At 40.6% G+C, this 126,074-nt stretch overlaps 1 protein-coding gene and 14 non-coding genes across 15 annotated transcripts; 5 read left to right on the forward strand and 10 right to left on the reverse strand.

The window, feature by feature from the left end:
* Positions 1-10,909: 10,909 nt before the first annotated feature.
* Positions 10,910-10,980, forward strand: Trnag-gcc (transfer RNA glycine (anticodon GCC)). The gene has a single exon. It is a non-coding gene; the product is annotated as a tRNA-Gly (tRNA).
* Positions 10,981-62,379: 51,399 nt separating this feature from the next.
* Positions 62,380-62,453, reverse strand: Trnai-aau (transfer RNA isoleucine (anticodon AAU)). The gene has a single exon. It is a non-coding gene; the product is annotated as a tRNA-Ile (tRNA).
* A 3,291-nt stretch (positions 62,454-65,744) lies between these two features.
* Trnal-cag (transfer RNA leucine (anticodon CAG)) lies at positions 65,745-65,827 on the reverse strand. Its single transcript has one exon. It is a non-coding gene; the product is annotated as a tRNA-Leu (tRNA).
* Positions 65,828-65,926: 99 nt separating this feature from the next.
* Trnar-acg (transfer RNA arginine (anticodon ACG)) lies at positions 65,927-65,999 on the forward strand. The gene has a single exon. It is a non-coding gene; the product is annotated as a tRNA-Arg (tRNA).
* Positions 66,000-85,311: 19,312 nt separating this feature from the next.
* Positions 85,312-92,515, reverse strand: LOC115261294 (osteocalcin 2-like; the record flags this gene model as incomplete). The annotated part of the gene is made up of 2 exons (XM_062842871.1): positions 91,992-92,515; positions 85,312-85,611 (listed from the first exon to the last, which is right to left on the reverse strand). Coding segments are annotated over exons 1-2 (426 nt in total), but the record flags the coding sequence as incomplete, so codon positions are not given.
* Positions 90,796-90,867, reverse strand: Trnad-guc (transfer RNA aspartic acid (anticodon GUC)). Its single transcript has one exon. It is a non-coding gene; the product is annotated as a tRNA-Asp (tRNA).
* Positions 90,994-91,064, reverse strand: Trnag-gcc (transfer RNA glycine (anticodon GCC)). Its single transcript has one exon. It is a non-coding gene; the product is annotated as a tRNA-Gly (tRNA).
* Positions 92,516-95,429: 2,914 nt separating the features above from the next.
* Positions 95,430-95,501, reverse strand: Trnad-guc (transfer RNA aspartic acid (anticodon GUC)). Its single transcript has one exon. It is a non-coding gene; the product is annotated as a tRNA-Asp (tRNA).
* A 153-nt stretch (positions 95,502-95,654) lies between these two features.
* On the reverse strand, positions 95,655-95,725 carry Trnag-gcc (transfer RNA glycine (anticodon GCC)). Its single transcript has one exon. It is a non-coding gene; the product is annotated as a tRNA-Gly (tRNA).
* Positions 95,726-96,285: 560 nt separating this feature from the next.
* On the forward strand, positions 96,286-96,357 carry Trnae-uuc (transfer RNA glutamic acid (anticodon UUC)). Its single transcript has one exon. It is a non-coding gene; the product is annotated as a tRNA-Glu (tRNA).
* A 908-nt stretch (positions 96,358-97,265) lies between these two features.
* Positions 97,266-97,337, reverse strand: Trnad-guc (transfer RNA aspartic acid (anticodon GUC)). Its single transcript has one exon. It is a non-coding gene; the product is annotated as a tRNA-Asp (tRNA).
* Positions 97,338-97,439: 102 nt separating this feature from the next.
* On the reverse strand, positions 97,440-97,510 carry Trnag-gcc (transfer RNA glycine (anticodon GCC)). The gene has a single exon. It is a non-coding gene; the product is annotated as a tRNA-Gly (tRNA).
* An 884-nt stretch (positions 97,511-98,394) lies between these two features.
* Trnag-gcc (transfer RNA glycine (anticodon GCC)) lies at positions 98,395-98,465 on the forward strand. Its single transcript has one exon. It is a non-coding gene; the product is annotated as a tRNA-Gly (tRNA).
* Positions 98,466-98,837: 372 nt separating this feature from the next.
* On the forward strand, positions 98,838-98,909 carry Trnad-guc (transfer RNA aspartic acid (anticodon GUC)). Its single transcript has one exon. It is a non-coding gene; the product is annotated as a tRNA-Asp (tRNA).
* Positions 98,910-99,270: 361 nt separating this feature from the next.
* Positions 99,271-99,342, reverse strand: Trnae-uuc (transfer RNA glutamic acid (anticodon UUC)). Its single transcript has one exon. It is a non-coding gene; the product is annotated as a tRNA-Glu (tRNA).
* Positions 99,343-126,074: the final 26,732 nt, after the last annotated feature.

Genomic DNA, 126,074 nt, shown 5'->3' on the forward strand with positions numbered 1-126,074 from the left:
GTTATTAACTGAGAGCTTCCTCTGCCAATGACCATTTTGCATGTGTATATCGTGTGGCAGGCACGAAGATACTCTATGCCCAATAAGGTGGCCCATACTTATATGAAAAACAAAAATTTCGAAAAATGCCAAGTCTTACCTCCTAAATCAGTTGTTTTGGACTCCTAGAAGCTACGTTCAAAATTTGAGCAAAATAAATTGAGCCTAAGGGGGCGCTCAAAACGCTTGAAGTTTGTATGGGAAAACTTGTCTAAATGTATGCAGAAATTTTAAGTTTTCGAATTTTGCCGCTAGGTGGCGCTGTAAGCGTTCAATAATCAAACCCTTCGGTATTATTGTAGATGACTATATGCCAAACAACTTTGTCGCAGACCGCAAAGTGATCCAACGTCTGTGAAAAAAGTTATACCCTAGATATAGCGAGGATAAACTTTATTGTTGTTTTTCCAATACATGTAAAGGAATAATATCAATAATGAAATCTCAATACTTTGCCTCACTTTGTCTAGGATATAACTTTTTTCACAGCCGTCGGATCACTTCGCAGTCTTCGACAAAGTTCTTTGGCATATAGTCACCTACAATAATACCAAAGAGTTTATTTATTGAACGCTTACAGCGCCACCTAGCGGCAAAATTCGAAAACCTTAAATTTCTGCATACATTTGGCCAAGTTTTCCCATACAAACTTCAAGCGTTTTGAGCGCCCCCTTAGGCTCAACCGATTTTGCTCAAATTTTGAACCTAGATTCTGGGAGTCCAAAACAACTGATTTAGGAGGTAAGACTTTGCATTTTTCAAAATTTTTGGTTTTCATATAAGTGTGGGCCACCCTAATGCCCAAGGAAGTCAAGGAAATTTCCTTTACGAAAAGATCCTGGACCGACCGGGAATCGAACCCGTCACCCTCAGCATGGTCATGCTGAATACCCGTGCGTTTACCGCCTCGACTATATGGGCCCTAATGATCGACTACAATGTGATTTGAGAAATTCGAAGGCGCATCATCAATGAAAGTCATTGCTACTCGAGAAGAAGCTGCGGTCTAAACAGATTGACCTCACACCAAACGGACCATGTACAAATCGCTAAAAAGACCGGTGGTCCTCTTAGAACATGAGTAAATGAACCATGTTAGAGGAGCACCTGCAAGCGCACGGAGTTTTCAAACGACATTATCATATGAGGCACCCGTCAGATAAGGATCTATCAGGCGGCGCTCGCAAGGGACAGCAGTGACTATACCCAAGTAACAATTATACTTTTGTGGCAATCCTGTAGTAATTTCTAAGATAGAATAATAAAACTTAGCAATAAAGCTCTTTGTTCTGCAAATCTGAGATGAAATAGGCATAAAACATCCATAAGACTAATCTGGCCCACTCTTCAGGAGATCCTCAAAGCTGCCTATGAAGACTGCTTTGAAACTAGTTGTATTTATGTACTTGCACTGATGATTGGTTATAAGAACTTCATGAAACTTTAACAAGAATAGCTTGAGGCATGTTGATCTTTTAGCTGTCTTTCTCAAAAGTGTCAACAGTGCATAATAAATGAAATTTTTTACCTAGGCATTATGCAGATGCAAACAAGTTTTGTTTCATGGATGAAATGTTAATTGAACTGCAAATTAATTTTCATCAAATTGAAATGACTAAAGCATTAAAATTGCTTGACAGATAATTGATGACAGGGAATCAAAGTTGTCCGTGCCATATCTACTTTTTCGTTGATATGCCGCCCAAAACATACGAAAATAACAAAGCGCCCCAAAAATAATATCAATCATTAAGGACAAGGTATTTGGAGTACATAGCTCAAAATTTCTAGAGCACCGTTTTTTAGAACCGTTGAACGGATTTGGATTAAAATGCATCACGCTATTGACAACCACTGAACAATTAGCGTGATGCATTCTCATCCAAATCCGTTCAACGGTTCTAAAAAACGGTGCTCTAGAAATTTTGAGCTATGTACTCCAAATACCTTGTCCTTAATATACGAAGACAAAAATTTCATATAAAAACAAAAGACTACGCCACTTTTTCAATTCTTTCTAAACATGGCTGCCGTTCCATGCGAACAAAACTCATGCAGCCGCCATCAATTGTTATTACTTTTAATCCAAAGCCCCTCAAAACAATGATGGAACCAAGTTACCTTGCATGAAAGCTACAGCCTTTATTGAAGATTGTTTTTACTAGTTATGATCTTAAGGCAGATTTGTTCGTCTTAAATGAAACTTTTTCGTTTTATTCAAGAGTAACAGCCTTTGACAATTGTTTGTTTACGTTTTCGATGCTAGAAAGTTGTCTCTGTACATTTCGCGGTGTTTCTCGTCAATATTTGCCATTTCTATTTTGTTTCCCTGTATTTTTGCAATTAATAATAAAGTGCAACTTACTAAAATTACGCTATTTGGCATGAGCTTGAGCAGAGTCACAGTAAGTACCTATTTCATTTTCGATTCGCGCAGCTGTGGCCTGTGTGAGGAACTGGTTGAAGGCAGGACGACAACAGTCAACTACTCGCATTTTTGATTGGCCGTAAAACATGCCGTAAAATCATTATTTCGTTGACAAGATTACTTTTTAGCACAATAATGGCTAAATTATCAGTGAGCAAACATGTTTATGTGTTTATATTTGCATGGAAACGCGGTTTTTCAACCAATTTGTTACATTCATTATTTGGATTGAAAAATAGTTCGTTGTCTTATTATTATTTCGCATAGTTCTTGTTCCAGAGTAATGGCTCTACCTCAAGAATAGAAGCCTTCAAGAAGTTTTTAAAGGAGGATTAGTCAGATGAAATGCACTTGAATAAACTTTTAATAAAATATGCTGATGTTATGTGTTGAAAATAACTTCAAATACGCCTTAAAACTTATTATAAGATTTAATGCTCTTGTAAATTTAGTTGTTTTATGCGCGAATTTCAAAATTAACTTGAAGACAACTTAAAAACCGCAAACGAACGAAGATTGTTTTCTCTTGATGAAAACAACTACAAATGTTTCATGAATTGGTCATGCTGTGATAAAGCTTCCATAAAAATAATCAAATCTAAAAGGAATTGAAATTGTTACTTGGGTAGTCCTGGGGCCTGACGAACCCCCCGCTTGCGAGTCAGCCACGTAGTTGCCGGCTAAGAATAGGACTACTAACCCCAATTCAAGGTGTCAAGCGACCCGTGCCGAAGAATGAGTGATCGAGGGGGTGAAAAAGATGCTCGATTTGACCGGAGCCTGTGGGGTACCTGGGCACCCCCCCCCCCCCCCCCCCACAGTAAGCTGTCCCTTACCGCGTTAATGCAGGGCTCTAACGTGGTGGACCTTATTTCCCGTGCGACTCGTGGGATGAACAATGAGCAAACATTCAAAAAAATCAGAATATAGGTGGAAGTAGTGGTGCGATCAACCCCTTCGCAAGAAGCGGGTTGATGTGATCTCTGACAAGGAGAAGTGAGGAGATAGGTGCTGGGAGTTGCGTACGCAGCTCAAGCGTGGGTGCTCCAGTCCACTTCCCGGCAAGCCAGCCGGTAGAGGTTATGGACGAAGCGTGGTTGTTGAGGGTCGTCAACCAAGAATCCAAAGGACGGTCCGCAATAGAGGTGGCTGAGCAGCAGCTTGGCAAAATCATCGACTTTGCGTCCACTAAGTCGAACATAAGCAATGACCTGAAAACGGCCTTGCTTCGACTTAGGGTGTCGATCGACGATGCCAAGCAGGAGCACGCGGCACTTGCGTTGCCGACTGCGGCAGCAGCGGAGCCTGCAATTGAGAAAGTGCCGAAGTTCATCCAAACGGAGGCCTTCTCCTTCGCAGGAAGTCCGAATAAGGCGGAAGCGACTGCTCGCGACAAACGGGGCAAGCAATCGCAGAAACGTGCGAGGCAACCGTCAGGCGAGGAGCTGTCTGGCGGTGCCCGAAAAGCCAAGCGAATAATCACCCCGAAAGTCGGTAACAATCCCGGAAGGTCGGACCCCAGCCTGGGTTCCCAGAAAGCTGGAAAGGGTGGGCCTGAAAAGGCTGGCCCGTCCCGAAACGATGGTAACAAGAGGTTGCGACCGCTGGTGGGCCCTCAACAGCCACAGAGCAGGGCGATCCAAGTAGAGGACCCCCCTTGGACGAAGATAGAGCGGAAGAAGAGGAAGAAGACGAATGCGCAGGTAGTAGCGCAGGACGCCAAGCCAAGGCGCCTGAGGGTACGTGCCAAGCGCGAGAAAGGCGACGGTTTCGTCATCTAGACAGAACAGTCTAAGTACTAGGACTTCTTCAAGGCGATGCGAAGCGACGCCAAGCTTGAGAGTCTTGGATCCGACGTACGCAGTATTATACGTCCTCGTACGGGTGAAATGATCCTGGAGCTGAAGCGCGAGAAGGATCACAAAAGCGCTGCCTACAAGAGGCTGGCACACATGAGATGACTCTGAAGGTCAAAGGCATAGACCAGATCACCGAAGTGGAAGAGCTCGTCGCGGCACTGCTGCAACAGTGCGACGTGCAGCTGGCCGTTGCAGCCGTTAGGCTACGGAAGGGACCAGCAGGGACACAGATAGCTTTGGTTCAGCTACCTGTGGCGGACGTAAAAAAGTCCGTGAAAGTAGGGCGAATAAAGGTGGGTTGGTGCGTATGTCACCTGACATTCCACGAGCCACCAGAGATTTGCTTCAGGTGTCTGGAACCAGGACACAAGTCGTGGGACTGCGAAGGCCCTTACAGGCGCAAACTGTTCAGGCGATGCGGCACTGAAGGTCATAAGGCCCAAAGCTGCACGAGTCCACCCATCTGCATGATCCTCTCCTCTTCTTGGCGTAACGTCCTCACTGGGACAAAGCCTGCTCCTCAGCTTAGTGTTCTATGAGCACTTCCACAGTTATTAACTGAGAGCTTCCTCTGCCAATGACCATTTTGCATGTGTATATCGTGTGGCAGGCACGAAGATACTCTATGCCCAAGGAAGTCAAGGAAATTTCCTTTACGAAAAGATCCTGGACCGACCGGGAATCGAACCCGTCACCCTCAGCATGGTCATGCTGAATACCCGTGCGTTTACCGCCTCGGCTATATGGGCCCCATCTGCATGATCTGTACCGGGAAATCCTCGAACAACAGACATCCGACGGGTGGTCCAAGGTGCCCGGCCTTCAAGAAAGTCGCAGTGAACAACAAATCACAGTGCAGGTAATGCAGCTGAACCTGAACCACTGTGATGCGGCTCAGCAACTGCTTTGTCAGGCGGTTTCTGAGTGGGAAACGGATATCGCCATCATAGCGGACCCATACCGAGTACCCGCCGGCAACGGCAACTGGGTCGCGGATGGGTTCGGAAAAATGGTGGCGATATGGACGACGGGTAAATACCCTGTCCAGGAGTTGGTGAGGGCTTCGCCAAAGTAAACGGAATCTTCTTTTGTAGCTGCTATGCGCCTCCGCGGTGGCCGATCGAGCAGTTCACGCAAATGCTGGACCGCATAACGATCGTGCTAACAGGGCGAAGGCCGGTGGTAATAGCGGGTGACTTTAATGTCTGGGCGGTAGAATGGGGAAGCCGTTTCACGAACCAGCGGGTCAGATTCTGCTAGAAACACTGGCCATCTTAGATGTCGACTTGGCTAATGTCGGTACCAAGAGTACCTTTAGTCGAAACGGAGCGGAGTCAATTATTGACGTGACCTTTTGTAGTCCTGGCTTAACAAGTAGTTCGAACTGGAGAGTAGATGATGGCTACACTCACAACGACCACCTGGCGGTTCGCTACTGGTATCGACCACAACAACAGCAGGCAGCGGATAGAAGAAGAGGCGGCTAGGCCAAGGCCAAGCCCTCGCAGGTGGAAGACATCATACTTCAACGAAGGGGTATTTAGGGAGGCGCTCCGCCGTGAGCGAAACTTAATCGGTTTAGACGGCGACGAGCTGGTAGCGGTGCTCTCACGTGCGTGTGATGCGACCATGCCTAGGCGAGTCCACCCTAGAAATGGGAGGCCACCGGCTTACTGGTGGACTCAAACGATTAAGGACCTGCCCTGCGCTGCGGAGCGAAACGAACGGCGGATGGTGTTCACCGCTGCAAAAGTCGCGCTGAAGACTGAGACAAGAGCTAGCAAAAAGGCCTGCTTCGAGATTCTCTGTCAAAGTGCCAATGCGAACCCGTGGGGTGATGCCTACAGGATCGTGATGGCCAAGACGAGAGGTGTCATGGCTCCTACAGAGCAATCTCCAGAGATGTTGGGGGGGATCATCGAGGGAATTTTTCAGCGTCATGATCCTAGTCCTTGGCCTCCTTTTGTAGGACAGCCGGGGACTGGGGCTGGCGATGAGGAGAGGGTCACCGGTGTGGAACTTGCGGAGAAAGCAAAGTCCCTTAGCGTAGGTAAGGCCCCAGGTTCAGACGGAGTTCCGAACCTGGCCTTAAAAGTAGCTATTGCAGAGGCTCCCGGTATGTTTAGGTCTGCTATGCAGACATTCCAGAACGAGGGAGCCCCAGAGGTTTGGAAGCGACAAAACCTGGTTCTATTGCCAAAGGCGGGGAACCCACCCGAAAACCCGTCGGCATACAGACCAAAATGCTTGATCGACACGGCGGGGAAGGTGCTCGAAAAGATTAGTAGTAACTCCGTATGTGAGGACTGCGTTCAATAGCGCCAGTTGGGAGGCTATTGTCGATGCGCTCCTGCGTCTGTTTCCATTTTTATTAACGTCACTTTAAACTATAAAGTTCATTCGTGACGGCATAAGGTGTGAGTCACCTGATGCGAGACAGCTTACTCCTTGGTCGGCGAATCGTGTTGACATCACATTGCACTAGACGCCCTTCTCCCTCTATGTCTCTTACACGCTTTCGTTTCCTTCGATTTCTTAGATACCTCAGGCTAGTGTTCTTCACTCCCGAGAACTAGAGTTATGCGCGAGTCATTCCTCTCGTTCCGCTCCTGATGACGGACACCATCGTCATTTTCGTTTAAGTTCAACTTCAATGCTTAGAGAGCCAACCTCTAAGTCTTGGCACTGCCTTACCCAGTACTTTGTCGAAGTATGATATCTCGCGTATCGTAGCTAACGACCCCTCTTAAACTCGCCCTCAAAATCTTGTCTCATTGCTACTTTAACCCTAGCGTCATAGAGCACCAGAGCCCTAATCCACTAGAAAGCGTCATAGAGTCTTAGTGCACTAATCAGCTTTATAACCGCTTTCTTTGCGTTACAGTCGTTCGCCAATACTTCCAAGTATTGAGCCGCGAACGCCGTGTTCCGCACTCAATTCCTCGCGCGCAGGGCATTATACTAGTATGTGAATTACATCTAGTATTTGTCCACAACACTGCCAGTAGGTCGTATTACCACCGAATCTTGACCCATGAGTGAGCCGAGTATGCCCAATTGTCAGCCGAGTCAGAATCTTCTGATCTCCAGAACTAGGTACATCTCTTCACTCTTGTGTGTCGTTCTTAATCCTTCGTAGCAAAGCATCCCAGTTGTGATACCGGGCCGATATCCACGTTTCTCTCGAGGTCCGCCAGATCCACGTCACAGAGAGGCACCGAAGTTACCTCCTGCGGAGCATGACGACCCTGGTTTGCTATAACATCAGCAGCCTCATTGACGTGTCCAGGTACCCGACGAAGGTTATGTTCGTATACTGTTGCACCCAGGCTTCCCAAAAGTACCGCATCATGATAGCATTTTAATGGCTGTCGCACTCTTATTCCCATGACAGCCTTGTGAATGCATGGTTCATGACAGCCCACAGAATAAAACTCATGCGACGTACAACATCACTGTCGGGAACGCTCACATCGTCTGCTTTCGCTGTGCGTTCGTTCGCCGATGACAACCTCGGCTCTCACCCAAACCGTCTCTCGTTGGCTGTACACGAAGTGACGAAAATCGCTGCGCTCGGCCCGAGCATTTTACTTCTGTTAAACGTGTCGAGTATCGTGGTATATCCCACGCTCAAAATTTTCGACGCATTTAATGTATTATGTATTTTTTTCAAATAGAGAATATGTACTTGTAAGTCTTGTTCTAGTAGAGTATTTTGCATAGCATTATTTTTTATTGTCATGTGAAATGCTCTGCCGTGTTTTAAATATAAAAGAGAGTTTAATCTCACATCAGTGGTATATTTTAACCAGATTACAATTTTGAAAAACGCTGGCACAAACTTCTTTCCGCCCCTGGGGCATCTTGTGAAAGGCATATCATGTTTGTAGAAAAATATTTATTGAGCACATATTTTGTGAATAACTTTTAGCGTTAAGCCATGTGCTCCCGTGACAGCCTATGACACCCTTTACGCGACAGCCGGCTTGGTTAGCCGAAGATTGTCATCGCCATGCGGCCAACAATACTCACGACGTTTCCCACTCGGCTCGATACGACTCGAGTATGCAACTGTCAGGCAAGCAGCCGAAGCAGCGGCTGTTTCAATACATCTCTCGCTCATGCATGTGCGTGCTGTTGGCGATACATTTCTCACTGATGGTGTTGCACACGGTAACGAGAGATGGTCTGCACACATAAGAGAGTGTCGATTCAGTCTTGCGCGGGTTGTTGCGAGAAGGCTGTACATTTGGAAAGCCTGGTTGCACCTCAATCAGCCACGGGTGTCCAACTTTCCCATGCTCTAGGGCGGAAAGACAACTCGCGAAGTCTGAGAAGACAACAGCCTGAGACCCGTTTGCATGCCTGCAAGCTTGCAGTAGTGCATAGGCCTCAGCTGAGAAGATACCACAGAGACCGAGCAACCGGCAGCAGCGGCTTATGACCTCCCCAGACACTCCATAACCTACTTCCTCTTGTACTAATGAGCCATCGGTGAAATACTGTGGCCTATCTGCGTACGAAGCTGCAACCTCTCTGAAGGTAGCCTGAGGTACCGCGGGGTTGGCACCAGCACCGCACTCTTCCCTCACTCACCAGTCGATCTTAGGGACGTCCGCGTCCCATGCCCTTTGCCATAGACGAGGCCTAGTGGCTAACAAAGGGAGGTTCGTCGATGTAAGATCGTGCCACTGATTCGAGGCACTCTGGACTTTCGGCATCCCACCTGCTAGGGCCAACGCTGCCTTAGTAGTCAGGTCCTCCGCTACTAGATGCACCAGTGGTAGCCTTCCGCACTCCACCAGTAGAGAAGCTACCGGTGAAGTCTTGTTCGTTGCTGCAGGCTACGCAGCTAATCATGAGGGTGCGATGTGCACAAGCCTCCTCTCTGAAGCAATGCCTTCTTGGTGGTTCCGGACAGACGAAGAGTTTGGCGACCAGAGGATGTGTTCAGTGGGTCGAGGAGAGAGTAGTCCTGGCTTTTACTTTTGTTGTAGAAGGCGGCTTTAACCCCACACTACCCGGACCTTCCTGTTCGGGTGTCTGTTGAGCAGATTTTCCCCCTATGATTCCGAAGGAAAAAAAAATATACAGACATCATATCAATTCGTCGAGCTGAGTTGATTGGTATATGTGGCTTGATCACCCAAGCTTTCCATCGAAAATTCGTTTTTGGATTGAACTTATAGCCTTTCCAGTACCCTCATTGTATGAGAAAAGCAAAAAACAAAATTCAAAAATTATAAATCTTTATATTTTACTAGCTATTCCGGGAAACTTTGTCTTCCCAAGCTGTGGTTTGACAGCTGTTGAGGTCATTGTGGCACAGCACTCTAGATTGGTTTCATTTCGATCATGTTGATTTTCTTCCCAGTTCATATAAAAATCACTACTTTATCAATTTTCTTACTTTCTTAGTTGAATTTCTTAGTTTTTAATATTTATAAACACAGCTACTACGAATACGAACCAAACCATGCAAGAGTCATGCTGATCGGTCCACCCGTTCTTGAGTTTTGTTGCCTCAAAGGAACTTCAAACTCATTTTTATATATATAGATATAGATATGTCCTTGATTTGTCAACCCTATCCTAACCAACCACGATGGCGTGGACCAACTTCGTGATTCACGGAACCACAAACTCTTTATATTTTTTGCGAGTAGGCAGGCAAAAGTAGGTAGATTATACCCACCACCAACCATCCCATCATCCATTGTTTCATCCAGCTTTCCAGCCAGACATGGCCATGTTGATGGCTAAATAAGACAAGACACATGAATTAAATTTTCCAGCTTTTTAACCGTGCTAGGACAGCACGTCACTTCAGAAGCTGCAACGAATTTGGAAGTTTGCACTCGTCTTTAGGGACGTGTGGGGAGCGTTGAGATAAATGCCACATTCTTTAGAAGCCAATGAAAGTTAATAATTGATAAATTAAAAAAAAAAAAACAAATTAAAATGAACATAAATCCAGAATTGGATTAGGTTTAGATTAGATTTAGAAAGAAACCTAAGACATTTTGAATCAACCTCCCCTAGAGGCGAAACGATAGCGACTTCTGCTATCAATGCGGTCGCGTGAAGAAAAACGATGATAATGGTCCAATTTTTGGAAACGCTTTGATGAGCAGGCAGCCTCGCAGGGGGTGCGACAGTAGCGAGTACGTAGAGGAAAAGAGGGGAAGACAAATGACAAAACCACACGCAGGTTTGTTGTAGAGAGAGGTGGATTGGCTTCTGGTGTTGTGTGAACTCTGAACAGTCAGTGCGAGAGAATTGATGGCTTGAAAGCGAAGCGTCAGACGATTTATTTTCGAAATTGGAGCAATTATGCAAAATGTGTGAAAATTGCTATGGACACATGGTAGTATTGGTTGAAAAACACTTGGCTGAAGATAATTAAGAATTCTGAATCATGAATTCCGTGGAAATAATTTCGTAACTACCTTATGAATTAAAAACATTGGAAAAACAAGACGTTGTTTTATTTTTATTTTTTTTTATGATACACATTTGAACAAAACAATATTAGAAATAATTCAGTGAATGTAATTTTATTCACACAACAAGAATTTAACAGGCATCGGTGGTTCAGTGGTAGAATGCTCGCCTGCCACGCGGGCGGCCCGGGTTCGATTCCCGGCCGATGCAATTAACTTTTTGGCACATGCTGTTTTTTTTAATTCAAACTGTAAATTTTGTAGAACCGCTGCCGACTACTCTAAAATAAAAATAAATTTGTTCCTGGCCTGGTTTATAAGTTGTTGATCCTGCTTAAATAACATGTACTTCATGTAAAATAAGAAATTTAAAATAGGGCAATTTGTTTCAACGCCTCAACTACTTACATTTCCCAAACGCCGATAAATTTTAATTATTGACATATTTATTACAGCTCTTGTAACCCACAACCGTCATTAAGTATCAAAACGTCTACACGAAACACGAAAAACTTTGTAACGGTTACCTTCCGGCTTGCTTAAGTAAGAGAACCTTCGATCGAGGTTCAATTAACATAATAGCATATCGGCCAAAACATATGTCATCAAATATTTACAAGACTTTTTCGGTTTGAAGCTTCCCAGTCCAGTCCACCAGCATTCGTCGTGCGCTCGACGAAACCTATGTTTATCACAAAAAGCAGGAAATGCATGATACCTCCAACCAACCCCATAGTCGTCCTGTCGTTCGTTCGTTTGTTCGTCGTAGGTACGCGTGCTGTGTTTATATGCAGACGATATAAATAAACAACAAAAAAAGGATGAAAATTTCTACAAACAACCCCCTGGACCGCTTCGCTCCCGTGGGCCCCTTTCCTCGCTTGACCCTAACGGTATAGGCTGGTCCGGTAATTATGGATGCACTTTTAATGTGATTACAGTTTGAAGGTACTACAGTGATAGACATTCGTTTAGCCGAGGCCAAAAAAAATTCATAAAAGTGTCAGGAAACTCATACAAAAGATTTTATGATAAAACTTTTTTATCGTAGTGATAGCATATCTAGTACTGTTTTATAAAAATTGGATACATCACACTTACATATACACTGAAACAAAAACGAAAGTAAAAACCTTTCAAATGTCATTTTTTGCCTAGACATTCGTTTAGCCGAATTACACACTTTTTTGGAATTCCATAATAAAAAACAAACAAATTTCGAAAAATATCCAACAAAATCATTTTGTATGGTGACCTGCATTATCGATCGACTTCTACATCATGAATTAGATCGTTTTTGGAAGTGTTGCCATAATAATTTTACATGCATCTCATACAAATATGTCATAATATTGTAAATGCTTCCAAATTGAGATTTGATGTAGTTTTTTTTTATCGGAAGTGTTTCAAAAGAATCAAATGAAAGTTTTATGACGAATGCAGGTTGAAAATTTACGAAAAACAATGTTTTTAACAAAAAAAAAATAACGCAAACCATCAAAAAATCACGTATTTAAGTATTGTTTTGATGAAATATAATGGTTTCACTTGCACAAATCACAGCGTTTACTACTATTACGTCTTCTAATAGCTCCCGATATCTTCTAGACTGTATTCTGGCTGAAATAACATACCTTGGACGGCTCACATTTCGAGAAATGGCACGGAAAGTATTCAAATTCCTAGCATGAACTACTTGTTTTATAATTTAGATGTTCTTTTCAGATAAATCATGTTAAAAATGAATGTAGTTTAAATCTTAGACTCATTTATAATATATTTCTTCAGATTGAATGGAATAAACCAATGTTTTGACCATGCCATGCATTTTTGTATGAACATCAGCTTTTAAATAAACAGGGTACAAACATTCTGACAGTTCTTGCAGTTCTTTCACTAAGCAGTCTTCTCACTCATTTAATAATGCTAGTATCAAACAGGTATACTCCACAGGCATTAGGGCACGTCATAATTTCAACGCAGAACTATTTATTTTAGCTTTAATCAATCCCATTTTAAAGTTTAACCAACCAAAAACCAATATATGTACTTATTTTTTCATGACAGTTTATGCAATAATTTGAACATTTCTAACAATTATTCTGTGTCATATTTTCAAAACTGCTAATCTAGCTTACAGTGTTTACAGAAATCATTTTTCTTAAATAAATTTGTTTATCATCGCTTCTCCTGATCGGGACATTTTTTTGTAATATTTCTCTGAATCTCACAAATAAATAAACTTTTAAGGTCAAGTATCTTGCTAACACGTCATAAACTAAATGCCTTGGGGTATATCCTCGAAATCTACTCACGAAATTGCAAAAAAACTATTGAAAACCAATTTTTCATTTACCTCGGCTAAACGAATGTCTAGGCAAAAAATGACATTTAAAGGGTTTTTACCCTCGTTTATGTTTCAGTGTATATGTAAGTGTGATGTATCACATTTTTATAAAACAGTACTAGATATACTATCACTACGATAAAAAACTTTTATCATGAAATCTTTTGTATGAGTTTCCTGACACTTTTTTGAAAATTTTTTGGTCTCGGCTAAACGAATGTCTATCACTGTATAAGTTTTTGGTGAGAGCATTTGATTGAGTTTTTAAGGTGAACCAACCAGTAGGTCGGCTCCAAAGGCACGTTCTCCAAACTCCCTGATACCCGCAGATACCCCTTAAAGCTTAAATCATCTCCTCCTCCCCCGGAAAATCCCTAAACTACCAGATATTATTATAAAGTCCTTTCAAACTTTGTTTAAAATTCTTCTTTAACCTTATAGAAACCTTTTGAGGGCAGTATTCTGAAACCCCTTTGAAATCCCTAGAATAACACCTGAAACTTCCCTGAGACCACCCCGAATGCTTCATAAAATCCTCTTAAAACCTCCCTAGAGCTTCCATGGAAATCGAATCAAAATCAGCAATGGTGGACATGGTCATTACCGTCCCGTCCGGTCTCAAATCCACCTGAAACCCACATGAAATCCACTGCAATCTTTTGAAACCCTTATCACCTCTGACGCTCTCACATGAAATCCTCGTAAAACCACTTTGGGATCATTCAAAAACGACGTCGATCGTTAAGGAAGGAGGTGCTCTGAGAAGTATGACAATGTATTAGGTACATATATGAATCCCAGAGAGTATACAAAAAAAAAACCCGTGGGATTCACCCGAGAATGTTTTGTGTGTTTCAGGGACAACTCCAGGGATTGTTTAAAAAATTATCCAATGATTCCCCCAGGAACTCTTTTTAGAATACCTCTTGGTTTTTTTTTCAGGAACTCCTCCAAGAATTAATCCAGTACTTCCTCCATGAAATGTTTCCCCTTGGTGTTGCGTCCGGGATTCTTCACGAATTTCTCAGGCAACTGCTACAGGAGTTCCTCAAGGAGTTCCTCTATGAACTCTTCTCAGGATTCCTTCAGGATTTCTCCAAGGACTCCATCTGCGATTTCTTCAGGAATTCATCGTGGGCTTCCTCCAGGAATTTCTCAAGGGACGAATTTCTTCAGGGATCCCTCCACGAATTTTGCCAAGCATTCCTCTAGAAATTCCTCCAGAAATTCCTCCAGGAATTCTTCTAGGGATTTCTACAAGAGTTTCTCTAGAGATTCCTCCAGGAATCCTTGCAGGCATTCCTCTAGTAAATTCGCCAGGGATTTCTTCAAGAATTTCTTAAGGACTTAAGGACTCGGGAATTCCTTCTGTGATTCTTTCTGGAACAACTTATTTTAAAAAAATCCTCCAAAGATTTCCCCTGGAACTCTTCTTAGGATTCCTACAGGAATTCCTCCTCCTTTGAAGAACTCCTCCAGAAATTTATTCAGTACTTCCTCCACGAACTGTTTAGGGATTACCTTAGGAACTCCTCTTGCAATTGCTTCGGGAATTCCTTCTGGAGTTTCTTCATGAATTCCTTAGGGATTTCTTCAGGAACTGCTTCAGGGATTCCTCCCCGAACTCTTCGAAGGATTCCTTCAGAATCTTTCAAAGAATTCCATCTGCGACTTCTTCGGGAATTAGTCGTGGTATTCCCTTACAAATTCCTTAGGAGATTCCTCCAGAAATATCACCAGGATTTCTTCAAGGGATTCCTCCAAGGATTTTTCCAGAGACTCCTACAGGAATTCCTTCAAAGATTTCTCCAGGAATTACTTCAGGATTTCCTCTAAGAATTCCACCACGAATTCTCTTAGGCATTCTTCCAGGAATTAATCCAGGAATTCTTCCAGGGATTCCTCCTTCGATTCCTGCAGAGATTTCTCCAGGAATTCTTTCAACGATTCCTCCATGTATTACTTCAGATATTTCTCCAGGAATTGCTTCTGGGACTCCTCCAGGATTTCATCCAGGAATTTCTCCAGGGTCTCCTAGAGGAGTTCCTCTAGAAATTACCCCAGGAATTTCTTCAGGGATACCTCCAAGAATTTCACCAGCAAGTAATCCTGGAATTTCTTCATAAATTCTGGCAGCAATTCATCCAGAAATTTCTCTAGGAATACCTTCTGGATTTTTTCCAGGGATTCCTCCAGGAATTCTTCCAGACTTTTCTCAAGGAATTGCTGCTGGGATTCCTCCAGGAATTCCACCAGGAATTCCGCTAAGAATTTCTCCAGGAACTTCTTCAGGGATTTTTCCAGGGATTTCTTCACGAATTTTTAGCAGGTTTCCTTCATTAATTCTTTCGAGGATTTCTCCTGGAATTCCTCCGGAAATTCCTCCAGCAATTCTCAAGGGATTTTTCCAGAAACTTCTTTCAGAGATACTCTAGAGAATCCTCCAGAAATTCATCCAGTAATTGTTTCATAAATTCCTTTAGAGATTCTTCCAGGGATTCCTTCAGGTATTCTTCTAGCAATTTCCACAAGAATATTTCCAGGTACTCTTCCAGGCATTTCTCCAGGATTTTATTCATGTATTTCTTCAGGAGCTCCTCCATGAATTTCTCCAGGAATTGATCCAGACATTTTTCCAGGAATCGACCCTGGACATCCCTCAGAAATTATGTCATCAATTTCTCCAGGAATTTCTCTAGGAAATCCTCTTGGGATTTCTTCAGCAATTCTTTCAGTAAGTTCTTCGGGAATACCTTCAGGAGTTTTTCAGGAATTTCTCCAGGAATATTTCCAGAAATTCCTTCAGCAATTGCTTCAAGGATTCCTCCATAAATTGCTCCACGAATTTATCTAGGGATTTTCTCAGGGATCCCTCTGGAAATTTATCCAAAGATTCTTCCACGAAATTCTTCTGAAACTGTTCCAGGAAACTCTCCAGGAGTATCTTCGGGATTTTTTTTTTGGATTCCTCCAGGAGTTCTTCCAGAAATTCCTCCAGCAATTGCTAAAGGGATTTCTCAACATTTTTTTCCAAGGATTATCCCAGGGATTCCTTCGAGAGGATATCTCCAGAAATAAAGAAATAATAGAAATAGAAATCTCTCAGAATTCCTCTACAGATTCCACCAGCAATTCTTTCAAGAATTGCCTAAGAAATTTCTCCACGAATGCCTTCAGGGATTCCTCCAGCAATTCCCACAGGTATACCTCTAGGAATTCCTGCAGGCATTCTTCCAGGATTTTTTCCAGTAAATTCTCTAAGAACTCCTCCAGGAATTACCTCAGCGATTTTCCAGGAACTGCTTCTGAACATCTTTTAGAAATTATGTCAGCAAAGCAGAAATTTCTCCAATAAATCCTGTAAGGATTTCTTCAGGCATTCCTCCCGAAATTCCACCGAGGATTTTTCCAGGAAATCCTCCTGGTACTACTCAAAGGATTTGTTCAGAAATTTCTCCAGAAATTCCTCCCAGAATTCCTCTGGCGATTTATTCAGGAATTCCCAAGGAATTCTTCCAGAGTTTGCTCCGAGAGTTTATCCGAGAATTTCTCTATGGAATTCTCCAGGAATTCCTGCTGGGTGCCAATAAAAAATTTCTCCAGGGATTACACCAGAAATTTGTTCAGATGTTGCTCCAGGCATTCCTTCAAGATCCTTTCTAAGGAATTGCTTCAGGGATTCCTCCAAGAATTTATTCAGGTATTTCTCTAAGAATTTCTCTAGTAAATCCTCAAGAGATTTCTTAAGAGATTTTTCTAGGGGTTCCTTCCTGAGTTCCATAATTTATCCAGGAATTCCTCTAGGTATACTTTCAGAAATACCTCTAGAGATTACTCCGGCAATTCTTCCAGGGATTGCTCCAGGAATACCTGAAGTGATTTCTTCAGAAATTCCTCTCAGTCTCTCTTCAAAAATTCATTAAAGAGTTCGTTCAGAAATTTCAAAAATCATTCAATCATCTTTTCCAGGGATGTACCCAAGATTTTTTCCAGGATTTCTTGATGATTTCTGGAAGAATTCCTCCAGCGAATAGTATCGAAAGATAATTCAAAAACGATGCATACATGAACCAGGAAATTATCCAGGGATTCTACCAGGAATCCCTCCAGTAGTTTCTTCAGAAATTTACTCAGGGATTCCATTAGCAATTCGTACAATAAGCGAGACAATAAGTTCTCCAGTGATTCTTCCAAGCAACCCATATACCACCACAGAAGAGTCACGGCAGCACAGGTTTTGGTTGCGTAGAAGTTACTGTGACTTACTTAAACATACATTTAGCATGTAAGAAAAGTTCTTTCAGACATTTTTTCATGGAATCCTTCAGAAATTCACCCAGGGAAGACTCATCTTTCAGAATTCGTCCAGGGATTTTTCCCAGAATTTCTCTAGAAAATGCACCAGGATTTTTTCTAAGAATTCTAAGTTCTAAGCTCTTAAATTCCTCCAGACAATTCTTTTTGAATAAATTTCAGGATGCAAAAATTTCATTATTTGAGTGTTATGTGTCCGATAAACTTTTTGCTTTTTTTCAACACCGTGCTTTTTAAATGGGCGCTGGGTACCCAGGTACCCTGTCGGCCACATAAGGGTTGAGGACATCTCCAGAAATTCCTTTGGGCATATATTCAGGAACTTCTCCTGGGATTCTTTCAGAAATTCTTCAAGGGACAGGTCCAGGAGTTTCTCTTTCGTGAATTTTTCCATGGATATCTTGCAATACTCAGATAGTTTTTTTAGGGTTTGTTCCAAGAAATGCTTCAAGAATTCCTCCCACGATTCCTTCAGATTTTTTTACAGATACTTCTGCAAGGATACATCGATGAATTCCTTCAGGAATTTTCCATAGCTTTCTTTAGTGATTTTAGCATGGATTGCTCCAGAGAGTTTCAAGAATTCCTCCATGGGTTTCACCAGACATTCCTTCGGGAATTTCTCCTGGGATATCTTTAGAAGTTCCTCCAGTAATTGTTTCAGTGCTTTTTTCGATGATTTCTCCAGGAATTTCTAGGAGTTCCTTAAATCATTGTACAAAACATTCTTTTGGGAGTCCATCCAAAGATTCCAACAATAATTCGACCAAAAGTTATTGCAGACATGGATACCTTCATTTTTTCCCTACAGACATTCTTCCAGGAATTTGTTAAGAAAGCTTTCCTGAGATTTCCTAAGGAATTCCTCATGGGATTGCTTCCGGGATTCCTCCAGGGTTTCCTTCAAGCATTCCTCCAAGGATTCACCCGGGAATATCTTCTGTGTTTCTTTCAGAAACAACTTCAAGAATTATTTTAAACAATCCTCCAAGGGTTCCTCCAGGAACACTTTTCAGAATTCCTTCAGGAGTTCTTCTTGGAATTCTTTCAGGAACTCCTCCAAAAATTAATCCAATGCTTCCTCCAGGAACTGTTTAGGAATTCCCTAAGGAATGCCTCTAGGAATTGCTTCCAGGATTTCTCCTGGGGTTTCTTCAGGAACTGCTACAGGGATTCCTCAAGGAGTTCTTCCACGAACTCTTCTTAGAATTCTTTCAGAATTTCTCCAAGGATTCCATCTGTAATTTATCCAGAAATTTTTATTGGGATTCCTCCATGAATTTCTTAAGAGATTCCTCTAAGAAGTATTCCAGGGATCCTCTGGGAATTGTTGCAGTGATTCCCCTAAAATTCATCCAAGGATTAATTCAGAAATGCGTATAGAGATTCATCCAGAAATACCTCCAAGAATTCTTCTAGAGATTCCTCCAAGAGTTTTCTCTTGAAATCCCTCCGGGAATTTCTCAGGGAATTTTTTCAGAAATTTCTCCCACAGCTCCTCTATAGATTCCCCCAGAAATTCATCCAGAAGTTGTTGTAGGAATTCCTCCAGAGATTCCTTCAAGGATTCCGCCAGCAATTCCCAAAGGAGAACCTTTAACAATTCCTGCAGGCATTCCTCCAGGATTTTATCCAGGTATTTCTCCAAGAACTATTCCAGGAAGTTCTTCAGGAATTACCCCAAGAACTTCTTCAGCAAATCCTCCAGCAGTTCTCCTAGGAATTGATCCAGGAATTGCTCCTGGACATCCTTCAGAATTTATGTCAACAATTTCTCCAGAAATTTTTCCAGAAATTCTTCTGAAATTTTTTTCAGAAATTCTTCCAGGAAATTCTCCAGGAATACCTTCAGAAATTTTTAAGGGTATTCCTCCGAAGATTCCTCCAGGAAATCCTCCAGAAGGATTCTTCCTGGAAATCCTCTAGGGATTTCTTCATAAATTCTTCCAGGAAATTCCTGGAGGAATACTATCAGTATTTTTTCAGGGATTCCCCCAGGGACTTCTTCATAAACTTCTTCTAGGATTCCCCCAGAGATTCCTTCAGACATTCCTTCAAGGATTTATCCTAGAGTTCATCCAGAAATTCCGGTAGAAATTCCTCCAGGATTCATCCAGAAATACCTCCAAGAATTCTTCTAGAGATTCCTCCAAGAGTATTTCTAGAGATTTCTCCATTGATCTCTACGGGCATTTTTCTAGGATATCCTCCAAGGATTCTTCCAAGAATTTCTGCAGGGCTTAACTCGGGACTTCCTTTTGTGATTATCTCTGGAGCAACTTATTTTAAAACAACCTCCAGGAACTCTTTTTAGGTTTCCTCCAGCAATTCCTCCTTGTCTTTTTAAAGGAACTTTTCCAGGAATTGATTCAGTACTTCCTCCAGGAACTGCTTAGGGATTCCCTTAGTAATTCCTCTTGAAATTGCTTCCAGGATTCCTTCTGGAGTTTCTTCATAAACTCTTCTAAGGATTCCTCCCGAATTTGTTCAAGAACTCCATCTGCGATTTCTTCGGTAATTATTTCTGGTATTCCTATACGAATAGCCTAAAAGATTCATCCACGATTTTCTTCAGGAATCCCTCTAGGAATTACTCCAGGAAATTCTTCAGGAATTTCTTCAGAAATTCTTTCAGGATTTTTTCTAGGAATACCATCTGGATTTTTTCCAGAAATTCCGCTAAGAAATCTTCCAGTATTCCCTCTAAGAATTGCTACAGGCATTCCTCCAGGACTTGCATTAAAAACTCCTCAAGAAACTTTTTTAGTGATTTTCCCAGAGATTTCTCAAAAATTCGTTCGAGGATTTCTCCAGGAATTCCTCCACAGATTTCTCTAGAAATCCCTCCGGGAATTTCTCAGGCGTTTTTTTCAGAAATTTCTCCCAGAGCTCCTCTAGAGATTCCCCCAGAAATTCATCCATAAATTATTGAAGGAATTCCTACAGAGATTCCTCCTAGAACTCCTTCAAGGATTCCGACAGCAATTCCCAAAGGAGAACCTCCAGCAATTCCTCCAAGATTTTATTTAGGAATTTCTCCAAGAACTATTCCAGGAAATTCTCCAGGAATTACCCCAAGAATTTCTTAAGGAATTTCTCCAGCAATTTCGCTAGGAATTGATCCAGGAATTGCTCCTGGACATCTTTCAGAAGTTATGTCAACAATTTTTCCAGGAATTTTTCCAGAATTTCTTCTGGAGATTTTTTCAGGGATTCCTCCAGGAAATCCTTCGAAGATTCCTCCAGGAAATCCTACAGAAGTTCCTCTAAAGATTCTTCGTGGAAATCCTCTAGGGATTTCTTCATAAATTCTTCCAGGGAATTCCTGGAGGTATACCATCAGTATTTTTTCAGTGATTCCCCCAGGGACTTTTTCAGAAACTTCATCTAGGATTCATCCAAGGATTTCTTCAGGAATTCCTTCGAGGATTTATCCAAGAATTCATCCAGAACTTCCGGCAGAAATTCCTCCAGAATTTTCTCAAGGGATTTTTTCAGAAATAGAAAAATAATAGAATAGAAATAGAAATTTCCCAGAATTCTTCTAGAAATTCATTCAGTAATTCTTCCAAGAATTCTTCAAGAGATTCCTCCAGAAATTCCCAAAGTAATACCTTTAAGGTTTTCTCCAGGCATTCCTCCAGGATTTTATAAAGGAATTTCTCCAGGAACTTCTCTAGGAATTAGCCCAGGAATTTCTCTAGGAATTGCTCCTGGACATCTTGCAGAAATTATGTCAGCAATTCCTCTAGATATTTCTCCAGGAATTTCTTCCGATACACAATCCAGAATTTCTTAAGGGATTCCTCCAGAGATTTCTCCATGGAATCTCTTCAGGAAATTCTTTGAAGATTCCACCAGAAAATCCTGCAGAAGTTTCTCCAATGATTTTTCCAGGAAACCCCCTAGGGATTTCTTCAGAAATTCTTTAAGAATATTCTCCAGGAATACCTTAAGGATTTTTTTAGGGATTCCTCCAGGAATTACACCAGGAAGTAATCAAGGAATTCCATCGTAAGTTATGTCAGCAATTCATCCAGGAGTTACTTCAGGAAATCCTTCAGGGATTCCTTCAGAAATTCTTCCAGGATTTTTCTAGGAATACCATCTGGAAATTCTACCAAGAAATCTTCCAGTTTTCCCTCCAGGAATAGCTTCAGATATTTCTCTAGGAATTCCGCCAAAACCTCGTCCAGGAACTTTTTCAGGGATTTTTCCATTGATTTCTCCAGGAATTCCTCCAGAGATTTCTCTTGAAATCCCTCCGGGAATTTCTCAGGGGATTTTTTCAGAAATTTCTCCCACAGCTCCTCTATAGATTCCCCCAGAAATTCATCCAGAAGTTGTTGTAGGAATTCCTCCAGAGATTCCTTCAAGGATTCCGCCAGCAATTCCCAAAGGAGAACCTTTAACAATTCCTGCAGGCATTCCTCCAGGATTTTATCCAGGTATTTCTCCAAGAACTATTCCAGGAAGTTCTTCAGGAATTACCCCAAGAACTTCTTCAGCAAATCCTCCAGCAGTTCTCCTAGGAATTGATCCAGGAATTGCTCCTAGACATCCTTCAGAATTTATGTCAACAATTTCTCCAGAAATTTTTCCAGAAATTCTTCTGGAATTTTTTTCAGAAATTCTTCCAGGAAATTCTCCAGGAATACCTTCAGAAATTTTTAAGGGTATTCCTCCGAAGATTCCTCCAGGAAATCCTCCAGAAGGATTCTTCCTGGAAATCCTCTAGGGATTTCTTCATAAATTCTTCCAGGAAATTCCTGGAGGAATACTATCAGTACTTTTTCAGGGATTCCCCCAGGGACTTCTTCATAAACTTCTTCTAGGATTCCCCCAGAGATTCCTTCAGACATTCCTTCAAGGATTTATCCTAGAGTTCATCCAGAAATTCCGGTAGAAATTCCTCCAGGATTTTATCAAGGGATTTTTTTCAGAAATAGAAAAAAAAGAATTGAAATAGAATTATTATTATTATTATTTTTCTTTATTATCGAGATTTTCAGCCCTCGACTGGTTCATCTCGTTTGAAATAGAAATCTCCCACAATTTCACTAGAAATTCATCCAGTAATTCTTCCAGGAATCTCCAGGAATAACCTCAGTAAGTTCATCAGGAACTCCCCCCCAGGAATTTCTCCAGGAATTGCTCCTGGACATCTTTCAGAAATTATATCAGGTATTTCTCCAGGAATTTCTCCCAAGATTCCATCAGGAATTGCTCCAGAGATTTGTTTATGTAAAATCTCTTCAGGAAATTCTTTGAAGATTCCTCCAGGAAATCCTCCAGAAGTTTCTCCAAAGATTCTTCCAGGAAATCCTCTAGCGATTTCTTCAGAAATTCTTCAAGAATATTCTCCAGGAATTTTTCAGTGATTCCTCTAGGTATTCCACCAGGGATTCCTCCAGAGATTCCTCCAGGGATTTCTTCACAAATTTATTCAAGGATAACCCCAGGGATTCCTTCAGCAATTCCTTCGAGAATTTCTCCAGGAACTGCACTAGAAATTCCTCCAGGAATCTCTCAAGGGGTTCTTTCAGAAATAGAAAAATAACAGAAATAGAAACAGAAATCTCTCAGAATTCTTCTGGAGATTCCTCTAGATATTCATCCAGTAATGCTTTCAAGAATTCCTCTAGAGATTCCTCCAGAAATTTCCACAGGAATACCACTAGGAACTCCTCCATTTATTCCTCCGGGATGTTATCTTGGAATTTGCCCAGGAAATTTCTTCAGGAACACTTCTAGGAAATACCCCAGGAATTTCTTCCGGAATACTCCTGGCATCCTTCAGGAATTATGCCAGAAATTTGTCCAGAAATTTCTCCTAGAAATCCTCTTGGGATTTCTTCACAGATTCTTTCGGGAATCTCTCCAGAAATACTTTCAGGAAATTTTCAGGGATTCCTCTAGACATTCCTCCAGGAATTACTTCAGGGATTTCTCCACGAATTTTTCGAGGGATATTCCCAGAGATTCCACCAGGGAATCCTCCAGAAATTCCTCCAAAGGTTCTTTGAGGAAATCCTCCTGGAATTTCTCAAGGGATTTTTTCAGAAATGTCCCCAGCAATTCCTCCCAGAATTCCTCTTGAGATTTCTTCAGGAATTTCTGCCGGAATTCTCCTAGGGATTCTAAGAATTCACCCAAAAATTTGCTCAAGGAAATTCTCCAGGAATTCCGGCTGGGTCTAATCCAAGAATTCCTCCAGGAATTACGCCAGGAATTTGCTCAGAAGTTTCTATAGACATTCCTCTAAGGATTCCTTCACAAATTTCTCTAAGATTTCCTCTAGGATTTTTTAAAGAGATTTCTTATGAAATTTTACTTGGGGTTCCGTCCAGAATTCCTCCAGGATTTCCAGGATCCTCCTCCAGAAATTTATCTAGGATTTCTTCTAGAATTTCCTCGTGAGATCTCTTCAGAAATTGCACTAGGTATTCCTCCTATAATTTATCCAGGAATTCGTACAGGTTTATTTTCCAAAGTTCTTACAGGAATTCCTTCTGGAATTCAAAAATTTCTGGAGGAATTTGTCCAGCAAATAGTATTGGAAGATAAATGGATGCATACAGGAACCAGGAAATTCTAGGTTTATCCTCAAAAGAGTTCGTAATTTCCAAAAGAGTTCAGCTATAATTTCTGATGAATGTTTTGTAGACATTGACAAATAAGAATCATGCGTTTAGTTATAAAAGCTAGTAGGTACATATTTACTAAGGGTGCTTGCCCCCCTGACCGAAAAGCTGGTTACGCCCTTGGTTACAGGATGTAGACTGAAAAACTTTCGGAATTTTTAATCGCAAAATTCTGCGAACAATTCTGGGTTAGAAACCAAAAACTTGTATCATCATGATATACAAATGCAAAATGGTCATTGGCGGAGAAAGTTCTTAGGTAATAGCTGTGGAAGTGCTCTTTGAACACTAAGCTAATCTAAATTTGTCTTAGTTGCAAAGGTAATTTTACTACTTTTGGAACAGTCTAAGGCAGCAGCTCAACTACAGCTCAGTTGGCAAGGAAGCATCAGAGGCCCTTCCGTAAAAAAGAAGTTATAGAAGTTATTAAATTGAAATGCCCTGTCCGGCCTCGTCCATCGGATCCGGTTCCGCTTCCGAGTTCAAGCTCATTTCCCAATTTTTCAAACAGCATATTTAAACACGTTTGTAGTAGGTTGTTGCTCCTTTTCTCTTTCCCTTCCCCTCGATGTTTCGTCTGCCTTGAGGCATATGTATAGGGAGGCAGACAGGCATATCTTTGCACCAACTGGACTGGACTGGACGCAACATTAAAATTCACCTTCACCGGACAGAACTCAGCATCAGCATCACTTTACAACAACCCGGGCCCCATTACCGGGGAAAATGCGGTAGCTCGTTTCGTTCTGGTGTAATTTTTGCTTTTAATGAACTCATTTATTGTTTGGAAGATGAAAGTATATGCAAACATCGGGAAATGCGCTCACGTATGGCGCCGTCGTCGTGTTCCGAAAATGTGTTTTTAATGAAACATTTGGTCAGTATGTAGATTTTGCCTTTTTTTTTTATTAGGGGAAACCCAGAAGAGAGCTGGTATGATTTCCAAAATTCCAACGCAGGAGATTTCAGATTCCGGTAGACAATCTCAAGTAATTAAAGAAAAATAATGAGAATCCACCGTATCAAATCCTAAATCTTCGACCATACAAAATTACCATAGACTCTGCGTTTACTCATGGTCTCTCTTTCACAGTCCACTCCGGTCAAGCGAACCAATACAAGAGTCTGGTTTCAGATTGCGGCATGAAAGCGTCCGTTGTTGGTAGTGGGGAGACAAAATTTATAGAATCTGAGCTAGCCACATGGTTGGACTAGCCAAGCGGTGGACACAGGTTTCCAAACAGAAAAAAAATCCACACCCGACGTCTGCGACGACATTGAATTTAATTAATATGGTCCTCGGCCGTACCGAACGTACATAGTTTCCACTCCACAATGCCATACCGCACATACCACAGCACACCCAAAAGGGTTCCGGAATGTGGCCAGCACTTGCCCCGGAGAGGGTTCTGGTGTTACTCCCAGCGAAGCCCATTCCCGGCTGGATAGTTTGCGTATAGAGAGTTAATGTTGGTGGGCTTATCTGGGATACGTTTCGCTGCAATTGAAGGTTGGTTCACTCTATTTTTTTTTTTTTAATTTCTGTTTGATATTGTTTAGTATTTATTCAAACTGTTATGTTTCGAATAGCTAAGATAGATGAATCATTCAAGTAGCAATTGGCCAATTGCTGTGATTCCCATGTTAAAAAAATCAAGTTGATATCAGAATTAATCTTTGTCGTGCTTTAGGGCCATCATGACCCAAACCCTGAATTAATATCTCCATATCTCTTTGGTTTTTTTTAGCGGTCAATGCTGAATGAAACTATCGCCTCCATTGGTCTTGGTCCTGGGCTCATCGCTTTTAACGTTTACAGTTCTTAGATCCTCCACAACTGCAAAAAGCCAAAATGTGCGTGGCCTACCACGAAACCAGCCGTCCCTTCTCTGCTGAATGCAGTTTTAGCTTGTCATTCCTCTGGCATACGAGCTACGTACTCAGCCCACCGCAACCTGCCGTGTTTTCTTAGCTTCACTATATCCATTTCTTATAATTGGTAGAAAGCTCTCCGATCAACTTCTTTAAACGTCTACAATTCATGGCATTGTACTACGCGAGCATTGCCTTCGTTTGCAGCTTACGGGACTTCAGCTGGTTTCGCAGACCGAAAAAGGCCCAACTCGCAGCCACAATCCACCTTCTCATTTGGCGGGTAACATTATCGCAGCTCACTAGAGTACCAAAATAATAGGAAAAATCAATCACAACATCAAACTTTTCATCACCTAGCACCATTTTGTCACCACTGCCACGCCCGGACCGAAGTTGACCACCAGCCATAATGTACTCTTGATCTTTGTGTGGTTAATCGTAAGTCCAAGTCTAGCAGAGATATCAACGCCTTTTCCATGGCCGGATGGACGATATCATCTGCGAAGCCTAGGAGCATATGCGAAAGCGTGACCATGGCTCCGCTACTTTGCACATCAGCTCTCCTTATCGCTCCTGCCACAGTGCTATGTCGAACAGTAAGTTCGAAAGAAGATCGTTCTGCTTCAGTCCGTCTAATACCCCAGACAGACATGTGATACGAGTGTGATTCCTGTACAACGGTATGCAGTGTCAAGAAAATTCTAACAAGACTGACTTGAACTGAGAGAATTTTCAGTATGGCACTCATTTCAAGCGCAATTGTACAGTGATTCTTGTATCACATGTGTGTCATAAGTATAAGGTTACCCCAACTAACATTTATTGTGAATGTAAACGTCAACAAAGCGTCCTTAATACGGCTTGATGCTGAGTTACTGTGTTGTATATATGGACGGAAGCTTCTATGCAAGCCCTATACCAATGAATCTGGCGAACTTAATCAGCTTGTACATGCTGTGCGATCAGCTTCTATGCCACCTAGTCATAGCTCTTTTCTCGGCTCCTATGTAACCACTAACTGAATAACATCTTGAGAAGGCGCTTTTTCAGCCTTTTCGCAGTTGTTAAATAATAGTTTTACGGCATCCCCAAATTGAACGATTAAATATAATTATGTTAAAGATACCGTGACGCAATACATGTGGAACTGGAATTATCACTTTTAAAATTGAATAATGAAAGTACTTGCCGCTACTTGGAATCGAACTCCTGATCTCCGTATCCACTGGTCCCGATGATGTCCTCGCTGCCACACTGCTATATATAAATAACATAGAAAATAGCCCGTTTTGTTTTACTCCAGACAAGGCTTCATAATTGTCCACAAGAAACCTTACCCAACTTCATCTTGCTGTAAAAGCTTGTGAAACGTCAAACGCAATAATGTTTACATTGAACAAGCTGTGTGGTTGCGCCAACAGATTCTTCTTCACAGCTTCTAGCTGAAAGAGTGTTCTTTAAACGGCTACGAAGCGCTGCTGTTTTGTGTTTTGGCAACATTACAAAACGTACTGTATAAAAGCAGCTGTTGTAGTGGCTGGGACTCTTACTCGATTTGCACATCTTCCGGCAAATCTTCCGACATTGAATTAAAGTGCAATAAAAGCAACCCAAATAATTTCACAGCACATACATGGATAGCTTTAAAAAATTTGTGTAGTAGCTATATATCCCGCTTAAAGTTTGTTTTGACAATAATGTTTACATCCGACAAGCCGTGTTGGTAAACCAACAGTTTCTTTATTACAGCATCTAGCCGTAATTAATTCGCATAACGGCCTTTAAAGCGCTTCTGGTTTGGGGATTTGTCATTATAATGAATTGTACTGTATAGTAGCAGCTGATTTGTTAGTGAGGAATTCCACGGAGTCATGTCAGTCGATCCTGAGCGACCATTTCAAAAATATCTGAAACTTTGCACAGTTTTTCAATTTCATCTAAATCGCCATTTTTCGATATTAAACCTTCATATTCACTCACGACTAACTTTTCAAAAGGGTGTATGCGAAAATAGTTCAAAAATATTCTAAAAGCTGTACAGCAAAAACGGATTGTTCGATTGTTATGAATTTTTCAGCAAAGGTAGATAACTAAATGATGATACCTTAGAAAATATACACTGTAAAACATTTCTTTTTTTACTAAAAAAAATATGATCTTTGTCACAAAAACTCAAATATCTCAAAACCCTATCTTTTTACCAACGTCATTTTTTTAGGGAAAATGGCCCATTATATCAGCTATCTACCATAAAATTTTGGTGATGGTAAACTGATAAACAAAAAAGTTATGACATTTCAAACATTTCACAATTTTTAAATTTAGTAACAAAAAAAATTTTTTTTCTGTGTAAACTATTTCGAGAATTATATTTTGATGCTGATTTTATTGTATACTTAGAAAACGAGAAAGTCAGAAAATGACTATTTTTTATTCATTTGATAAATGAATTTCTCTTATGCATACATATAACTAAAAATTATGCACCAATGAACTAGTTTTTAGTATTTAAATGCGTGCATGTAGTTAAGTTTTCTAATTTCTAAAATTCAGATACGCGGCATTTGTCGCATGACTGAACAGGTAATTCTGTTGGATTAAGTTCTCGGTTTTGTGTGCTGGTGATTTATAAAAATAAGATATTTTAAACACTAAAAAGGTAAATATTTTATATTTTATCCACAATACAGTATAACTCCTAATATTTTCCTTATGTACAGGATCATAACTCCAACGTGAATCATTTTATGTTTCGTGTTCAAGTCCGGACCCAGCAGTTCCCAGGAGTGTCCTTCACCACATAGCGGAGTACATACTTAAGTATTCATAGATGTAATTCAATACTATCAAATATGAAATGTATATAAATAATGTTACTCATTATATTCAATAAACGCAGCATTAAGTAGAACAACTGGTTGAAATCGTAGAAAGATGTCTAAGAATTACTTAAAGTTAGCCATTTAATGCATAAAAAATATACATTAGCTTCAACTGTCAGCTTGACAAAAATAGTAAAAAATACTAAAAAGTATGCATTGGTATACTAAATGGGATTTAGTTTTCAGTAACTTTTCGCTATTTAGTAACTTAATGCATGAACCCAGTCAAACCTACATTTTGCATGAAAAATATGCATTAATGACTTCTTTTATTTCTGAGTGTAAAGGCTACTGCCTGAATTAAACAAGTTGTTTTCATGATATTTTTGTTTGAATATTCATAATTAATATAGTATCTATTTGAAAGTTAGACGCGATCCAGTGTTGTGATCAAAAATATTGAGAGTGTCATACTTTTTATTGTACGTGACTGGTGAAAAAAAACCCTTGATAGTTTTGAAAAGCTGTTGATTATAAGAAAAATGGAATTACACTTATTTTTAAGACAAAACCTGTATAATAAAAGTTTTATATACGCGTATACGTCTAGTTTATCTGCAAAAAAAATACCTCTTAGAGAACAGATTTTATGATCGGAAGAATGCGAGTAACTTCAACGACAACAAATGCATGAGAAGTACATACCACAGACAAACAGACGAAACGCCTAGAACAATTTTCGTGAAAATCCATCGCCCAGTTCACACTACCACCACCTGGTGGAAATGTTTCACGAAACACTGCGTTGTGCAATATCGTCATCAGAAGGCGCTAGTGTGAAACGTCAAACGCAAAGAAAAGCGATGGGCGCTCTTCTGGTTATGAAAGCCACAACCAAGATTCAAAATGATCGTTAAAGGCGTGGTCAATGAAAATTTCGTCAGTGTTACGTTTGTTTGTCTGTATACATACCATGACAATGCTCACGAAAAAGCAAAAAAATACTACCGCTATGGATATTAAAAATTTTATATAAAATTTTTTCTTCAGCCAAGCAAACAACACCAAACTAGTCAGTTAAAACTAATAAGTGATTTTGTTTATTATAATCTAACGAACAACATGAACAGTCGCTTTCTCAAAGGTCTTCAACTCAACGATCTCTTGTAGACCTTTTGATGAAAAAAAAATGTTCAAAAGAGTTACTGAAATCTGAAATCTGAATCTGAAATCTCACCGAAAGCACCATAGATAAACTGAAAGAGACTGGTTATGCCCAAATGTCCACATTGAATACAAATTTACGCATTTGCACGTCCTGCCGTCTAGACTTTGACAAACGAGCCATCTGTATATCATCGGTAAAGCAGGGCGCAGGAAGTTCGAAAACGACAACAACTGAAAAATTGCCAGAAGTGCTAAGTGCAGAGAGTCATGCCACCGTACCATCAGTGACATCTGTTTAAACAATTTAATCACGCCCCTTTTCATAAATGCTTTGAAATATTCTTCAACATCTATACCCATTTCAATGATTTTAACGTTGCAAAACACGCTTTCAACATTCATCTTGAAGAAGAGGGAAAACACGTTTCCTCAAATGTAACAGCAAATTAATGAATAAACGACTAATGCGCGGAGGGCGTGATAAAATCGGAACATTACTGTACATATAATATACATAATACATAATAAAAACAGCTTGTTTTACTCACGCAATGCCATTTACAATAAAATCAGTAACAAACTGCGATTTCCGGTCGAAATAATTTACACTAAAAAAAAATTATTACTAAATGTGACAATTGTGAAATGTTTGAATTGCCATAACTTTTTTGTGTATTAGTTTATCATCACCACATTTTTATGGTAGATTGCTAATACAATGGACCGTTTTCCCTAAAAAATTACGTTGGTAAAAAGATACCCAGACAACCAGTTATCGTACAAGATGTTGCATAAGATGATAAAGCGGAGGCCATATGCGTGCAGGCCTCCATTTAGGCGCATGTAAAATGTACGCATATCGCCTCCACTTTAACCCTCTAATACCCAATCCCGCCTTTAGACGGGGTATAGTTTGGGCATTTTTGTAATTTTTGTTTCGTGCAAAATGATTTTTTTTATATTTTTGGCAAATATTTAGGACTGTTCTGTGCATCTCAAAATGGTTTTTGGTGTATTTTAAAGCGTATTTACATTAAAAAAAAATCATTGAAAAATTGATGTTTTAGTCACCTTTTAGAAGTCATTGTTTATTTTGTATTGAATCGCTACAATTAACATATTTTAAATTTTTCCCAAATCACTCTATCCTTGTTTAATAGTTTAAGGGATTCGAATACACTCTAAAATTATTTTCCTTAAAATTACACGGAAAATAAAATTTTCTGTGAAAAAAATTTAAAATAATAATATTTCAACAATTATCATAAAATCTCAAAATATTTTCTTCTCAAAAAATCCGTTCCCCAAATTGGCTTCCAGGAAAAATATAAAAGTGTGGGGATGTTTAAAAATAAAAATTAGAAAAATCAAAAACTGAAATTCACGAAATCGAGAATTAAAAAGAATCATCTTCCAAAACATGTTTTAATCGATTTTAGATGACGAAAAATGATATTTAGATCAAAATTAAAAATTTGGGTATTAGAGGGTTAACATCTTATACAACATCTTATACGATGACTGGTTGACTGGTTAGGGTTTTGAGATATTTGAGTTTTTGTGATAAAAATGAAATTTTTTAATGTTAAATTTTTTTTTTTCACAGTGTATATTTTCTTAGGAATCACCATTTAGTTATCTAACTTTGCTGAACAATAAAATCAGCATCAAACTGCGATTTTTGACCGAAATAATTTACACAGAAAAAAAATATTTACCAAGTGTGAAAATTACGATATGTTTGAAATGTTATAACTTTTTTGTTTATTAGTTTACCATCACCAAATTTTCATGGTAGATTGCTAATACAATGGACCGTCTTCTCTTAAAAAATTACGTTGGTAAAAAGATAGGGTATTGAGATATTTGAGTTTTTGTAACAAAAATGATATTTTTAATGTTAAAAAAGATTTTTTTTTCACAGTGTATATTTTCTAAGGAATCATCATTTAGTTATCTAACTTTGCTGAAAAATTCATAGCAATCGAACGAACCATTTTGGCTGTGCAGATTTTTGAATATTTTTGAACCATTTTCACATACACCCTTTTGAATAGTTAGTCGTGATTCAAAATAAAAATTTGATATCGAAAAATGGCGATTTAGATGGAACTGAAAAACTGTGCAAAGTTTCAGTTCAATAGAAAATCATGATTTTAAAAATTTCCTTAATTTTGATGCTGTTGCTTGGAATCGCTCTAGTGGGGACTCATATTCGATGTGTTCAAGTTTTCACATCTTCCGGGAAATCTCCCGGAGTTGGAATAGAGTGGAGTAAAGGCAGCCCCAGTGACAAGCAATGAATTTCAGAAAACCGAGTTTGGTAGCTGTATGGTGCTTGTTTTGCAGTCGTGTATTAGCTTATGATTTATATTTGACTTTTTATTCAGCGTTGACTGCTTTTACTCGATGGTTACACAACAGAAAGCAAATGACTGAAGCTTATAGCGCTGAAAATGTTAGTTGGGACGAGCGGTGATGAAATATCATCTGCAACCCGTACACTTTCGATCCTTCAAGCTTGGCACGAATCAGCCTAATCAGTTTCGCCGAAAAACCAGCCTTATGGTAAATGTGATCAGTGGACCTAGTTGATCCGTGAAAAATTACGTGTTTTGTATCCCTAGCGGCTGGGAAACAATTTTAGAGAATCCTACCCCTAAAAGCTAAGCAAAGTGTGGATGTGGATCAATTATCAAATACAATGCTGATAAGATGAGGATACCGGATGAGAGTTTTGAATAATTGGTGAGACCTTTCAAATTTAAATGAGAAGTACTGTTATTGAAAGTGTGTGCTCTAATTTATCAAGCAAAATTTACTGTTACAAAAAGCAGAGTGTAGAGAAGATCAGGGGCTTGTTTGTTGTTTTTTATGGCAATATGTGATAGATAGACGTTTACCTGGTGAAGAAATTATCACATTCATCTCGTTTCAGAGAGCGAGTAATGGCGCTTAAGCCAAGGCTTTCGAGGCAGTACATGGGGAGGAAATTCCTATGCCTCATCCTAGGATTCAGCAAGAAGAGGTTTAACGGAGTGACATTAACTCTCAGGTAAAACATAGTAGTCGTCTTTACCATTTTCCAGGATGCTTCCAATTGATTGCTGTGTATTTGTAGACTAGACTAAACTGAACTAAACTAGACTAGACCAAAAAATGCAAATTTGGTCAAATCGATATTTCAAATTCAAACATATTATATTCTGATAGCTTGTTAACATTCATAAGATACAGCAAGGACCCGATTTTGTCAGCCCCTGGTAGCATTTTTGGCTGACAAAATCGGGACATTTTTTTACAATCATTTTATTATACATGAAAAATTGTTCTGAGCTCATCAGAGACAGAGACAGTAGCATCGAGTGAGGGGTTTCAGAGATAGGAGGAGTGTCTGCTTTGTGGTAAAAAATAGAATGGGTGTTGAGGGCACAGAAAAAATGGGATTTTAAAATTAACATCCAGTGCTTTGACATAATGAATGTTTGTTTTGCATTTGAATGCAGAACTATTTTTTTTTCTAATCATAACATCCCTCCTGGAATATAGCCTCCTCCCAACTTACAGCAATTGTGGACTACAAAAGAAAGTTGACGGTAGCGCAAGCGGAACTGACTAACGAAGCTTAAATTATAACTTCTAAGTTTAGCTGTTGACGAATGAAAATTAACCAACTTCTGATTGACAAGTATATCATGAATCATACTTCCCGAATTGGCTACGTTTACGCTACGATTCTTCTTTAATTTCCAGATACTAATCTAAAAAAAAAATCTCTGGATAAATATTTGAAGAAATTTTTGGGGAAATTCCTGGAAAAATACCCGAGGAATTACGGGACGTAATCCTCAAGGCATTCCTGAAGGAATCCTTAAGTAGTTTCTGCACAAACCTTTATAGGAGCTCCGTATAACTCCCTCAAGTAATTTCTGAAAGAATCCTTACTGCAATCTCTGTACAAATTCCTAGAGGCCTCACTACTGGAGGAATTTCTGGGGCCTTTTCTGAAAAATCATTTCGGCACCAACATTTCAAAAGGGCGTAACTGCTTTTGCAACCAATGCCTTCTCACAGAGCTGTGGTTTCATTCATCTCACGCAATTCACACCCATTAATCGAAAGAGGAGGATTTTATCTTTCTATTTGTGCTAGTGGATTGCTCGAGAGGGATGGGATACGCTCCACAGCTTGGTGAGAAGGCATTGGTTGTAAATGCAGTTACGCTCTTTTGAAATGTTGGTGCCGATTTAAGGAATTCCTATTGCAATCTTTGAAGAAATCTCTGTTTGGATAACAGATGAAATTTATTGAGAAATCCATGGAGATATTCCGAAAAATAGTACTGGGGAAATATCTGGAGCAGTTCAATGAGAAACACGGCATAAATGGGTTGATAAATTCCAGCATGAATTCCAGAAGATTTTCTAACAAGAATTTCTAAAGAAATTTCAGTAGCAATACCAAGAGATTTCCGTATAGAAATACCAAGAGGTAACCCCGGAAAAATCCCAAGAGAAACTCCCGGGAAATCCATAGAGGATTCCCAGCTGGGAAATACTAATGAGGAATTCTAGTTAAATCTCTAGAAGAATTCCTATATGAGTAATAACTGAAGGCATATTTAGAGGAACATTTCAAGAAATTCCTAGAAGGATTGCTGAAGGATTCCTAAGAGAAGTACTTGAAAAAATCCTTGAAAAAATTACTAAATTTATTCATTAGTAGGTCGGAGAGCGTGTTCCTCTCCATTTGAGATTTATGCATGGATAATTGTCCGGAGTAATTCATATAGAAATTATTGCAGAAATATCTACAGAAATCTCTGAACACTTCACTTGAGGAGTCCCTGTAGAAATTATTGGATAAAGTCTTTATAAGTACAACATAAATCTCATAATAAATTTCTGAAGCAATCTCATCAAGTAAACCTGGAGGAATAACAGAGATGCCGGAAAGAAGAAGTAAATGGGTAGACTTGTAAACACAACAACAGACATAGTATATTGTTTGCTCTGTTCCAGAGGAAATTGAGAATAGTTTTTAAGCCTACACAGCCATATGTGGTAGGCACACGTGCAATCAGAAAAAAACCATGCTGAGGGTGGCGGGTACGATACCCGGTTGGCCCAGAAACGTTTCATTATGAAAATTTCCTTAACAACCTTGTGTATAAAATATCTTCATGACTACCATACGACATACATATACAAAATAGTCATTGGCAGTGGAGAATCTCAGTTAACAATTGTGACAGTTCTCAAAAATACCTAGCTGAGGTGCAGGCTGTATCCCAATTGGAACGTTACGCCAAGAAAAAAGAGAGAGCGAGAATCTTTCAGCAATTTTAAAAGCTATTGGTTTAAAACATAGGCTAGAGTAGGGCGCTAAAATGGCATAAATGTGTCAGTTTGCAAAAAAAAGTTTGAACGTTTTCAAAAGTTACACGAGAATTGTTCATTACTGTTATAGTAATGAATAACCAACAGTTGTTAAAATAAGCATTTGAAGCTAAATCAATTGTACTGTAGTATACTAACCAAGATGCTGACAGTATATGCATGCATAGACAGCTTTTGAGAGCGTTTGATGTGCATTAAAGTAGAGGAAACAGTGAGACAGATAGGAGATATCCAAAGAGTAAAATTTTCATCATCAGTTGGAGCAATCAACACCAATTTTAAAAAGTCCTTTACGAAAGAATCGGTTTTGAGAATTGAATGATCAACGAAAGATATTCTGCTGGTGTTGATTCTCACATCGTATATTCGAATTTTCAACATTCTGGATGTAGATCCGTATATTATTGTTAAACAAAACTTATTGGTTCTCTGCGTGAATACAAAGTTTCACTAAGGTTTAGTTGATTTTATTAGTTTTCAAGAAAAAATTGTTAGTAAAGTATTAATTTAGTTTTATTCTGTAATAGGACGCAACCAGTGAAGTACTAGATTGAAAGTAGTGAGCTGAATTTTTGTATGGTGAGATGACCAGTTCTCCATTTCTGCAATGAAATGGTGCAAACAGCGTGGGTTATATGGTTTCTTGCCTAATTTGATCCTGTTTGAGCAAAAGTTTGGGTAACTGTGTTGTTGAAGTTGCAAGAAATAAATAATACAACAACACGGTTACCCAAACTTTTGCTCAAACAGCATCAAAGTAGGCAAGAAATCATATAACCCACGCTGTTTGCACCATTTCATTACAGAAATGAAGAACTGATCATCTCACCATACAAAAATCCAGCTCACTACTTTCAATCTAGTACTTCACTGATTTCTTCCTATTGGCAGTCTTTCGAAAGTCATATTATCAAATGTAGAGAGAGCATGGTATTTTAAAAAAATAGGCACTACAAAAAAATGCATTGATTTGAAGTAAGTTGAGCAATGAGAATTTTTTTCAATCTGAAAATTTGTACAATTGGAAAGATAAAAAAATGACGATCAATCGTATACCTAGTTAATCAATAGGCTGCATGATTGTTGTGTAAATATGAGGAAAAACATCTAAAAATGTTTAAAAGGAATATGAAGCGTAAATTAAACATTTGTAAAATGCAAATTATGCACCGTAATAAATCAAGTTACGACAAAAATAATTCATTTGTAACATATACAACTCAATGAGAGTAGGAGAGGGAAGTAATGTTGAGAAGGATAGAGCAATCAGATCTGGTCAGATACATTGTGGAAAATAATTAACATAGTAGTCCTTGCTTTTGGAGCAATTGTCATTCTTTTAAAGAAGCATTTCAGTCTTTGAACGAACCTTATGAAGAGAAGACGCAAACATTATGGCTTTGGAGAAAACGTTATACCGGAGGTGCCATTCTTGATCATCAGTGCGCTCTTCATTTCAGTTCTTCACTGCTCAACATTCGTCAAATGACTGATTTTCCATTATCCTGATTTGACATACAATAGTTAGCCATGCTTGCTATGATAATTATTTTTGCATACCATGCTGTATTCTTAATCGCATACCATACCCACTATCCATCTCAACATTACTTCCCATCCCTACTCTTACTCACAAATCACAATTTGTTAATGGTTTCTGCTTTTCTAATCCTAGTTTTGTTTCCCTCATGATGATCATGCATATTTTTTTTTTTAGTTTAATTATTTTGCAAACTCTGCTCAATACCTCAATACTTAAGAAAGAAGAAACCATTGAATTTGACCATTTAAATTAAAAAAAAATAACAAATAGCCTTCCAGCAGATTATGTTCTAATTACACTAGTCGACAAAATTGAAACTTTTTTCACGCACTTTGACCATTTGTTCCATTTCTAATGGAATTTGGCCCGCTGAATCCGAATCTGACTTCAGAATTCCTGTAACACGTACAGTTTTTGAAAAAAATAGGGTTTTATTCACAAATTTTCATATTTTCAAAGAAAAATTAATATTGTCTTTAAAATTTTAAATTTTTCATCTGCTCATTATAACCAATATTCATATTCAATAGATTTTGATCCACTGAGTCTGAATCTGACCTAATAATTTTAGTAATACGTAAATTTTTTGAGAAAAAATAGGTTTTATTGGCAAATTCCAAATTTTCATAGAAAATTGTATTCATAATTTTATTTTTTTTATCTGCCCATCATTACCAATATTTATATTCAATAGATTTTCATATTCTGATTTGCAATCTGACCTAAGAATTTCTGTAACACGTAAAACTTTTGAGAAAATAGGGTTTTAAACACAAATTTCATATTTTCATAGAAAATAAACTACTGTCTTAACAATTTTATTTTTTTTTTATCTGCTCATCTCAACCAATATTTGTATTTAATAGATTTTCATATACTGATTCGGAATCTGACCTATGAATTTCTGTAACACGTAATTTTTTTTAGAAAAATAGGGTTTTATTCACAAATTTCAGTTTATCATATAAAATAAAATATTGTTTTTATATTTTTCAATTTTCCATCTGCTCAATATTTTTATTCAATAGATTTTGATCCACTGATTTAGAAACTGGCCTAAGAGTTTCTGTAACACGTAAAATTTTTGAGAAAGTAGGGTATTATTCACAAAATTTCATATTTTCAGAGAAAACTTATTAATATTGTCTTTATAATTTCAAATTTTTCATCTGCTCATTATAACCAATATTCATATTCAATAGATTTTGAACCATTGAGTCAGAATCTGACCTAATAATTTTAGTAACACGAATTTTTTTGTTTTTTGAGAAAAAATGGGTTTTATTCACAAATTCCATATTTTCATAGAAAATAGACTATTGTATTTATAATTTTATTATTTTATTTGCCCATGTTTTCCAATATTTATATAAAATAAATTTATTTATATAAATTTAATATTATGATTTGCAATCTGACCTAAAAATTTCTATAACACGTAAAATTTTTGAGAAAAATAGAATTTTAAATACAAAATTTCATATTTCATAGAAAACTAGCTGAACCCGGCAAACTTTATCTTGCCTACTGCGTTTTTTGACGTTTCAAGTCTTTAGCCAAGTCCAAGTCCCCGTTGAAAATGTATGAATAATCGATTTTCAAATATTCTCAATTTGTCCATGTTTTAGGCCTCATAAACCTTCCTTGAGTGAAAACTAACAGAACAAAACTAAGACGACCAAAATCGGACCTTCCGTACGCAAGTTATGCGCGGTCCCACGTATGCCACTGCATTTATATATATATATAGATAGATAAACTACTGTCTTTATAATTTTATTTTTTTCATAGAAAATAAACTACTGTCTTTATAATTTTAATTTTTTTTCTATCTGCTCATCTCAACCAATATTTGTATTTAATAGATTTTCATATACTGATTCGGAATCTGACCTAAGAATTTCTGTAACACGTACAATTTTTGAGAATAATAGGGTTTTATTCATAAATTTCATATTTTCATATAAAATAAAATATTGTTTTTTATAATTTTCAATTTTCCACCTGCTCATCATAACCAATTTTTTATTGAAAAGATTTTCATCTACTGATTCAGAATGTGGCCTAAGAATTTCCGTAACAGGTAAAATTTTAGTGGGGATTATTAAAAAAAAAAATCATATTTTCATATGCTTTTATAAGTTAAATATTTTTATCTGCTCATCTTAACCAATATTTGTATTATACGAATCAAAATAAAATCTACTTTCGCGACTACTTTTACCCGCAGTCACATATACGCGCGAGACAGTCGCCTAGGAAAACAGACCTGTTTTCAAATTTTCTATCATAGCACTCTTTGATAATTCTTGAAAAAAGGTCGCTACATGGCCGGATGATATGATGACTGCTGTGACTGCACGTGGCATTTGCACTGCGATTATATTTTGTTCATCATTGAATGCCTTGGAAAGTAGTCGCCATAATTGTGAATATCTTGCAACGCACAATATTTAATAGATTTTTATATTCTGATTCAGAATCTGACCTAAGAATTTCTGTAACACGTTAAATTTTAGAGAAAAATGGAATTATACAAAAAAAAACATATTCTTATAGAAAATAAACTGTTGTCTTCATAATTTTCATATTTTTATCTGCGCATCTTAACCAATATTTGTATTTAATAGATTTTCATATACTGACCTAAGAATTTCTGTAACACGTAGAGCTTTTAAGAAAAACACAAACTGTTTTTAAAATTTTATCTTCTCATCTTAACCAATATTTAATAGATTTTGATCCAATGATTCGGAAACTGACCTAAGAATTTCTGTAACCCGTGAATTTTTTTGAGAAAAAATAAAACCCCATTGTAGCGCAGGTAACAACCTAAACCCAGAAATGTAAGAAGATCATTTTTTTGTATATGCTATTGAATTAATCGAAATATATTTGCAACCTTGAAGCTGCCCAGTTTGGCAACTACCCAGACTGTGTTTTCCTTTTACTTACGTCAACAATTATTTTTCTTAAAAATTGTACGTGTTACAGACATTCTTGGGTCAGATTTCGAATCAGTATATGTAAATCCATTAAACATAAATATTTGCTAAGATGAGCAGATAAAAAAAATAAAATTATAAAGACAATAGTTTTTCCATGAAAATATGAAATTTTATGAATAAAATATTTTTCTCAAAAAATTTACGTGTTACAGAAATTCATAGGTGAGAATACGAATAAGTGAAATAGAATCTTTTAAATACAAAATATGAATTAAGACGAGTAGATAAAAACTTTAAAATTATAAAGACAATATTTTATTTTCTTTGAAAATATGAAATTTTCTGAATAAAACCCCATTTTTCTCAAAAACTGCACGTGTTACAGAGATTTTTAGGTTAGTTACAAAATCGGTGGATGAAAATCTAATAAATATAAATATTGGCTAAAATGAGGAGATAAAAAAAATTCAAATTAAAAAGACAATAGTATATTTTCTTAAAAATATGAAATTTTGTACATAAAGCCTCATTTTTCTCAAAAAAATTACGTTTTACAAAAATTCTTCGGTCAGATTCTGAATCAGTGAATCAAAATCTATTGAATTTAAATACTGGTTATGATGAGCAGATAAAAAAATTATAAATATTAAGACAATATTTTGTTTTCTATAAAAATATGAAATTTTGTGAATAAAATCCTATTTTTCTCAAAAACTGTACGTGTTACAGCAATTCCGAAGTCAGATTTGGAATCAGCGGGCCAAAATCCTTCGGAAATGGATCAAGTGGTCAAAGTGCGTGATCTACTGTCGACCAGTGTTACCATTTTTTTCTGCTCCGCACCAAATGATTCGACGATTTTCTTAGCATTTTCATTTATGGCATACATACTATTCTTATTTATTCCTTCCCGAAATGCAGATTTTTTTCTTTCCAAAATGCAGGATTCATGTTGACTTTTTTTTTAATTTGTATTAACGAGCTTTTAGCCCTTGGCTATTTCATCTCGCTTCATGTTGACTTGAAATAGACACGTTCAAAGTCAATAGGGGGATTTACTTAACAGCGTAAACCGCTGATTAATTATAATCCTGATTAAACGTCGCGATCACCAAGGCAATTGGATTATTTCATTCGCAATAATAAAATATTCATGACTTACACTCTTCTACCTGTTTAGTAAATCCTCTAAATGTAAACTTAACTTCTCAACCGTCATTAGTTTACACTGGTTTTAAAATACAATAAATCTTAAAAGGACACTTTATCCATTTTGACATAGAATGTTTTAGCCAAAGTTTGGTCTTTGTTTTAGCACTTGCGGTCTTGATTACGATTGAAAAACCCTACTTCTCCAAATTTGTCTAACCGTAAAACTATAGCTCAACACCGTAGTAGTCATCGTTTAAACCTTTCTTCCCCATTATTTTGCATCCATATAGTATTGCGTTAAATGAATGTCATCAGGTTAGCCATGTCTATCGGGTTTTCCAAATATCGTTACTTCAAGAAAGTTTTGACCTGAAACTAGTTGAAGTAGAGTGCCTTTAACATAGAGTGGCGTCAATGTCAAAATTAAAACAAAGATCATGTGTTAAATTGCTGTCAAATCCATACAAACGCGCATTCCAAACGAGCAGGAGACCTGTCAAAATCGGAGCATGACGCAACTCTCCCTTCCAGTCACTCTAAGTTGAAGATATCAACCTTCCCAAGTTACATTAGGGTAATTTTTGACACAAACCGTACAAAAAATAAAAATGGAATAGGGTACTGCAAGCACCTGATCTAACCTCACTTTGTATGACAGTTCAGCGAGCTTGTTTACAAGGTGTTAGAATTTATAACGAGCGGCGAAAATTAAATTTACATTCTCCGTCCCGAAACCATTATGATACGGAAATACCGATTATATTCAACTCTTCTAGTACAAAACCAACCGTCTAATTACCGTTTTACTGAAATTGTATCGAAAAACAGTTTTGCCGGATCTCCGCCAGAGACTAAGTCCATGTAAACAAGCTCGCTGAACTGTCAGTGCACGGCATCGTGACGTCATCTTGCAGTATCCTATGGTGTTTGTATGTCACGAATAGGCTCGGGAACGGGTCAACAGATCGACATGATTCTTTCACTGTTGCATTCCGCCAGGGCTCCAACGTGTTCGTACGGAAAAATAATTAGAAAAAGTGACCGGGATGGCAAGAAAAACAGGAAAATCTGAAAATCCATTTTGAAGGGCATTTCTTCATGGAACCGGATGTCAAAAAACATAGTAGGCAGGCAGGACGACGTTTGCCGGGACTGCTAGTTTTATAATATAAATATATACTAAGTATAAATATTATGACGCCTAAAGACATAAACAAAATTATTATTGATTATAAAATGGAAATGCTGAGCGAAAAACACTTATTTTTCTACTTCAAAAAAGGCTGATAATATCGGGTCCCACTGTATATTTAGCAATGTATGATTATTCTTTATTACACCAACTAACCTAACCTCAAAATGATTAACAAAGGACATTTTGGAAGATGTAACATGAGCATAAATAGGACGGCAACAGGATTAATAAAGTATGATTCGTCTTTTTCTTGCATGTGTGTGGTCTGTCAAAATAACCTGAGAAGTGTCAAACATTTTCATGGCCAGCTTTGTTAGTGTTGTTTACGCACACATAACGTCCGGAGGTCCGCGGTGATATTGTTCACAACACAACACTATTTCGCGGGTCGAACTAAACCAATTTATTCACCGAAACAAACGTAGGGTCTGGGACCATTTGGGCAGGAGCACCTATTTTGGGCACTTGCTGCTATAACTCAGATCGTAACATTGCTGCCAAGGCTTGGCCTGTCTCGCTCAGTCCCACCTACCAGCATGTACTTTGTCTTAGCGGCATTCACCACCAGTCCGACATTTGCTGCTTCACGCTCCAGGCGGGTGTACAGCTCTGCCACCGTTCCAAATGTTCTAGCAATAATATCCATGTCATCCGCAAAACAGACAAGTTGGCTGGATTTCGTGAAGATCGTACCCCGGCTGTTGAGCCCGGCTCGTCGCATAACACCTTCCAGGGCGATGTTGAATAGTAGGCAGGAAAGTCCATCACCTTGTCGTAGTCCCCGTCGAGATTCAAATGAACTGGATAGTTCACCCGAAATCCTTACGCTGTTCTGCACACCGTCCATCGTTGCTCTTATCAGTCTAGTCAGCTTCCCGGGAAAGCTGTTCTCGTCCATAATTTTCCATAGCTCTGTGCGGTCGATACTGTCGTATGCCGCTTTGAAGTCGATGTACAGGTGGTGCGTTGGGACCTGGTATTCACGGCATTTCTGGAGGATTTGCCAGACGGTGAAGATCTGGTCCGTTGTCGATCGGCCGTCAATGAAACCGGCTTGGTAACTTCCCACGAACTCATTTACTTTAGGTGAAAGACGACGGAAGATGATCTGGGATAGCACTTTGTAGGCGGCGTTCAAAATGGTGATCGCTCGAAAGTTCTTACACATTAACTTGTGCCCTTTCTTGTGGATGGGACAGATTATCCCTTTCTTCCACTCCTCCGGTAGCTGTTCGGTTTCCCAGATCTTTGAAAAATATATCCGGGATATTATTTTCCAAGTGGTAAATGATTTTGCGGTCAAAATTTTATATTTATTTTTCTAGTCTAAATCGGTCGCAAAACTTGACATAAAAATTGAGTTATCTCTTTTAACTACTGTGATTTTAGGAAAAATGCCCAACTTTGGTATGATTATTCGCCTTCTATTTTGTACCACTATCGACCTTCAGTTTAACATGCCGTAACAAGTATGAAAATTTCTATGAATAAAAAAGAGACAGTTTTGTTGTTGAAAAAGTAAAAAAAAAGGAAAAATTTGAGGGAATCGCATTTGGTGCTAAGTTTAGCTAGCACAAATGATAAAATATGTAGCTGGTATTATTCAAGTACTTCAATTTTTCTACGGAACAAAACTTTTGGAGAGGCCATAAACTCGTTACGAAACTTGAACGACTGTATGTACGTAATCCTCCGTAAGCATTAATTATGCATAGAGCAGCGTAAGCTAGAATTAAAATAAATTGTCGGATTCCAAGCAACCGAGCATCACAAGAAGCCCGGGGGAGAGGAAAGAAAAAAATCTCCAAAAATAACTCATAAACCATACCATACCATGGAAGTTAAGAAGGTTGAAACCAGCGGAAAAATAAACGAAACCAGAATTATGACGAACGAGGAGGGATGGACAGACGGATTGGATCGGGACGGAACACAATATAACAATAAATACGTGCGCACAGAAATGGGCGCAATTATGCGGTTTTCGGTCTCTATGGAGTCTCTTCTGAAGTTGAAGAACAAGCGTGTAAAAAGAATAATTTTCCATCGAGGCTAAGAGGAGGATTGTGGATCGCATAGCCAGAGATAGGAAGTATGTAGTGAGAAGGAGGTGGTAATGGAACAGCAAATTGGTAAATTAGATTTTAATTTTACACTTAGGTCCGATTGAGTGACCCGCGCGCCAGAGAAGCCAGTTAAGTTGCGGGTTGTTCATCGGAAAGGAAATAGTTTTTTTTCCTCTCTTAGGGTTGCGCTTGGGTTGAAGGGCTTCTACGTTCAAAAAGATGAGAAACGAGGAAAGGGTCAAATTACTGCAACGATAGCAGTGATGATGGTCAAAGTGTTAGATTCGATAATGATATGACAAATTTTTGCTTCTCAGGATATCACTTAAGGTATCCCTTTTAACCTTCATGGCCTCAGTGTCGTCACCTTGCTGAGTGTGTTCCATCAAAGACGAGCTCTGAAAGGCGCCTGGGGTCCAATGGACCCCAGGTATCCCTTTTAGGGTTAAGCATAGCATAGCATGAACGCTTGCACAAATCGTGGATATAGTTGCAAAGGTAAGTCCATGACATAGTTGCGGCGAACCGGGCTTAACAGCCGAGGTTCGATTTTCACTAAATCCTGCCAATTTGTGTGATTTGTGGACGATATGGACATTATCGCCAGAACATTTGGAACAGCTTCGCATGAAACGCAAAGCAGCAAAAGTCGGACTGGTGGTGAATGCGTCAAAAACCAAGTACTTGCTGATAGGTGGAATCGAGCGATACAGGACAAGCCTTGACAGCAGCGTTACAATAGACTGGGATACCTTCGATGTGGTAGAGGAACTCGTGAACCGTTAGATACGAAGACGCATCTACAATGGAAGTTGAGCCTACTATGGGCTCCTGAAGAAACATGACCATGCTCGACATGGACCATGCTAGAGGAGGATCTGCAATCTCTCGGAGTTTTCGAGCGACGCGAACTAAGCATCCGCGGTGTGCAGAAGAACTGTGTGTGGCGACAAAGGATGAACCACGAGGTCGCTGCACTCTACGACGAGCTTAGCATTCAGAACGTGATAAAGCCGGAAGGATACGATGAATAGGGTATCCCAAGTAACAGAACTAGCTGAATAGCAGTTTCTTAAGCTAAAGTTTGCTTAACCCATATCCGCCCAGCGTCTCATTTATAGGACAGATGCCCCGAACGCCCAGCGTCCTATAAATAGGACAGTCCTTCCCGAGCAGAAGAAAATAACAAGAGAATAACACACAAAGTATGGGCACAACTTTGCATAGCGAAAGTACAATAATTTTCTTAAAAAACTACAATTTTTATATTTTTGTATTTTTATTCAGAGTATTTTAATTGATTCCTGTAAAGAGTTTTTACATTAAAAAGGGTTTTTGTATGCAGAATGTTCAAAATGAAAAAACATCTTTTAAAACTTCTGCACAAACTACTTTTTTACAGTTTTGCCAAATATCCAAATTCGAAACATTTTTTTCGATTTTTTTTCACATGATACATTCGAAAACATGTTTCCTCAGATGGTAGATTGATACGGATATTTCAGAATTTTGAGAAAACTGAAAAATTCGCCTTTTCTATTTCTGGATAGGACATGCCCACAGACATTCGAGTTTTGAAACAGGTTTTGACGAGAATAAAAATAATTCAATCTACACTTTATAAAGCTGAAGCATTTATTTTACTTATAGTAAAACAAAAATGTAATTTTCTGCATGTTGTTATATATATTCAGAAGCTTGTTTCCAACTATAAGAAAAACGGGTTTTCGAAAATATCGGTTTTGGTGTTTCAATTCATTTTTCAGGTCCAAAAGTATAAGTTTTCAATTCAAACAAAGGGTTATATAACAGATACGCATGAATTTTTTTTCGAGCTTAATTTCATGCGTAGAAAACAATTTGTTAAGCGATGTTTTTGAAAAATATAGCAATTTGTGCAGAAGCTTCAAAAGGTCTTTTAGGGAATGTTCTACCGTATTCAAACGAAGTGTGAAATGCAAATTTTAATAATTGGCTTTTGATGTTGATATATTAAGGCAGGATATGTGTGAAAATAAAGTTTGTTTATGCATCCATACCCAAATGGCAGAGCTGCAAAGTTGTGCCCATACTTTCTGGGACACCTATATTAAGGTTTTTATCTTAAATACTACCATATCTTGGTATGCCCTTAATTAGGTGGTAATAAGAGGCAAAATAACAAAAACGAATACCAAAATTTTGTATAAATAACACCTAGAAAATAACAAGTCTTGATATTTCAATAATGAATGCATACCTACAATCAATGTTGCTATTTTTCACCGATTACTTGCTCATCAAAGCTCATCAGTTGTATTTTAATCACGCGCGATTATGCTGTGCTCTGATCAACGATGAGCAGGAGCACAGATATGGATAGAAAAACATAATGAAAAGCGTAAACGACTATGTGAGCATCTGCTTGTGGTGCAGCGCACTCGTTTGTTCGGCTCGGTCATACCGAATGGATTGGATAGACACGGTTCGGCCCGAACGCTCGCGGTGCACACAGATAAAGCAATCGAATATACCGACACAAACGTGCACGCATACCAAGCCAACTATGTCTCGTGATGAGCATATTTTGCGATGAAAAGCACGGCTTGACTGCAAGGCGTTCGCTCAGCGCCGAAAGATAATTACCAGCATCGCTAATCGGTGTCGAACCCAATCGCGTGCTATTCGTACGGGCGGTTGCACAGATGCTGCGGTGGAAAGAGACTTTTCACTCGCTGTTGACAGCGACTCAAGGCTACTCGCCTATGTTTTCACAAAATAGCAAGGTTGCCTAAAATTTCAAGTGCTGTATTTGATATCCCAAAGATTTTGAATAACAAACTAATAACATTTTCTGTTATCAAATGTTTCATTTGTTCGATTACTTCATGATTTAATAGCAAATCTTGTACTTCGGTTATTCTCACTGCTAAACCAACAAATACTACATCAATACCAAACTCTGCTCAAATACCTCCAACTGTTATTGTGATGTTCTCATAACATTTCTTTGAATAACGCAGCAATAACAATTGAAGGTATTAGAGCACATGTTGTTCTTCGCATGGTATTTGTAAGGTATGGTCTTCTGCTCGGGTTTTGATGTGAATATCTCCAGAATTATGCAAAATTTTAGACTACTTTCTTCAGAGAAGATGTTCTCCACACCCATACACATTCGATCGCAGTTGTGGAGGAGTGGATGAGATTCAGGAAATTGGAAACAAGCGGTGATCAGTGCAGGTATCACTTTGAAGCGCTCCGTCAAACACATGGCAGTGATGATCGACGACAAGCCTATATTTGGTATCCACGTTGACTATGCCCGCAACCCGAGTAGGAAAATATATCAACTTTATAACATATTATGTTATGATGTTATGAAATTTTTCTATAACTTATTATGTTATAAACTAGATGCAGGATGATGTTAAAATAACTAAAATTGTATCAAAAAGTATATCGATCTAATGAAAATAATAACCTATTTTGTTATAATCAGATCAAAATTATAACACAATATGATATAAATTTAAGCTTCAACAAAACTAGTTTCTATCATATTTCGATATAATTGTGTAAAATGATGTTCTGAATTTCAAAGAATCAAAACTAAATAATTTCACAATGAGTTATTGAAGAACTTTATTACATAGTATGATACAATTGAGTTATAATATTTTTAAACATCAAAGATGTTAAACATGATTATATCAAAATGAGTTATACATATCATGGTTTGTTATATTTTTGTTAGAATCTTCTAGTCGGGTACCTTGCTCATAGTGGACAATATAGTTTCTGATTGGTTCACTAGGTGGCGTAAACAATGCTGCAAAGAATGCATATTGTCGCGATCTGTGAGCTTCATTTCCAATGCGAAAAAAAATTATTTCCCTGGAATCTTGACTATGGTTAATAATTTACAGTTTATTTCTTCGGCAGAGTTGTTAATCAATACATACAAAAGTCGATGTATGTATGATTGTATGTTTATATGCTTGTCTGTTTATATGTATGTATGTATGTATGTATATATGTATGCCAGAACATAGGCATAACTCTGAAATGCGTCAAGAAATTTCAATCAAATTTGGTATACACATTCCTTAGGGGCTGTCCATTAATTACGTAAGGCAATTTTTGTGATTTTTCGATACCCCCACCCCCCCTTGTAAGATTTTTTGTATGAAAACCCAAATATTTTTGTATGGCGCGTAAGATTTTTCAAACCCCCCCTCCCCCCATAAACCCTTACGTAATTAATGGACGGCCCCTTAGGATGTGGAATTGGGGATATTGAAATTCAAGATGGCGGCTTAGGTTCCAAGATGGCGGTCAAAACTCCAGAATATATGTTTTTAACGGCAATGCTGCTTCGGATACTATGCAATATGGGTATTAGCGTGGGACACAAAAAGACATTTTACTCCTGTACACTTTTTGAGTTCCATTTTGGCCCCATATCAACTGTGCAAAATTTCAGCTCGTTCGGAGAAACTATATTTTAGCGCCAGCCGTTTATATTTTTCATGCGATTTACTATGGGGAAAATCACTTTTTCAAAGAAAAATCGCCACAAGTTGCCCCTTAACTCCTAAAAATATATCGATGAATGATTTCTGTTGGAAATTTTACGAGGAACAGACCCTCCGAAGACCGCAAAGCGATCTAAGGCATGTGGAAAACCGAATGGCATGCCAACGCCGTTTAACATGTAAGGAATAACAATAAATAATAAAATCTCGTCATTTTATCGATCGGGTAAGGTTTAATAACTTTTTTCACGAATGTCGCATCGCTTTGCGGTCTTCGGAGGTCTGATTACTCGTGAAGTTATCTACAGAAATCATTCAACGACTTATTTTTAGGAATCAATGGGTGACCTCAAGCGATTTTTCTTTGAAGAAGTAGATTTTCCCCATAGTAAATCGTATGAAAAACTAAGAATGGCGGGCGCTAAAATATAGTTTCTTCAATCGATCTGAAATTTTGCACGGTTGATATGGGACCAAAATGGAACTCAAAAAGTATACAGGAGTTGGAGTTTTTCCATTTTTTGTATTTTCCCATATGAACCGTGTACCAGGCTAATGGGTATCTATCGATCGGGCTTGATGAGTAGAGGTCAAAAATCGATATTTTATGCCATTTTGAAATCCAAGATGGCGGATCATATCTAAGATACCGGTCACGGAATGGTAATTTGAGCTATGATTCCATGCAATATGGATATCGATCGATCGGGCTTCATGAGTAGAAGTCAAAATTACACATTTGACCGAATTTCGAAAATCAAGATGGGTATCTATCGATCGGATTTCATGAGTAGAAGTCAAAATCGAAATTTGACCCTATTTCGGAATCAAAGATGGCGGACCATATCCAAGATGGCGGTCATGGAATGGTAGTTTCAGCTACGATACCGTGCAATATGGGTATCTATCGATCGGGCATAATGAGTAGATGTTAAAAATTCGATATTTAACGCCATTTTGAAATCCAAGATGGTGGACCATATCCAAGATGGCGGCCACGGAATGGTAGTTTGAGCTATGATACTATGCAATATGGGTATCTATCGATCGGGCTTCATGAGTAGAGCTCAAAAATGAATATCCGACGCCATTTTGAAACCCAAGATGGCGAACCATACCTAAGATGGTGGCCACGGAATGGTAGTTTGAGCTATAATAACATGCAATATGGGTATCTACCGATCGGGCTTTGTGAGACACAGGGTAGAGGGTCATGGTAGATGGTAGGATAGCGGGTAGGATAAAGGGTGGAGCCAGGGCCGGATTTAAGGGGGGGGCAGGGGGGCCATGGCCCCGGGCCCCCACATTTCAGGGGCCCCCACAAAATGTTACTTCAAATGTGAACCGAAAAAAAAAGTAGTGCTAGAAACATCTTGATTTAATTTTTATCACAAGTACTTTTACTCTCAAGATGTGTGTGAAATATTGTACTTCAAATTAGAAAGAAGCAGATATCTTCCTTTCAACAAAATTTCAAACTTTTCCAGAAAGTTGTTAAGATTTTTAGGTTTAAATTGATCACTCTTGTGAAGTGCACAAGTTAATTCAACGAAAATACTTGGGAAAATCTTCACCTGAATTCTGGATGAAATCTTAAACACTATGGAATAGAGAGTCGAAAAGTTTCTGCTGAAAATTCGTGTTTGTTTCTGTCGAAAATTATTGGTGTTATTTTTTAAAATTTCCTACATAGTTCTTTGAAGATTTGCAAGTGTTTCTATCAGAATAAAGAAAAGTTTTTAGAATTTTAGAGTTTGATTTTGCTTACCACACTTATCAATTATTCAAATCGAACCCCAAAATTGTTTAAATATATCTTTGAAGGAACAAGCAAGAATTTTAGGTCGGATTTAGGCGGAGATCTGATCCGATTTTCTCCAATATGATTAAATCCATGACGAATTTTTCTTCCTGGCTTGAATGTGTAATTTAAGGCGAACTTTTAACAATTCCATAGGTTCCTTATGAAAATTGTAGTAGATATTTGTGGAGAAATTATAATTGAAATGATAAATTGAAAATTATTGAAAGATCCTGAAATATTTAAAGTTTTCCAAATAGTTTTTGTTTAAATTAGCTAAAAATTCGTCCGCCAAAGATTTTTATGAAATTTTACTTATAATTCTATTCAAAGTAAAACAGAAATTCTATCAGGAACTCATTATGGATTTCTGATGAAATTTCTTCAGCAGCTTTTAGTAGAATTTTCGCTAAAAATACCACTATGGATTTTTTGCCTCTTAAAGTTTTACAAGGAATTTCTAACATTTATTCTGCGCGTTCACCAGAAACTTCTCTCGAAGTCGCGTTAGGAGTGTTTATCCTTAAGTTCCACAAAAAAAGAAACCTGGTAATCGGTCAGAACTCTATAGATTTCATCAATGATTCCGTAAGAAATTCTATTTGAAGGTTTTGCAATAACGGCCCCAAAGATAACGCTATCAATTATATCTGAAATTAATCGAAAATGTCTCCTATTAAATACTATTTTTAAATTTCTTAAAGGCTTTCTAATGAATTTCGACTTGATCAATGGAATCTAATGCTATGAACACTCTCGGATAAAGCGTTATTTACTTGATAAAATTACTTTTACAATCTTCTTCAGACTAGATTTTCATATCTGGATCTCTGTTTATGCTTAGTTTATAGTGGATGCCTTTTTTCTAGTTACGCTTATTAAATAAATTTCTTCAATAACAACCCTAATTTTTGGAAGAATTCTCCATATTTTCTGGATTTTTCTACAATGATAAAAAAAATCCTCTAAAAAGAGGGCCCCCACAACACTGTGGCCCCGGGCCCCCACATTTGTAAATCCGGCCCTGGGTGGAGCAGACGGTCGGGTAGGATAGAGTAGAGGGAGTGGAGTAGAAGGTTAGGGTAGAGAATAGGGTAGACGGTAGGGAGAAGGGTAGAATAGAGAGTAGGTTTGGAAAAATCTTAGTGTAGAAAGTAGGGTAGACTGTACGATTAAGCACAATATAGACTAGAGGGTACGGTAAAGGATAGGACATTGTTTTTTTTTTGTTTGTTTATGGTAGAGAATAGTTAAGAGGATAGGGCAGATGGTAGGGTTGAAGGTTATGATAGAGCGTAGGATAGAGGGTTGGAATAGAGGGCAAAGAAGACAGCAAGGTAGAGGCTAGAGAGTAGTGTGAAGAATTGAGATGAGATTAGATGAGCTAAGGTTCTTTTTTGAGATACCTTCAGGAATTCTTTTCAGGATTTCTTCAGGCATTCCTTTTGAGAATCTTCCCAGGTTTATTCCCGCCATTCTTTCAGATATTGCTTCCGAGATTGCTGTATGGATTGCTTCGGAGTTCTCTTCAATGATTTTTGCAGGGGTTGCTTTGGAAAATCCTGAAAGGATTCTGTTAGTTATTATTTTCTGCATTTTTCAGGGATTTGTGCTGGAATTCCTTCAAAGATTCCTTCCAGGATTCCTGGTATTATTCGTAAGGGATTTCCTCCCGAAAAAAATATGAAAAAATATATGTTTCTTCCGAGATTGTTTTCAGGCAATCCTAGATCATAGAGACATCTTCTATGGTTCTTGCAGGAATGCCTGCTCAGCTTCTGGTCGGCATGCCTGTCATGATCTCTCTAAGGATTCCATCAGATATTCTTTACGGGATTCCTTCAGGAATAACTTCAGGGATTTCTGCCAGAATTGCTTTAGAAAATCCTGAAAGAATTCTTTCAGAAATTTTACCCAGCATTCTTTCACGGATTTCTTCTGGAATTACTTCACAGATTCATTTAAGTATACTTTCAAAGTGATCTGTCGAAACATATTCAGAGAATCCTGATGGAATTCTTTCTATGAGCCGGGATCCTCGCTCGGGATTTATACAGCAATTCCTCCCGGGATTTCTTCTGTGACTATTTCAGGGATTACTACCAAGCTTTCAGTTGAGATTCCCTCAGAACTCTACCAGATATTCCTCTCAGAATTCCTTCTGTAAATCCTCCCGGGATTCCTTCGGGGATTTCATATTATCTTTTCGATGTAACTTTGATAGTGCCCAGAATAACACCATAAAACCCACATAATGTTTACGAATAAGCAGTTATGGAGTAGTACAAACATAAGTGGAGAAGCCGTGTAGAGTATATCTGGTTGAAATTTTATATCAAAACATGGAATAATGATGAACCAGGGAGTGTTAGTGGAATACCTGTGAATATGAGACACCGAAGACGACCTTATCGTTGAGGTCGAAATACGTATCTGTCAAAGGATACAAATTAAATGGAACAGAACTTAACACGATTTTCTTTTTAAAATATGATAAACTTCTGAAAAGTTTACGTATGGTGAGTTAAAGAGAGTTTGTGGGATGCTGAAGAAACAACTCAATTAATTTATTAGAATCATTATGTGTGTAAAATCTAACTTCTACAGTATTTTAACGTTTACTTGTGCCACACATTGTGAGCTCTCTTTGTTTGATTTGTTAAAAAAATGAGAAATGTTGAACACTGCAGTCGAAATTACATGAAATTACAAGGATCTTGCATTGCATACTTTTAGGCGTTTATCGGGTTATATTTCTGTAACAATTTATAAGTCATTTTTCTATTCTTTTTGAGTGGTTATCATCTCTCTCACTTGTTTAGAGCTGTATGGTATCTATACGGATCAGAATATAACGATAGCGTTGAAGTTGGGCTGAAATAGAACTCGAGAAAATTTTCAGACATTGAGGACCTACAATGAAGAATTTTTTTGGAACTACACCATAGACTTCCATTTTTTTCATCAAATCATGCTTATTTCAATGGAACTTGACCTTTGATAACAAATTTATTTGAAGAATAAAATTGTGAGGTACCTTTGGCGTTAACGGGTTAAGAGTAGTTTGTTCCACTCTTGTAAAGCAAAAATGTTGGTTGAGATGTTTCAAGAATAGCAGGCAACAACTCTGCAAAATTGGTATTCACCACAGAAGCGAGGAGCGTAGCGGGTGGACCTGGTAGAAGACGATTTTTAAGCTGGAGAAGAATATGTATGTAAGGTAGAAACTCTCGTTAATACAAAACTAATACAATGCAAACTTGAAACTTTCCAATAAATCTGCATCAAACCAAACCGGAAACCCTCAATTCAAACTTAAGAAACAAAACCTGATTGAAATTTCCATTTCCCCGCATTTGGATCGCCGTGTAAGTACCGGTAAAATGCAGAACAAAAGCACATCAACATCTCCCGATTCGAAAGAAAAAAAAAAGAGTAACATTATTATCGCCGCAGGAAGTTTCTTTGAACCGTCGTCGTCGTTTGCTGATGACGACGTCAGTAAAGTGCAATATCAGCAAGAAATAAAACAGAAACTCAACTCACAAGAACAAGCATTCCATCGTCCGACCGCCTGGCAGCAAATGAACTGACTTGAGAGGGTTTTACTTAAACATGAATGGAAGCAAGAAAAAAAGTTTTTTTCTGCCTTCCTCTAACTTCACTTTCAATTTCGAGATAATGTTATTGCGAGAAAGTGCCTGAAATGGGGGAGAAAAATGTCATTCTCGCGTGTTGAATGGTGAAATGGTTTGGGCAGCCAGCCCGCGCCGCGCCCGGAGGAGTACGAGGGAGTTTGAGAAGATGAAAGCCTTAAGCCAGAGGTGCTAACAAGAAGGCGGTTTCGATGAAGGGTCATGGGAGGGAGAGAGTGAAGAAAAAAAACGGTTTGGAGGTTAGGTGACGCAGCGTAATGGAAAAAATGTACATTTGATGCATTGAAAAAGTACTCATACTTGAGCGGCATAATAATCGATTTATGATGATGAAGTCTCCCGCCATTGGTAATCCAATTTTGTCGCACGGGACCTGTCAGCTGCAGAAGTTTCACATCTCTATATTTTGAATGTCAATTGGCTTTTTGAACCGCGACAGATGTACTTTATTGCGGATTGTCAGGTTTAGGGCACATTGCGTATGTTGGATATGAGAAGTTGAATGCAGGAGCTGGAACTTTTTTTTGGAAAGTTTACATTGGATGGAATTTGAGGTTTCAATAAAGAAATCCGTACCACAATGAAATGCGACATCTGCGTGAGATCTATTCAGACCAAATCAAATTGTTGAGCTCGAACACAAGCTAACTTAATTTTTGCAATTTCTCATCGTAATAGGCTGTTTTACCTCACGCAAACCTGACAGGAAAAGGCCTACTTTCCCGCACCAAATTAACAGTGCTGTAATGGTTCATTACAGCACTGATTTGCGTTGCGTAATGAACCATTACAGCACTGTTTTCTGTTTTGGTCAACTTCTTGATGCTTTCTGGACACAGTTTTGAAAAATTGTGGCAACTGCACAGTATAACCTGTTATGTTCAGATTTTTTTAAACATGGCTATAAACATCAGTGTGCAGTTTGATGAAAAAGTTTTGTTAAAAACTATCCTCAAGGTAATTTATGAAATTGCAAAAAACGTTGTACGCAACTCGGTGCAGAACTCGATTTTTCCAGCACTCGTCGTAATTATCCAACTCGGCAAGCCTCGTTGGATAAGTGTACGACTCGTGCTGTAAAAATCGTCATTCTGCACCTTGTTGCGTAAACTACTATTATTATACTGTACTCAGTGCTGATAATGCCATTTAGTATTACATCAAAACTGAAACAACAATATCTCTCCATAATACACGGTTCGTGGCTGCCGTTCTCCATCCTCGGTCACGCCCGATGCTCGCCAAGTCGCGCTCCACCTGATCCGCCCATCGTGCTCTCTGCGCTCCACGCCTTCTTGTGCCAACTGGATCTGTCGCCAACACCAACTTTGCAAGGTTGTTGTTCGGCATTCTTGCAACATGCCCACCGTATCCTTCCGGCTTTGGCCACCTTCTCGATGCTAGATTCGCCGTAAAGTGCAGCGAACTCGTGGTTCATCCTTCTCCGCCACACATCGTTCTCCTGTTCACGGCCGAAGATCGTCCTTAGCACGCGTCGCTCGAAAACTCCGAGTGCTTGCAGGTCCTCCTCGAGCATGGTCCATGTCTCGTGCCCGTAGAGGACCACCGGTCTTATTAGCGTTTTGTACATGGTGCATTTGGTGCGTGGGTGAATCTTTTTCGATCGCAGTTTCTTCTGGAGCCCGTAGTAGGCCCGACTTCCGCCGATGATGTGCCTCCGAATTTCACGGCTCACGTTGTTGTCAGCCGTCAGTAAGGATCCGAGGTAGACGAATTCCTCCACCACCTCGAATGTATTCCCCCCGTCAATCGCAGCATTACTACCCAGACGGATCCGGTCGTGTTCGGTTCCGCCTACCAGCATGTACTTTGTTTTTGAGGCTTTCGCCATCAGTCCGACCTCTGCTGCTTCGCGTTTCAGGCGGGTGTACAGCTCTGCCACTGTTCCAAATGTTCTGGCGATAATGTCCATGTCGCCCGGAGAACGTGCCTCTGGAGCCGACCTACTGATACCTGATGTCGCCCGGCTCATCGCATTACACCTTCCAGAGCGATGTTGAAGAGTAGGCATGAGAGTCCATCACCTTGTCGCAGTCCCCGGAGAAATTCGAATGAACTGGATAGTTCGCCTGAAACCCTTACGCTGTTTTGCACACGGTCCATCGTTGCTTTAACCAGTCTTGTCAGCTTCCCAGGAAAACCGTTTTCGTCCATGATTCTCCATAGCTCTGCGCGGTCGATACTGTTGTATGCCACTTTAATGTCGATGAACAGGTGATGCGTTGGGACACTGATTTCTGGAGGATTTGCCGTACGGTGAAGATTTGGTCCGTTATCGACCGGCCGTCGATGAAGCCGGCTTGATAACTTCCCAGGTAACAGACGACGGAAGATGATCTGGGATAGCACTTTGTAGGCGGCATTCAAAATAGTAATCGCCCTGAAGTTCTCACATTCCAAATGGTCACCTTTCTTGTGAATGGGGCAGATGACCCTTTCCTTTCACTCCTCCGGTAGCTGTTCGGTTTCCCAGATCCTGAGTATAAGCCGATGCAGACAGGTGGCCAACTTTTCTGGGCCCATCTTGATGAGTTCAGCTGCGATACCATCCTTACCAGCTGCTTTGTTGGTTTTCAGCTGGTGAATTGCATCCTTAACTTCCCTCAGCGTGCGAGTTGGTTCATTTCCGTCCTCCGTTGCACTGGCGTCGTTGTTTCCTCCGTTGCCGTGGGCTCCCGTGCCTATGTTCTCCACGCCATTCAGGTGCTGATCGAAGTGCTGCTTCCACCTTTCGATCACCTCACGTCCGTCCGTCAAGAGGCCTCCGTCTTTATCCCTGCATATTTCGGCTCGCGGCACGAAGCCTTTGCGGGATGCGTTGAGCTTCTGATAGAACTTCCGTATTTCTTGGGAACGGCACAGCAGTTCCATTTCTTCACACTCCGCTTCTTCCAGGCGGCGCTTTTTCTCCCAAAAGAGGAGGGTCTGCTGTTTCCGCTTCTGTTTATAACGTTCCACGTTCTGTCGAGTCCCTTGCTGAAGCATTACCGCCCTCGCTGCGTTCTTCTCCTCCAAAACCGTTCTGCACTCTTCGTCGAACCATTCGTTCCGTCGATTCCGTTCCACGTACCCGATGGTGCTCTCGGCTGGGTCGTTGATGGCTGCTTTCACTGTACTCCAGCAGTCCTCTAGAGGGGCCTCTTCGAGCTCGCCCTCATATAACAACGCGGTTTCGAGATTCTGCGCGTATGCTGAGGCGACATCCGGTTGTTTCAGTCGCTCTAGGTTGTACTGTGGCAGTCGCCGGTACCGCACATTGTTGATGACGGAGAGTTTTGGGCGCTGTTTGACCATCTCCAGATAGTGGCCGGAGTCGATGTTGGCGCCACGATAGATCCTGACGTCGATAATGTCGGAGAAGTGCCGTCCGTCAATCAGAACGTGGTCGATTTGAGATTCCGTCTGCTGTGGTGATCTCCAGGTGTAACGATAAGAAAGGCTGTGTTGGAAAAAGGCGCTACGTATGGCCATATTTTTGGAGGCAGCGAAATCAATGGGTCGTAGGCCGTTTTCGTTCGTCTGCTGGTGGGCGCTGAACTTACCAATCGTCGGTCTGAATTCCTCCTCCTGGCCTACCTGAGCGTTCAAATCTCCTATGATGATCTTGACGTCGTGGCTTGGGCAGCGAGTGAACTCGCGTTAGAGCTGCGCGTAAAATGCGTCCTTGTCATCATCACTACTTCCGGAGTGTGGGCTGTACACGTTTATTATGCTGAAGTTGAAGAATCGGCCCTTGATCCTCAACCCGCACATTCTTTCGTCGATCGGCCACCAACCGATCACGCGCCTCTGCATATCACCCATCACGATGAAAGCTGTTCCCAGCTCGCGTGTGTTCGTATTATTCTGTTGCTGATTTTCCGTTACAATGGTTTTTACGGCTGGCTGTAGGGCCTGACACCAACCCCCTACTTTCCAGAGGACCATAGTGCACCGGGTGAGCTTAGAGTCCTTCCCTGGCACTCGGGGCGTAGATCAGCCGCCCCTAACATGGGGATCAGATGCTGTTGTGAGTCGCTCCTCCTGGAGAACAGACGCTCAGGTTTGCCGAAGCAACCCCCCCCCCCCTTCCCTGTCAGCCTATGACCAAAGTTCCCACCGGGGTTGGTTACCCGATCTTCCCTAAGGTTGCTCATAGTTTCCGGTCGATACCACGAGGAGGTAGGTACAGGTGTTGCTGGGCAGAGGCTAGTGGCCCATATAGCCGAGGCGGTAAACGCACGGGTATTCAGCATGACCATGCTGAGGGTGACGGGTTCGATTCCCGGTCGGTCCAGGATCTTTTCGTAAAGGAAATTTCCTTGACTTCCTTGGGCATAGAGTATCTTCGTGCCTGCCACACGATATACACATGCAAAATGGTTATTGGCAGAGGAAGCTCTCAGTTAATAACTGTGGAAGTGCTCATAGAACACTAAGCTGAGAAGCAGGCTTTGTCCCAGTGAGGACGTTACGCCAAGAAGAGGAGAGGAGAGGAGGCTAGTGGATCACAATGGGATCTGAATTGCGCAGCATACCCAGCCTTTACCGTGCCTTACTTATTTTTTCCCAAACATTCACACACTAACAGACTCGCTCACTCACTAATCCACTAACTCACTAACTCCTCACTCGCTCATTCTCTCATTTTCTTGTTAGCTCACTACATTACTCACTTGCTCACTACCCAAGTAACATTTTAAGTTTTGTTCGGCTCTACAAGAGATCTTCAGGACCAATTTACATCAAAACCTCTTGATAACCTCTTTAAGAGCATCTTCCGGCTAAGTGGACCACTCTCGGAGAGGTTTAGCAAACCGCATTAAGGACAAGGTATTTGGAGTACATAGCTCAATATTTCTAGAGCACCGTTTTTTAGAACCGTTGAACGGATTTGGATGAAAATGCATCACGCTAATTGTTCAGTGGTTGTCAACAGCGTGATGCATTTTAATCCAAATCCGTTCAACGGTTCTAAAAAACGGTGCTCTAGAAATTTTGAGCAATGTACTCCAAATACCTTGTCCTTAAGAGTAGCAATAAACCCGTTTTAAAACCTCTCGATTGTTGTTTTTTTTTTTTCAACATAATCTATGACAGCTCAAGATGCAGAGAAGCTTCTTCGATGGCACGTTAAGTTCAGGAGGATACATCATTCGTGAGAAGAAAGCGATCATTTCAAAGTAATATTTTAGTAGTTATTGTGCTGGTAGGCTTATGCGCATTCGAATTTACCTTGAATATTGGGGTTGCAGAATCATAAAATTAATGCGCTTCGGAAATAGTGAATATTATCATCTTGGAACGAAATAAATCAATTTGTGGATTTAGTAAAACTATCTCGAATCACAAGAAAACTCAGCAGAAAGAATTCATTTGTGTGAGCATGTTATGAAAATGATGGCAAACCATCAATTCATTGCTAATTTAAGCAAAATTAACTATTTTCCATTCACGTAAGCTAATTCTTCAATATGGCGACGACCATAATTCAGTAACAAATTTTGAAAACGACGTATAATCAATGGTGTAGCATTGATTATACGTCGTTTTCAAAATTTGTTACTGAATTCACGAAAATAAAACGAAAGCAAGTTTACTTTTATGATGACCGCAATAAACCAAGCAGTGTCGTAGTTTCTGCTTTTCCCCCAACAGATGTCGTTACTAATCGAACGGATCGCCATCTGTTGAGAGTTTTAACAGTTTTATTGTGGTAATAATGATTGCCAGAAGGTTTACATATAGGAAATTTTTATTTACTCTTGAAATCTGTCTTTATGGATATCTTCAAGTATACTATAAAACATTTTATCAATGGTTTTCATAAAAGCAGTCATAAAACAGTGAGTTTTAATTATTGCTGTAATAAAACCTTAATAAAAATCAAACAAAACCAATCAGCAATGGAATTATTACTTGGGTTGGGTATATATCTCTTTTATACTGACAAACTCATTTATTTACTCACAAACACTCTTTTACTCACTAACTAAATAATTCACATAGGGAAGTGGAACCATCTCGGCAGGGGTCCTCTTTTGGGCACTTTTCTGCTATTACTCAGCCAATTCTGAACAAACTGATACAATTTTTGGAACGCGATGAGATACGTATAGTATCTAGCCGTGTACAAAATTTCAAGTGAATTGGTTTGGAATTGACTGAGTTATAGCGAAGAGTACCCAAAATACTGGCCGCTGCCCAAGTGGTTCGCTACCCCATTTATTCGCTAACAGGCTCAACCAGTGAGTGGGATGTAGTAAACTATAAACTGGGTAAACTGGAGTGTAGTTGATCAGAGGGGGGGACCTGATCACTCAATTACCCACGTAGGGTAGGGTAAAAAATATAATTTGGACATGTATGTAATTTGGACATGCACGGCGATGTATGTCTTGTTCCGAAGAGCTAATAAAAGTGGATACTTCTCAATATCGATTATTGGATCATACAGACCCTATTCTGATGACTTACGTTGAAAATACGCTTAACAATTAAGGATTTACTTAAAAATTATCGAAAATGTAAATTGTTTCACTAAAACCCCTCAAATGCACAGGTATGCAAGACGCCATACACTCCACAGTCAAATACAATATACAGCTTAAAATTGCTGAATTAATAATTGTAAGAAATTTAAAAGCCTTAGTGCAATGAAAAATGTTCAATTAAGAAGCATTAGGCATCCAAGCTCTTAACATTCATCTAGAACACTTAAAATAGATGATGTCCAAAATACATTACAAGTTTTCTACTGTAAATATATTTTGGTCATCTGACGAACTACATGGGGATGCTTTGCGATTGCATACTTGGAGGCGTATTCTGTGGGTCTGGTGATATTTCCTCGATTTTAACAAAAACTGTAATAGTTATCAAAATAGATGCCTGTTAAGCGGAGAAATTTGATTATTTGCAAGAAAATATTTGTTAATTTATGCTACTTCCATGACTTAGCAGTACACATGGCTAAACATTGAGATAATTGCCCTGTCCAAATTATATATACCTGAGTGTGTCCAAAACATATATTTGGTGTCCAGAATGCAATTCTAACAAGCGTTTGGAAATTATGATTTTCTCAACTTTAAATGCTTTCGTTAAGGTTTTTGTCACCAGGAACGCAAAGTACAATCGTATTAGAAGCGTATTAGTAACTTTGCAAAATAATCAATTGCTTTCTAAGGAAGCTAGGGGACGATTTTTCCAACGTTGTCCTCAGCCTGTCCAAAATACATGAATTACCCTATCGCACCACTTGGGCGGTGGCTTCTATATTCGTCTGTTTTCCACTATAACTCAGTCAATTTTTAACCAATTGACTTGAAATGTTGTACACGGGTAGATACTATACCTATCTCACCACATTCCAAAAGTTGTGTCAATTGGTTCAAATTTGGCTGAGTTATAGTGGAAAACAGACGAATATAGAAGCCACCGCACAAGTGGCGCGATTCCCTATATGGACTTGCAAAGTAGTTACCATTCCATGTTAATGTTACGTCATTGGATTGCGAATGGTTAAAATATAATTGTTGCTTCCTTGAAAGTCGATGCCATCGGGTAATTAAGTGATCAGGTTCACCCCACTGATCAACTACACCCCAGTTTACGGTACTATGAAAACTAAAATTCAATTTGTTGCACCGCTTTGTCGAACGAAAGCAAAAGCGTTTTGAAACTTTAATTGTGTTTTTTCTTAGTTTAAAATTTAACAACATGTAAAATTTAACAACATGGGACAACAATTACTATGCGTAAAACACGGCAGTGTAGGAATAGGGTATGTGTGCCATCAGTAATCTCACGCTCCCATATTCATCCTATTCGAATACAAGCGATTATGGCACCAATTGATTCCGTTCTTTTTGTTTTCATGGGTGCTCACTTCTAACAAAAAATACGAAAATAAGAAACAAAACAAACAGCGCGTCATTCCTTTATTTTTCGTAGGATGAAAATGGGAGTCACATGCTTAATAAGGGAACCAATACCCTAGTTTGTTCGAGTTTGACGTGCCTGCACCCTCCCTGTGATAAAACTTTCAAATGATCTGAGAATTGTCAAATAAGTTGACAAGTTGGATTTGATCTTGTTTTGTTGTAATCCTCTTAAGTACAGTATGAAGTTATCTGCATTTCCATCCTATAAAAAACGCATTTGGCTCCAGAGAGGATCGAACTCACGACCTTCGCGTTATTAGCACGACGCTCTAACCAACTGAGCTATGGAGCCACATGTAAATCGGTTTTCTAGAGACATTCTGGGAATTTACAACCTGCTGTTCCTTTCCTATTCTTCATCTTCTTGGCTCTTCTCCAACCATCCTCACCAATCAACGCTGCTGATGACCTACACTCCTGATTTGATCGTCGTCACGCGCGTAGGTGGTTGATTAATTATCCAACATCAATCGCAGAACAGAACCAGGTTGGCCCTCGACTGCTGTTGGGTGCTCCTGCACCTTGACCGACTCATACCACCCGCGTGTTTTCCAACGAACACGCTTCGACTGTGTGAAACGGATTCCCAGTCATACGCCCCCGCCGCCACACCACCGCATGGCATCGTCGTTCGCATGGCATCGAAGAATCGCCTGCCCTTTCGTTTAGGTTACGTCGTCTTCGTTGTTGATTTGATTCCCGGGACTGCACTGACTGGAGGGGATTCATTTCGTCCGTGAGGCTGGTCTTATCGCTTGCTGCGTCACCTTACCGACCGCTGCCCTTCCTCTGGTCCCAAGGACCCTGATTGAAAAGTTAATGAACCGTTAAATAAACCCCTCATCAGCACAACTCATTCGCTTCTGTTGCTTCGTCGGTTGGCTTGGTTGGTTGGCGGTGGAAAGCCGCGTGAGAGCTAAGTGAGCGCCACCATCAGCAGTCCTTCGATTCTTGCGCCCCATCTTCCATCTTACGGGTTCGAACTTTTTGCGCCTTCCAGTCGATGCATCGGATCGTTCAACAGAAGACAGAAGACAGGAGGTAGCTATAGGATGATTGTCTTAAAAGATGAAAGTCATCAAAGGGCGGTGTTTTGGGAATGACTTTAATATTTTTATGTGACCACTTTTTGCCGGGGTTTTTCTCAGTGCGGCGATGGTGTGCAGCGGCCGGAGAAGTGTCAAGGAGTTGTAGGAAGGGGAAAACGGCGCCCTTGACTGACATCTTTCGGCTCTGACTCCGAGCGGAAGGTTTTGTCTCTGCTTTGGACCTATTTCGCTGATTAAGTTTGCTTTGCCTTCCCAGCTTTGACGGGCATTCATTGGATTGGGTTTTAAACAATAGGGAACAGGCAGCATCACCAGCAGACACTTTAATTCCGGTAAATGGGCTGCCAATGCGATGCAGGTACTTGAGAGTTAGTGGTTCCCAAACGGGTATTCTTTCGAGAAAACTTTGTCTAGTCACACACAATTTTGTTGACCCATTATCGACTCTAAGCTTGTTACAAGTTACCAGTAACAAGTAATAAGTAACAAGCAACAAGCAACAAGCAACAAGCAACAAGCAACAAGCAACAAGCAACAACCAACAAGCAACAAGCAACAAGCAACAAGCAACAAGCAACAAGCAACAAGCAACAAGCAACAAGCAACAAGCAACAAGCAACAAGCAACAAGCAACAAGCAACAAGCAACAAGCAACAAGCAACAACCAACAAGCAACAAGCAACAAGCAACAAGCAACAAGCAACAAGCAACAAGCAACAAGCAACAAGCAACAAGCAACAAGCAACAAGCAACAAGCAACAAGCAACAAGCAACAAGCAACAAGCAACAAGCAACAAGCAACAAGCAACAAGCAACAAGCAACAAGCAACAAGCAACAAGCAACAAGCAACAAGCAACAAGCAACAAGCAACAAGCAACAAGCAACAAGCAACAAGCAACAAGCAACAAGCAACAAGCAACAAGCAACAAGCAACAAGCAACAAGCAACAAGCAACAAGCAACAAGCAACAAGCAACAAGCAACAAGCAACAAGCAACAAGCAACAAGCAACAAGCAACAAGCAACAAGCAACAAGCAACAAGCAACAAGCAACAAGCAACAAGCAACAAGCAACAAGCAACAAGTGACAAGTAACAAATAGAAGGTAAGAAGGTAAGAAGGTAAGAAGGTAAGAAGGTAAGAAGGTAAGAAGGTAAGAAGGTAAGAAGGTAAGAAGGTAAGAAGGTAAGAAGGTAAGAAGGTAAGAAGGTAAGAAGGTAAGAAGGTAAGAAGGTAAGAAGGTAAGAAGGTAAGAAGGTAAGAAGGTAAGAAGGTAAGAAGGTAAGAAGGTAAGAAGGTAAGAAGGTAAGAAGGTAAGAAGGTAAGAAGGTAAGGATGTAAGAAGGTAAGAAGGTAAGAAGGTAAGAAGGTAAGAAGGTAAGAAGGTAAGAAGGTAAGAAGGTAAGAAGGTAAGAAGGTAAGAAGGTAAGAAGGTAAGAAGGTAAGAAGGTAAGAAGGTAAGAAGGTAAGAAGGTAAGAAGGTAAGAAGGTAAGAAGGTAAGAAGGTAAGAAGGTAAGGATGTAAGAAGGTAAGGATGTAAGAAGGTAAGAAGGTAAGAAGGTAAGAAGGTAAGAAGGTAAGAAGGTAAGAAGGTAAGAAGGTAAGAAGGTAAGAAGGTAAGAAGGTAAGAAGGTAAGAAGGTAAGAAGGTAAGAAGGTAAGAAGGTAAGAAGGTAAGAAGGTAAGAAGGTAAGAAGGTAAGAAGGTAAGAAGGTAAGAAGGTAAGAAGGTAAGAAGGTAAGAAGGTAAGAAGGTAAGAAGGTAAGAAGGTAAGAAGGTAAGAAGGTAAGAAGGTAAGAAGGTAAGAAGGTAAGAAGGTAAGAAGGTAAGAAGGTAAGAAGGTAAGAAGGTAAGGATGTAAGAAGGTAAGGATGTAAGAAGGTAAGAAGGTAAGAAGGTAAGAAGGTAAGAAGGTAAGAAGGTAAGAAGGTAAGAAGGTAAGAAGGTAAGAAGGTAAGAAGGTAAGAAGGTAAGAAGGTAAGAAGGTAAGAAGGTAAGAAGGTAAGAAGGTAAAAAGGTAAGAAGGTAAGAAGGTAAGAAGGTAAGAAGGTAAGAAGGTAAGAAGGTAAGAAGGTAAGAAGGTAAGAAGGTAAGAAGGTAAGAAGGTAAGAAGGTAAGAAGGTAAGAAGGTAAGAAGGTAAGAAGGATGAAGGTAAGAAGGTAAGAAGGTGGCCTGTATCTTATTTCATTGATAAACCCCTGTCAAATGGATTTTCAACCACTCCTTTCAACCAAATTTTTCAACAACGTCGGAGAAGACCGCCTTTGCGAGCATCATCGTTCTCACCCGAATGCGAATGAAATCGAAATAATTTGACTTGTTAAACATGCAAATTTGATCGTTTTTGCTTGAACGGGTGTTCCCTTCCGTATGACGAACGAATAAATACAGAAGCGCTGCTGCTACTCCGATAAGAACGCTCTCTGTTTCTCCCACCACCACGTCTCGTCACGGACGGCATCTACGGTATATTCAATCTTCAGGCTGATGACAAACGTAAGAATGAGTATTTCCCGTATACAAAAAGCTGCTTTGTCAGAAGTGGGATTCGAACCCACGCCTTCAGAGAAGACTACGACCTGAACGTAGCGCCTTAGACCGCTCGGCCATCCTGACTGTTGCGATTGGGCATGGTCGGTAAAATTTCCCATACGCGATCGGTAACAGATCGGTAAAACAGACCATGATCGGTACAATTTTGACCTACTTCAACAGGGTCCTGTGGCGCAATGGATAACGCGTCTGACTACGGATCAGAAGATTCCAGGTTCGACTCCTGGCAGGATCGATTCTTTTTAATATTGTTCTTGGTGGTGATTGATGTTCGTTGTTATATAGAATGAGGTGCTTATAGTTTTTTTTTATTGCTAATAGAAAATCCAACCGCAGCGAAAGCGCACAGTAATAAAACTCTTGTTAGCGGTGTGGCAATCTCCGGTTGGTGGATATACCCACGTGTAGTTTCCTTCTTTACTGCAGAGCGGACGGGCAGGCAAGCAAAGTCCGCAGGTTCCCGAGCCATTCGCTGTAACTTAATATGTTTGAAGCAATAAAAGGCATAAAGCCTAAACATAAGTACCAATAATCCAAATAGTAACAACCAACCGTTCGTTGACGACTAGGAAGCAGTGCGCGAGAATGGGAATAGAGGTAGAAGCAACGACCGACGATGTCGGACATTGGACACACCTTGTTGTAGCTCTAGCACGGTGCACATGTGGATTATTAATAAACCGAATGCCTGTCGAGTTCTCTCGCTCTCAGCTTTCGGCTGATGAATGCTTACTCGTACCGATTCTTCAACCTGGTGGATGCTTGTGTTGTTGCTGCGGCTGTTCAGAGATTTCCCTAGTGGTGCTATGTTTCGAATTTGAGGTACCCATAGAAAAAAATGACAAGGCGGAATAGCAAACAAGTCACAAAAGATTTTATATGCGGGTTCCAAATTAGGTTCAATCTTTTTGTATGTAGGTTATTCACTATAGCTTTGCCTGAGTGTCAAATCCGAGCGTAAATTAAGATCTCATTCGACGGATTACTCTGCTTTTCAAAATTTATATTCATTAAATATGATTTAATTACTGCTTTCTATCAATGCTGGGATTAATCTATTGAATGTTTGTGGCCTATCGCTGGTCATGGTAATTAATTTAATTTTGATGGGTCGGCCTAAGCAAAATGTTTGAACTCAATTAGGTGGATTTTAATTTTGTGTAAACGTAACGACTCCATTTCATCATTTCGTCGTTATTGAACATTTGTTATCATTGTTCTTTCAATCAGCGTTAAATAATTGTCACTTGTAGAACATAGGAACTTTTACCCTACACGCAGAACTCGATGTACACAGAGCAACGAGTAACTTTCACGCTGCGACCGAAAAGACAAAAGAATGTTCACGCAGATTTGTGTAACACCGGATCAGCACATTTTTTGTGTTGATCCAGTCGTACACAAATATGCGTGAAAAATCCTTTGTCTTTTTACTCGCTGTGTGAAAGTTACTCGTGCGCTGTGTTGTTTCATTTAAGGGTGTAGTAGTAATTGAAAACTTTGAAAAGCTGATCAAACGAATTCATCAAACAAAGTTTATGACAGTACAGTCAGGTTTTTTTTTACGCGGGGGATACGTACCGCGTAAAAAAAATGTTGTACAATCACATGCTAAAATATTGCGACATTTGCACCCATTTAGACTTGGCCGAAATTCATTATCATCACAGTCGAATTTCGCACACGATTTCGCAGCGGCTGGCATGCACAAGTTCGGTTGAGTTCAAGACAGGGGCGTCGGATGCACAACAGGTAAACAAAATAAGCTTGATTAGTGTGAAATTTCACTGGGAAATGATGATTCAGGGGATTCTCAAATTATCACAGTAGTCTAAACATTAATGAGAAGCCCAATACATTATCGGATCATCTTAATGTTCGTCAATAGGTTTCAGGAACGGTTGTCAGTGAAACATAAGCTTGGAGCTGGGTGAAAACCAGGCACGATGCACATAAACAAACCAGAGAGCTTTAATTATTTGTTGCAAGTGGAGCCTGAACATGTCCACATGGAGGGCGTTAATTGAAAATGTCGTGAATTTCACTAAAACGCATCCTAAATTTGAACCTATACCAAAAAGTTGAAAAACATACATATACGAAACTACAGTAAAAATTTGGTTTCATTTCGTTAACTGTAGACAATTTGCGAATCACTTGAAGGTAGGGTAGCACAATGATTAACGACTCACCCTTTATGTCGCAGGTTTGGCGGCTATACACTACGCATTAGAGCGAATCGCCTCTCTTTTCTTTCATCAACATTTTATTTTCACGGATAGCCTCAGTTCAATTACTCAATGCGCTCAATTTGGCCGGTGATTTTGAAAACGGTCTTGCAACATTTCATAATGTTGCAAAACAAGAACTCTAGAAGATATTTCAGGCATTTTTGTCATGTTAGCCACAATCAGAAGATACTTCGAGATACTTTTTTGACCCCGGTTTGATGACATTTCAATTTTTATTATTTTGCAAAACAATAACTGTTTGGACATATTGGCCAGTCCTTCAGGAACCTTTTTTTTTATAAGAGGCAAATTTGTGAAAATTTTCGATGTATCAATATTCATATTTTTTCCTCCTCAAGCGGTTTACAGATAACACAAATAATTCCCTAGGGAAAAGGTTTGTGGGATCATCTCGTTGGATTTCGATCATGTTCAGAATTTGTAGGAAGTATTTTTTAGGGGTTCTTCAAAGAGTTTATCTTTAGGCATTCCAAGCAGTTCCTCAGACCACCTCCAGAAGTACTTTCAGGATACTTCGACGAATGGGATATTTACATGTAGTTTCTTGTTATATCCAGATATCCATATCCAGATATTATCCAAAATTACTACTGGGTTTCCCTCTGGGATTCCACCAAGGATTAGGTTATTTTTTTTTGAATTTCGGTGTGAAGTTCTTATTTGGACACCTGAAATAATGTTTGACGTCTGTGAACTTTCCAGGAACTGCTTCTAGGATTGACCCAGGTGCCAATTTTTAAATTTCTTCACCAGGAATTGATATTTTTTATCGAAGAACGAACTCTGGGTTTTAGTTTCTGAAATTGCTCCAGGAGTTCCTTCTAAAATTCACCCAGATTATTATTTGGATAATCCTATAAGAGTTCCTCCGGCTTTTTCTTCAAAAGCTCCTATGATATTTGTTCCAGGATTTTTTTCTTCAACAATTCCTTTTGAAATTTCTCCATGAGTTCCCACAGAATTTCTGCTTGGAATTTTTTCATAAAAAATGAAATTCTATCCATTTTGAATTCCATCTGCGATTCATAGAAGAGGTCCTTCTGGTATTCTTCCAAGGAATCCTTCTGAGATTCATCCATGGATTTCTCCAGGAGTTCCTTTTGAGGTTCCTCCAGGGGTTCTATAACATTTACCCGAAAACCATTTACCCGAAACACATTTACCCGAATGACATTTACCCGAACGTCGTTTACCCGAATGCGACACTTACCCGAAAAATGCAAAAAAAACGTGGACTTGATCCCCATATGATTTGTCAATAATCAATATGTTATGACCTGGTGTTATACAACAGTCGTAATCATCAGGCCAAGTGATCATCAAGCATCCTGGTACAGGAGTAACTGGCGGTCAAAATGCAACTTTAATTTGAGGAATTTTTAATGTTTTGTTTTTTTTACGTCTCCACATCGCAAGCCCGAACGTCAACCCGAATCATTCAGCAGGTCGCCCAAAAAGTGTCCACTATGGACAATTTATTAGAAGTTGATAAAACTTAATCAGTTGAAAAGGGTAACCCTTGGGCAATCTTTAACAACGTAGTGATTCATGAAAGGTTTATTTAGAGCAATGTTTCCCAAACTTTTAGGAGGTATCGCCCCCTTAGAGCTTCCAAAAAATATTTTCGCCCCCCTAGGTTAGGTTTTATTTTGTCTATAGCAGAAAGCTGAAACTATGCTTTGCTGAAGCCTATAAAAGAGCTACTGTGGAAAAGCTAGTAGTCGCTTCAGTGCAACTAAATCTTTGTCACTCTTATTTTCATTAAATTGTTTTATAAATGCGTTGATTTTCCGCATTTCCGCAAAAAATATAGTTGAAATCGTGTTTGTGCCTACTTTTCAAACCGTTGTTATTTCAGCATTGATTAATAGAAATAGAACGGACTGTGAACTCCTATGAACACTCGATATTCCCAACCAAATATTTTATCATTGTTTTGCAACAACTGAGAGTCAATGATTGGTCCCAAGTAATCAGTGCAACTCAGAAAAATATCGGTGTGTTGCCGAGGGCTGAAAATTTCTATAATCATGAAAAATAATAATAATAAATATCGGTGTATTTCTTTTCTCCAAATACAAATCCAGATCCAAACCAATGAGTTCCTTATAAATTTGAATACTTCCTGTGTTTCAAAAAAAAATATCAAATTAGTAAATATGCAGCATGCATGGCTTGATTTGAACGGAATTTCACGCAGATATTTGGAATGTTTTCAAATTAACTTCCAGTAAAGTTTGGAATTCCTTCGAGAAGCTTCTCTGAAATATTTTCAAATACTGTGTGTGGCGTTTTATGTAAGCACTGTGTTACGAATTTCATCAGAAAAGTGTTTTGATATTCGTCTGAACCTCATGCTTTTGCTTGAAAATTCCATGAATAAATCCGCCTACATGTTGAAACGCAATTTTGCTCATCACTTCGCGAAAAAAACTTTGTTCTTTTCATAATTTTGACAAAAACTGATCACGATTCACGAATGTTCGTTTCCTTCAGAAATACGTGGGGCAGTCATTTTTTTCTAGCAATTTTGTCAAAGAGTCCACATAAATACCAATAATTCTGTAAAATAAGTCGATGTTTAAGTTTAATAGTAATAGCATTTTTTATTATTCTAGACAAATATTGAACTGTAAACATGACGGGAATTTTTATGATTCAGTTGTAATTCAATACTATTGATGTTTTCCAATCATTGAAAAATCGCCCCCCTTGTTAGTATTTCGCCCCCCAATTTTGATTTTTCAAATTTTCGCCCCCCTGGGCTTGATTTTCGCCCCCAGGGGGGCGATTTCGCCCACTTTGGGAATCACTGATTTAGAGTGAAGAATCACCATAAGTTAAAATTCCCTAATAAAAAGAAATATAAAAAATAAGGGTTTTCGGAAACGTAAGAAGCAAATGCAATGCATTTAAGAAAACTGTGTCGAAGGGGGAAGTTTCAGATTCAAACAATTTGCCTGATATTCAGTATGCATATCCGATGGCCGAAGACGATGTACTTGTCTTTTCAAATATGGATCCTGAAGAGCTCAGTATGCTTAACTAATCGGCCTTTTTTTTTGAAACTATTGTGTTCTCTTAAAATTTGCTTAAACATTTGCTAATGCGTTAATTCCGAATGATATTTTAATAAATAATTCTCCCTTTTTTATTATTGGCTGTTCTTTGGAACTGTAAAATGCTGTTACAATATAGTTGTTGAAGTTTTTATTCGAGAATTCTATTTCTAATTCTATTTTATTATTTCAAGCTATGACTGTTCTTTCGAAATTATAGCTATTCCTTTGAAAGCTATAAGTATTTTAATCTGAAATGTTTCTCTCTTTTAAATGTTAAAAGTTCTTTCAAATATTCGATCTTATAACCATATCCTCACGAAGTTCGTTTTCATTATAATTCATTTGGTACCGAATTAATGCCCAGACCTTGTCAAATGGCTAGCTTTCTGATAAGTGAGAATGCCCGAAAAGACATCGAGCCATTCAAAAGTTTTTTTCTTCTTTCGATCATAGGATGTTCTTCTAAATTACATTTTTACAGGATTGAGTGATGGATTTCAAGTCTACACCTAAGAATTTTCCTTTCTTTTAATAACAGGATGTTTTGTATCGTGAACAAATTGCAAACTTTTTTATCAAAGTTTTTTTCTAATGATACGTTGATTTATCAATGGCTGTTCTCTAATCGATTCGATCTAATGACCTTTCAAATAGAGTTTTTCTCTTCTTTAAATCATTAACTGTTCTTTGCTTATCGAAAGAACAGCTTATGAATCAAAGAAGGGAAATCTCTAGAGGGAATGCCAACATCAAACACCACAAATATCAAGCTGCAGTGATTAGTTTCATTCAGGCGTTTGCCCTGTGAATTCCTATCGCGGATCATTTCGGAGAAAATTTAATAAAATGTGTTTTTGAGGAACTGGACATTGAAAATGCTTGTTGTTGGAGCCGCAATACAAAATAATACATGTACTTTTTGCATTGAACAAAACAAACTTTATTCACAAAAACATAATTTATGCAGAGTAATAAACTATTCGGGTAAATGTCGCATTCGGGTAAGTGTCGCATTCGGGCAAGTGTCGCATTCGGGTAAATGTCGCGTTCGGGTATTTGGCATTCGGGTATATGTTACATTCGGGTAAATGGTTTTCGGGTAAACGTCTTTCGGGTAAATGTTATAGAATCCCTCCAGGACTTCCTGTAATGATTCCTAGTTTCTTCTGGAGTGCTTTTCATCATTGCCCCTATTCTTGGATTTCTGCAAATGCTTCTGTTGAATTTCCTCCAAAATCGTCTCTGGAATTTCTCCAAGATTTCCTACCAAGTTTACACCAAAAGCTTCTCCCGAGAATCCCAAACGAGTCGATTCCGGCCAGGTTCCCTGAGTACCTACCTCTGATAATGGCCAATATGTCCAAAAAATTACAAAATGCATTCTACAGTTTTTGTTGTGCAAAATGATAAAGATTGATATGTCGCAAGGGTCCAGAAAAAAATCCCGAACTGACCACCTCCCTGGTGGAAACAGGTTTCCCGAGTACTTTCCCAGAGCAATCAATAGATTACATACAGTGTCGGACAAAATAATAAGACCACCACCCGTTTTTCATACAAAATGGCCAAGTTTGACGATGTGATACTCGGTTTCTAGTGAACCGATTTGGCTGAAATTTTGACAGTCGCCATGGAATTACGTGCATTTTAATTTGTATTCAATTGCTTGAGTTCTGTTCACTACATCAAAAGTTATGGATATACGAAACGACAAAATAATAGGACCACTTTCAGAATGCCATTACCAAAGGATATATATGAGTATCTGATACTTGATGATTGATAAACAAGTACTAAAATTAAGGATGCCATTTAAACTTAGGGACATTTTTATTGAATTGACCACAAATAACCATCATTAAAATTTGATGTTAGAATTTTGTCGCACCGTATATCTGTAACTTTGAAAGTAGTGAAAAGAACTCAATCAATTTAATACAAATCAAAATTCCCGTAATTTCATGTCGGCTGTCAAAATTTCAGCCAAATCGTTTTACTAGAAACCGAGTACCATATCGGGAAACTTGGCCATTTTGTATGAAATAGGACCGGTGGTCTTATTGTTTTGTCCGACACTGTACATTACATAGATTACATACAAAAACCCCATAATACCCGTTGAGGAATCCTGAAAGTATTTCTGGAGGCATTCCAAAGAATAAAGTTGAAGAATTCCATAAGAAATGGTAAAATAGCCCCATAAGTAGTTCCTTGAGGAATCCCTACAAAAATACTTCTTACGAATTCTAAATGATAATAAAGTGAAATCCATTGAGGTGTAATCCTAGAAACATGTTTGGAGGAATTCCAAAAGAAACTCCTTGTGTAATCTCCAAACCACTTTTAAAGGAATCTCCAAAAGTTTCAAAGAATAATCCCATGAAATGTGTCGCAAGACAGGGTTCAGAAAAAAAAATCCCGAATCGACCAAAAAGTCTCGAAATGTCTTCTAGAGTTCTTGTTTTGCAAATTCATGAATGACCAGGAGAAGACAGTCTAAAATCACATGAAGACGTCAAGAAAAGTCTTGGACGTATTCCCGGGAAACTCCTACGAGAATCCCTGACCCTATATTTGTTCTGAAAAAAACACAAATAGTCCACTTCCCCAGGGGAATCGAGTTGCTTATGTACCTCTGGCAGTGACCAATATGACCAAATTGTTCTGTTTTGCAAAATCATGAAGTTTGATGTCGCACGAGGTTCTCGAAGAACCTCTAATAATGGTCTATAAGTCCAAAATTCTCGAAACAAGGGTTCTTGTTTTACAAAATCTTGAAGTGATATGTCGCAGGAACGTTTTCAGAAGAAAAAAACACTGGTCAGGGGAAACCACGTTCCGGAGAGAGTACCTCTGTTAGTTGCCTATATGTCCAGAAAGTCTGGAAATATCTCCCAAAGTTCTTATTTTGCAAAATCATGAAGAAATGATATGTCGCAAAATAGGGTCCTGAAAAAAAATCATGAACTGGGGCCTGTAGCATAATGAAAATTTTACTAATGATATTAGTCTTGTAGCTTGTAGTTTGTGATTTCCTGTTGCATAAAAATTCTGCAAGTACAAGTTACAAGTCTAATACTACAAGTCGGTTGGACTAATATTATTAGTAGAATTTACCAGTGTCTGTTGCATAAACAAACTACAAGTATAAAGTATTAGCTATGACTTGTACTTTCGATTACAAGTCGCAAAGGTCTTGTAAACAATTTTACAAGTTAATTTTAATTATTGCAGAAGTCATATTTCATTTGAAATATATTGATTTACCATTTTGAAACTCATTGAGAGATAATTGCGTTGATGTGCACGTCATTTCGTATACAAAATATCATTTCTGCTAAGTTGCTCAAGTTCTCCAAAGTATCTACAATACCCATCTTTGATTTATGTATTATCACAGACCATGTTATGGTTACTGCGTCACTGCATCAAATCGAAGGTGCAACTTGAAGCACACGTGAAGTTGCATATGCGAAATACATTTGAATCAATTGTTTTTATTGTGCATAATTGAGCTAATTAAAAGCTACAATATGCACTGATCCGAATCGAGTGGATACATATAAAAGTAGGTAAAAGCCTAGGGGAAAGACACTGCAAACGAGAGTAACTCTGAGAAATTGTGAATAACTCTTTGTACCTGTGATCGACGAATTTTGTTGAAAAACATCCATAAAACTGCAAGCAAAGCGAGATATCGGGCAATATTGTTTTGATTTTGTGATAAGTCAGGCAACATCCATATAAAAACGGGAGTAATCAGGAGGAATTCTGAGCAACTCTGTGACGGAAAATGTACCCTCCAGCAAGCACAGTGTCTTGCCTCAAGGTAAAAGCTCAATTATCGCATCCTAGGTCACTTCGGATTTAAACAAGAAGTATGATACCTGTTGCTAAATCTTTATCCATTGTTTTTCAATTGAATCTTTGGGACATTTTATTAAAAATCTCGATACTTTGTTCAGCATATTCACTAATGCTGTTCCATGTTTTGTGTATGTATATTTGTCATTTATATGTTTATTGTTTTTGACGCTTTAGTCGTTTATTTGTCTATGAAAATGCCATAATAAAACAACTTGTAATAATCTATAATAGTAAATTTAAAAAAAAATGTGTTACTTTATTTTGGTAATTGAAATACCATACATAATAAAAAAATATTTCGTTAGAGCGGCCAAAAATGATCCAAATAGCACATGCTTTTCTTCATGTATCGTATAATGCCTATGATCGCATAACTGTCCCATATGAATAAGAAACCCAGCAAATATGGGACTGATATGCGATCATAGGCAGTATAGAGATTGCAAAACTTCCGAATCTATGAAATTATTTTTAACGAACATTCTGTTAACTTTTTTTTCATTTCTCTTCCGGATGCTTTTCGAAAAAAATGCAGGAAATAAACAAACAACAACTGCCATTTCAAATTAATAGTGAACTGTCGGATGAATTTTGACAGGTAAATGAACCAAAACAACTTGTATTTTCATGGTCACCAATATTACAAGTGCTAATAATATTAGTGGAAAATCGAGCCTTTATGCAACACAAATTATTAGCACTTGTAATATTAGTACTTGTAACTTGTAGCTTGTAGCTAATATTATTAGCCCGATTATGCTACAGGGCCCTGGTCATTTCCCTGGGGGCACTAGGCTCCCGGAATTCCTCCAGTAGTGAGCAATATGTTCAAAAAGTCTCGAAATATCTTCAAGAGTTCTTGTTTTGCAAAATAATGAAGAGTGATACCTCGCAAGACAGTATTCAGAAAATAAATCACAACCTGACCACTTCCTCGGGGGCAACAGGTTCCCGCTAGTGGCCAATATGTCCAGAATGTCTCGAAATGCATTCTAGAGTTTTTGTTTTGCAAAATCATGAAGAATGATATGTCGCAAGGGCACGGTAAAGGCTGGGTATGCTGCGCAATTCAGATCCCATTGTGATCCACTAGCCTCCCCAGCAACTCCTATCCCTACCTCCACGCGGTACCGGCCGGACACTATGAGCAACCTTAGGGAATATCGGGTAACCAACCCCGGTGGGAACTTTGGTCGTAGGCTGACAGGGAAGGGGGGGTTTGCTTCGGCAAACCTGAGCGTCTGTTCTCCAGGAGGAGCGGCTCACAACAGCGTCTGATCCCCATGTTAGGGGCGGCTGATCTACGTCCGAGTGCCAGGGAAGGACTCTAAGCTCAACTGTGCAATATGGTCCTCCGGAAAGTAGGGGGTTGGTGTCAGGCCCTACGAGCCAGCCGTAAAAAAACCATTGTAACGGAAAATCAGCAACAAAATAATACGAACCGAGACCAACGGCAACGACCTAGCGAACAAAAGGACCTGCGATTGGAAACTCGGTACGTGGAACTGCCGATCTCTCAACTTCATTGGGAGCACCCGCATACTCGCCGATCTACTGAAGGACCGCGGGTTTGGCATCGTAGCGGTGCAGGAGGTGTGTTGGACAGGATCCATGGTGCGAACGTTTAGAGGTAATTAAACCATCTACCAGAGCTGCGGCAACACACGTGAGCTGGGAACAGCTTTTATAGTGATGGGTGACATGCAGAGGCGCGTGATCGGTTGGTGGCCGATCGACGAAAGAATGTGCAGGTTGAGGATCAAGGGCCGATTCTTCAACATTAGCATAATAAACGTGCACAGCCCTCATTCAAGAAGCACTGATGATGACAAAGACGCATTTTACGCGCAGCTCGAACGCGAGTACGACCGCTGCCCAAACCACGACGTCAAGATCATCATAGGGGATCTAAACGCTCAGGTAGGCCAGGAGGAGGAATTCAGACCGACGATTGGAAAGTTCAGCGCCCACCAGCTGACGAACGAAAATGGCCTACGCCTCATCGATTTCGCCGCCTCCAAGAACATGGCCATTCGTAGCACCTTCTTCCAGCACAGCCTCCCGTATCGTTACACCTGGAGATCACCACAACAAACGGAATCGCAAATCGACCACGTTCTGATTGATGGACGGCACTTCTCCGACATTATCGACGTCAGGACCTATCGTGGCGCTAATATCGACTCCGATCACTACCTGGTGATGGTTAAACTGCGCCCAAAACTCTCCGTTATTAACAACGTACATTACCGGCGGCCGCCCCGGTACGATCTAGAGCGACTGAAGCAACCGAATGTCGCCACCGCATACGCGCAGAATCTCGAGGCAGCGTTGCCGGACGAGGGTGTGCTCGATGTGGCCCCTCTAGAGGACTGCTGGAGTACAATCAAAGCAGCCATCAACAACGCAGCTGAGAGCACTATCGGGTACGTAGAACGGAGTCGACGAAACGATTGGTTCGACGAGGAGTGCAGAGCGGTTCTGGAGGAGAAGGATGCAGCGCGGGCGGTAATGCTGCAGCATGGAACCCGACAGAATGTGGAGCGATACAGACAGAAGCGGAAGAAGCAGACCCGTCTCTTCCGGGAGAAAAAGCGCCGCCTGGAAGAAGCGGAGTGCGAGGAAATGGAACTGCTGTGCCGTTCACAGGAAACACGCAAGTTCTACCAGAAGCTCAACGCATCCCGCAAAGGCTACGTGCCGCAAGCCGAAATCTGCAGGGATAAGGACGGGAGCCTCCTGACGGACAAACGTGAGGTGATCGAAAGGTGGAAGCAGCACTTCGACGAGCACCTGAATGGCGAAGAGAATGTAGGCACGGAGGACCAAGGCAGCGGAGGAAATGACTATGTTGGTGCAGCAGAGGACGGGAACGAACCAACTCCCACGCTGAGGGAAGTTAAGGATGCCATCCACCAGCTCAAAAACAACAAAGCGGCTGGTAAGGACGGTATCGCAGCGGAACTCATCAAGATGGGCCCGGAAAAGTTGGCCACCTGTCTGCACCAGTTAGTAGTCAAGATCTGGGAAACCGAACAGCTACCGGAGGAGTGGAAGGAAGGGATAATCTGTCCCATCCACAAGAAAGGCGACAAGTTAATGTGTGAGAACTTTCGAGCGATCACCATTTTGAATGCCGCCTACAAAGTGCTATCCCAGATCATCTTCCGTCGTCTTTCACCTAAAATAAATGAGTCCGTGGAAAGTTACCAATCCGGTTTCATCGACGGCCGGTCGACAACGGACCAGATCTTCACCGTGCGGCAAATCCTCCAGAAATGCCGTGAATACCAGGTCCCAACGCATCACGCATCATGTTCATCGACTTCAAAGCGGCAAACGACAGTATCGACCGCACAGAACTATGGAAAATCATGGACGAGAACAGCTTTCCCGGGAAGCTTACCAGACTGATAAGAGCAACGATGGACGGTATGCAAAACAGCGTAAGGATTTCGAGTGAACCATCCAGTTCATTCGAATCTCGATGAAGACTACGCAAGGCGATGGACTTTACTGCCTACTATTCAACATCGCCCTGGAAGGTGTTATGCGACGAGCCAACACAAGAATCCTGTAGAAATTTGTGGAGGAATCCCTGGAGGAACCCTGGAGGAATTCCAAGAGGGATCCCTGGAGGAGTTCCTGAAGGTACCCTGGAGGAATTCCTAAAAGAATCCTGTAGAAATACCTGAAGGAATCCGTGAAGGAAATCTTGGTAGATCCGTGGAGGAATTCCTGGAGGAATCCCTGGAGAAATTTCTAGAGGGATCCCTGGAGAAACTTCTGGAGTAATCCCTGGAGAAATTCTTGGAGGAATCCCTGGAGAAATTCCTCAAGAAATCTTTGGAAGAATTCCTGGACAAATCCCAGGAGAAATCCCGGGAGGAACCCTTGAGGAATTCCTGGAGCAATCCCTGGAGCAATCCCTAAAGGATCCCTGAAAGAATTCCTACAAGAATCCTGTAGGAATACCTGGAGGAATCCCTGGATGAATTCTTGGTGGATCCGTGGAGAAATTCCTGGAGGAATCCCTGGAGAAATTCCTGGAGGAATTCCTGGAGAAATTCCTAGAAAAATCCCTGGAGGAGTTCCTAAAGGAACCACGGAGGATTTCCTAAAAGAATACTGTAGGAATACCTAGATAAATCCCTGGAGGAATTCTTGGTGGATCCGTGGAGAAATTCCTGGAGGAATCCCTGGAGAAATTCTTGGAGGAATCCATGGAGAAATTCCTGGAGAAATTCCTGGAGCAATTCTTGGAGGTTTTAGGAAGATTTTTTGTAGGAACCCCTAGAGACTCCTTCAGCGAATAGTATCAGATGCATTGCAAAAACTTTCACAGATTATTGTGCGATTTAAATCAGATCCTCAAAAACACCAAACCTTCATTGCTCTTTTACAAAGTATGCTTCATGGCACCAAAGCATCAATTATAAAAGCCGTTCTCCCTATTTTGCCCTGCAAGTAATCGCTTTATTCACGAATCGCCCCTTAACCGACACAACCAATATCGGATTTTAATTAAATTACATTTAAAATTGTTTACGAATCCAATATCCAGCTCGAACACGTGCCCCGGCTCATCGGCCTTTCAATTTGGTCGGATCGGAAGGAACAACGCAGCGATATACATACCAAACAGCAGACGGTTCCGGGATTTTTATGAATCCCATCGTTTCTCACGCCTTCTATTAATCCGCCCTCACCAGGGCAGAAACGTCATGCCTTCAAATGTAATTACCCAGTCCCTTCCGCGCACGGAGGGCTCCTAGAACGGTCGCCATATTAGGTTTGCTGGAACAAAAGTTAGAAGAAATTTAATAAATTCTTCGCGCGCACCTTGCTGCCAAAACTTCGGTGGCGACGGAATGGCATGGGGGGCGTGATGGCAACACGCACAAAAGGAAGGGATTACACGTCACCCGCTTTGACAGATTGGTTTGACACGTCGTCTTCGTCTTTGTCGTGTCTTCTTGTTGTTTCACGGAGAGAAAAGAATTTTTGATGGAAATTTCGGGTTCAGAATGACGACGGCACGAAGACCGGAAGGTTGGACGAATGGGGTGCTGAGGTAGACAAACAAACAGGCAATTACGTAACAATCAACGGTGACAGTGGTTAATGTTTCCGAAATCTAATTAGAATGACGGCTGGCTGTCTGTCTGTCTCCGGACGATGATGTTCTTCGGATGAATGGTTATGCTTGATGATGTTTGAGAAAAACATGGAAAAAATGGACATTTGCTGTTTGAGTGGGGGCGAAGAAATGCAAATTTTTATGTTATTTATTAAATCATCAGCATACAGATTGAATCATATTATTGAATTAAATAACAGGGATTCCTCCAGGCGTGATTCCGAGAATCTCTCAAGCGAGATTCCGAGAATCTCTCAGGCGAGATTCCGAGAATCACTCGAGCGAGATTCCGAGAATCACTCGAGCGAGATTCCGAGAATCTCTCAAGCGAGATTCCGAGAATCTCTCAAGCGAGATTCCGAGAATCTCTCAAGCGAGATTCCGAGAATCTCTCAAGCGAGATTCCGAGAATCTCTCAAGCGAGATTCCGAAAATCTCTCGAGCGAGATTCCGAAAATCTTTCGAGTGTGATCCCGAGAATCTCTCAAGCGAGATTCCGAAAATCTCTCGAGCGAGATTTCGAGAATCTCTCAAACGAGATTCCGAAAATCTCTCCGACGAGATTCCGAGAATCTCTCAAGCGAGATTCCGAGAATCTCTCAAGCGAGATTCCGAGAATCTCTCAAGCGAGATTCCGAGAATCTCTCAAGCGAGATTCCGAGAATCTCTCAAGCGAGATTCCGAGAATCTCTCTGGCGAGATTCCGACAATCTCTCGAGCGAGATTCCGACAACCTCTCGAGCGAGATTCCGAGAATCTCCCGAGCGAGATTCCGAGAATCTCCCGAGCGAGATTCCGAGAATCTCCCGAGCGAGATTCCGAGAATCTCCCGAGCGAGATTCCGAGAATCTCCCGAGCGAGATTCCGAGAATCTTTCGAGCGAGATTCCGAAAATCTCCCCAGCGAGATTCCGAGAATCTCTCAAGCGAGATTCCGAGAATCTCGAGCGATTTCTCCAGGAATTTCTTCAGGGATTCCTCCAGGAATTTCTCCAGGAATTCCTCTCGGAATTTCGCCAGCGATTCCTCCAGGAGTTTCTCCTGGAATTCCTCCAAGATTGCATCCAGGGTTTCCTCCAGGAATTTCACCAGGGATTCCTCCAGGAATTTCACCAGGGATTCTTCCAGAAATTTCTCCAGGGATTCCTCCAGGAATTCCTCCAAGATTTCTACCAGGGCTTCCTCCAGGAATTCCTTCAGATATTCCTCCAGGAATTGCTCCAGGGATTCTTCCTAGAATTCCTCCAGGGATTCCTCCAGGAACTGCTCCAGGGGTTTCTTCAGGGATTCATCCAGGAATTCCTTCAGGGATTCATCCAGAGATTCCTGCAGGAATTCTTCCAGGAATTCCTCCAGAGATTCCTCCAGGAATTCCTCCATGGATTTCCTCATGGATTCCTCCAGGCAATCCTTCAGGGATTCCTCCAGGGATTCATCAGGGAATTGCTCCAGGGATTCCTCCAGGGATTCCTCCAGGAATTTCTCCTGGAATTCCTCCAGGGATTCCTACTGGAATTCCTCCAGGGATTGCTACAGGAATTCCTCCAGGGATTTCTCCTGGAATTTCTCCAGGGATTCCTCCAGGAATTCTTCCAGGGATTCATATAGGGATTCCTCCAGGGATTCCATCTGGTATTCCTGCGGGAGTTCCTCCAGGGATTCCTTTAGGAATTCCTCCAGGGATTTCGTCAAGAATTCCTTCAGGAATTCCTCCAGGGATTCCTCCAGGAATTCCTTCATGGGTTTCTCCAGGGATTCAATAGGGATTCCTCAAGGAATTTTCCAAGGATTCTTTCGGGAATTCCTCCAGGAATTCCTTCAAGGATTTCTCCAGGAATTTCTCCAGGGATTCCTCCAGGAATTTATCTAGGGATTCCTCCAAGGATTTCTCCAGGAATTACTCCAGGGATTCCTCCAGGAATTCCTCCAGGGATTCCTCCAGGAATTGTTCCAGGGATTCCTCCAGGAATTCCTCCAGGGATTCCTCCAGGGATTCCTCCAGGAATTCCTCCAGGGATTTCTCCAGGAAGTCCTACAGAAATTCATCTAGGAATTCCTCCAGGAATTCGTCCAGGAGTTCCTGCAGGAATTCCTCCTGGAATTCCTCCAGGGATTCCTCCTGGAATTCCTCCAGGAATTCCTCCTGGAATTCCTCCAGAGATTCCTCCCGGAATTCCTCCAGGGATTCCTCCAGGATGTCTTCCAGGAATTCCTCCAGGGATTCCTCCAGGCATTCCTCCAGGGATTCCTCCAGGTATTCCTCCAGGAATTCCTCCAGGGATTCCTCCAGCAATTCCTCCAGGGATTCCTCCAGGGATTCATCTAGGAATTCCTCCCGGAATTCCTCCAGGGATTCCTCCCGGAATTCCTCCAGGGATTCCTCCCGGAATTCCTCCAGGGATTCCTCCCGGAATTCCTCCAGGGATTCCTCCCGGAATTCCTCCAGGGATTCCTCCCGGAATTCCTCCAGGGATTCATTCTGGAATTCCTCCAGGGATTCCTCCTGGAATTCTTCCAGGGATTCCTCCAGGAATTCCTCCAGGGATTTCGTCAGGAATTCCACCAGGAATTCCTCCAGGGATTCGCTAGGGATTGCTCCAGGAATTCCCTAGGGATTCCTCAATGAATTTCTCATGGATTCTTTCGGGAATTCCTCCAGGAATTCCTTCAAGGATTTCTCCAGGAATTCCTCCAGGGATTCTTCCAGGGATTCCTCCTGGAATTCCTCCTGGAATTCCTGCTGGAATTCCTCCTGGAATTCCTCCTGGAATTCCTCCTGGAATTCCTGCTGGAATTCCTCCTGGAATTCCTCCTGGAATTCCTCCTGGAATTCCTCCTGAAATTCCTCCTGGAATTCCTCCAGTAATTCCTTCTGGAATTCTTCCTGGAATTCCTCCAGCAATTCCTCCTGGAATTCCACCAGGAGTTCCTCATGGAATTCCTTCAGGAATTCCTCCTGGAATTCTTCCAGGAATTTCTCCTGAAGTTCCTCCAGGAATTTCTCCAGGAATTCCTCCAGCAATTCCTCCAGGAATTTTCCAGCAATTCCTCCTGGAATTCCTCCAGTAATTACTCCTGGAATTCCTCCAGGAATATCTCCTAGAATTACTCCTAGAACCTACTACCTCTACCTACTATCTAGAATTCCTCCTAAAATTCCTCCAGCAATTACTCCAGGAATTCCTTGTGGAATTCTTCCAGGAATTCCTTCAGAGATTCTCCAAGGAATTTCTACAGGATTTTTTCCAGGGATTTTCCCGGGGATTCCTCCAGGAATTCCTCCAGTGCCATCACCACAAACTTCTCACGCCCTTCTTGAAAAATCTGGAAATTATTGAAATCATTCCTGACACCATCTGTCCTTTCAGTCCACCCCTCGCACAGATAAAGGCCACTTAAGAGCTTCACAACCCAACAACACCTTTCAATATGAATTCATGGGCTTTCAGCTGGTCATGGTCATCGGAACGCGCTAGATAAAACCCCCGGATTTCATCGGTTTCCCTCAGCTTTGCCGGTCGACCGTTCGCCCAGATCCGGACCGGATCGAAATGAGATTTTACTTTCGATACCAACCCGCAGCAAATCGCATAGGACTGACGACTATAGATGCGCTCATAACATTGATTGATGGATTTTTGAATAACTGTGCGCGCGGAAGAGCGCACCAGAATGGAGTTCTTCAATAGCCCGGGCGGTAACAAGTTTCAACTTGAGGAGGCCCCTATCTGTGAACATCCACTTCGCGCGGGCCCCGGTCGTCGTTATTTCGATTTCTCGTTTTTATGCGTGGATTTTTTTCCTCTTTCGTTCGTTTCGGGATAATGGAGAGTGAATCCAGCACTCTTCAATCATACAAATAAGATCCAGATGAGGTGGAGTTTATGATGACTATAATGATGATGGCGTTGATGATGAGAGGGTATTTGGGAAGAATGGATCGACGATTTTGACCGGGCAAGAGTGCGTGAGGAGCAGACGGGCAGTTCATTGCAGGCTGCTTGCCTCGAAATTCGAGGTTAATGATGATTTCTTTTATGTAATAAGATTGGTGAGCGCATTCACTCGAAACAAAGTGCGAACATTCAAAAGCAGGCAATGATTGATCTATCTTGAACGTGAGGTTGAAGTGTGGCCGTTAGGATTTTAAAGAAGATCGGATGTGCTTTGAATGACTATGGATTAGCTTAGATAAAGAGATTCTTAGAACCATGACTTAGATAACCACGGAATCTCGCCTGAGAGATTCTGGAAATCTCGTTCGAGAAATTCTCGGAACCTCGCTCCAGAGATGGAATCTCGCTCGAGGGAGTCGTGGAATCCCTGAAGGAATCCCGGAAGAATACCTGGAGGAATTCCTGGAGGAACCCCTGGAGGAATCTCTGGAGCAATCCCTGGAGGAATCCCTGGAGGAAAACCTTGGGGAATCCCTGGAGACAATCCTAGAGAAATCCCTGAAGAAATTTCAGGAGGAATTCCTGAAGGATTGCCTGGAGGTATCCCTGTAGAAATTTCCTGGAGGAATCCCTGGAAGAATTCCTGGAGGAATTCTTGGAGAAATCCCTGGAGGAATACCTTGGGGAATCCCTGGAGACAATCCTAGAGAAATCCCTGAAGAAATTTCAGGAGGAATTCCTGAAGGATTGCCTGGAGGAATTCCTGTAGAAATTCCTGGAGGATTCCCTGGAGGAATCCCTGGAGGAACTCCTGGAGGAATCCCTGGAGAAACTCCTGGAGGAATCCCTGGAGGAACTTCTGGAGGAATCCCTGGAGGAACTCCTGGAGGAATCCCTGGAGGAACTCCTGGAGGAATCCCTGGAGCAACTCCTGTAGGATTCCCTGGAGGAACTCCTGGAGGAACGCCTGGAGGAATCCCTGAAGAAATACCTTGGGGAATTACTGGAGACAATCCTAGAGAAATCCCTGAAATAATTTCAGTAGGAATTCCTGAAGGATTGCCTGGAGGAATCCCTGTAGAAATTCCTGGAGGAATCCCTGGAGGAATCCCTGGAGGAATTCTTGGAGAAATCCCTGGAGGAATACCTTGGGGAATCCCTGGAGACAATCCTAGAGAAACCCCTGGAGGAATACCTTGGGGAATGCTGGAGACAATCCTAGAGAAATCCCTGAAGAAATTTCAGGAGGAATTCCTGATGGATTGCCTGGAGGAATCCCTGGAGGAATTCCTGGAGGAATCCCTGGAGGAATTCCTGGAGGAATCCCTGGAGGAATTCCTGGAGGAATCCCTGGAGGAATTCCTGGAGGAATCCCTGGAGGAATTCCTGGAGGAACCCCTGGAGGAATTCCTGGAGGAATCCCTAGAGGAATTACTGGAGGAATCCCTGGAGGAATCCCTGGAAGAATTCCTGGAGGAATCCCTGGAGGACTCCCTGGAGGAATTCCTGGAGGAATCCCTAGAGGAACTACTGGAGGAATCCCTGGAAGAATTACAGGAGGAATCCCTGGAGGAATTCCTGGAGGAATCCCTGGAGGAATCCCTGGAAAAACTCCTGGAGGAATCCCTGGAAGAACTTCTGAAGGAATCCCTGAAGGAATGCCTGGAGAAATCCCTGGAGGAATTCCTGGAGGAATTCCTGGAGGAATTCCTGGAGGAATCCCTAGAGGAATTCCTGGAGGAATCCCTAGAGGAATTCCTGGAGGAATCCCTGGAGGAATACCTGAAGAAATCCCTTGAGGAATCCCTGGAGGAATCCCTGGAGGAATCCCTGGAGGAATCCCTGGAGGAATCTCTGGAGGAATCCCTGGAGGAATCTCTGGAGGAATCCCTGGAGGAATCTCTGGAGGAATCCCTGGAGGAATCCCTGGAGGATTCCCTGGAGGAATCCCTGGAGGATTCCCTGGAGGAATCCCTGGAGGATTCCCTGGAGGAATCCCTGGAGGATTCCCTGGAGGAATCCCTGGAGGATTCCCTGGAGGAATCCCTGGAGGAATCCCTGGAGGAATTCCTGGAGGAATCCCTGGAGGAATTCCTGGAGGAATCCCTGGAGGAATCCTGGAGGAATCCCTGGAGGAATCCCTGGAGGAATTCCTGGAGGAATCCCTGGAGGAATTCCTGGAAGAATCCCTGGAGGAATTCCTGGAGGAATCCCTGGAGGAATTCCTGGAGGAATCCCTGGAGGAATTCCTGGAGGAATCCCTGGAGGAATTCCTGGAGGAATCCCTGGAGAAATTCCTGGAGGAATCCCTGGAGAAATTCCTAGAGGAATCCCTAGAGGAATTACTGGAGGAATCCCTGGAGGAATTCCTGGAGGAATCCCTGGAGGAATTCCTGGAGGAATCCCTGGAGGAATCCCTGGAGATATTCCTGGAGGAAACCCTGGAGAAAAATCCTGGAGGAATCCCTGGAGGAATTCCTGGAGGAATCCCTGGAGGAATTCCTGGAGGAATCCCTGGAGGAATTCCTGGAGGAATCCCTTGAGGAATTCCTGGAGGATTCTCTGGAGGAATTCCTGGAGGAATCCCTGGAGGAATCCCTGGAGGAATTCCTGGAGAAATCCCTGGAGAAATCCCTGGAGGAATTCCTGGAGGAATCCCTGGAGGAATTCCTGGAGGAAATCCTGGAGCAATTCCTAGAGGAATTCCTGGAAGAATCCCTGGAGGAATTCCTGGTCGAATTCCTGGTCGAATTCCTGGACGAATTCCTGGAGGAATCCCTGAGACTCGAACTATTCTCGGAATTTTGTTCGAGAATCTTTCTCGAGAGATTCTCGGAATCTCGCTCGAGATATTCTCGGAATCTCGTTCGAGATTTTCTCGGAATCTCGCTTGAGAGATTCTCGGAAATCATGCTCAATGCGCATGCTCTTCTCGCTTGAGAAATTCTCGGAATCTTGTTCGAGAGACTCTCGGAATCTCGCCTGAGAGTTTCTCGGAATCTTGTAGGAAAGATTGTTGGAATCTTGTAGGGTAAGAAATCAAACTTTGAACTAGTCAAATTGTAATCTTAATTTGAACCATTTCAAAATTCATTAAAAAGACGTACTTTTCAGGCAAATATTGTCCCGAAAAAGATGTTAAACAGCTTTCCGTAATATAACCTGATAACATGGACTTTAAAAGCATTGAAAAAAGCGTTTTTGTCATGGAAAACAGGCAATTGAAAAATCACTGTGATTTCACCCATTTCCCCCAAGAGAAAGCACATTTTCGGTGCACTCGTACAGCTCATGCATTGTATCACACGCAATATGTGAACACGTCAAATGAAAGCTTATTTATCGTAGAATCGACCAACCGAATAATATTTCGCATTATTTGTCATAAAATTATCTAATTTAAGTGATTCTTACTTAGAGAATGTTATCTTAAGTTGAACCATTTGTAATCTAAATTTGAACTAGTAAACGGGGATGAGCTTCTAGTGTTGGCCTGTAGATTGCGCTAGTGGTTGCTTTGTTTACTCTTGGGGGATGAAAAAATCCAAATTTAGTTTCCAAATTCCTAAAGAATTTCGAACATTCTGAGTTGAGATTCCACTGCCTAATGGGAAATAGGTATGATAATTAGCAGATTCATGTGATTTTTCATTGTTTTGCATGGAATTGACTGTTTTGTGAGTTGCTCGAGCTGCTGCCGCCAGTAGTTCAAATTAAGATTAAAATTGGTTCAAATTATGATTACGATGGTTCAAATTAAGATTAAAATCATTGTTGATGAAAAATCAAATATTTCAATGAAATTCGGTGCAAATACAAACTTTTTACCATTTAACAGAAAGCTTATACCCGTGGCTTTCATGTACATACGATTTTGCCGTAGTAAATTATTTTCATGTGGGAGAAAAAATCACTTAAAATTTGCACTGCTTCAGAAAGCCTCAATTTGGTTCAAATTTTGATTACCTACCCTAGGAGAGATTCTCGGAATCTAGTCTGAAACTAAACAATACTAAACTAAACTAAACTAAACTAAACTAAACTAAACTAAACTAAACTAAACTAAACTAAACTAAACTAAACTAAACTAAACTAAACTAAACTAAACTAAACTAAACTAAACTAAACTAAACTAAACTAAACTAAACTAAACTAAACTAAACTAAACTAAACTAAACTAAACTAAACTAAACTAAACTAAACTAAACTAAACTAAACTAAACTAAACTAAACTAAACTAAACTAAACTAAACTAAACTAAACTAAACTAAACTAAACTAAACTAAACTAAACTAAACTAAACTAAACTAAACTAAACTAAACTAAACTAAACTAAACTAAACTAAACTAAACTAAACTAAACTAAACTAAACTAAACTAAACTAAACTAAACTAAACTAAACTAAACTAAACTAAACTAAACTAAACTAAACTAAACTAAACTAAACTAAACTAAACTAAACTAAACTAAACTAAACTAAACTAAACTAAACTAAACTAAACTAAACTAAACTAAACTAAACTAAACTAAACTAAACTAAACTAAACTAAACTAAACTAAACTAAACTAAACTAAACTAAACTAAACTAAACTAAACTAAACTAAACTAAACTAAACTAAACTAAACTAAACTAAACTAAACTAAACTAAACTAAACTAAACTAAACTAAACTAAACTAAACTAAACTAAACTAAACTAAACTAAACTAAACTAAACTAAACTAAACTAAACTAAACTAAACTAAACTAAACTAAACTAAACTAAACTAAACTAAACTAAACTAAACTAAACTAAACTAAACTAAACTAAACTAAACTAAACTAAACTAAACTAAACTAAACTAAACTAAACTAAACTAAACTAAACTAAACTAAACTAAACTAAACTAAACTAAACTAAACTAAACTAAACTAAACTAAACTAAACTAAACTAAACTAAACTAAACTAAACTAAACTAAACTAAACTAAACTAAACTAAACTAAACTAAACTAAACTAAACTAAACTAAACTAAACTAAACTAAACTAAACTAAACTAAACTAAACTAAACTAAACTAAACTAAACTAAACTAAACTAAACTAAACTAAACTAAACTAAACTAAACTAAACTAAACTAAACTAAACTAAACTAAACTAAACTAAACTAAACTAAACTAAACTAAACTAAACTAAACTAAACTAAACTAAACTAAACTAAACTAAACTAAACTAAACTAAACTAAACTAAACTAAACTAAACTAAACTAAACTAAACTAAACTAAACTAAACTAAACTAAACTAAACTAAACTAAACTAAACTAAACTAAACTAAACTAAACTAAACTAAACTAAACTAAACTAAACTAAACTAAACTAAACTAAACTAAACTAAACTAAACTAAACTAAACTAAACTAAACTAAACTAAACTAAACTAAACTAAACTAAACTAAACTAAACTAAACTAAACTAAACTAAACTAAACTAAACTAAACTAAACTAAACTAAACTAAACTAAACTAAACTAAACTAAACTAAACTAAACTAAACTAAACTAAACTAAACTAAACTAAACTAAACTAAACTAAACTAAACTAAACTAAACTAAACTAAACTAAACTAAACTAAACTAAACTAAACTAAACTAAACTAAACTAAACTAAACTAAACTAAACTAAACTAAACTAAACTAAACTAAACTAAACTAAACTAAACTAAACTAAACTAAACTAAACTAAACTAAACTAAACTAAACTAAACTAAACTAAACTAAACTAAACTAAACTAAACTAAACTAAACTAAACTAAACTAAACTAAACTAAACTAAACTAAACTAAACTAAACTAAACTAAACTAAACTAAACTAAACTAAACTAAACTAAACTAAACTAAACTAAACTAAACTAAACTAAACTAAACTAAACTAAACTAAACTAAACTAAACTAAACTAAACTAAACTAAACTAAACTAAACTAAACTAAACTAAACTAAACTAAACTAAACTAAACTAAACTAAACTAAACTAAACTAAACTAAACTAAACTAAACTAAACTAAACTAAACTAAACTAAACTAAACTAAACTAAACTAAACTAAACTAAACTAAACTAAACTAAACTAAACTAAACTAAACTAAACTAAACTAAACTAAACTAAACTAAACTAAACTAAACTAAACTAAACTAAACTAAACTAAACTAAACTAAACTAAACTAAACTAAACTAAACTAAACTAAACTAAACTAAACTAAACTAAACTAAACTAAACTAAACTAAACTAAACTAAACTAAACTAAACTAAACTAAACTAAACTAAACTAAGCTAAACTATACTAAACTAAACTAAACTAAACTAAACCAACGCGTACCTCGAAGTACCTCGTTACACCACGTGACACCATGCAAGCGCATCACACCCCGAACCGGGTGGGAAAATCGACCCACTTGGCCGCGGAGATGGACCGCAGCGGCGCTCCAACCAAACCTTTCAAGTCGAGTATGAGTGAGCGCTTCCACTATAGACATCAAGTGGATTCGTTTCAATGTACCTACCTATAGGATAGCAGGAAAAAAAGTGCGCCACTCGAGACGTTTGGACAACACTAGCGCTGGTTTGGTTTGGTGTTTGGTTTGGATAGTCAGTCGGTCGAGAGGAGCTTGGCTGATGGCCCTCGGCTCCAACTATGCAAGCGCCCAGTTGTAATGGCCATAAAATGTGTAAATTTCTGAAAGGGAAACCCACGCTGGCGCCAGCTTGGTGTGAGCTTCAAGGGTTGGCTCTTAACAACAGCTTGAAGCTCGATGGGATCGCTTTGAAAAAAAAATTGTGCCTCCCCGACGGGGAATTGAACCCCGGTCTCCCGCGTGACAGGCGGGGATACTGACCACTATACTATCGAGGACTTGTGGAAGGGAAGGAAAATAGCCATACTTAAGCAACGGTCAAGTCACAGTTTAGAAACGAAAAAATAAACTGAATCGTGAAGTAATGCTTCGACTGCATCTGCATTACCGACAAAATAGTTAGATGCATCGGCCGGGAATCGAACCCGGGCCGCCCGCGTGGCAGGCGAGCATTCTACCACTGAACCACCGATGCTTCATACAAATCCGATTGAAATCACCACATGGAATTTTATTCTTTGTAACACAAGTAGGAACGATCGTTTCCATGCTAGATCACGATCACTAGAACGAACATCACCATACCATCAAAAGCCGGCCGAATCAGATTTTGCTTCTCTACACTCTTCACATCGTTTCACAACTATGCATACCTACTCCATCAAAAATAGAACAAAATTAACCGAGCAGCACACATGCTAAGGTAGAGAGGAATACACAAGCACAGAGTAGTAGGTAGTGAGCAAACACCGGCAAAAATGTAAATCCCGGCTCGTCTCTATTCCAGTGGCTCACCGAAACCGATTACCCAGCTGAGTGGTAGATGTGCGATAAACAGAACGACAAAGAAGACGGGATAAAAGCAAGGGAATGAGAAGATGTTGGGGTAAAATGCGTCTTCTCAAAATAGAAATGGATCAGCGTTTGGATTTGAAATCAAAACATTAATTCTATTGTCTGTATGTTTGTTGGTTTGTTGCTCGTCCGTTATTTGTTCGTTCTTCGTTCGTTCGTCGTTTGTTCTTTGTTTGTTCTTTATTTGTTCTTTATTTGTTCTTCATAGATTCTTCATTTGTTCTTCGGTTATTCTTTGTTTGTTCTTTGGTTGTTTTTCGTTTGATCTTCAATTGTTCTTCATTTGTTCGTCAGTTGTTCTTCATTTGTTCTTTATTTGTTCTCTATTTGTTCGTCGGTTATTCTTCGTTTGTTATTTGTGCTTTTTTGTTCTTCGTTGGATCTTTATTTGTTCTTCATTTGTTCTTGGTTTGTTCTTCATTTGTTCTTTATTTGTTCTCTATTTGTTCGTCGGTTATTCTTCGTTTGTTATTTGTGCTTATTTGTTCTTCGGTTGTTCTTCGTTTGATCTTCGTTTGTTCTTCATTTGTACTTCGTTTGTTCTTTATTTGTTCTTCGTTTGTTCTTTGTTCATTCTTAATGCGTTCCTCGATTGTTCTTCTTTTGTTATTTGTTTGATCTCCGTTTGCTCTTCATAAGTCCTTCGTTCGATCTGCCTTTGTTCTTCGTTCATTCTTCACTTGTTCTTCGGTTATTCTTCGTTTGTTCTTTGTTTGTTGTTCGTTGAGGTTTCATTAGTCCTTCGGTTGATTTTCGGTTGTTCTTTGTTTGTTCTTCGTTTGTTCTTTATTTATTCTTCATTTGGTCGTCGGTTATTCTTCGTTTGTGCTTTGTGCTTTTTTTTCTTCGTTCGATCTTAGTTTGTTCTTCGTTTGTTCTTTATTTGTTCTTTGTTTGTTCTTTGTTCATTCTTAATGCGTTCCTCGGTTGTTCTTCATTTCTTGTTCGTTTGTTTTCCGTTTGTTCTTCATTAGTCCTTCGTTCGATCTGCGTTTGTTTTTTGTTCGTTCGTTTGTTCTTCGTTTGTTCTTTGTTTGTTGTTCGATTGGGTTTCATTAGTCCTTCGGTTGATTTTCGTTTGTTCTTTGTTTGTTCTTCGTTTGTTCTTCGGTTATTCTTCTTTTGTTCTTCGGTCTTTTTTGTTCTTCGTTCTTTTTTGTTCTTCGGTTGTTCTTCGTTTGTTCTTTATTTGTTCTTCATTTGTTCTTCATTTGTTCTTCATTTGTTCTTTATTTGTTCTTTATTTGTTCGTCGATTATTCTTCTTTTGTGTTTTGTGCTTTTTTGTTCTTCGTTTGATATGTGTTTGTTCTTCATTTGTTCTTCGTTTGTTCTTTGTTCATTCTTAATGCGTTCCTCGATTGTTCTTCATTTGTTATTTGTTTGTTTTCCGTTTGTTCTTCATTCGATCTGCGTTTGTTCTTCGTTCATTCTTCACTTGTTCTTCGGTTATTCTTCGTTTGTTCTTTGTTTGTTCTTCGTTTGTTCTTCATTTGTTCTTCTGTTATTCTTCTTTTGTTCTACGTTCTTTTTTGTTCTTCGGTTGTTCTTCGTTTGATCTTCGTGTGTTCTTTATTTGTTCTTCTTTTGTTCTTCGTTTGCTCTCCAATTGTTCTTTATTTGTTCTTTATTTGTTCGTCGGTTATTCTTCGTTTGTTCTTTGTGCTTTTTGTTCTTCGGTTGTTCTTCGTTTGATCTACGTTTTTTCATCATTTGTTCTTCGTTTGTTCTTTATTTGTTCTTCTTTTGTTCTTTGTTCATTCTTAATGCGTTCCTTGATTGTTCTTCATTTGTTATTTGTTTGATCTCCATTTGTTCTTCATTTGTCTTTCGTTCGATCAGCGTTTGTTCTTCGTTCATTCTTCACTTGTTCTTCGGTTATTCTTCGTTTGTTCTTTGTTGTTCGTTTGGGTTTCATTAGTCTTTCGGTTGATTTTCGTTTGTTCTTTGTTTGTTCTTCGTTTGTACTTCATTTGTTCTTCGGTTATTCTTCGTTTGTTCTTCGTTCTTTTTTGTTCTTCGGTTGTTTTACGTTTGATCTTCGTTTGTTCTTCATTTGTTCTTCGTTTGTTCTTTATATGTTCTTCGTTTGTTCGTCGGTTATTCTTGGTTTGTTCTTTGTGCTTTTTTGTTTTTCGGTTGTTCTTCGTTTAATCTTCGTTTGCTCTTCATTTGTTCTTCGTTTGTTCTTTGTTCATTCTTAATGCGTTCCTCGATTGTTCTTCATTTGTTATTTGTTTGTTTTCCGTTTGTTCTTTATAAGTCCTTCGTTCGATCTGCGAATGTGCTTCGTTCTTTCGTTTGTTTTCCGTTTGCTCTTCGTTTGTTCTTTGTTTGTTGTTCGTTTGGGTTTCATTAGTTCTTTGGTTGATTTCCGTTTGTTCTTTGTTTGTTCTTCGTTTGTTTTTCATTTCTTCTTCGGTTATTCTTCGTTTGATCTTCGTTTGTTCTTCGTTTGTTCTTCATTTGATCTTCGTTTGTTCTTCGTTTGTTCTTCGTTTGTTCTTTATTTGTTCTTCGTTTATTCTTCATTTGTTCTTCATTTGTTCTTTATTTGTTCTTCGTGTGTTCTTTGTTCATTCTTAATTCGTTCCTTGTTTGTTCTTCATTGGTTATTTGTTTGTTTTCCGTTTCTTCTTCATTCGATTTTCATTCGATCTGCGTTTGCTCTTTATTCGTTCTTTTGTTCTTCGTTTGCTCTTCGTATGTTCTTTGTTTGTTGTTCGTTTGGATTTCATTAGTCCTTCGGTTGTTTTCCGTTTGTTCTTTGTTTGTTCTTCGTTTGTTCTTCATTTGTTCTTCGTTTGTTCTTTATTTGTTCTTCGTGTGTTCTTTGTTCATTCTTTATTCGTTCCTTGTTTGTTCTTCATTGGTTGTTTGTTTGTTTTCCGTTTGTTCTTCATTCGATTTTCATTCGATCTGCGTTTGTTCTTCATTCGTCTTTTGTTCTTCGTTTGCTCTTCGTATGTTCTTTGTTTGTTGTTCGTTTGGGTTTCATTAGTCCTTGGGTTGTTTTCCGTTTATTCTTTGTTCGTTCTTCGTTTGTTCTTCATTTGTTCTTCATTTGTTCTTTATTTGTTCGTCGGTTATTTTTCGTTTGTTCTTTGTTCTTACTTGTACTTCGGTTGTTCTTCGTTTGATCTTAGTTTTTTCTTCATTTTTTCTTCGTTTGTTCTTAATTTGTTCCTCGTTTGTTCTTCATTTGTTTATCGTTTGATCTTCGTTTGTTCTTCATTAGTCCTTCGTTCGATCTGCGTTTGTTCTTCTTTCGTTCGTTCATTCGTTATTCCAATGGCCCACTTTATACCATCTCCCCCAACCAAACAACAAAATATCAACAACGACCGGGCTAAATTAAGCCGAGAGATAAGATTCCGGATGGCAAGCAAGCATACAAGCTCGATGTAATCCTATACCTATACTGACTGGTTCTGTTGTGTAGCCACTAGCCAGCCAGCCTCAGCCAGTCCAGTCGTTCGTTAGCACTCTTATGGGAATGTGAATGGTGGAAATGCGCGCCAAATGGCTTGGACTTGGTCTTGCTTGGTCCATTCGATCGACGTTGTTCGTATTGCTGTCATGGTTGTTCATTGGAATTCTATGGAAAAAGCTCCAAGTGTATCGATTCGGAAGAACTGATGAATTATGGATGCGGTTAAACGGTTCGAGTTTGGTTCCTTTTCTTTCCTTCCAACAGCCACTTATTGGATTAGAAAAATTGGACTTTTAATTCAGTGGAAGCTGAATCGGGTGGAACTTTTATTGCGTTTTTATCTTTTTTTTAAACTTCATTATTGCCTTTATTTCGTGTAGCACTATTTCTATTTACTGCTTATATTTTCTTAGTTATATTTTACCGTCCAGATAGTCATTCTTCAGATCTGAATTGCATTTCTTCTTTGTTTTTTTTTTTTGTTTTTTAAAAAATACTTCAATCGTTCGATTTTTCCATTACATTTAGGAACATAACAATAAATATATCACCTCTCCCCGACGGGGAATTGAACCCCGGTCTCCCGCGTGACAGGCGGGGATACTGACCACTATACTATCGAGGATTTGCGAAAATAGACGTGAAATTGCCGTACTTGAATGCAAGGCACAGATTTGGATAAAAATATTTCAATACCCTTCTGCAAGGTGCATGAAAAGTCCACAAACAAGGTCACACACTTCGAATAAAACTGCATTACCGACAAAATATATATCGTTGCATCGGCCGGGAATCGAACCCGGGCCGCCCGCGTGGCAGGCGAGCATTCTACCACTGAACCACCGATGCTTCTTGTAAATCTGTTGTTTCCTAACATTTTGGATGAACGAGGCTTAAGGACAGACTTGTTGGAATCCCAAGATGGCCGCCACAATGGCCGACTTTGGCACCTACTCACGATTTCGAAGGCACAAATCTCTTCGTAAACAAAACCAGTGCATTTGATCTTCTTATTTTAAGCTTATTGCAAGTGAGCAAGAACAGAATAATAAAATGCACTGTTGTTTGAAGCTTGCTTCTTGAAATTTGTGCGTCTGAAGTTCTCATGCACTTTTGAAGCGGGATTTCAAGACGTTTGTCCTTAATACAGCATTAATTAAAATATCTTCGATAACTTTCATTTAACTCTCTCATTTATTTTGATGACAGTAAACTTACTTATGCCGTTAGTTGAATTCTGATTTAAATATTATTTTTCCACATGTTTTATTAACCAATTTCACCACTTTTTTTTTTAATTTAGGAAATTTTACGTTACGTGCTTTTGTGTACAATTCTTTATTACATCAATAAACCTAACCTCAAAAATATTTGACAATCATTAGCTAACGTTCAATGACCTTCATGCTTCCCATATGGTCTAGTGGCTAGGATATCTGGCTTTCACCCAGAAGGCCCGGGTTCGATTCCCGGTATGGGAATGTTTTTTAAAGAATAACTTCAATACACCAACTTTTACACCTCGAAACCTAACCTCAAAATGCATGACAATTCTTTTGTCATTTTGGTGTTTCATACATATACAAAATGAAGTCTAACTAATTATTCTACTTTACCTACCTTGATCTTTCTAGATCTGACAAAAAAGGCATGTTGATGTAAGATATCGTAGTGTAATGAAGACTTTTAAGACAAGACACCCATGGAACAATAACATAAAACGAACTCACCAATTCTTGTTCATCCATTCATCTCGATCTCACCGTCGTGGATTGCGCTTAAATTAAATACACATTTCTGCAATGACAATTCTTTATTGCACCACTAGGTATCCAAAATATTTGACAATTCTCACGTCACTTGACAGATCACACGCAAGCAAGATATAGACAAAACTATAGTCTACTTTACCGACCTTGTTGCCCTCATCTATTTTGCTCATGTTACATCTTCTGTCAAGCGGCTTGAGAACTATCAATCATTCTTCACTTCATTACACCAACTAAGCTAGCCATGGAAATGTTTGACACTTCACATGTCATTTTGACAGACAACACACATGCACGAAAAAGACAAATAATATATTCTACTTTATCGATCTTGTTGCCGTCCTTTTGATGCTCATGTTACATCTGTCAAAATGACCTGAGAATTGTCAGTCGTTTTGAGGTTAGTTTGTTGGTGTAATAAAGAATTTTGGAGGTTATAGAGCACTGCATGAAATGCTCTCCTTCTCTTTCACTCTTACAGAAACTTTGTAAACAACAAGGCCAAGAAACGTCAAAATCCCATACAAAATCAAAACAATGCAGTGCCCTATGTTTCGTGGTGTAATAAAGGATGTCAATTAATGCTGACAAGCTGATTTTTAAGAACAATAAATTATGTTCTCCCCGACGGGGAATTGAACCCCGGTCTCCCGCGTGACAGGCGGGGATACTGACCACTATACTATCGAGGACCTATGTCGGAACTGGAGAAATTGTCATACTAAAAGAACTGTCCAACCTTATCTTCAATGAAAATTATGGATTAAATCTGCATTATCGACAAAATATTCCGTTGCATCGGCCGGGAATCGAACCCGGGCCGCCCGCGTGGCAGGCGAGCATTCTACCACTGAACCACCGATGCATGTATAAAGTTGTTTTTATATTATTTTTGCATTGCAATGCAAATTAACACGGTTTTACATTGTGTTTTGTTTATCTGCTGTGAAGTTAATTTTATTTCTAAAAGATCACTCTCTTTTAACATTACATCAACAAACCTAACCTTAAACATGTTTGATAATTATCAGGTTATTTGACATTGACACATCTAACATCAGCAAAAAAGATCGACATCGGTAATTTTGAGGTTAGGTTTGTTGGTGTAATAAAGAATATACTAGCTATTCCTTAGTACACCAACAAACATAACCTCAAAATGACTGACAACTCTCAGGTCATTTTAACAGATGTAACATGAGCATGAAAAGGACGGCAACAAGATCAATAAAGTACAATTCTTCATTACACCAACAAAGCTAGCCATGAAAATGTTTGACACTTCTCAGGTCATTTTGACAGACCACTCACATGCACGAAAAAGACGGGTGATATATTCTACTTTATCGATCTTGTTGCCGTCCTTTTCATGCTCATGTTACATCTGTCAAAATGATCTGTGAATTGACAGTCATTTTGAGGTTAGGTTCGTTGGTGTAATAAAGAATATACGATCCGTCTTTTTTCGTGGGGGCTGTCAAAATGACCTGAGAAGTATCAAATATTTTCATGGCTAGCTTTGTTGGTGTAATGAAGAATCCTCGGAAAACTTTGTCCAGCCTACTGCGATTTTTTGAAGTTTCAAGTCCCTAGCCAAGTCCAAGTCCCCGTTCAAAATGTATGAAAAATTTATTTTTTTGTTATATACAAATTATTATATATTTTTATTATATATTATTTATTGTATACAAATTATATAAAAAAGGCAAATAATAAGCAAAATAGTCGTAAAATAAATGTACATACGAAGCATCGGTGGTTCAGTGGTAGAATGCTCGCCTGCCACGCGGGCGGCCCGGGTTCGATTCCCGGCCGATGCATCGATATATTTTGTCGATAATGTAGAAACAATTCGTAATTTTATTTGAACAGGAGGGCAGTTCTTTTCAATTTCTTGAGGTTTGTGCTAACGTAAGAACCTCGACAATACACATAAGATGCGACGCGAGACAGGACGCAACACTTATAGTTCTTACAACAAATTAAAAGGATTTAAATTTACCTTTTAAGTCTTAACTTAAAAGGTAAATTTAAATCCTTTTAATTTGTTGTAAGAACTATAAGTCTTAACTTAAAAGGTAAATTTAAATCCTTTTAATTTGTTGTAAGAACTATAAGTGTTGTGTCCTGTCTCGCGTCGCATCTTATGGGCAGTTCTTTCTGTATGGAAATTTCCCCACTCCTGTCATATGTCCTCGATAGTATAGTGGTCAGTATCCCCGCCTGTCACGCGGGAGACCGGGGTTCAATTCCCCGTCGGGGAGAACAGGGATTATTTTGCATTCAGCTTGTTGGCATGTGAATTCTTCCAACTAAAGGCAATAATTATCATCTATCAACCACGTAAAAAACCTAACCTCAAATTTTTTGACAATTTTTTATTACACCAACGAACCTAACCTTAATATGACTGACCACTCTCAGGTTATATTGACAGATGTAACATGAGCATGAAAAGGACGGCAACAAGATCGATAAAGTAGAATATATAATCCGTCTTTGCATGTGTGTGGTCTGTCAAATCGACCTAAGAACAAACATTTTCGTGGCTAGCTTTGTTGGTGTAATGAAGAATGTTGATTGATGTAATCGGTGTAATGAAGAATAGAGCTGTACTTCAAAATATTCCCATACCGGGAATCGAACCCGGGCCTTCTGGGTGAAAGCCAGATATCCTAGCCACTAGACCATATGGGAGGATGGACAATGGCGTGTTTTACGGCAATTACACCCAATTTTCTTCTAAGGTCGATAGAATAATTAATAGAGTTTTAACCTAAATCGATGCAGGTTGATTTCAAAGTCGCAGAGTACCGTCAAACGGGGTTACTTGCAACAGCGGTGTAACTTGCAACACGATGACATACAATAAATGTGAACTATATTTTCATAATAATGAAAGCTAGTATGCTCCACCATTTCGGTTAACAAAATTATGTGTACACTCAAACCTCCATTTAGGTAAGATCCATTTAGGTAAAATCTATTTAGGTCCCTCCATTTAGGTAACGTTACCTAATTAGAATCTGATTGAGTTCACCATCATTTGTGACGTCAAACCCGACATCAACCTATCATTCACCTGTTTTTATTTTGGCCACAAAACCCAACATAGACCCAACAGTTGTTCGATGTTGGTCCAACAATGGCCCAACATACGATAAAAATTGATCCGACTTTGACCCGACATTCAATAATTTTTCCGTCTGGCGGAATTTTGCAGGGTTTTTCGTGTTTCATGTTCATTTCCAATTTTCAACTCAATTTTACCATTTTTTTGCACGCGACTTTCAAACATTGTTGAAGACAAGACTTCATACATGTTTCACCTTGATGAAAGTTGAATTCAGTTTATGAACGTTCTAAAACAATCACCAACATCTATTCTGAACCTAGATGGAGTAACATATTTCAATAAAATGCCGAAATTGACGGCTTTTATTTTGTAAATAGTTGAATAAGTGTTTAAATCATGTTATTTCAGCTGAAATAGCCAAACCCCTTTTTATACTGCAAATAATCTAAAGATGACTTACTTTACCTTTCCAACAAATTACATTTAGCATTGTTGGCATTTTGTAACTAATACTGAGTCATGAAATCCATAAGTATTCATATTTGAGGAACGTAAGACCTGTTGTGAAACGATATACTCTCGCTTATATATAGCTACCAATCTTTTAATTAAAAATCATATTTCAATTGGTTAGTGTACTTCTTTTCAAAGCATTTTTCATGCATTACATCAAAAACTTATAATATGACCAAGAACTAGAATGTTAATACAGTTTAATGGTAGCTAACTTAGTTTCATGTCATGTGCTGCATGTTACCCCATAGATGGGGTAACTTGCAACAAGCATGTATTTCACACCTCCTGTTTAGGTGGCAACGTATTTTGGTAAATGATGTTCTGCATAGTATTCTACTCGTGGTAATTAGTGTACACGATGCTTTACAGTATGTTTGAAATGTTTAGATTTTCAATGATATTGCTTCAAAGTCAAAAAGTGTTGCAAGTTACCCCATTTGACGGTAGTTTAAGGAGGACGAATGGCTAGGACTTTTGAAGGGGTCAAGCGCGGAATTTCAAGGGAGTTTCAAGATGGGAAAAGAAGGGGGCTTGGGATTCAGAGGCGTTACAATTGCCTTCAGTGGCGTTTTCGGGGAGTATCGGAGGGCCGCAGGTGCTTTACAGCGGATTCCAGAGGGTCTTCGGTGCCATTCTAGGAAGTTTCAGAGGTTTTCCTGCAGGTTTCAGTGGCGTTTAAGGTGCGTTTTTCCGGGACTCCGGTGGTGTTATTTTATCGTTCTCTAAGGTTAATGGGGGTCGGTCTTAGGTTTTTCGCAGAGGGTTAATGCGATTTCCGAGGGTTCTAACACGGTCAGAAAATTCCCTCATTTTGGAGCTGAAGTGGGACAACTCAAAAATTAGTAAATTTTATTTCCAGCGATAGCGCTGGCCCAAGTGCGAAAATCTCATCAGTTTAAGTTGTATAATATTCTTGCTGATGTGGGCTTCGTGGCCGTGCGGTTAGCGGCGGCAGTCGTCTAGGCGTATCGTAAGCCTCGGAGTGTGGGTTCGATTCCCGCTCCAGTCGTTGGAAACTTTTCGTCAAACGAAAAATTCATCATAGGGCCACTGGGTGTTCTGTGTATTGTCCGTTGTCTAGTGTAAGTAATGTGTTCAGTCTGTGCAGCCTCTAGCTGAAGACGGTGTGAATTGTCCTTAATATTCCTCTCCTCTCCTTGGCGTAACGTCCTCACTGGGACAAAGCCTGCTTCTCAGCTTAGTGTTCAATGAGCGCACTTCCACAGTTTTTAACTGAGAGCTTCCTCTGCCAATGACCATTTTGCATGTGTATATCGTGTGGCAGGCACGAAGATACTTTATGCCCATGGGAAGTCAAGGAAATTTCCTTTACGAAAAGATCCTGGACCGACCGGGAATCGAACCCGTCACCCTCAGCATGGTCATGCTGAATACCCGTGCGTTTATCGCCTCGGCTATATGGGCCCTGTCCTTAATATTATACGGCTTAAATTGGTTGGATTTTTGCACTTGGGCCAGCGCTATCGCTGGTAATGCAATTTACTCATTTTTTGAGCTGTTCCAGTTTAGCTTAGTTTTGTGTGAATCTTACTCATTTCAGAGTCACTTTTTCTTACCGTGAAGGGATTTTCGAAGGCATTTCAGAAAATTTAGAGAGCTTTCAGCCGTTTTCGAAATCCGAGCCGGGTTCAAGAAATTCAAAGTGTCATTAATTTCAGAGAATTTTCAGTGGACTTCAGATATGTATTAGAGAATTCCGGAGGATATCAGGGCCGCTACATGGGCTTTGAAGGAGTTTGAGGGGTCCTACAGTTTTTGAAAATACATTTTGGTGAGCTTCAAGGAGATTTTAGAGACGTTCTAAAGCATTCCATAAATCGGCACCAACAGTTTTAAAGGGCGTGCCTGCATTTGAACAAAGAACCGTATTTCAAAGCTGTAGGATGCAGAGATTCAATGCCAAATTTTCGATCGCTATCGGAAAGAGGATTCCCGCTTTCTAGTACAAGTGGTGGACAAGGATTGAGAGATAAGTACGACCTATAGCTTTGAAGGAATGAGCCACTCCCAAACGTTGTTACGCCCTTTTGAAATGTTGATTCAGGCGGTTTAAGAATGGGTTCAAGACGTTCTAGACTGATGGCGCTTGGAGATCCAAACTAACACTGAATTGCCCTCTTCACAGCACGCACCCAGCAAACATTGTTGCTGTTTAATAGTGGAATAAACTAATCTTCAGCAAACTCTAGCTTAAGGAACTGTTATTGAGCTGCTTCTGTTTCTTGATTAGTCGTATATGGTTGTGTAAGCATGAACTTTATTCAAAACATAAGTTATACTGGTGTTGATTCGATGATTTATACTCATTGATTGATTGATTTGTCTTTATTTCAGATACTTTCATAGATTTATACTCAAAAAAGATCAATTTGTTTGCTGGATCTCTTGATTGAGAAAATTCGTGTAAATCTAAAGGCGGCCTTCTTTGTCCTTGAAAATGTGAACGGTTAGGGTGTATGTCTCAACGTTAATCTTTATTATTTTGCTGATTTTGCTCTTTAAAATTATGTAACATTTCAAAATGACGACAACCATAGGCGTAACTGGGTCATAGCTCTAGGGGGGGCCAAAGCCATGTCGATGTAGATTTTTTTATACTAAAAAGATACTTTTCGCCTGAATTGCGTGATTTTTTTCCGAAATGCATTATTCTGGAGGGGGCCAGGCCCCCCCTGGCCACCCCCTATTTACGCCAATGACGACAACATTGAAAATCACGTGAATAGTCTGATGTGATTATGAAGATGTCATAGATTGTTTGGTGGTGGCTTGCCAGTCTTCACAAAAACAAAACACTACGAAATAGTTTCGTAAAACAGTCGAACACACCAACGATGGCATATATTAGCTTAAATTTTCACCCAAATGGTTTCGCATTATGCGATCCACACAGTGTATTCTGTGTATCCTCGCCTAAATAGCTTACTCGTGTGTTCTGCCTCGAGCATGTGTGCTTGTCCATAACGTAGTTGTCGCTACACTCTTACCACAGACAAACAGACGTCTCACTCTACTCACTTCCCATCGTTTCCCTTTTAAACGGATTATTCAAATATTCCGTAGTTCGCAAATCGCTCGCTAATGGCGCTCGCATCGCTTTTGCTCCTGTTTGACGTTTGCCCGCTACCGACATCTACTCAGTGGGTTTGCGTACTACAGCATAATTAGCATTGGGCGATTATGTTGGCTTGACGATGATTTTTATCGCATTTTGTTCCAAGTGATACGTTTGTTTGTTTGTGCTCTAACACTTATCTCAGTACTAACCACCTGAGATGTATGTACTCTTTCTTTTGATGTATCTGTTGGAAACCTCAGCATGAAATACACCTATTGTTCGTTTTATTTACCACATGATAAGCCTACGGCCCTACATTAATTGTTGACAGTGATGCCAATGCTCACCACAACATCTGGGGCAGCTCATACATTAACATGAGAGGCTCCAGTTTGATGGAGTACTTGATTTAGTACTCATTTTGGATTTTGGATTACTTAACATAGGCAATCGCCCAAACTTCATGGCATCTGCTATTTATAGAGAGAAAGTGACAGACAAAACGCTTTGTTATTGCAGAATTAGTCACGAGTTGACCAACTGGCAAGCGGCGTCGGTGGTGTAGTGGTAAGCGTGGTTGCCTCTCACCCCAGTCGGTCTAGGTTCAATCCTAGTCGACGCCGTCGGTATTTCTGAGACAAAAATATCTGATCACGCCTTCCCTCGGATAGGAAGTAAAGCCGTAGGTCCCGGCCCATGTGTTGATGGGTTCGATATGTAGGGTGTCAGGTGTGTGTGGATGTCTCCCTGACCGTCCGTGTTTAGGCTTAGTACCAGAATCAGGCGGACGTTAAACTAGAGCTGATGCCGAACGGTGTCGGCTCGCCAGAAATAAGAAGAAGAAGAAGACCAATTGGCATGTGTCACATGGAAAACTTTGCTTGATCATAGCTACATCTTTTTTGAACAATTGAATATTACTTCGCAAACTTTGCATTTCAGGAATCTCCTATCAACCAACTGGGATCTCTTTACTGATATGGTTGCGGCCAAATTTCAAGGATACTCATCATCCATTGACACTTCAAGTGACTTAGATCATACCGTTGATACTGCAACAGCCTTCATCATGGTAGCTTTTTAAGGAGCTTGCCCTCTACTGCCTGTGAAGACTACAAGAGAAACCCTTTAGTAGAACTCTGATCTGGCGAAGCTCAGGAAACAATAAGGAAAGAGTTGGAATAGACGACGTACGGCTGTATCAAAGGTTTTCAGTTCGACTCACAGGCCTACCAGAAAGCTTTACGTTTCGAAATAGTAGTTTATGCAACAAGGTGCAGAATGAAGAGTTTTACGGTACGAGTCGTACATTTATCCAACGAGACTTGCCGAGTTTGATAATTACGACAAGTGCTGTCAAAATTGAATTCTGCACCCAGCTGCGTATAACGTTTTTTTTTTTTGTAATTTCATAAATTACCGCTTGAATATAGTTTTTAGCAAAACTTTTTCATCAAACTGCATACTGATGTTCATAGCCATACTGATCATAGCAGGTTATACTGTGCAGTTGTCACAATTTTTCAAACCTGCGCCCAGAAAGCATCAAAAAGTTGATCAAATCTGAAAACAGTGCTGTACCCGAGCAGGAGAAAATAGCTGAAGAATAACAAACTCAGCTATGGAAAACCGAATACGTACAACCTGAATGAGGTATTAAGTAGCCCTGCATAAGAGGTAAAATACCTTAAATAATAACTGGTGTGTATTCTGTGCATAACGCGTGAATAATGACATCAGGTATGGCAATAGCTGAATAATAATCGGCGATTTTTTCATACAAATAGCGATTTTTCCATAATTCAATAATACCTCAAGCAGTCCTCAACACCAAACCAATAACTCGTTGAGGTATTCCATCAATACCTACAAAATACCAAAATAAGTTATTTCCAATACCTGGATAACCGACCAATACCTTGTCTTGGTATGATACCTGACTTTGGTATGCTCCAGTTATGAGGCAGTTATTCATTCCTGTTCGGGTAATGGTTCATTGCGCAACGCAAATCAGTTGTGAAAACGTCAACTTTTCATTGGGCAAAAGAGCGCTAAAACGGCCTACTTTTTTCATTAAAACAAAAGTGCCGAAAAGTACTACTTTTCGACATTTGTGCTGAAAAGTAGCACTTTTCGGCACTTTTGCCTACACGCATTTTTAATTATTTTTTGCAACTTGGCACTATAACATTGCATTTTATACTTGCCGTTTTTGGCACGGTAAAGGCTGGGTATGCTGCGCATTTTAGATCCCACTGTGATCCACCAGCCTCTGCCCAGCAACTCCTATCTCTACCTCCTCGTGGTACCGGCCGGAAACTATGAGCAACCATAGGGAAGATCGGGTAACCAACCCCGGTGGGAACTTTAGTCGTAGGCTGACAGGGAAGGTGGGTTTGCTTTGGCAAACCTGAGCGTATGTTCTTCAGGATGAGCGGCTCACAACAGCGTCTAATCCTCATGTTAGGGGCGGCTGATCTACGTCCGAGTGCCAGGGAAGGACTCTAAGCTCAACTGTGCACTATGGTCCTCCGGAAAGTAGGGGGCTGGTGTCAGGCCCTACGAGCCAGCCGTAAAAAACCATTGTAATGGAAAATCAGCAACAGAATAATACGAAAAGCGTCACCTGGAAGAAGCGGAGTGTGGAAAAGTGGAACTGCTGTGCCGTTCCCAAGAAACACGGAAGTTCTATCAGAAGCTCAACGCATCCCGCAACGGCTTCGTGCTGCGAGCCGAAATATGCAGGGTTAGAGAGTCGGAGGCCTCTTGACGGACGGACGTAAGGTGATCGAAAGGTGGAAGCAGCACTTCGATCAGCACCTGAATGGCGTGGAGATCGTAGGCACGGGAGCCCACGGCTACGGAGGAAACGACGACACCAGTGCAGCGGAGGACGGATATGAACCAACTTCCACGCTGGCGCTGAGGGAAGTTAAGGATGCCATTCACCAGCTTAAAACCAACAAAGCAGCTGGTAAGGATGGTATCAGCATGGCAGCTGAACTCATCAAGATGGGCCCAGAAAAGTTGGCCACCTGTCTGCATCGGCTGATAGTCAGGATCTGGGAAACCGAACAGCTACCGGAGGAGTGGAAGGAAGGGGTAATCTGCCCCATTCACAAGAAAGGCGACCATTTGGAATGTGAGAACTTCAGGGCGATCACTATTTTGAATGAATCCTACAAAGTGCTATCCCAGATCATCTTCCGTCGTCTTTCACCCAAAGTAAATGAGTTCGTGGGAAGTTATCAAGCCGGCTTCAACGATGGCCGGTCGACAACGGACCAGATCTTCACCGTACGGCAAATCCTCCAGAAATGCCGTGAATATCTGGTCCCAACACATCACCTGTTCATCGACTTCAAGGCGGCATACGACAGTATCGACCGCGTAGAGCTATGGAGATTCATGGACGAAAACGGCTTTCTTGGGAAGCTGACTAGACTGATTAAAGCAACAATGCACGGTGTACAAAACTGCGTAAGGGTTTCGGATGAACTATTCAGTTCATTCTGTGTGGGGCTGTGTCGACATGCTGTTCGGCAAGTCTATGTTGCATAACTCTCTATGTCGACTCAGCACCAACGAGCACAGTCCAAGCGAGCGAGCGCGCCATTACGTGAGCAGAAGTCTATCAGGTAAGACGTAACAGGGCTCGTTCTTCCAGCCAACCACAATGGGTGATTTCCTCTCATCTCAATTTGAATCTCGCCGGGGACTGCGACAAGGTGACGGAGTCTTCAACATGGCTCTGGAAGGTGTGATGAGACGAGCCGGGTTCAACAGCCGGGGAACGATTTTCACAAAATCCGGTCAATTTGTGTGCTTTGCGGACGACATGGACATTATCGCCAGAACATTTGGAACGGTGGCAGAGCTGCACACCCGCCTGAAACGCGAAGCAGCAAAGGTCGGACTGGTGGTGAATGCCTCAAAAACAAAGTACATGCTGGTAGGTAGGCGGAACCGAAAACGACCGGATCCGTCTTGGTAGTAATGTTACGATAGACGGGGACACTTTCGAGGTGGTAGAGGAATTCGTCTACCTCGGATCCTTAGGGGCTGTTCATAAACCCCGTAGACCAAAATTTGGCCATCTCAGATACCCCCCCCCCTCCCCCTCGTAGAATTTTGTCCATGCAACAATTTTAAAATTTGTGTGGAGCGTAGACTTTGGCTAGTTTTGTGTGAACTATCCAACTCATTTGCATCTCACCGGGATATGCGATTAGAGGACGGACTCTCATGCCTGCTCTTCGACATCGATCGGGATTTGGTTAAGACTTTCGCGAAGGACCTGATGATCCACAAGTTCCCTGTACTCTATGCGGAGGACCCAGCACTCAGAATGTGGTCAAAGCCGGAAAGAAACGGTGGACAAGGCATGTTGCAAGAGCGCCGGACAAAAACGCTACAAAGTTGGTTTTTGCTGTTGAACAGGTTAGCATATGGATACATGTGCACAACAGAACACGTGCTCGATGAACAAATTGAGATTTGAAATTATGAAAAGAAATCCACGTACTCCGGTGAGACTCGAACTCACGACTCCCAATTCGCTAGACGGGCGCTTCTATTCCTTCAAGCTACGGAGTCACTCGACTATCTCCGTGACTCCGTAGCTTGAAGGAATAGAAGCGCCCGTCTAGCGAATTGGGAGTCGTGAGTTCGAGTCTCACCGGAGTACGTGGATTTCTTTTCATAATTTCAAATCTCAATTTGTTCATCGAGCACGTATTCTGTTGTGCACATGGATGTCAAAGCATTTTCAACAGTGTAATTTCCCACATGGCTTGGTCAGCCAAAGCAAAATCAAGAAATTGACATATGGATACATATTGCAGACTACATACCAAATTGGACTATCACACTTTTTTTGGGTACGTGTACCAATTATGGCACTACCTAAGGAAAGCTATTTATACAAAAATAACGAGAAGACCAACGAATGTCATCAATAAGTAAAAGACAGCTTAGTTTCCATACTTTACAGGAAAAATATAGAAACTGAGCCAAAACTACTTTTAGTATTTATTACAGCGTGTGCCAATGATAGGAACCCTGTACCAGTTATGGTTACATTTTTTAATTTCGGTTCCTTTTCGCACTATTTGCATGCATTCCTTATGGGGTTAGCCATAACTGGTACACTATGGCGAAAAAGGGTGCAAGGAAGCCAAAATTTTAAGGAAAATGATTTATTTCTACCATGATTTGAGCAAAATGTGGAGTTTAAATGAGTGCGACCATCTTTTGTGAACGTGATCTGTTGTTCACAAAATTTTTCCTGTTGATTTACATCGTTAAAGGGTGAAAATCAACTATGGCGAATGATTGGTACTATAGCCATAATTGGTACATTTACCCTACGTCTAAAAAGTGTGATAAAAGTGCACATTTGCCTCGGATCGTCTCGACGTCTTCGATGCACTTATTCCTCCATTTATAAGGAATAAGTGCACCGAAGACATCAACTCAATCCGACGTGCCCCTGCGCTGCAATCACACTTTGAAAGTTTGTGCACACTATTGTGTCAGCCCAAATTGAGGTGCAGTCAGCAATAATTTAACTGAAAATTTGCTACCAAACGTGAGTACAGACACATTTTTCATAATTGGGACGACGATGCTTGAAGAAACCAACAATCTCAAACTACCGTCGGCATTTTTGTAAATGCTTTAACCAGATAGCAAGACATCGAAGCCCATACTTTTCAGCTCGGAAAAGTTCACCGAACTCATCCTTCTGAGAATCCTTCCTTCTTTCCCCCGTCTCCATCCACAGCGCCTTCTCCCGACGTTATCACATCGATCGCCCGCCCTTTATTGCTCGTGACGTAACGCACATGCGAATGTCTGTATCAACCTCCTATACCGGGAGCTCAGGACAGCCGTTCCTAGAAAAGCGAATGAAGTCTATTCTCATCCTCCCTGGAAAAACGGAAAACCCAATTTTCCCACCGACTGTGTAGTCTTTAAAAGCGAAAGTCTCGAAGGTTTCCCCACCCACCCCCAACTTCTGCTCCGCAGAGCTCCTGCCAGCAGTTGATAACATTTTTATCGTCTTCGTCAGTCGTTCCACCAGCTGATTCCGACCGACCAGCCCAGCCCAGCGTTGAACGCCGAACGAGTTCAACCCCACCACCGTTTTTCCATCCCATCCTACCAACAACGTCCACCCCATCCGCCGCACCGTGTGGCTGCTGGCATGGTGTGTCGTCGTCGTCGGGCGGGTTTCAGGCGAGACAGCTCCTCCCCCAAGCGCTAAAACCATCCCATTCGTAACGCGCGCCGTTACGTCTTCGCTTTGGTCTTCCTCCGCGTGCGATGCGACGGCCGACGACTGAAGCTGTGCTGTGTAGCTGATGGGAAACAATTTTATGTTTTTCGATGTTCGCTTTAAAGCCAAAAAGGAAGCGCTTGAAATACGACGGCGACGGCGACGGACGACGAGGATGGCTCCCACCAATACCACCATGAACTGTAGTGCCATCCTGAACTTGCAGCTTGCTAAGCAGACAGCATTACTGAAGACTTGCGAGCAGCCTTAGGAGCAAGTAGGTGCGGAGTGGACCGCGCGGACGGCCAGAGGGAGGAAAAATTTCGAAGCGGACAACCTTCCATTGATCAACTACCAGCTCAGCAAGCTTTTTCCATCAACGTCGAATACCGACGACGGACGGCTACACAACTGAATGCAATCAGCTGTTTTGGCAACACACAGCACACGTTGAGCACTGGTACTGTAGTCGGTGTGCGAGAATTGGACGCCTCGCTCCTCTTCTCATGTATCAACTACGGTGTGGTGCCAAACGATGGGAACGGAACGATGATGGGTTCGTTCAACGTATGTATGGTATGTAGTCCTCCACAGCACAGTAGCAGTCAGTGTATAAATGCATGGTGGCCAGCCACCGACCCAGCACGAGCGGCCAACCGGTATGGCGATGAGTCGAGTGTGTAGATCGCTGCCTCGCTCCGTTTTGCTCTCTATAGTCGGTGTAGTGTTAGGAAACAGGTGCGTTTGCAGGGGTGAGTTGAAACCTACATGCATAAGTTCTACACTGATAAAATTCCAAAGCTAAACTTTATGTAGTTGACGCCTTTATAGTTTATAAGACTGCTCGAGTGTTATTTTTATGTGTGCGATTATAAACGCCATGTTGAGCTTTTTCCCCTTCATGTTTGTGCAAACATAAAAATTATAATTGTCTGTGTTATAGTAAAAAATTATAGAAGTTCACTTATAAATATAATCTTTGGTTCTATCGCGATTTCGAACCGCTTTGTAACGGTCGTGATAGTTCACCGCTCGATCTCCAACGGAACAACACCGGACTTAGGATATTTGGAGCTCTAGGCGTCTAGGAATAAAAGTAAGTGCGCAGAGATGGTTATTGCAATTGTTTCAACTGCGTATTTTACAGCGATTCGGAAGAAATCGGAAATGTGGAGAAATAGGAGCGCTTCCGGCAGCCAACGGGAGACGACAACCCCACCAACCAAAATCATTCCGGTCTACATCGCCAACCAGAATCAACCTTCGACGCCGCCGCTTTCGTCGTTCTTTTGTGCCGCCAGTATTTGCCTACCAAACAGCGTAATAATGTCCAGCGGTCCAGAAGAAGCCGATGAATTCATGGATGATCCCGAGGACACCGTTCGAAGCTGTTTCCGCCACCTCCAAATAAACTCCCTCTTGGAGATTCAGCAATTGGAACATTCCGTAGTGAACTCTATTCGATATCAATGGCAATAAAAGTTAGATTCAAAGATGCGAATTCACGGTTTTATTTAAGAATTGAGAATTTTTTAAGCATAATACATAATTTCAAATTTATTTGAATACACCTTATAATAACCATTAGAACACGGGTTATAAGCGTTATAAATCTCACACATAAATTTTATTTATTCAGATCATTAAATTTTATTTCTTTTTGATAATGGATTTTATTTGAATCAAAACGTTTATTTTTTATGTTCCCAAACATAATTTTTATTAATGAAGGCTTATTGCAAAAATCTATGTAGTTTCACACATAAAAGATATACGGAAATTATCTTCCGTGTACTTATTTCAGAGTTCCTTCATATTTTTTTTGATTGTTAGAATCAACCTTAGCAGCATGCACTAAATTTTAACCACAGACAAACAGACGTCTTACTCTACTCACTTCCCATCGTTTCTCTTTTCAACGGATTATTCAAATATTCCATAGTTCGCAAATCGCTCGCTCACGGCGCTCGCATAATTTTTGCTCCTGTTTGACGTTTGCTCACTACCGCCATCTACTCAGTGGATTTGCGTACCACAGCAAAATTAGTATTGGGCGATTATGTTTGCGTGACGATGATTTTTATCGCTTTTTGTTCCAAGTGATACGTCTGTTTGTCTGTGTTTTAACTGTATTCACCCGTTTGACCTTTGCCACTTACTATTTTGAGCGGGTAAACAGTTATGCCACCGTTGGAAATATGTAATGCTCATCCGCACAGAAGAACCGTGCTGCGGATATTCAGGAAGATGCAAGCGCTAAATTACACGATCGTGGCCGGGTTCGGAGTTTTAAAAAGGAACTACAGGTACTCTTCGATATAACGTACAAAAAAGTTTTCTCTTTGTACGCTATATCGAAGTGTACGTTATATCGAAGCAGAGAAAAATTAAGTATTTTTTATGCTTGTATTGATGTATTCGACGTGAAATTAATCCCAAATAATAATTTCGGTGAAATTCACAAAACCAATAATGAAAAACTTGAGTTTTGACGAAAAAGTCATTTTGTTTTTTGTGCTTCGATATAACGTACATTTTGCTTCGATATAACGTACACTAAATTTATCCCCAAATTGCGCTAATTCTGGGTAACAAGGCTAATGCTGCAACAAAACATTGATTTGAGTGATTTCGTAGTATATCTAAGGGTTAATCGTGTAAAAAATAAAAATTTTCTATGTTGTACGTTATATCGAAGCAAAATGTACGTTATATCGAATTCGCTATATCGAGGGTACGCTATATCGAGGGTACGTTATATCGAAGAATACCTGTACTCCGATTTATTGGTTTATGTAAAGTCTTTTTATCTAATTAATGAATCATTCCGTATAATAAAGTCATTGTCACTTAAATATGAAATCATTCTACACAAAGGGAACACTATCACTTTGTTATCAAATCATTCTATGCAAGCACTGTCACTTAATTATCAAATAGTTTCTACTGAAGAAGCACTTCTACCTTCCGCGACGAGTCCAAGAATAACAAGAGAGCGCGCCCGAGGTCGGCTGATGTATATCCACTTATCCGCGAGTGGTAGTGGCGGCGGCGAGTACAAATAACCGTTTAGAATTTTGACGTTTCTGGGGGATCGCAATCGGTTGGCGCCACCAAACGGAGTGTGAAGGGGTGAGGAGGAAAATGAAACTGTTTTCACATTCCCCCAAGAAACGTCAAAATCCGAACCGGTTGGATATGCCCGCCGCCGCCATTACCGCTCGTGGATAAGTGGATATAACTGTAAACTGCTGACCGTGCGAATTCCAAGTGGCGCGGTCGATTCACGCTGACTCTGCAAACGACATCCGGCTTATGGCGATGTAACTCTATCAAGAACGCCTTCATCGCTACCGGCGTGAATAATTTGGGCGAGCTACGCACCCGGAGATAGCAGTGTATCACAGGTGACACCTGGAGAAAGATAGAAGAGCCAAAACTGCGATTGGGCAAGCGAAAACACGAGGAGCCAAAGCGTAGCCCGTCAGCGCTATTTGGCTCTCAACAGGGAAGTAAAACGCTCAAGTAAGCGGGTAAAAAAAGCGTGGGCGGGCTCCCTAGCCGACAAAGGCGGGGAAGCCGCAAAAACCGGGGACATTCGTCTCCTCTACGATGTCTCACGTCGCCTTAGTGGGACAAAGATGAATGCTACGATGCCCATAAGAGACACATCTGAACAGCTTTTGACCGACCCGGATGCAAGGCGAGTCCTTCTTCTAGAACCTACATAACTTTGTATAGAATGGCCCGATCTTTTCCAAATTTTGACCACTGATACACAACTAGTTGAAGAACTTTCAGTAAAAATTTGAGAATATTTGATGCCCTTTTCGAAAAGTTACAGCGAGTTGAACATTTTTTGAAAAGTGAAAATTTTACCTGTCCCAGTTATTTTGAGTATCCCCTGTATGTGGACCATATTGTCACGCTCCGTATCATCCTGGAGCAAATCAATAAATTCCAAGAGTCTCTCTATATGGTGTTCATTGATTTCGAAAAAGCTTTCGACCGTCTAAATCACGGAAACATGTGGGAAGCCCTCAGGCGCAAGGGTCTCCCTGAGAAAATCATCGGCCTCATTGAAGCACAGTACAGAGCATTTTCGTGCAGAGTACTGCACAACGGTGTTTTGTCCGATCCCATCCGGGTCGTTGCTGGAGTGAGGCAAAGATGTGTACTATCACCGCTACTGTTCCTCATCGTAATCGACGAGATCCTGGTTGGTGCGATTGACCGTGAACCAAATCGTGGATTGCTGTGGCAACCCATTACCATGGAGCTCCTAAATGACTTCGAACTTGCTCGTCTAGCTTAACGGTGCAACAAGACCAAATCGTTGGATGTAAACACGGTCAACCCCTCCAGTTTTACGGTAGCTGAGAAATCAGTGGAGAATGTTGAAAGCTTCCAACATCTTGGTAGCCAAATGGCGGCCGATGCGATGGTGGCACCAAGATCGACATAGGTGCACGGATCAAGAAGGCGAGGGCAGCCTTTGAGAGTTGAAGAAATGCATGGAAAAACAATCAGATTAGTCGACGTACCAAAATCCATATTTTCAACTCGCATGTGAAATCTGTGCTGTGGTATGCCAATAAAACTTGGTGTGTATCAGCGGAGAAGACTCAACGGCTGCAGGTCTTTATCAATAGATGCCTGCGGTACATAATTCGTGCATGGAGGCCTCACAATTGGATCTCCAACGTGGAGCTCCATGGTCGATGTCATCAAAAGCCGATGGCTACAACACTCGAGAGCGAAAGTGGAAGTGAGTCGGTCTCACTCTGAGCAGTAGCGGGAACGGAATCGGCAAACAAGCGTTAGATTGGAAGCCAACAGGACATCGCAGCAGAGGCAGACCCAGAGGCTCATGGCGGCGCAACCTCAACAAAGAAATCAAGCAAGTTGACAGAAATTTGACCTGGCCACAGGTCAAGGCGATGGCTGGCAATCGCCCAGGATGGATACCGTTCAATTCGGCTCTCTGCACCATCATGGGTGCTCAGGACCGAAAGTAAGATATACCTACTCATTTGCAGTTTGTTCGTCGTCATGCCTGCACAGACGGAAAAAGAAATGTGGGGGTGCGCTGAAGGACTATACCACGAACGCTCATCTCTGTCAATCATCAACAGGTGATAAACATACGTATGGCAGAAGATGGCTGAACATCTGAAGCAGATGAGGGCATTGCGGCTTCGCCTGACTTCATACGGCAAAGAAGTGAAATACAACCGGTTCGTCGTGTTAATGTTGTCGAGTGTGCCTCGATGCCTCGATCGTACGATGGATTATTTGTTGCACTTGAGAATTGCAGATCTTACTGTGGACTTTGTGAACGGTAAGCTGCCCGATGAGGGTCGGCGACGTCGTTTGAAAGTGTTTACGAGGGGAATGGAACCTTCCCTGGGTTCTGCTTGGATGAGATAACGCGTTGCTCGAGGCGATCTACGAGGAGAGCTCCACCTCGACGATTGATCGAAGAGTTGTTCACTGCGGGATCACGGCATCCAGACAAGGTTGAGCCGAAGATCTTGAAGGACGCGATCACCTGTGAAAAGCAGGACTTGTGGAAAGCAGCGATGGTGGATGAGCAGAAACCTCATCAGCAGAACGGAACGTGAGAGCTCATTGATCCACCTGAAGGACGAAATGTAGTTTATAGTCACTAGGTCTATAAGCTGAAGAGGAGGCCCAAATCACGGAGATATCCTTCACAAGCATCACAATTATTTGATTGCGATGGTTGTGGTTAGATCAGCTTCAGCAGTTTTCAATATGTTTGACGGCACCCTTGGGGAACAAACCACCAGCCGGAAATCTTAATATGTTATGTATTAAGAGGTAACCGTACGACATGGCAAGACCTGCACTGGTGGTGGCTATCAATTACATCGCATCACATCACATCACTGGGTCTATAAGCGTAATGCAGTCGACGAGATCACCAAAGACAAAGCACGGCTCACGGATACTCTCAGAAGCAAGCGAAGAATGAAGTTAAAACACTTCGACGTGGAAACGGCCTACTTGTACGGTGATTAAACCTTCCTTTTGCATCACGTTGGCAGCAGCTCGCTGACGTAGTGTACGGTTTGGGTCAAAAAATGACCCTAATGCCAAAGGAGGGTTAAACAAGGAAATCTTCATGAGGCAGCTTGACGTTTGGCAGACTACCTCATTTTTTATAAACTTTGCGTATCACCGGTCGCCCACGAAGAGTTTTGGTCTTTGTTTACACCACAGTGATTAGTGGGAAGCGTGTGTATCTATTAGTATATGTGGGTGATATAACAATTGTTACCGCATGCGATAACAATGTGAACCAACGACGCACTTGCAAAGGCAATATTAATACACTTACCCGACAATCGACAGATGTGAGACTTCGCATGTAGTACCCAAAATGCAGAATAGGTGGGTAATTGCACAATTACCTGTCTATTCTGCCATTATCGTGTATGTACTAACCCAACCCTGCAATTCGCCACGTTTGGCGAAAGACGTATCTGGCAACCCAAGTTGGGGCGAATGGAAAGGATGGAAAAAGGAAGAAAAAGAGTACGAAGAGGAGAAAGGAATAGAGGAAGACAAAAGGAGGCAGTCGAGTAGAGTCCGTCAAAGAGGATAGTTCGGTAAAATCACCGATCAAGAGACCTGAAGAAAAGCTCCGAAAAGCCACGCGGGACTGGCCTGCCCAGGAGATACCCGCAGCCAGGACAGTGAGGACAGTTTTCCCGAGTGCCCATAGTAAGAAGCCGCAGAATACCACCACCGAAGAGCGGCGGGTTACCTCGCGAAACGGGCGTCGATTCCGTACTTACCGAATCGCCAATTCGGCCACTCCACGTGGGGCGCTCCATTACTGCTGAGCGGCCAATCAACTTCCCAAGCAGAAACCCCCGGAGAAGCCGGTCCAAAATCAGAACCAGATACCTCGATGACACGCTGCCCATAGCTGGATTCGAACATTTGTCCGAACAATACCGTGACGCCCATCTTCCCACTCCACGTGGAGCCTCCATTACTGCCGGGCGGCCAATCAACCACCCGAGCAGGCATCATAACCCAACGCTGAGTCGACGTTGAGCGAATTGATCAAAACCTCGGCGGGCCAGCGAGTGCCCTGCCGGCTCAGCACCAGTCGTGCCTACCGGAGACCACCCAAGCTATCCCTGTGGGTCACTACCCAAGCAACCAAAAGTTCGGATAAAATAGCATGTTTGGGCTTAATCAGCTATTCGAAGGAAGATGAAAAGCATTCTATTCAGCTCACTTTTTAAGTAATTAACCGAAGTTGAGTTCACAAAAAGTACACTTGTGTCGCTGAAAGGAACGCTATTCAGCTTAAAAATTAACTTTGAAAAAATGAAAATAATGTGTTTAGTCCTCAAAAGTAATTTATTATTAAAAAACATTAGTTCATGTGGAATCCAAATTGACTAATACCTTGAAATAATTTTTGATGTTTTTCACTAACTGAGATTTGAACTCGGGTTCTCCTCGTTGAAAGTCGGTGCCTAACCACTACTCCATGTATGTGTTGTTAGGCACTGTGGGATTTTACTCAATGTGCTGATATCATATAGTAGAGCTCAATCATGTTCGCGTGTGAACTTTCCCTGAACTTGGAATACTTTTTGAAGTCGAAAGTTCGAAAGAAGTTCACGTGGAACTTCTTGTGAACTTACACAGTTTGACATTTTCAGTTTGTTGTGGTTCGCAGTGCAAAGCAATAAATTAGGGCCAGTGTGTGGACTTTAAGAAAGGATTATAAGTTTTCAGCTAGGTTTCCAGTAACTACGATTGCGTCGATTACCGGTGCGCTGCCGCGACAAGTGGGACAGGTGTGAAAACATCCAGCAAAGCTGGAAAATTTTTGTGCGCAGCCGAAAAACCCCCGGCGGAATCCTGGGGGGAACAGTTATCCGCTGCAGGGGCAGCCTTTGAGGCACACAGTACAGATCCTTTGCGTTGATTACAAGTAAGTACGTTGAAATATTATAGTGGAACAAAGTGTACTTGTGAAATTAACACAAGCTGTGGCTGCTGGGCTCGATTTCCGAGTGATTTAATTGAATGAGAACTTCTCCCCGGCCCCGCTGTCACCGAAGTTCAAGTGAAGTTCACTTTTGGTACGGTTAATATTTATCCGAACTTTGAGTAGTACGTTCAAAACAAGTTCGAAACAAGTTCGGAACGGATGATTTCAAGTTGTTGGAATATGTTCAAATGAACTGTATTTGAATTTTAAAGGCACGCAAAAGTTCAACATAAGTTCGGTTAGTATTTGATTGAACTCTGTTTTAAAGTTCAACATAAGTTCTTTTTGGACCTTTTTTCGACTTTAATGTCGTTTTGAAGAGAAGTCAAAAGCTTGTACATGTACTTCCAAGTTCATAAACAATACAAGAGTAACTTTTTGGAGAATAAAGTTCAACGAAACCGGAATTGAACCAAACTTGATCTTCTGAGTTCGTTCTTCAAGTGGAATCCGAACTTTTGGTTGCTTGGGTATAGGAAGGCCACCCATCAAGCCCTCGGCGGGCCTACGAGTACCCTGCCGGCGCACCACCTACCGGAGACCACCCAAGCCACCCGACGAGACGCTAGGAAGGCCAACCCCGCCAGCCTCGGCGGGCCAGCGAGTGCCCTGCCGGCTCAGCACCAGTCGTGCCTACCAGAGACCACCCAAGCCATCCCGACGGGTCGCTAGAAAGGCCAAGTCATCAAAACCCCGGCGGGCCCCGAGTGCCCTGCCGCCATGTCAACGATTTCCCCAGCTCCAAAGGTATGTCAGTCGTTGTCAAAGTCCAAAATGCGCATGTCCCATGGGCCCCAACTCATCAAACGGCCGCAACGAATAACTAACCTTAACCACTAACCCATAAGAAGAAAATAAATAAGTAAAATGTATTTGATGTCTATTAATTAAAACTGCGTTCTGAAGTCCTTTCATGCATGCAATTGCGTTGTCCTTGGTGTCCCGTCCCCTTCATGAATGTGGCAGTGAATCCCCTGAGCTGGTAAGAGCCGACCAAGAGATCAATCACAATGGTGAACTAGTTAAGGGCGTACGGACGTCCACTGCACAGACGTGTGGACGTCACTAGCAGTTACACAATTGGCTGTGAAATTGGAGCTCAAATCGGCTCGGTATACACCTAAACAGTTGAAGCAGTACTTTGAAGTGACGAATCCTGTGGAGCCTTATGTTATTTTTGGGCTGAAGATTGAGTGTAACGATCGAAAGTATATTTTTTCAGCGGAAGGTAACATCGACCGGATTATAGATAGTTTCGGTCTTCGCGAAGTGAAAAGAGCCAAGAAGCCAATGGAGGAAGGTTTCGCCAGTTCGGAGAATAAAAGTCCGAAATTCCGAATAACGACGAGTACAGGAGTATCGTTGGAGCACTGATCTAGATATCAGTCTGACCAGGCCGTATGTAGCCGAAAGTATGGCGATACTAGACCGGAAAGTGAGATCGACAACCGAGGATGATTGGGTGGCGGCAAAACGTGTTGTTCGCTATCTGAATGGAACAAAGGATTTAAAACTGCCATACGGCGACACAAATGGACAACTGGTCGGGTATTCGGATGCCAATTGGTCCGGCGATGCAGGTAACGAGGAAGCCGACGACCGGATTTGTCTTCAGATACACCGGTAGAGTAGTATCGGTGTCATCGACGGAATCCGAGTATGTGGCGTTGAGCGAAGCTAGTCAGGAGCTAATCTGGCGGCGGAGCTTGTTGGCTGACATGGGAGAGCAGGTCGAAGGTCGAGCCATGGTGATGGAGGACAATCAGAGCTGCCTCCAGTTTGTCAAGTCGGATCGGATGAGCCGTCGATCCAAGCAAATTGATGTGAAGCAGCATTACCACCGGCCTTCGCCCTATCAGAACGATCGTCATACAGTCCAGCGCCTGCGTAAATTACTCGATCGACCACCGCGGAGGCGCACAACAGCTACAGAAGAATACCCTGTTTACTTTGGCGACCACGAAGCTCTAATAGGTATAGACACCAACTCCTGGACGGGGTATATACCGTCCCAAACAGCCCACAGGTTATATAAGAGTTATGGAGGCGCAAGTTTTAATTCTGTAGAAGTTAAACTGACGTAATTGCAGCATTATTGTGTTAAAATAACGTCAAATTAACTTCTATACAAGCAAAACTTGCTCTGTGGTAACTCTAATATGACTTGCGTGTTGCTTCATCAGGGTGGCTAGCAATCGTATCGAATGGTATTGACGCATCGGGAAACATGCGCTCCCGTTCGCTGTGACCATGAGGCGCGAAGTATTGACCATATCGCCGCCAATTGCCGTTACCGGTGGTCATTCGATGTGGGTCCACTATGATGGCGATGTGTGTCCCCCATTCAGAAACTTCCTGACAAAGCAGTTGCTGAGCTGCGGCACAGTGGTTCAGGATCAGCTGCGTTACAAGCGCTGTGGTTTTTCCTCCACCCTGCCCTTGCGTTCCTTATCGTACTTGAGCTCGGAGATCATTTCACCTGTACGAGTACATCTGATAATGCGCACGTTGCCTCTCAGATCCACGTCACCCTTCATCGCCTTTAAAACTTCCGAGTGCTTGGACTGTTCAGTTTTGATGACGAGCGTGTCGCCATTCTAACGCTTGGCACCTGTTCCCGTACTTTTCCTAGGCCTGGTGTCCCTACGCCCCTGCATGTGCTGCGGTTTCTTTTTCTTCTTCCGCTCTACTTTGGTCCAGGGGCGTCCTCCGCCTTGTGGTTTCTGACGACCAATCAGTTGTCGCAACCCCTTGTTTTCTTGGATCCGGGAAGGGACGGCCTATTCAGGCCCACCCTTTCCGTGTTTCCGGGACGCCCATGGGGACGCCTAACTAGGGTACAACTTGCCGGCTTTACTACCATACTTCTGGGTTTACAGCCGCCTACCCTTGCTGGCACTGCCTGGTAGCTCCTCATCTGACGGTTGCCTCAAACGCTTCTGCGATGGCTTGCCGCAAACAATGGCTTCCACCACACTTTTGGGACTACCCGCGAAAGCGAAGGCCTCCGTCTGGGTAGACATCGGAACCTTTGACTTCACGTGTTCTGCCGCTGTCATAGGTGCCACGAGTTTCTCGTGTTCGTGCCTGGCCACCATCATTGTATTGGCTTTCGAAGTTTAATGAAGGCCTGCTTGAAGTCCTTGTTTCGCGGACTCAAAGTCAATGATGGAATTAAGCTGCTGCGTGGGCTGGCCGCGAGAGGCATAGCAAAGAGCTCAGCTCTATTCTACATCGTCTAATAAACTATCCGGGGAGGAAATTGAACTACCGACGCTGGCACTACGTTCATATAGCTCCCTAATCCTCCTTCTGGTCTCCTTAATGGAGATCTAGCCAGCCTGGGGTTAATCTCACCACTACCACTACCATTTTGTTGATTTATAATTGAAATTCATATTAAATTCCACGAGTAGCGCAGGCAAAACGGTCCGCCACTTCAGAGCCCTGCATTACATATTCTTGAAGGTAGAAACTAACGCAGGGGTTGAACTAAGAACAACTTATATTTAGGTCTTCACAGGAAGGAGGTTGAACAGAGAATGAATAGAAATTTTCACTTGTTGCCACTCGTCAACAACCAGGTTACTAGGGTAATGTATTGATCGGGTAACTAGGATAGCTTACGGGGTATCGGTATCAGGTATCAGTAGGTCGGCTCTAGAGGCACGTTCTCCTCCATTCGGGAAATTTGTGCCATCGCCATGAACACGAGCCTATTCATCATTTACCTGACGGAGAAGGGAAGGAAAAAGGATAGGACATGGGAAAGGACAGGTAAGGGAATAGGATCGTCATTCTCGCAAAAGCGTACCACAATGGGTTCACATAGCGTCCTGAAAAGGACACTGTAATATCGCATAAGCGTGCCACAATGGGTTCGAACAGCGCCCTGAGAAGGGCACTGTGATAATGCATAAAGCGTAAAGAGAGGCTATAGCTCTTTGCCACAGCGGGTCAAGAACAACAGAACGTCCTGAAGATTCAGGTTTCTGAAGTCAGTTTCACTTAATAAGTGTTTCCCGAGTACTCGGAAACGCAATTGCGCAAAAACTGGACAGTTACATATTAAATGATACGAAGTTCCATAATCGGATTCACAGCTATCACATGCAAATGAATCAGCTTGCTGAATATTCGCCATGTGATAACTGAGTCGGCAGTGGCCAGTCAATGCTTTGACCAGCATGCTGCAATTCTGCTTTGACAGATTTGTTAGATACTTTGCCACCCCTAGAGATGGCTCAGTACAATACAATTTTGTTTGACGACATGACTCCAAACTATTCCAGTATTGTTTGTGCTGAGTGGCAGCCCAATCTGAAGCTTCACCCAACACTTGGATACCGGAATAGCTGGCTCAGGGCCAATGAAGTCATGTGATGCTCCAGTGCGAGCTAACTCATCAGCCAATTCATTTCCAGCGATGGAAGAATGGCCAGGTACCCATAGAAGGTGAACAGCGTTTGCTGAATTCAGCTCCTCAATTTGAGTTCGACAAGCGATAACTATCTTCGACCTGGAGTTGGCCGAAGCAAGTGCTTTAATAGCAGCCTGGCTATCTGAACAGAAGTATATTACTTTGCCCATTACGTGCTGCTGAAGTGCTGATTGCACTCCGCACATAAGAGCAAAGATTTCGGCCTGAAAAACGGTGCAGTTTCTGCCAAGTGAATAAGACTGATACAGCCTTAGCTCACGAGAATAAACACCAGCACCCGCTCGACCTTCGAGAAGGGAGCCATCAGTGTAACATACGATGCCGTCTGAAATACTTCTCTCCAGATAACCAGATGTCCACTCTTCCCGGGAAGGGAATTTCGTGGAAAATGTCCTATATGGAAAATTACAAGCAATTGTAAGATCACTTGGAGCAAGGACAACTTTGTCCCAATTCACCAAAAGTGGAAACAACGAGGTGTGTGTTGAACTGCGGTTCACAGGAGTTTCCTCTAGTAAACCGAGTACCCATAGGCGGTAAGTGCAAGAAAGTGCTTCTTGTTTGAGATGAATGTGTAGTGGGGCAACGTCAAAGAGAACTTCGAGCGCTGCCGTGGGAGTTGAAGAGAACGCTCCAGACATCGCCATTAAGCACATCCTTTGGAGATGGCCTAACTTTGATTGGACCGTTCTCACTTCGCCCTTTTGCCACCACACAAGACTTCCATAGGCCAATATTGGCCGAACAACAGTTGTGTAGATCCATTTGATATACTTGGGTTTTAGACCCCAAGTTGTACCAAAGGTTCGCCGGCAATGCCCGAAGGCCATACAAGCTTTCTTGATTCTGAACTCAACATGAGGTGTCCAGGAAAGCTTGGAATCAAGAATGACTCCAACGTACTTTACCTGTTCAGTCACATTGATTTCAGAATCAAAGAGACGTAAAGTTCGAACACCATTACGGTTTCGCTTTTCCGTGAAAAGAACAATAGATGTTTTACTCGGATTTACCGAAAGGCCATATTGGCGACACCAACCCTCAACTACCTGAAGAGCGTTTTGCATCAGGTCGAAAAGGGTGCTGATGCACATACCGACTAACAATGTTAGGTAGTCGTCGGCAAAACCATAAGTAGGAAAACCGCTATTATTGAGTTGCCTCAATAGCGTATCTGCTACGAGATTCCATAAAAGTGGCGATAAGACTCCCCCTTGGGGGCTTCCACAAACACTCAATTTCCTAATCGCCGCTTGACGCAATGTCGAGAAGAGATGTCGGTTTTTGAGCATTTGGTGAATCCAATTGGAAATCATTGGAGATATACCATGACCCCGTGCGGCTTCCAATATGGCATCGAAAGGCACGTTGTCAAAGGCACCCTCGATATCTAAGAAAACACCCAAGCAGGATTGCTTTTGAGCGAATGCCTTCTCGATATCGTAAACAACTTTGTGTAAAAGAGTCACAGTGGACTTTCCAGATTGGTAAGCATGTTGGTTCGCATGAAGAGGCACGTTGGCCAGATGAACATCACGGATGTGATGATCGAGAATGCGTTCTAAGCATTTCAGAAGACAAGAGGTCAAACTGATAGGTCTGAAGCTCTTTGCTTCTTCATACGACGCGCGACCCACTTTCGGAATAAACTTCACAGTAATATCCCGCCAGGATTTGGGAATATACCCTGTAGCAAAACTGCAAACAAGTAGTTGTTTCAAAACATGTTTGAAATGATCAAATCCCTTCTGAAGCAAAATAGGATAAATCCCATCTGCCCCAGCAGATTTGAAAGGAGCAAAGCTATTAAGTGCCCATTCAATCGATTCTAAAGTTATGATACTCCGAGCCGAAGCTAAAGAATCATAACTACAAGAAAAGACATCAGGTTCATCCGAAGATGTAATATCCACACATCCGGGGAAGTGTGTACTGAATAAACATTCTAAAACTTCCTCATCAGAGGAAGTGAAATCACCATTTGGCAAACGAAGTTCTTTCACTTGAAAATCCTTAGATTTTGCAAGGATTTTGTTCAATCGACTGCCTTCACTCAGACTGGAAACATTTGTACAAAGGTTTTTCCAGCCGTATCGTTCAGCAGACCGAAGAGCTTTCTGGTAGGCCTTGCGAGCCGACCTGAAAGCCTCCGATCCAGCCGAATGTCGTCTGTTCCAACTCTTTCTACATTGTTTCCTGAGCTTCGCCAGATCGGAGTTCCACCAAGGGGTTCCTCTTGTGGTCTTCACAGATCGCAGAGGGCAGGCTTCTTCAAAAGCTTCCATGATGAAGGCCGTTGTAGTATCAACGGCATCATCTAAATCACTTGGAGTGTCAATTGATGGTGAGTATCCATGAAATTTGGCTGCTACCAAATCGGTAAAGAGATCCCAGTTGGTTGACCGGGGATTCCTGAAACGCAAAGTTTGCGAAGTAACATTCACATGTTCAAACAAGATGTAACGATGGTCAGATAAAGATTCTTCATCTGATACATGCCAATTGGTCAGCTCATGACTAATTCTGCTAGAGCAAAGCGTTATGTCTAACACTTCCTCTCTACCAGATACCATGAAGGTTGGGCGGTTGCCTATGTTAAGTAATCCAAGATCTGTACTACTTAAGTATTCCATCAAACTGGAGCCTCTCAAATTGATGTCTGAGCTGCCCCAGATTATATGGTGAGCATTAGCATCACTACCAACAATTAGCGGAAGGCCTTTTGAAGTGCAGTATGCAATGACTTGCTTGAAAGCATCCGTAGGGGATGGTTCATCATGCGGTAAATAAACCGAACAATAAACGTATTTCCTGTTGAGGTTTCCAACAGATACATCTATTGTGATAGCACATACATCTCTGGTAGTTAGTTCAGAGATGAGTGTAGCAACGATTGCGTTGTTGACAAGCACACATGCTCGAGGCATGACACGTGAGTTTGCCATTTCATGTTTACTGAAAGTAGCAAACACCGGATTCACAAGGTTTCCTAAATAGAAATTCCCCTTACGAAAGTAAGGTTCTTGGACTAACGCCACTTGGGCTGTACCATTTTGCGTAAGTCTACAAAGATTGATCGTTGCTGTTCTTTTGTGCTGAAGATTGATCTGAGCTATCCTAACCGTAGCCACTACCCAAACTAGGCAAGATTAAACTCTTAACAATCACAGCACAAAAAAGAACAGCAACAATAAAGCCAGATCGGTATCGATTTGAGTGCGCCAAAGGCGAAGATGCACAGAATACACTGTGTAAAACGCATAATGCGAAACCATATAGGTGAAAATCTAAACTAATAAATAACAGCTTCATAATCCCGCCCTTATTCAGCCTCAAGTATGAGATTGAAGAAGGGCAGCTGATTGTCTCGGAGAAACACAAGGTCCACCGCGCTATTGCTCCGGTTAGCACAGTAAGGGCAAATACTGTGGAGGGTGCCCTGGTACTCCACAGGCTCCGTTTGCGATTAGGTTTTTATAAGACCCCCCTAACCATTCATTCCTAGGCACGGTAAGCGTAAAGCCGCATAACACCATGAATTAGGGGTCACCTGATTAGTGGATTCCTACCACTGGAACAGGCGGTCCGTAGTGCTATTCTTAGCCAGTTGAACTAACCGCTACCGACACTACACAGCTATCTAGGCTGATCGGGAAAAGAAGTTAATATTGGTGATCAACTTCATACGGGCCCGAAAAGCCGGCAAACTTGATTACTTCAATCTTCAACACCCCCTCTCAATCAGTCAATCTCTTACGCTTCGTCAGTTTCCGATGCTTTGGTCGGACCACTTGCTTCGACTGTCGTGGTTCGATATACACTCCCGTTCAAAAGTTTGGGGTCACCCCCTCAAAAACATGTCATTTTTTAGGCCCATATCTCCACCAATTTGCGTCCGATTTCAAAACCCTAGGTTTCATTCAAAAGACAATAAGTCAAAGAAACTTTGAACATGATTTAAAAGAAACTTTTTCAATAAAATTTGTATGTAAA

This window comes from Aedes albopictus, chromosome 3 (genome assembly GCF_035046485.1).
Source record: "Aedes albopictus strain Foshan chromosome 3, AalbF5, whole genome shotgun sequence".
NCBI classification, from domain to species: domain Eukaryota; kingdom Metazoa; phylum Arthropoda; class Insecta; order Diptera; family Culicidae; genus Aedes; species Aedes albopictus.